This window comes from Copadichromis virginalis, linkage group LG3 (genome assembly GCF_057382275.1).
Source record: "Copadichromis virginalis isolate Kocher_CV1m ecotype Utaka linkage group LG3, C_Virginalis_male_GT1.1, whole genome shotgun sequence".
NCBI classification, from domain to species: Eukaryota; Metazoa; Chordata; class Actinopteri; order Cichliformes; family Cichlidae; genus Copadichromis; species Copadichromis virginalis.
Window position 1 is genome coordinate 19,753,883 of NC_140620.1, and position 144,179 is coordinate 19,898,061.

The 144,179-nt window shown below is 40.5% G+C and overlaps 6 protein-coding genes, 1 long non-coding RNA gene and 1 pseudogene across 10 annotated transcripts in view; 6 read left to right on the top strand and 2 right to left on the bottom strand.

Moving 5' to 3' along the window:
- Window positions 1-7,701: 7,701 nt before the first annotated feature.
- Window positions 7,702-89,703, bottom strand: LOC146713268 (programmed cell death 1 ligand 1-like). Of its 3 annotated transcripts, XM_085446793.1 has the most exons (5): window positions 89,651-89,689; window positions 86,922-87,072; window positions 82,854-83,144; window positions 82,203-82,568; window positions 7,702-9,584 (listed from the first exon to the last, which is right to left on the bottom strand). In XM_085446793.1, exons 3-5 carry the CDS (start codon window positions 82,918-82,920, stop codon window positions 9,406-9,408), a joined length of 612 nt encoding a protein of 203 aa, XP_085302919.1. In that variant the 5' UTR covers window positions 82,921-83,144; window positions 86,922-87,072; window positions 89,651-89,689; the 3' UTR covers window positions 7,702-9,405. The 3 variants fall into 3 exon arrangements, with proteins under 3 accessions (XP_085302919.1, XP_085302929.1, XP_085302911.1); XM_085446803.1 differs by lacking the exon at window positions 86,922-87,072 and having other exon boundaries at window positions 89,651-89,703; XM_085446785.1 differs by lacking the exons at window positions 82,203-82,568; window positions 82,854-83,144; window positions 86,922-87,072; window positions 89,651-89,689 and adding exons at window positions 9,823-10,179; window positions 12,047-12,255.
- Window positions 32,226-42,862, top strand: LOC146713269 (uncharacterized). Its single transcript, XM_085446718.1, has 8 exons — window positions 32,226-32,324; window positions 33,135-33,170; window positions 33,450-33,716; window positions 34,128-34,280; window positions 34,423-34,512; window positions 38,608-38,706; window positions 40,076-40,162; window positions 41,870-42,862. The coding sequence occupies exons 1-8, from the start codon at window positions 32,294-32,296 to the stop codon at window positions 41,911-41,913; spliced, it is 807 nt and encodes a 268-aa protein (XP_085302844.1). The 5' UTR covers window positions 32,226-32,293; the 3' UTR covers window positions 41,914-42,862.
- Window positions 59,370-77,196, top strand: LOC146713270 (low affinity immunoglobulin gamma Fc region receptor III-like). Its single transcript, XM_085446584.1, has 8 exons — window positions 59,370-59,400; window positions 60,433-60,732; window positions 60,812-61,057; window positions 61,144-61,317; window positions 66,052-66,138; window positions 67,017-67,103; window positions 70,383-70,445; window positions 75,818-77,196. Exons 1-8 carry the CDS (start codon window positions 59,370-59,372, stop codon window positions 75,850-75,852), a joined length of 1,023 nt encoding a protein of 340 aa, XP_085302710.1. The 3' UTR covers window positions 75,853-77,196.
- On the bottom strand, window positions 72,211-74,078 carry LOC146713271 (zinc finger BED domain-containing protein 4-like; annotated as a pseudogene).
- A 17,689-nt stretch (window positions 89,704-107,392) lies between the features above and the next one.
- On the top strand, window positions 107,393-114,654 carry LOC146713272 (high affinity immunoglobulin epsilon receptor subunit alpha-like). The gene is made up of 6 exons (XM_085447078.1): window positions 107,393-107,426; window positions 108,174-108,209; window positions 108,383-108,643; window positions 108,723-108,968; window positions 109,055-109,204; window positions 112,333-114,654. The coding sequence occupies exons 1-6, from the start codon at window positions 107,396-107,398 to the stop codon at window positions 112,482-112,484; spliced, it is 876 nt and encodes a 291-aa protein (XP_085303204.1). The 5' UTR covers window positions 107,393-107,395; the 3' UTR covers window positions 112,485-114,654.
- A 5,227-nt stretch (window positions 114,655-119,881) lies between these two features.
- On the top strand, window positions 119,882-126,415 carry LOC146713273 (high affinity immunoglobulin epsilon receptor subunit alpha-like). Its single transcript, XM_085447040.1, has 6 exons — window positions 119,882-119,919; window positions 120,516-120,551; window positions 120,721-120,981; window positions 121,061-121,306; window positions 121,393-121,560; window positions 125,464-126,415. The coding sequence occupies exons 1-6, from the start codon at window positions 119,889-119,891 to the stop codon at window positions 125,616-125,618; spliced, it is 897 nt and encodes a 298-aa protein (XP_085303166.1). The 5' UTR covers window positions 119,882-119,888; the 3' UTR covers window positions 125,619-126,415.
- A 6,816-nt stretch (window positions 126,416-133,231) lies between these two features.
- On the top strand, window positions 133,232-135,965 carry LOC146713274 (Fc receptor-like protein 5). Its single transcript, XM_085437796.1, has 5 exons — window positions 133,232-133,265; window positions 133,407-133,667; window positions 133,747-133,992; window positions 134,873-135,040; window positions 135,514-135,965. The coding sequence occupies exons 1-5, from the start codon at window positions 133,232-133,234 to the stop codon at window positions 135,525-135,527; spliced, it is 723 nt and encodes a 240-aa protein (XP_085293922.1). The 3' UTR covers window positions 135,528-135,965.
- A 4,995-nt stretch (window positions 135,966-140,960) lies between these two features.
- The window catches only part of LOC146713275 (uncharacterized), an 8,620-nt gene continuing 5,401 nt past the window's right edge, over window positions 140,961-144,179 (top strand). The window contains exons 1-2 of one of the 2 annotated variants that reach the window (XR_014917754.1): window positions 140,961-141,373; window positions 141,460-141,641. This is a non-coding gene — a long non-coding RNA (uncharacterized LOC146713275). Of the gene's footprint in view, window positions 141,374-141,459; window positions 141,642-142,346; window positions 142,370-144,179 lie in introns of those variants that run through there. The other variant, XR_014917751.1, reaches the window with a different exon arrangement.

A 144,179-nucleotide genomic window follows, 5' to 3' on the forward strand; every position in this document is an offset into this window, starting at 1 on the left:
TGTTGGAAACTTTCCACGTGACGCAGCTGCTGCATGATGTGGGTGGAGCACAACCCTCGCCCTCTCTCATTTCTTGTAAAACAAAACTTACAGCATTACTTTCGTTTCCTCTGTGAAATCTTTTTTTTTTCACACTTATAGTGAATTATAAATAAATTATAATATCCCCTGAACTCGAAAAGGCCTCAGTAGAATTGGCTTTTTTTATTTGCTCTGAGGTTATCTTGGCACTGAAGTACCAACAACACAAAGAAGAGACTGTAAATATGACATGAGCACAAACTTTGCATTTGATTTGAAATTCAAATCATTCATGTTTTACTAAGATATGTGATGTGATTTGCCTAACTTATCCTGATCTGACTCTCCTCTGCTCTCCATTTTAGTGTCTGACTAGACATAGTCATAATATTTATTTTACTTAAGTTATTTTAACAGCAAAAGCAGAATAAAAACTTGTGTTTTCTATTCAACTTTATTCATATCCAGCACTTTTCTCTTCAGTTCTTGATCACCTTTAATCCTTGCTGTTTAAAAGTTGAGGAAATGATGAGCAAAAGAAACTAACCTGAGGACAGACTGTCACCAAACTACACCCTCCACTTGGGCCATTTTATGTCATTTAGTTCATTGTCCTTGTTAAACCACGTTTAACTGAGTTGCCCTGTGAGTTTAACAACCTGTCAAATGTTAAAACATACCCACTATATATCAAGATCTGCTGTAAGAAACATCATGACTGCAGCATTCATACGCATGATGATGTGTCACTCATCAGTCATGCTGACTGTCTGGTCTGATGGTGAGATGGTTTCTTATTGCTTCTCCTTTCAAAACACTCTGGTGTCACCTCAGCTGATTAAGTTACTTTTTTTCTAGAAACAGTCCTGAGAAGAAAATAATCTCGATTCTGTGTTGAATATTTTCGCCATGTTTTGCAGTTTGTGACTCTGGGCTATGAGAAAACAGCAGATCGACATGTGAGAGCCACTGGGAACACTTCACCTTGAAACAGACTCTAGTGTTTGCACAGTAAACAGAGAATGAATGAACTCAAACAAAAGCAGGCAGGGAACAGATGACATGTATTGTTTGCTAAATGAAACAGAATGACGCGGGGAAAAATTTCCACCCTGAGCTGTAAAAACAATATTTTACCAGCATCTACCTGCTCTGAAGGACAACACATCACCTGTGACTTGTGTTAAATAAATGATGTTTAACAGGTAAATAGTATAGTTCTCTATTCTGCTTATGTACACAAACACGGTTATACAACATCAAGACTTGAGCTGTGGTCAGTGATAGGGGATGATGACAGATAAAACAAGCACGTGCAGGCAGTCATCATGGCTCGGAAATTTCCCAGGGAAATGAGACACTACCCATGAGTCAGAGGACAGACATTAGAGGCATTGTGTGCTGTTCACTCCTGTTTTGGTTTGGTATGAGAGAAACAAAAATACTTCCATTATGGCAGTAAAAGGGAAGTGTTTATGTTTAAAATTAAACATTTTCTCTTGATTTCAACTTCCAAAACTGAGTTCAACTGAGCTCCACAGGGAAGTACTTATACTCCACCCATATACTTCAGTTGTTTGTGCAGGACGGAGGTAGTTTTAGAGGGAAGCTTACAGCAGATGAATCTAATGCACACTTGCAACATGCTGTAGATGTTTCTGTTAGGTGTGACAGTGTGGTGTTAATACCACGTAGATGCATCATAGACAGGCTGAGTCTGCTTGGGTCGCATACTGCATAATACTAAAAGTGTGATACTTTAACCCTGTTTTATGTGTTGAGTTAAAGAAAAACCACTATAAAAATTGTAAAAACTGTAAAAGTTATTTTAGTTTAAAGTGGATTTTATAAAGTTCATCTAACTGTCCTGCACAGTCCTGTTAACCCTCTCAGGCTCAAATTAAGTTTTTGTTGCTAATGCACAACCAAGTCCTGCAGTGGTATTTCTGAGTAAAAAAACTCATACAATATGTATGTGGGGTAATCAGGTTGTTAGTTTTTAACTGTTGCAAATCGGCAACGCCTGACTCGAGAGGGTTAAAGAGGAAGTTTCTGTACTCTGTGTAGAAGGCAGCGCTCTGCTGTTTCTATGGTGTGGGGGAGGTGTTCAAACTACATTGCAAAACAGTTTCAAACAAAGACATGTCATCTGTTTCCTGGCAGAGCCCGGCCCTGAACACAGACTGAAACACAGTTTTAATTCTTAGTCGCACAGTCTCTGTATTAACCACAGAAATTCCACAGCAATGTTTCTGTTTCATCTTTCTGAGTCTCACATTGGGAATATGAGACAGCAGAGGAAGGCTAAAATGAATTGTGTGGGCCAGATGTGACTCAAATGTCACAGAAAAGCTGACCTACATGAGGCAGCCTAGAACTCTCATTGAGTTACTGAGTAAATGAGTCCCACAGATATCACAATGTCAGTTACCTCGAGCTGTAACTCCATGTGATCCAGTTATTACATTCAGCTCTGCTCTTTGGATTTCAAGTCTTTCATCAGCAGCTGTGTTCTGACCACATGATGACTTTAAGAGGAACAGTCTGCTTCTCATAAAACACAGAGAGACAAATTACAGGAAAGAAAAGAACCGGTTCAAACTGGAAACACATGACTGATAAAAGCGACCGATCTCATTTTTGACATTCAGAGTCTCAGGGAGAGATTTGTAAAGATTTGAATGATGAAATGGTTTTAAAGTCTGAAGATATTCTGAAACTAGTTTCTGATTTCTGTTCTCTGTAAAAGACAACAACAAAAAAAAAAACACTTCCCCGTTTCAACAACAGTGAGTGAAGGTGAAGCTGAGCAGCAAACCACAACCTCCATTTTGTTCTCTTCTTACAGTCACAGGCTCGTTAGGAGCTGTGAAGGTTACATTTTAATGCGTTTTATAAAATTATATACTGCAGTAAAAGAAGCTCAAAGTCCAGGTTTATCATCAGCCTTTAGGAAGTAATAATCCTGTGTTTTAAAGGTGGGACTTTGTTCAATAAATAACTTATCTGAATCCTGCTTTATGACTTTTATGTAAGTCAAAAAGAGAAAAAGGTCAGAGTGTAACCTTTACCCAACATGTTTAAAATGACATCTAAAAAATTAGATAAATAAATATGAAACACATATCTATAAGCCTTCAGTGCTGCAGTCTCTGTCAGCGTGTTTTTCACCTCGTGTTGCCTGGAGCTGAACTGAGATGAGAGCTGCACAAACTTGACCACACCCAGCACCACTGAATGTATGAATCCTTTTTAAACAAAGAAGTAGAACGCGACATAACACAAACAGAACAATGCAGCGATTCTTTATAATTCTGTAATGTATTTTTAATGTATTTTTTTGGGTGTGTTTTGTATTTATATAATGTATTTATATATATATATATATATAGATATATATATATATATATATATATATATAGATATAGATATAGATATAGATATATATATTTCCCCCTTAAAACCCAGCGCTGAATCAAGCCGTGGTAGGAACAAACTGCAAAGTACAACTCCTGCAACTTGTAATAAGAGCTTCACTTTGTTGTCTCTAATTACATGAGCAGGCCCAGACTAGCTAGGAGGATTATTATCAGGAGACACGCAAGGATGTTTTCAAAAAATCCTCTAAGGATTAACTTGGTAGATAATGAAGGCAAGGCAAGGCAAGGCAAGGCAAGGCAAGGCAAGGCAAATTTATTTGTATAGCACAATTCAACAACAAGGTGATTCAAAGTGCTTTACAGAGACATTAGAAGCAAAAACAAATAAAAAGCATGATTTAAAATTGATTAAAACAAGCAAATAAACTAACTAACTAATTAACAAACAAACAAACAAACAAACAAACAAACAAACAAACAAAACAGTATATAAAATCAAAACAGATAAAATCAGAACAGTAGATAAAATCAGTAGTTAATGTAAGTTTTGAAGTTTAAGCTAAAAAGTGTGGATTTGGTGCTTTATTCAAATGCAGCTGAGAACAGGTGAGTCTTCAACCTGGATTTAAATAAACTGAGTGTTTCAGCTGATCTGAGGCTTTCTGGGAGTTTGTTCCAGATATAAGGAGCATAAAAGCTGAATGCAGCTTCTCCGTGTCTGGTTCTGACTCTGGGAACTGATAAAAGACCGGATCCAGATGACCTGAGGGATCTGGATGGTTCATACTGGGTCAGGAGGTCATTGATGTATTTTGGTCCTAAACCATTCAGAGCTTTATAGACCAGCATCAGAACTTTAAAGTCTATCCTCTGACGGACAGGCAGCCAGTGTAAAGACCTCAGAGCTGGACTGATGTGGTCCACTTTTTTGGTCTTAGTGAGGACTCGAGCAGCAGAGTTCTGAATGAGCTGTAGTTGTCTGACTGATTTTTTAGGTAGACCTGTAAAGATGCTGTTACAGTAATCAAGCCTACTAAAGATGAATGCATGGACTAGTTTTTCCAGGTCCTGTTGAGACATCAGATCTTTTATCCTTGAAATATTCTTGAGGTGATAGTAAGCTGACTTTGTTATTGTCTTAATGTGTTTTTCTAAGTTTAGGTCTGCATCCATCACTACATCCAAATTTCTCGCCTGGTTTGTGGTTTTTAGATGTATAGATTGAAGTTCTCTGGTGACCTGTAATCGTTTTTCTTTGGCGCCAAAGACTATTACCTCAGTTTTGTTTTTGTTTAGCTGGAGAAAATTGTGGCACAACCAGTCATTTATTTCCTCAATGCATTTACCAAGAGCCTGCACAGGGCCTCGGTCTCCTGGTGACATTGTGATATATATTTGTGTGTCATCTGCATAGCTGTGATAGTTTATTTTGTTGTTGTTTATAATCTGTGCCAGTGGGAGCATGTAAATGTTAAACAGAAGGGGTCCCAAGATGGAACCTTGGGGAACTCCACATGTGATACTTGTCTGCTCAGATGTGAAGTTACCTATTGATACAAAGTATTTCCTGTTTTCTAAGTATGTTTTGAACCAGTTTAGTACAGTTCCTGAAAGACCTGTCCAGTTCTCCAGTCGTTTGAGTAATATGTTGTGGTCAACTGTATCAAATGCTGCACTGAGATCCAGTAAAACTAAGACTGACATTTTTCCACTGTCTGTATTCAGACATATGTCATTAAACACTTTGGTCAGAGCAGTTTCAGTGCTGTGGTTCTGTCTAAAACCTGACTGGAAGGCATCGTAGCAATTATTCTGTTTTAAGAAGTAACTGAGCTGTTGGGAAACTGCTTTTTCAATGATCTTACTTAAAAACGGGAGATTTGAGATCGGCCTGTAGTTGTTTATTTGTGTCTTGTCAAGATTGTCCTTTTTCAGTATAGGTTTGATTACAGCAGTTTTTAGTGATTCTGGAAACACACCTGATAATAAAGAAAAGTTGACGATCTGTAACAGGTCTGACTCTAAAGTCTTTGAGACCTTTTTGAAAAAACTTGTTGGCAGGACATCTAAACAGCAGGAGGAGGAGTTCAGTTTACCTAAGATGTCCTCCAGGTCTTTGCTGTTAATAGGTTTAAACTGTTTCATGGTATTTAAACAGTTTTTCGGTGGACACAGTACATATCCTGGATCTGCTGTTGATGTACCAATTGCTTGTCTAATTTTTTGGATTTTTTCAGTGAAGAATTTGGCAAAGTCATTGCAGGCCATGGTCGAATGAAGTTCAGCTGCCACTGACACAGGAGGGTTTGTTAGCCTGTCTACTGTAGAAAATAAGACCCGAGCATTATGGCTGTTTTTAGTGATGATGTCAGAGAAGTAGGACCTCCTTGCATTCCTCAGTTGTAAATTATAATTGTGAAGTTTCTCTTTATAAATGTCATAATGAACCTGGAGGTTTGTTTTTCTCCATCTGCGCTCAGCTTTCCTACACTCTCTTTTTTTCATTTTTCATTAGTGTGGAGTTTCTCCATGGAGACTTTTTCCTTCCAGAGATAACCTTCACCTTAATGGGAGCAATGGTGTCCATTACATTTAACATGTTAGCATTGAAGCTATTGACGAGCTCATTGACTCACCCTCTGGACAGGTCAGGTGTTAATGGGAAGACCTGGTTAAAGATCTCACTACTGTCTTCAGTTATACACCGTTTTGTGATCACTGTTGTTGATATATTTATGTGGGCTGAGATTTTACTTTCAAAGAAAACACAGTAATGATCAGACAGGCCCACATCAGACACAGTAACCTTTGAAATGCTCAGGCCTTTGGAGATCAGTAGGTCAAGAGTGTGTCCTCTATTATGTGTGGCCTCTGTTACATGCTGAGTCAGCCCAAAGTTGCCCAGAGTGTTGCTCAGATCTTTAGTCCCTTTGTCCTGAGGGTTGTCCACATGGATGTTAAAATCCCCAACAATAATTACACAGTCAAAATCAACACAGATCACAGACAGCAGTTCACTGAGGTCATTAAAAAAGTCTGTGCAGTATTTGGGAGGCCTGTAAACATTAAGAAACACAACTTTGGATGGGGCCTTCAGCTGTAAAGCCACATATTCAAAAGACTGAAAACTTCCAGGAAATAGCTGCTTACATTTAAATGATTCATTAAATAAGACAGCAACCCCCCCTCCTCTCCTGCTCACCCTGGCCTCACTGATAAAACTGTAGTTAGGAGGGGTCGTCTCGATGAGAACAGCTCCACTGTTACTTTGGTCCAACCAAGTTTCAGTTAAAAACATAAAATCAAGGCTGTGCTCAGTGATTAAATCATTAATTAAAAATGTTTTCCCAGCTAGAGATCTAATGTTTAATAAAGCCAACTTAAGTGTTTTAGAGGCATTACTTGTCCCCTCGTGTTTGGGAGCAGTCTGTGGCACACAAGGTATGTTTACTATGTTTAAAGATCTTTTAGAGTGCAGCTCTCTGTGTTTTGACCAGGCCACATGTCTCCTGTCACCTAAAAGTACAGAGATTTTAAAACCTTCTAGTAAACAGGGTCCCAGCTTCTCCTGGGAAAAGTCACCACTGCCATAATCCTCACAGCCCGGACCCTTCACACATCACGCATCAGACTGCGGAGACAGAGCATGAAGGTGGTAAGGAGGAACTAAGGGGGGCGAGGCTGGGCAATGTGACTTCGATTGCTCTGTTGAGGGTGGGGCTCGATGGCGAACCTTTGGCCGCTCTGGTGGGGGGTTTATGGGGGACAAAAAGGGAATTGGGACGGGGGGTAGATCTGAGCCCAGCATTGACCCGCTCCATCATCTCCTCAGTGAATTTCAGGTGTGGGGAGGAGGGAGAAAGGGAGGAGAAAGGGAGGGGGAGGAGGGTGATGGTCTGTCAGGGGTTTTGGGGACTGGGGAAGGTCGTGGTCCCTTGTCCTGGTCGTTGGTGTTGTTGAGAGAGTTGGAGGAAAATAGGGACCCCTCTTCTTGCCTTAGATGTCTCTCCTTTCTGAGGCTCTTCCCAGGTGGGGGCAAATGGAGCTCCTCCTCAAGGTTTCTGCTGGGCTTTGTCTGTTCTTGGAGTACTGTTTGTTCCTCTTTATGAGATAACTCCTCGTTTATCTCAGCCTTGGCACCAAGCACAGATGGATGACGTATGGAATAAAACAAGTTGGAGGTGAACAGTTTCACCCCTGACTTGTTAAAATTAAATCCATTTGCTTTAAACAGATGCCTGCGTTCTGTTAAGGTTCACAATTGAGGAGGGAGAGTACAAACCACCCTTGGTCCAGAAGGTCTTGGTCAAACAATGATTTTAATGACTACACGTGTGGGAAGAACACTCTGTACGCCGACAGCAAGTGATCTCCGACTTAATCAAAGCATAAACAGATATTTTATAGCATCAGGGTTTGATTTACTGACGCCCCTTCATGCGTCACAGATACATTTTATACATAGATCAGATCAACACTACAATGACTTTTAACCTAGAAGATCATCTTCTATTTTCATGGCTGGTACTTTCCGTTCTTGTCTTAAAGTGAATTGTTCCTCTTTCTTGCCGAGACATGACTAATCTCTCCTCTAAATAAATCTAACTCATGTGTGTGTGTGTGTTGACCTCACATGCTCTTTGTGTCACCTCTTCACCTACTAACTGTCTGTGTCTCGTCCTCAAATGCTCTTTCTCAATTCACCTGTTGCACTTCTGACCTTTCACCAGACCAGAGGCTCACTGAGACTATATGTATGTCTTCTACTAAATAAATGTTTTAAACAAGAACCTCTACTTAAAACCTTAATATAAAATGACCTGATATATAAGTGTTTTGTAAGCATGTATTGCAATTCCTTCTATGTTCTAGTTTTCCCTCAGCATGTATCACCTGAACAGTCACGTCAGTGAAGCTTAAGACCTTTAAAGAACCTGAACATCAACTCAAATAAGCACAGATATGCATTGTGTACACAATAGTTATAACTGCATCTGAAATACAAAATTAACATCATCATAAACATCTTAAGGCCATCTTAAAGCTATCTGTTACATTGTTAAAGCCTCGTCTTAGCCTGCTGCTCAAAATAACTTCCTGCTTCTGCAAACTCTCTGCAAGCCTGTTTCCTGTCAGCCTGTGACTTTTAGCCTTTCTGAAAGACACACACTGTTCAACCCCTGAATGCAATATAAACTCCAGATTATATTATTAATGCAATGGTAATAATGATGATTATTTAACAATAGCAGTAAAATAATTTCCCTGCTCCACAGTTCCCAAAAAATATTAAAGTTGTCGATAAAATGCACTGAGTGGTCGGCACATGCTGATATAAGCCATTTATTCAGTGTAAACAACCTGCTGAATCTTTCGTCTCCTCCTCTGACCGAATGAATGGGTATCTGTGTTTTTCCACCTGTGGTTACTTGGAGCAAAGCTCAGAGGGTGTGTCACGCGTACTTTAGTGCTGTTTCCTTTATTTTTTAAAGGATTGTGGATTCCGTTGGTTTTGCCTAAAACACATCTGTACTCTTGCTTTTGATTTCTTTGTGGTAACGACAGTAATTAACTAATTACTAATTACTAATTAACATACAGTTTGTGCTATATTTCATGCCGGCTGCATGTCAGTTGCTTCATCAGGAGTAAGAAATACTAACAGAACAGAATCCATTTCCTCTTCAAACTGCTGCCAGGAGGACAAATTAGTTCATTCTCAAGTGTCAGAGTGACATCAGGGATCCTTGTGGAGTGTCCGTGACAGTTATTTGCTTCCAGGTCATTTCTGTCATTGTATTCAGCAGCAGGAGATTCAGAGTTTAGAAAACTCTCAGACATTTCAGTCTGTGGTTCAGTGTGAGGATGGTGTGAGTCCTGATTACATTGTTTATGTTTTCTATAGATAAAAAAAAAGAACAACAGCAGCAGAAAACACCACAGCAACAACTGAAAGACCAATGACGAGTCCAAAAGATCCAGCTTCCTTCTTTTTTTAGGCTTGCTATTGTTCAGGTGAAGCAAGTGAGGAATTCTTGTTTTTCAATTTTCCAGAGATCGCAAAAGCAGCTATAAGAACACAAATCACCCCAAAAACTGACAGACCAGGATGTCCTCTAGTGATTGCAGCCTCCTTCCCTCCATCCTCCTTCCCTCCATCCTCTGTGTGTCCTCCTGGCTGACCTGCAGGTGAGAAACAGGTGTGAGGTGTCAGCTGTCAGGTAGGTGATGAGTGAAGAACAGAACAGAATCCATTTCCTCTTCAAACTGCTGTCAGACATTATCTACTGCACTCTGATCACATCACTCAGACCAGCTGCTTTCTACAAAGTCTCATCAACAACATCTTTAGAAACAAACATCAACAAGCAGGAAGCAGCTTCACCTCTGATCACACACACACTCAACTCTACTCACTCACCTGGAGGAACATTTAACCTGATGGTGGTGATAGGATCAGTCTTCAGATAAGCTCTCTTCCCTCGGTTTGTTCTTCTCATGAAGACACGACACTCGTATGTTCCAGCATCATCAATCGTCACGTCCTTCAGAATCAAAGACGCGTCTCCATCCTTCATCTGACTGTCCTTCAGATCCACCCGGTTCTTAAAAGATGGATGTTGGTCATCTGGAACAAGATACCCTCCGCGGTACATAAAGACATATTCTTTGCCAAGGTCGGCTCTGCTCCACTCTACAACTATGATGTTGCTGTTGTTTGGAGCTCGACATGTCAGAGTGACGTTCTGTCCAGTCTCAGCTGTGATGTTTTTCTTGTCTGAAAGAGGAAAAAACAGAGAGCAGAGAGGTTAAAGGGGTCAGAGTATAACTGTGCACTTCTACAGCAGCCAATCAGAGGAAAGAAAGAACTGTGATGTGTACTTGTTGAATACTGTTAGATTATAATATTATTTTATGCCATGTTAGACCCTGAATTAAAGATTGTGAATTATTATGTAGTTTTAGTTTGCATTATTCTTCTGAATTAGAAGAAGCTGATAACTATTGCATTAGTTAAACTGATTTGCATTACATTAGACTGCTGATTTATTGTGAATGAATGATGTTGTTTTATGATGCATTATACTGCTGAGTTATAAGAAATACTGTTTGCAGAAAGTCATCGCCTTATTTGTCTGATTAGAAGAGAACAGAACATGCTGGAGTTTTCTGCCCCATCTCAGCAGGAGCAGATAAACAGGGAGCCAAGGTCGTAGCTTAGGCGCTGTGTGAGAGAAAGCATGTGAATGTTTAGGCTTTTATGATAAGGTGGGGGCACCAGAGGCTATAAGAGTTTGATCAATGCTCCACCATTTTGAGATCTGAGGCTGTCTGCATCAGTGTCCATCTCCCACGCGTGTGATCATTAAAATCATCGTTTGACTCAACCGGCCGGACCAGTGTTGTTATTGTGGTTTTTTCTCTTGTCTCCATCCCCAATTTTGAACTCGTAACAATACCTCTACCAGAAGTATTGAAATGATCAGTGTTGTGGTCACTATTCAAAAAAGTAATGTGTTACACATTATTAAGTAATACATGAACTTTATTTAATGATTTGCCAAATAAAGTATTTTTTTTACTACTCATTACATTACTTTTGCATAAAATTATCTGAAATGTATTGTTTCATACTTATGAATATGACTTATACATATGACAATATCAGCCTTAGGCTGCAGTCTCCACACACTAACACAAATATCTCTATCTCGCAGACTCTACCTACTGAGGCGGCTGAGGTCATTTGGAGTACAGGGAGCGCTTTTAAAGACCTTCTATGACTCTGTGGCGGTATCTGTCATTTTTTACAGTGTTGTATGTTGGAGCAGCAGTTTATCGGCAGCTGAGACGAAGAGGTTGGATAAACTCATCAGGAAGGCCAGCTCTGTTCTGGGATGCACCCTGGACCCAGTGCAGGTGGTGGGAGACAGAAGGACTCTGGCCAAAATAACATCTCTGATGGACACAGTCTCCCACCCCATGCATGTAAATGTTGCTGAACTGCAGAGCTCCTTCAGTGACAGACTGCTGCATCCCTGCGTTTCTGCAGGTCCTTCCTCCTGCAGCTGTCTGTACAATCAGAACTGCTCCCAACAAACATAGAAGTTTACATCTGCGCTGTAATTTGCACTATTTTATCAACCAATTCACTCTATAACCTGGGTTTGACTCTTATCTGTTGTTATTTTTATTTAATTTAATAACTGTACAGTACTCTGTTTATAGTAACCATTGTCCTTAATTTAAATATGTAAGAAAAATTGTGTATGTTTCTGTTCTGTGTCCTGTGTACTGTTTGTTTGTATATGTGTCTTTCTGGCAGCTGTTACAAACAAATTTCCCCTTGTGGGACAATTAAAGGATTATTCTATTCTATTCTATTCTATTCTTCTATTAAGTATTAAAGTGCATAAAAAAATGCTTTTCATGTGAAGTTTTATTTCCCAAAGCGAAATCAAGTATGTCAATAAATTATTCTCACAGACAACATCAGTTTGAGGTGCCTCTTGGTGAACATTTAACATCCATCATCATGTAAAACCCAGAAGAGAATAATAATGTTAAAGCATATTTAAAAAAAAAAAAATCAAATTCTTTTTATGTTCATGAAGTATTTTAACAGTTAAGTGAAATATACACACCCAGCTCATCTTGTGAGTCAGCTGAACGTAGAAACGTGACAGCCAGAAAAATCCACCAAAGTGACAAAGATTTTAAAGGAGCCATTTGCGCTCTGAGTTGAGTTTTGCTGATTTCACACGAGGCTGGAATGAAATATCTTTACGCAGACTGCTGCTGAAACAGGTCCAGCAGAATAAACTGGTTTCATGACCTTTTTGTTTCGCCTACACTGTGGGTGTCTCTTCTTTTAGCTCGTTTTAAAAGCTAAGACCACATGGTACAACCGTAGAAGCCGCCCACTGTAGTGATGGGATTTCCGGATCTTTTTAGAGAACCGGCTCTTTCGGCTCGACTCACTAAAAAGAACCGACTCTTCAGGTTGTTTTGTTGCTTTAATTAATTTATTATTAACAATAATATAAAATTATGCACAAAAGGAATTACTAATGTAAAAAAAAAAGTGGTTTTATTTATATATGTTTATATATAAATATATGTGGTGGCCCCTTGAGACAAAACACGTACAAACTCCAAAACACATTTCTAGCGTTAACTGAACTTCCAAAACAGAGCTACCTAGATCACTTAAATTACACAATTGAAAGCATGTGTGTATTGTTTGTTTATTTATATACAAGCACTCATATATATTCAAATATTTTTTTTCAAATGTTCATTTACCTGTTACTACCACACACCAAATCCGGTCATTGGTAATTGCTGGTAACAAAAGCTCAACACTGTGCCTAGCATCCTGGAGCACTTCTGTTGTCTTTTGTACATGTTTTGGAGTTTTCATGTGTTTTGGAGTTTGTATGTGCTTTGTCTCTAGGGGCCACCGTAAATATACTTTTATTTATTCACTCCACATAAAATCTAATAAATAAATCATATAATACAAAAACCAACTATTCACATTTTAACTTTTAACTATTTAAATTTTCAGCTTTGAAACAATACAAAACACTGCAAACCACAACGCAATTAAATATAAATTAAAATATGAAAACAAAAAGAAGATGCACATTTTCTGTCGTATGGGCCCGCATGAATAAACTTTCTGAATCCTTTATCATCCGCAACTGAAAATAGTTGTGGATAAGGAGCCGGCTTGCGTCAGTCACGTCAAAGAGTTGGCTCTAAGAGCCATTTCGTTCGCGACCGACACATCAAACTGCAATCAACTTTGAAGTACTGCCCTCTGGCGATACAAATGTGCAATTACACAAATCAATGACATTAACATGTTCAAGTGAACAAACATGCAGAAAACAAACAAAATAACACACAAAAAATAATTATTCATTTCATTCATTCATAAACACTATTGCTGTAACATAAAGAGAATTAAACATATTTAAGACCTCTTTTCACATCTTACAGGCATATATGTATTAGAAATGTGATATGTGATATTAGAATGTGATATTAGAAGTGTGTGTATTTTAAATATTGAAATATTTTTTAAGAATAGATAAAAATTTATGCTTAAAGCTTAAAGGCTGAACAAAGAAAAATATTTGCATTCATAAAACAGTGGATTAGTAACAAGCATAAGATAGAAAGAGGCGATGTAAAGAAAATCCAAGTAAATTAAATAAAAGTTACATTCGATCACTGGTTCTGATTATATTAGTGATTGTATATCAGTAGTTGTACCACCCCCTGCTCCACCTCTATTCAGTCAGTGTTGGGTTATTTTAAAAAGTATTTTAAAAAGTATTTAGTTATAGTTACTAGTTACTTCTTCAAAAATGTAACTGAGTTAGTAACAATATTATGAAAGTAACTAATTATAGTAAAAATTAACTATTGCGTTACATTAAAAAAATGTTTAACCCGCTGGGGTCCAGGGTATAACTGGCCGTTTTTGACTACTTTGGATTTTACCTCTACATTTCACCTTTAAAAACGGCTTGCTTTGTTTAGTTTCATTCTTTTCATCACCACCTCCCATGCCTGAATTTACAGTTATTTTTTTCATTTTGGCATACTGTATTACCACAAATAATCTAAAATCAGAAAAAAAAATCTGAGTAGAAACTTTTACTGTAACAACCACAAAAATTTTTAACGAATCATTTTCATAATGTCATGGTTCTGAGTCATTTTGACCCAGCATTTTCAGTTTCTTGTATTTTTCTGTGTTATGATTTATGTTCTGTTTCTTTAGTTGTGCTGTTTTGATTATTATCATTCTAGGTTTCAGTTTGATCCTGGTTTGAGTTTAGTTGTTAGGGTGTGTTTTTGTGCCCTTGTATTTAGTGTACCGGTATGTTTAGTTCAGTGTCAAGGCTGTGGCTGTCATGTGCTTCCTGTTTTACTTTGAAGGTCCTTGTCTCATGTTAGTGTTTTCAGTTTTGCTTCCCCTTGACTCGTTACGTCCAATTAGGGGGTGTCCAAATTCATGGGCTGCATCCTCCTGAGGCCGCATTTTTAGACCAATTACGTGACAGCAATGCACCGAAGGCTGTCCAAATTTGCAGACTCCGACAAATGCAGCCGACAAATGCGTCCTCCTTTTCCCCGAATTTGAAGGATGGGTCGAGTGTGTCCTTTGTGGCCCACCATATCCCAGAATTCATAGCGCGGCCCAGCCAAACTCCAGTTTCCGGCAATGGCGGCTGCTACCAAGTTTTAAAATTACTCTTATTAATCTTTCTGGGTCACGAAATAAACTTTTAATATATTTTAAGGCGAGAAAGTAACTGTGTAAACATCAAATATCTGCTCGGTTGATCAAGATATTGCATTTTTGCAAAAGTACTCCAACGTTTACGGAGAAGTCTGTTACCCATCGACTCGATAGCTAGCCGAGCGCTCGAGGGTCACTAGAGCCGCCGAGAACGACACCGCGGACTTTCGCTACTCAGGTTAAACGTGATATATAAGTTACTTAGACAACCTAAAAATGTTATTGTTTGGCTTTTTTCATTGTTTTATTTGTTCGTGAGTAAATCGGTTTGGCTGAGATTAAAGTTATTAGACTAGAGTAGATAAAACAAAACCTTATTAATCCATTGGGTGGGTTCCTCCTTGGTTTTCACACAGCTGAATAAACGTCAAACAGAAAACTGATTAAACAGAAGTGTGAGACGGTCAAGAATTTACGCCAGTGTCCTGTTATATTTTAGATAGCAAGGAGCAGACGGCTGAGTTTATTAAACTCCACCAAGACAGCGTTGATGCAAACCTGAAGGCTAGACCGTCCAATTTCACAGGCGTTTACTTCCTGTCTGTCTGCCCCACAGCACTCACCATGACACATAACTTGAAATGTAAATATAAATTGTAAATTTTAAAAATTTATGCAAAACTTTTGCAAACAACAAAGTTAAATGCAGCGGTTTACCTAAAAATACAGCCATGGTGTTTTTTATAACCATTTTAAACTATTTACAGAACAATCAGGCATTCTATATCAAATGAGATGCAACACAAATTATTTATGCCACTCCAAAAAATTGTTTCTGCCCACTATAAAATAAAGGAGAACATCACAAGCCTGATACAGTGGGGCAAAAAAGTATTTAGTCAGCCACCGATTGTGCAAGTTCCCCCACCTAAAATGATGACAGAGGTCAGTAATTTGCACCAGAGGTACACTTCAACTGTGAGAGACAGAATGTGAAAAAAAAATCCATGAATCCACATGGTAGGATTTGTAAAGAATTTATTCGTAAATCAGGGTGGAAAATAAGTATTTGGTCAATAACAAAAATACAACTCAATACTTTGTAACATAACCTTTGTTGGCAATAACAGAGGTCAAACGTTTACTATAGGTCTTTACCAGGTTTGCACACACAGTAGCTGGTATTTTGGCCCATTCCTCCATGCAGATCTTCTCGAGAGCAGTGATGTTTTGGGGCTGTCGCCGAGCAACACGGACTTTCAACTCCCGCCACAGATTTTCTATGGGGTTGAGGTCTGGAGACTGGCTAGGCCACTCCAGGACTTTCAAATGCTTCTTACGGAGCCACTCCTTTGTTGCCCGGGCGGTGTGTTTTGGATCATTGTCATGTTGGAAGACCCAGCCTCGTTTCATCTTCAAAGTTCTCACTGATGGAAGGAGGTTTTGGTTCAAAATCTCACGATACATGGCCCCATTCATTCTGTCCTTAACACGGATCAGTCGTCCTGTCCCCTTGGCAGAAAAACAGCCCCATAGCATGATGTTTCCACCCCCATGCTTCACAGTAGGTATGGTGTTCTTGGGATGCAACTCAGTATTCTTCTTCCTCCAAACACGACGAGTTGAGTTTATACCAAAAAGTTCTACTTTGGTTTCATCTGACCACATGACATTCTCCCAATCCTCTGCTGTATCATCCATGTGCTCTCTGGCAAACTTCAGACGGGCCTGGACATGCACTGGCTTCAGCAGCAGAACACGTCTGGCACTGCGGGATTTGATTCCCTGCCGTTGTAGTGTGTTACTGATGGTGACCTTTGTTACTTTGGTCCCAGCTCTCTGCAGGTCATTCACCAGGTCCCCCCGTGTGGTTCTGGGATCTTTGCTCACCGTTCTCATGATCATTTTGACCCCACGGGATGAGATCTTGCGTGGAGCCCCAGATCGAGGGAGATTATCAGTGGTCTTGTATGTCTTCCATTTTCTGATGATTGCTCCCACAGTTGATTTTTTCACACCAAGCTGCTTGCCTATTGTAGATTCACTCTTCCCAGTCTGGTGCAGGTCTACAATACTTTTCCTGGTGTCCTTCGAAAGCTCTTTGGTCTTGGCCATGGCGGCGTTTGGAGTCTGACTGTTTGAGGCTGTGGACAGGTGTCTTTTATACAGGTGATGAGTTCAAACAGGTGCCATTCATACAGGTAACGAGTGGGGGACAGAAAAGCTTCTTACAGAAGACGTTACAGGTCTGTGAGAGCCAGAGATTTTCCTTGTTTGAGGTGACCAAATACTTATTTTCCACCCTAATTTACGAATAAATTCTTTACAAATCCTACCATGTGAATTCATGGATTTTTTTTTCACATTCTGTCTCTCACAGTTGAAGTGTACCTCTGGTGCAAATTACTGACCTCTGTCATCATTTTAAGTGGGGGAACTTGCACAATCGGTGGCTGACTAAATACTTTTTTGCCCCACTGTACCTGCAGGCCTGACAGCAGGTGGTGTATCACTCTTGTTTTTTACCTGCAGACAGCGTTCACAGTGCAGTCTGCCTTTGATTGGTTTTTGGCAGCAACTGTGACATTCAGCAGTTGCTTCATTGTTCTGACACACAACACAAAACTATCCACTACACTACACACTATACTATGCACTCAAAACACACTAAACATCACAAATATCTCAAAACTCTCTCTCGCTGCAGTCACTCCTAAAACTTCTCCCCCTTCTTAAACAACCCAATGCCACGTGTTGCCATATCATTTCTAGATTGGTCGACATGTTACGTTTTTCTACCAATTGGAAAGGGGTGCTTTCTTTTTACTTTTTTTGGTCACTTTCCTTAGAAAACGTAGTTTTGACTGTTTCTTCCCACATTAACATAACAATAGTATTCAGAAAAAAAACATTGCGTATATTTTTAACCCTTTAAGACCTACCATAGAACCAAGTCCGCCAGAGCTTATATTATATTTTTACATGCTGTGGAGCCATTTTTGGGAGCATTTCAAGTTGCTATACATCAATACAACCATTATAGCCCAAATTTTAATAATATGTATGCATTAAGTGCATAGTAATTACAATCATTGCAAAAAGTGCAATAAACTACAAAAAAATTGAAAATCGTTTTTGCTTTTTTAATATATATTTCTAGTTAGAGAAATTTAAGAGGCTTATCCCTCAAAACTGTAAATACAAAAAAGTTGCACAAAATAGTTTCCCACCACAGGAAATTTATTTTGAGTGTCTTCATAGTTTTATTTTTGAAATACACCAATTTTTATATACTGCAGGAAAAACGAAAATAAATATCATAATGCAAATTTGCAAAAACACAGCATGTGCATCAAAATAAACTATTTCCAGCAGTGCAATATGAGTCCTAAGCATCCCAGAAACGACACAGAAAGTCATAAAGTCAAACATAACTTTTTAAAAACAAAAACAAATATAGGCTCATAAGGCCCTGATGGTAAAAAAACCTACATTTCCGCAAAATGACGTCACTTCCGGTTTCGGGCAGGTCATGGCAGACATTCCATAGTTCAGGCTGATGGACTAGGAAGTGTTACAAACAGCTGATCGGATCGGCAAAGCGTGTTTCTGGAATATTATGTTTTTTGTTGCTGCAAGTGTCACGGCGAGTGAGAAGAGCTGTGTGAAAAAGGAAAAAGAGGATCCAAGCGCTGTCACGGGTCTGGGTCCGTTGGACCCAGTATGTGGAGTTTCATGTTTTTGTTATTCCATGTTTGAGGTTATTATGTTTTAGTTTGCATCAGGGATTGTTTTCTTGTTCTCTTGTTGTGTTTAGGATCATGATTATGATGTTTATTATTTGAGTTTCATGTTTTAGGATTTGTTCTCGGTTGCATCTCACGTTTAGTTTAGTTCAGGTTCCATATGTCATTCTGTCTGTCTCTCAGTGTCAGGTCTGCGTCTTGGTGTGGTGTTCTCATTTCCCGTTTTATTGTGAAGGTCTGGGTCTCATGTGAGTGTGTTCAGTTTTACCTCTGTCTCGTCTTGTTGATCATTCCCAGCTGTGTCCACCACCTGTGTGTAATTCCCCTGTGTTTCTCTGGGTGTATTTAAGTCATGTCCTCCGTTATTGTAGTGGCTGGTCCGTCTGTGTTTCCACCCTGCTTCATCTGTGTGTTTCCCTGCAGTCGACATCATCTGTTTCCGCCCGCTCTCATTCATGTCCAGGTTCGTGTTCTGTAGTTAGTTTGTTCCCAGTTTAGTTTAGTCATTGCTCCGTTCGCCGTTTGTCCATTTCCTTTTTGTGTTTAATAAACCACCTTCACACCCTCACGACTGCCTGCGTTTGGATCCTCCTTTATTTTCCACACGGCTCATCTCACTCGCCGTGACAGTACGGACCAGCCAGATATGGATCCAGCGGCATTCACCCCACCCACGGAGCTTCGGGACCTCATCACGAACTCCGCTTCACAAATAATCAACCTGTGGCTAGAGCATGAGGGAGAAGCATTCCTCCACGTTCTGGAAGCCAGACTGCAACAGCTGCTCACGGATTATCCCTGGCTATTGGACTCACTACACCCACTCGTGCAAGACTTCATCCTTCACGAACTTCACCTACACCCACCAGCCGCTATCGCTTCCCAACCCAGCCGGACGCCGGAGGTTTTGCCCGGCCCGCCGGAGGTTTTGCCAGGCCCGCCGGAGGTTTTGCCCGGGAGGAAGCGACGATCGCGCCGTCGGCGCGTCGCCCCACAGCTGGAGAATAGGACTTCAGAACCGCCGGCTGTGGTGAGTGGAAAAGACGCTCTGTCTGTTTCACCAGTTCATATGACTGTTTATACCGGGGCTGTGTTCGTTGAGTCAGCTGCTCAGCCGGTAGCTCGGTTAGCTTCCCAGCAGTCGCTAACTCAGTCAGCCACTCACTCATCACCTCCATCACAGTCACAGTCAGACCCAGTAGACACCATGTTACAGTCCATAGCCCAGTCAATAGCTCAGTTGGCAAGAGAGTCATCAGCCTTATCAGTTCAGCCAGCCACTCCACCACCTGTTACTACTTTGCTACCTGTAGCTCAGTTGCCACCAGTTCAGCAGCCTGTCCACTCACTTACCCAGCCTTTATCCTCACAGCCTCATTACAAGCAGGGAACACACTTCACACAGACTTTAACTGGTTCAGTTAAACTGGCCATCTCAGAGACAGTTGCTCCCTCTAGGGCCTCCCCAGAGGCTGGGTGCCAGTCACCAGCCACCTCTGGACCCCTAGAGGTCGAGATGCTAGCACCAGTGGCTTCATTAGAGGACTTTACTGAGCAGTCTCAGCCGTCATCCCCTGCTGAGAGCTCCAGTGAGTCCGCTCCTCTACCCCTGTCCTCCGCTGGAGGACCAGAGGGACCCATTCAGCCGTCAATCTCAGCTGGGGGGCCCGAGGAGCCCGTCCAGCCTCAAGTTTCGTCTGCTGGGGGTTCGGGAGAACCCAGCCAGCCTCATGTTTCGTCTGCTGGGGGTTCTGGAGAACCCAGCCAGCCTCAAGTGTCTTCTGCTGGGGGTTTAGGAGAACCCAGCCAGCCTCAAGTGTCTTCTGCTGGGGGTTTAGGAGAACCCAGCCAGCCTCAAGTGTCTTCTGCTGGGGGTTTAGGAGAACCCAGCCAGCCTCAAGTGTCTTCTGCTGGGGGTTTAGGAGAACCCAGCCAGCCTCAAGTGTCGTCTGCTGGAGGGCCCGAGGAGCCCACCCAGCACCACGCCTCGTTAGCTGAGGGTCCTGGAGGACCCAGCCAGCACATCCTCACACCTGCTGAGGGTCCTGGAGGACCCAGCCAGCACATCCTCACACCTGCTGACGGTCCTGGAGGACCCAGCCAGCACATCTCCACATCACCTCCTGCAGCATCACTGCCGTCAGGTTTCGCAGCCGTCCCTCTGCCGTCAGGTTTCGCAGCCGTCCCGCTGCTGTCATCCACGCCTGGTCCGGCCTCCGTGTCTTCATCCACGCCTGGTCCGGCCTCCGTGTCTTCATCCACGCCTGGTCCGGCCTCCGTGTCTTCATCCACGCCTGGTCCGGCCTCCGCTTCAACCTCAGTCTCGCCTGGTCCGGCCTCCGCTTCAACCTCAGTCTCGCCTGGTCCGGCCTCCGTGTCTTCAGCTTCGTCTGGTCCGGCCTCCGTGTCTTCAGTCTCGTCTGGTCCGGCCTCGGCTCCGCCTTCGTCTGGTCCCGCCTCGTCTGATCCTGCGGTTGCCACACCGCCGCCGTTGCCGTGTGCACGGTCGACCTCCAGAACTGTTTGCCCGTCGCCGCCGTTGCCGTGTGCACGGTCGGCCTCCAGAACTGTTTGCCCGTCGCCGCCGTTGCCGTGTGCACGGTCGGTCCCCTGACTGTGTTATGGACTGGTGAACAGTCGTGTTTTGGTTCTGGACTCTCGTGCTCCTGGTTTTTGTGTTTCGGGCCCTCCTTCCTGGGCCCCCTCCGCCCGCCCTGGCTTGGTGCTTGTGCTTTTTGTTTTGGGGCTGTCAGGAGCCAGCCCTTTGAGGGGGGGTACTGTCACGGGTCTGGGTCCGTTGGACCCAGTATGTGGAGTTTCATGTTTTTGTTATTCCATGTTTGAGGTTATTATGTTTTAGTTTGCATCAGGGATTGTTTTCTTGTTCTCTTGTTGTGTTTAGGATTATGATGTTTATTATTTGAGTTTCATGTTTTAGGATTTGTTCTCGGTTGCATCTCACGTTTAGTTTAGTTCAGGTTCCATATGTCTGTCTCTCAGTGTCAGGTCTGCGTCTTGGTGTGGTGTTCTCATTTCCCGTTTTATTGTGAAGGTCTGGGTCTCATGTGAGTGTGTTCAGTTTTACCTCTGTCTCGTCTTGTTGATCATTCCCAGCTGTGTCCACCACCTGTGTGTAATTCCCCTGTGTTTCTCTGGGTGTATTTAAGTCATGTCCTCCGTTATTGTAGTGGCTGGTCCGTCTGTGTTTCCACCCTGCTTCATCTGTGTGTTTCCCTGCAGTCGACATCATCTGTTTCCGCCCGCTCTCATTCATGTCCAGGTTCGTGTTCTGTAGTTAGTTTGTTCCCAGTTTAGTTTAGTCATTGCTCCGTTTGCCGTTTGTCCATTTCCTTTTTGTGTTTAATAAACCACCTTCACACCCTCACGACTGCCTGCGTTTGGATCCTCCTTTATTTTCCACACGGCTCATCTCACTCGCCGTGACAAGCGCAGGCAGTCGTGAAGGTGTGAAGGTGTTTTATTGAACACAAAAATATAGAGAGGCAAACGGCAAAACGGAGAACTAAACTACAGAGCATGAACAAGAACACGAACCTGAACATAAAGGAAGGAAGACGATAGTACATGATGATGACGACAGGGAGCACACGGATGAAACATGGTGGATACTAGTGATGTGATGTTCTGTATCGAGGCTTCGAAGCTTGTGTCGAGTAATTGAGGGAGTGTTTCCGCGATGCGCGTATCGAGGCTTGCTTCATTTATGGGAGGAGCTGAAACTGATGACGTCCGAAGCCTCGCTGCCCGGCTGTACCACGTGACTGGTTCATGAAGCGGTTCGAACTTTGCCGCGAGATATGACAGCGATATAAACCCCTCAGACTTCATTCAAAATGTGGGTGTTTGATGGAGAGTTGCGGTTAGTGAGAGTTTGGAGACAGTTTGGAGGTTTATGAGAGTGAGGAGAGAAAGTCAGGAGAGAATGGAGGCAGCTAAGAAGAGGAGGATGTCCTCCCCTGTGTGGGAACATTTTGATCTTATTCCTCCCAACAAGGTATGTAAGTTTCTACAGAAGATGTATTTTCATAATACTGATGGTGCAATACAATTTATGTTAAGCTGTCTTGACTTTTCTACAAGGTGAAGTGTTTGCTATGTGCCAGGGAGCTGGGATATAACAACAACACCTCATCCATGCTTAGGCACTACAGAGCTTTGCATGAGAATAAGGGGAACACCGATTGTGGAGCAAGACCAGGTGAGCCATCAAATGCCATGATAATATAGCATGCAGTAATGTTACTAAATGATATAACAATATTATACAATGCAATAAGTGACGTGTGTGATATTTATATTTGTGCTTTGTCTTTATTGTCTTTCCTCAGGAGAACAATCTCAAATAGATGAAGACCTGGTTAGCATGGTGATTGAGGACTCCCAGCCATTTAGCATTGTGGAGGACAAAGGATTCAAAAGATTTGTTAAATCATTAAATCCTAGCTATATTCTCCCCACTAAAGGTCATAAAAGCAGTGAAAATTTAGTTTTTACAGAATAAAATGTGAACAGGCAGGACTGAGGCCTCAGTGTGTAGCTGTCCATACCTCAACGTTACAAAAGCACAACCACTGTCCACACCCCAACCACACCTCACCTCACAGTAAATGATCATTTCCATTTTAAGCATTTCCAAATAATCCTTTTCCATACTACCAGTATAAATATACACATTATGCTGCCATCACTACAATATAGATGTTTTACACACTCCTTTTGTTGTTGACATTTACAGGCTGTGTGCAAAATGCCACACTCTTCAAATTCATGCCAACTAATATTTTTACGTCCAGTAGGTGTCCTACTAGAGCAAATGAAGCTTCAAGAAGCTTTGCGCTGGGGTGAAGCAATTGGATGAAAAGCTTCAGTGCTTCATGAAGCTTCATCTGCCCATCACTAGTGGATACGCAGACGGACCAGCAACTACAATAACGGAGGACATGACTTAAATACACCCAGAGAAACACAGGGGAATTACACACAGGTGGTGGACACAGCTGGGAATAATCAACAAGACGAGACAGAGGTAAAACAAACTCACATGAGACGCAGACCTTCACAATAAAACAGGAACAAGAAACCATCACACTAAGACGCAGACTCGACATAGAGAGACAGACAGAAAATGACACATTGAACTAGGCAAATAATAAGCAGAGACAACCGAAGAACAAATCCTAAACACAAGCAGAAACATGAAACTCTAATAATAAACATCATAATCATCATTAACAGAACAAGAAAACAATCCCTGATGCAAGCTTAAACCAAAACATAATAAACTCAAAATACTGGGTAGAAACTGACCCAGAACTGTGACAGCAAGTGCTTTTTATGCAGTTTTTGCAAAGCTATGTGTGGAAAGAAACTGTGACTTAGGACAAGCTGATGGCATAAGATGCAAGTACAACTCCTCCAGTTTCATATGCAAAAAAGATTATTGCGCTAGCTTACGTGGTTGCAGTGCTACCGGGATTTAAAAATAGTTACGCAAAATGGAGCATGTCCGCTCCGACCGGCTATAAAGGGTTAAACAGAAGTGTGAGACGGTCAAGAATTTACGCCAGTGTCCTGTTATATTTTAGATAGCAAGGAGCAGACGGCCGAGTTTATTAAACTCCACCAAGACAGCGTTGACGCAAACCTGAAGGCTAGACCGTCCAATTTCACAGGCGTTTACTTCCTGTCTGTCTGCCCCACAGCACTCACCAGTTTGCAGTGCTACCGGGATTTAAAAATAGTTACGTAAAACAGAGCGTGCCCGATCCGACAGGTGTTCTGGGAATCCATCCTACCTGGCAAACCATCCTACCTGTTGTTTCTGCGCATGCGCACAACACGAAATTCAGTGGCAAATTGTCCTACTTTTGTTAATCTGAGCTACATTTCAGTGGCGAACCATTCTACCTTTCTGAATATGAGCTAGAAGCATACTTTAACAGCTAAAATTCAGTGGCAAATCATCCTACCTTTGTTAATAACAGCTACACACATGTATACACCCATACTCTGACGGGTAAAATTAAGTGCCAAACCATGCTACCTTTGTGAATGTTACCTACAAGCAATGTTCCCTCTAATCTTTCATGTGTCTGAGCGACCACACAAACTCCCTGAGCACAAACTCCCTGAGCGATCCCTTGGACCACTGTGAGCAACAGCAGACGTGTGCACTGTGGTCACGCCAGCATCGAATCCATCCAAGTTACATGGTTTATTAAAATAATGGTGGTGGTCCGGCTGCCTCGCCTCTGTCAGTGCGCCCCAGGGCAGCTGTGGCTACAATGTAGCTTGCTATCGCCAGTGTGTGAATGTGTGTGTGAATGGGTGAATGACTGAATGTAGTGTAAAGCGCTTTGGGGTCCTATGGACTAGAAAAGCGCTATACAAATGCAGGCTATTTACCATTTACCATAATCAAATTACAGCGTTTACATTTATGTTAGACTACTTTTAATTAACTGCTTTAGCCCACTTACAATGAAAATGTAAAAAAAATCTAGCCATTGACCTGTGTAGTATGTTAACACTATTGGAAGTTAAAATAACTTGAACTCCAATTTTGAAAACACAACTTTCTTTTTTTTTTTAAAAAAAGCTCTGACTTGTATTGTGAGTCTGTGGTCTGGGAGAGAGTCCTGTAACTCTCTGTCTGCAAACTACAGTATATAAAGACCAATGCTGGGCAATTAATTATATAGTTACTTCTTTAAAAAAGTAACTCAGTTTGGCAAACAAGTTTTTTTGCAGCTATTTTTTTTAAATGCAGCCAAGGTGTTTTTTTAAAGAAACATTTCAAACTATTTACAGAACAATCAGCTGTTCTGCATCAAATTTGATGCCACACAAATTATTTGTGCCACTCCAAAAAATAATTTCTGTCCACTATGAGATAAAGGAGAACAACAGCCTGATACCTGCAGGCCTAACAGCAGGAGATGTATCACTCCTGCAACACCTGTAACGTTCAGCAGTCGCCTCACTGTTCTGACTCACACAACAAAACTATTGACTACACTACACACTGACTACACAAGATTTGTGCTAAACGTGGCAAATCTCTCACCTCGCAAAACACCGCCGTCACTCCTAAAACTTCCCCCTGTTTCTTAACAACTAGATGCCACGTTGCCATATCATTTTTTGATTGGTCGACATGGTACTTTTTTGGATGAATAGGAAATGAAGAGGGGGTGGATTCTGTTTTTGCTCACAGGCTTTCGAGCCTTTTTTCTTATAAAACGCCGTTTTTATCGTTTCTTCGGGAAGTAAATATAAACAAAGACAGTATTCAGCAAGGAAACCAAACATTGCATATATTTTTTATCATAACTCTGGTTTTATGTGGCCTATCAACACAATTTAAAAACTGGTATAAAGTCCACACTTTTTCTGTCAATTGTTCTGTCTGTCCTGCTCACATCTCCAATGGTTGTACACCTTGTCATTAATGTGGCTTCACTCCTCATCAGCCGCTTTGCTAGCTAAAACACCGATGTCGGCACATAAGGACGCTGTCATAGCCTGTCAGCGACGTGGATTAGCTGCGTATATACAAATGTGAATCGCATCATTGGCTGGACTATGGGTTAAGGTGGAATCGTTCTAATCCCATAGGGGAGCAGCCAGTCACTTACTGACTAACACTGCAAAAAAGAATTGTTAAAGTATTTTAATTTCAATTCAGGTTAGATTTTTTTTGTGCGTAACAGAGATTTTCTGTGCGCAGAGACCGTGCCAGCAGTGCGCAATTGCGCACGTGCGCAGCTTAGAGGGAACATTGCCTACAAGCATACTTTCACGGGCAAAATGAAGTGGCAAACCATTCTGGCTGTATGCATATGAGCTACAAGCATACTCTGATGGGCAAAGTTAAGTGGCAAACCGTCACACCTACTTAAATTGGTGCTGGAATTACTCTGTGACAGCAGAAATGTGCATAAACTACTTACGGCAGGACGTTTTGCCAAAGTAGGATGGTTTGTCAGAACACCGACTTTAAAAGGTTAATAAAACCTCTGGTTTTATGTGACCTATCAACACAATTTAAAAACGGGTATATACAGGGTGGGCCATTTATATGGATACACCGTAATAACATGGGAATGGTTGGTGATATTAAAGTCCTGTTTGTGGCATATTAGTATATGTGAGGGGGCAAACTCCCCAACATGGGTGGTGACCATTAGGGGTGGGTTTTGATAATCGATTTATGGATTAAAATCGATTCTGGCTTGGATAACGTGAAGTCGATTCATTAAAATCCTTAATCGATTTTTTAATATGAATTTATTTTGCCCGAAATGCCAGAATCTCAGGTGAAAGATTTGACAAACAGCTAAAACAGTAAATGAGAGCTGGTACACTGATTCTGCACAAAGACGTAAACACAAAGCGCGGACCCGCCGACGGATCAGAAGCAGTGAGATGTGGCTTTCTCACCCGACTGCACGGACACGGTCGGGGCTGAAAGCTGACAGCTCACGGATTCTGATGTTTCGGCGGGTCCACGCTTTGTGTTTATGCCCGCTTTGGACTGATTCTAAAGCTGTTAGTTTTATCTCTCTCCAAACAATATTGACTGAACCAGCAGGAAAAGAAGATCCAAACTATGCTTCACATAAACATCGTCATGGCTTCCCTTTTACTTTTGCTGTTTTGCTTCTACCACGATAAAATCACACTTCATGCGCAGCTCTAAAAGTTACGTTGAAACCAAGCACACCATTGTTTTTCTTGTGACATTACCAATAAGTTTGATGTGTCACATGGCCCTCTTCCTATTGAAAAAACAAATTGTATCCAAGATGGCCGACTTCTAAATGGCCACCATGGTCACCACCCATCTTGAGGAGTTTGCCCCCTCACATACACAAACAGGACTTTAATATCACCAACCATTCCCATTTTATTATAAAAAAAATAATGGATTGCATTGCATTTTATATAGCAATCAAAGCGCTGTACAATTCCTCTATTCATTCACTCTCACATTCACACACTGGTGGAGGCAAGCTACAGTTGTAGCCACAGCTGCCCTGGGGCAGACTGACAGAAGCGAGGCTGCCATATCACGCCATCAGCCCCTCTGGCCATCACCAGTAGGTGGTAGGTGAAGTGCTCTTGCCCACATCGACCGAGACTGCCAGGGCTCGAATCGGCAACCTTCTGATTACAAGACGAACTGCCAACTCTTTGAGCCACGATCGCCCATATTATGGTGTATCCATATAAATGGCCCACCCTGTAGTTTGAAGTTCACACTTTTTATACAAAAATGAACACTCAGGGTTGTCTTGGGTTGACATAGCATCTTGTTGCTATGTCATCTTAAGTGGGTCATGTGACTGGTTTACTATGACTACATAATTCTTCCTCAGCCAATCAGCAGCACCCGCCACAACACCGGGTAAACTGAAATTGAAGCTTCAACCATCTTTGTGTAGAAACTAGTAATGCGTCTACGTTGTAACTATAGAAGTAGTAACTAGTTAGATTACAAAGCAAAGTTATTCTCATCACTGTATTCAATCCCGTGTTTTAAGAAAGAAACACACTGATTCATGGGTGATGATAGCTTTTTATGACTGTTACACCACCTGTTTTGCTGACATTTAATTAAAATGTCAGGAAAATTAATAATTAGTAAAACTGACTTAAGCATTTATTCCTAAATTTCTTCCATTCTATTATTTCTTGGCTCTCGGAGGAGGCGGACACATCTTTCGCTCTCTCCCTCCCTTATTTTCCCTGCGTGTTGCTCCTATGTCCTTGTCTGGTCTCATCTTACTCTAACCCTGCGAGAACCTCTTATTCTCGCTCTTGTTCTCTAAAACCTAATGAAGAACTATGGATTTGATCAACTGGTCCCTTAATGCGTTTGACAATCTATTCTCGACAAGAACCCTAGGATCGGGAGAAACTGAGTGCCCTGGAGGGACGTTCCCTGCTGGATGGCAGAAGTAAGGCGTTGTGTGAGCTGGCTTGGCCCTGGCATATCAGAAATTGAAGAAAGCAGTGACTGCTGTTCAAAACCCCACGAGGCATGCCGCTATGGTCGAAAGTGTGGGAAGAGCCGTGAGTGCTCAGACTGTTCTTACTGAACGAAATATGGGAAAAATCTTGGAGGAGCTCATGGCTTTTAAAAGAGAGAGTAGACACCTGGTGACCAGTGATGGTCACTGAAAAATTGATGCATTCTGTCCACCCTAAATGCGGCTATAGCCCCAACCCTGAGGTTGCCAGCTGCTTGAAGGTTGACACTGAGGAGAACAACAACATTCTTCCAAAAGATATGAGAACGAACTGACTCCTCTGAACTGACATTCCTCAAGGCCACCTGTGTACGCTATGGACTGTTGATATTAGGCGAAAGGACATTTTCTCAGGCTGAACTCAGGACACACATCCTGACACGCACGCACACATGCACACTGATACTGATACGCCCTCACCACCACCCTCGCTTCCCCAGATCCAACGCCTCCTCCCATGCTTACCTCCCACCCGATGCAGACAGCGGCTCAGCCAGATGCGCGGTAAGGTCGCAGCATCCATGACACGCTGTGCACATTGGCGTACTCCCACCCTATGTTTCTTGTCTGTGTTTCATGGTGTTATAGTGTGATGATATCTGTGCTTGTTTATGTGCTATGGAGTTTTTTGTTTTCTCCTCATAATGACTCCCTTGTTGGGAGTCATTATAAGCAGAAATCAATTTTTCAATCAATTTCAATCAATCTCCTGTAACATATATGTAACCCTATATGTTACATATTTCATTATCTATTCTTTTTTGCTGCTTAGCCTGACCTGTCTCCCCAATGTAAAGTTTGTATATTGTATGTATGGTCGACTAGGTCTGTCATCTCAGTTGCAGGCAACTGCAACCAACAAATAAAGCTTGTCCTTATCCTCTAAAGTTTTCTTGGATAAGATTTAATAAATGTAAAAATGTAACAAATTCAGCAAAAATGGTCATGTTGCTGTGGCAGGCAGGATGAGGACCCAAATGTAGGTTTCGAAAAAAAAAAAAAAGGTTTAACTGAAGAAGACAGCTTTAATGGCTGTTCAAAACTCAATAGAAGAAAACATAACCAAAAACTAGTAACAAAGAGCTCAGAGAAACACACAGCAATGTGGTACAATGCAACAACAGATGGAGAAAAACACAGGGCTTAAATACACATGGGAAGTAGAAACATATGTGGAAAAATGGGTTAATAAAATATAATATTTCTGACCCCACAACACAATCAAACAGTTTTTAGATGTTTTCCATCATGATCATTTACATCATTTCCTGAGGTTGTATTTGCATAAGAATAATAAGACTGAAATTAAGTGGTTTAAGCACAAGTCACAGCCAATCCTTGTGTTATTAATACAAATGCTATGCAATATCCCGCCTTCACTAGAGGCATGGCTTTTTCCTCTAACGTAACTCGAAATTTAAAAAAAGTAACTCAAAATTTCAAGTTAGCTCTGCCAATCAGTAATCTACACGAATGACGTCATTTTCTTTTTAATCCCGAAGGATATGGCCCAGAGGAATGCGCATAGCTGGACTGGCCATCGGGCATACCGGTGGGTTGATGGTGATTTTTCGCTTTTATGGGCCGACGTAGGTTTTTGCTGTTGTTGTTTTTTCGTAATGGTGTAAACAATGAAAGGTAGTGGATTGGCCAGATGCTGGCAGATGTGTAAAAATAACTCAATTGTTTGGTGGTGGCTATGGTGGAGCTTCCACAGATTCAGTAACATTAGCAAATAGTGGAGGCCAGCAGGTGACTCGTGTCAAGACAGCCTCCAGTTTGTTTTCTGTTCCCCCTGTATTCAAAGTATTACGGGAAGAGATGTGGAAACCTGATTTCAAAATAAAATCCAACTTCGAGTGAATTAACAGATATGTTAAGAACATAATAAAGTATAATTTAGTGTTGTTTATACACTCTAATGTTAGATCCACATGACACAACCTTGTACCCTAGTAGCGCCCTGTCAATATCAAGGCCACTTTATTTGGGATTTCAAAGTAAAAGCCCTGTGAATTTTTGTTTTTGAACTATTCTTTGAATGATTCAGAATGCTCTTAAAAGCAAAACTTATATTTCCAAAGATTAGTTGTGCTTTATATCAACAGTATCCAACCCCACAGTGATACCATGTCAATATCAACTCATTCTAATTTTGCTTTTCATATGAATGGCCAGTTGAAATTGCCCATTTATGACTTACTCTTAACGATTTCAAAATGCTCTAAAAATGAAAATTGCTGTTTGCACTGGACAATTTCACTCTAGATTAACAGTATCCAACCCCATAGTAATACCATGTCACCGTCAAGTCAGTCTGATTTTGCCGTTCAAAATAAAAGCCTTTTCAAATTGTCCCTATATGACTTAACTTTTAGGAAAAATGCTGTTTCCACAGGATAATTTTACTTTAGATCAACAGTATCCAACCTCTCAGTGAGACCATGTCAATTTCAAGTCAGTCTGATTTTGCCTTTCGAAATAAAAGCATTTTGAAATTGCCCATATATGACTTAACTTTCAATGATTTCAGAATACTTTAAATAGGGAAATTCATGTTTCCATGGGATAGTTTCACTCGTCATTCTGATTTTGCCTTTCAAAGTAATGGCCCATGTAAGAGCATTTGTTAAATGAGTAAGCCATATATGGGCAGTTTCAATGGGCCATTACTTTGAAAGACAATATCAGAATGACTTGAAATTGATATGGTATCACCGCGAGATTGCATACTGTTGATCTAGAGTGAAACTATCCTGTGGAAACATGAATTTCCTTATTTAAAGTATTCTGAAATTATAAAAAATTGAGTCATATATGGGCAATTTGAAAATGCTTTCACTTGAAAAAAGTAATCAGATTACAGTAACGCGTTACAAGTAACCCCTAAACTTCCAAGCTGTTACAAGTAACGCGTTACTGCCCATCTCTGGTTACAATACACAACACAACACAAGCACCGCCCACCGTAAAACCCCCATGGTTACAAAAGACAAGGCACTGTGTGTGTGTGTGTGTGTGTGTGTGTGTGTGTGTGTGTGTGTGTGTGTGTGTGTGTGCGCGCGCGCGTGACCTTCTGATCACAACTGTTTTTAACAACATCCTTGGTCAAAAGAGGGTAATCTCCCCCACACCCAATACAGTGGCTTGCAAAAGTATTCGGCCCCTTGAACTTTACCACATTTTGTCACATTACAACCACAAACATGAATCAATTTTATTGGAATTCCACGTGAAAGACCAACACAAAGTGGAGTATACGTGAGAAGTGGAACGGAAATCATACATGATTCAAAATTTTTTTTACAAATAAAATAAAAAATAAATAAATAAATAAAAATTCTTGCCCATTCTTCTTTGCAAAACAGCTCCAGATCAGTCAGATTAAATGGACAGCGTTTGTGAACAGCAGTTTTCACATCTTGCCACGGTCTTATCAAACCAACTGGAGGAGTGATATTAGATTAATATGTTAATGCTTCTATTATGACTGTACTACAAAGTTGTAAAATGGTAAATATATCTACTTAATGATAAAATATTGTTGTTTAAATTTATTTATGTATTTATTGCTAAAAGGTGATATTAAAAACAACTAAAAGTCAGAAGAATTTAAATTTGATATCACCACCTTGGTTTAACTAACGCTAAAACAAGCACCAAAACCAGCTGTCTAAAAAACAAAAAAGAAGGCTAGTCAGTATATTTTACATAACACTTTTACCTTGAAATGATAAAACCACTGAGACACACAGACTCAGAGGAAGAGGGCGGGCTTTACTTGGTGTCAGTGACAGAAATGAAAAAAAGCTGAAATGAGTGAGAAGGACGATGAAGGAAACATCTGTGCTGTGTCTGCTCTGTAAGTAGAATCTCTGTGTTTGTTTGAATTCTTGTACTTTGACTGTCTGCTCTCCTGATAACTGATGATGGAGGAGAAGACATGAAAAACAAATCAGGCTGAATTCAAGTTCAAAACACCACGAGGACCAACTGCAGGTCTACATAGAAACTTTATATAGCTTAACCAGGAAACAAGAAAGAGAGGTTCAATCAGTGTCATATATATATCATATCAACATAACCTCAATGTAGACATGTATTCACTTTTGTGTAATTTAGTGTTTGTTGCATTACATGTACTAAAGCAAGCAAAAGGCTAAAAAAAAATAGAAGACAGAGCAGCTGTCATAGTTAATACACTACAGTGATGAAAATTTATGTCTAACTTTGGATTTATTAAATTATGGAAAACCAATATGGTTTATACCTGATGTTTTGAACTCCAATGATTATTGTTAATCCATAGTTAATCAGAGTTAATCAGCAACAGTGTAGCATGGAGAGTAATTTTTATTTATTATATGTTTTCATTCTCTCATAATACAACATTCACATGTACAGCAAGAGCTACTAGTGCTAATAATCATTTTTACAGTGAAAACAAGGCTCCACTTTTCAATGCAAATCTACATGCTAACAGATGAGAGACATCCTTCCTTTTTATTGGAGTTTAGTTTGTAATTTAGGAGCATCCTTCAGAAACTCAATTTGCGTCCAACATCAAGACAAGTCTTTCTGTATGTACAACTGGGTTTGTAAGTTTTTTGGTGGCAATTTTTTTTAAATCATATAATCACTTTAAACTAACCCAGATCTAATTTATCTTCAGTTTTGTCCTCATTTCTTTGCTGCACAACAAGCCAAGGTCAGTAAACTTAATTTCCATTCTATGCTTCTAAAAATTTCATTCACACAGAAAACTTAATTTTATAAGATGTACTTTTTTTTACCCCAAAGTTAAGAAATACGTGTGTCAAAGCAGCTGAAACAGCAAAGGCAAACTGAATAAATGAAAGCATTTCAAAAGCTTAACAATTTATCAATTTTGAGGTTTTGTGCTGTACACTATTGCAAGAAATATATGAGTTAACTGTTTTTGACAATAGTAAAATAATCATGAGTTTTTCCATTTTAACCCTCACAGCTCGTCTGACTGTGAGTCCCAGCAGCTCTCAGTTCTTTGAAGGAGACTTTGTGTCTCTGAGCTGTGAGGAGGACGACAGCTCTGCTGGATGGACTCTGAGGAGAAACACAAGCAAACAACAGAGGACTCAGTGTGGAAGAGATGGGTGGGGAGAAGGTGCTGGTTCTTCCTGTAACATCAGCTTCATCCTCCCATTGGACAGTGGAGTTTACTGGTGTGAGTCCAGAGAGGGTCCCATCAGTAACATGGTTAACCTGACAGTCGCTGGTAAGCTGAGTGTGTGGAGTTAGTGTTGATGAAGCTGTGTGTAAATGGATGAAATGCTGTAGTTTGTCTCTGTGTTGAGGTGGATCAGTGATCCTGCAGAGTCCTGTCCTCCCTGTGATGGAGGGAGATGACGTCACTCTGCTCTGTAAAACAAACACCACTCCCTCCAACCTCCCAGCTGCTTTCTATAAAGATGGCTCCCTCATCAGGAAGCAGCCTACAGGTCACATGACCATCCAGCATGTTTCCAGGTCTGATGAAGGCCTCTACAAGTGTGACATCAGCGGTCATGGAGAGTCTCCATCCAGCTGGATCACTGTCACAGGTGACACACTCACCTGTCTGTGTTTCTGCAGCTTTCAACATTCACAATGTGACGACAACTTAATGAGTGTGTTTGCTTTATTTTAGACAAACACACCACCACACCTCCACCTACAACCACTCCTGCTGATTTGTCATTACTTCGCCGTGTGTTATTTCCTGTTGGATCAGTCTGTGTTGTGATCCTACTGGTGTTAGTGATTCTATTGGTGAGACAATCTGTTCACAGGAAACCTAAAGGCGAGACTAAGAATTATTTCTTTAAATAGTTATGTAAATTATTTTAAAATGCAATTTACAAACATGTTCAATAGTTTTCTTAAGTGTCCATTAAGACTACTGTAAAATAAATTACATTGATTTTCATTTTGGCTCATTTCAGATGATGTTGGAAAAGTTAGCAAAGATGACATCACTTACAGTGACCTCAAAATATTACATCACCAACAAAAGCCAATCAGATGGAGCAGAGGTAGTGTTTTATGTGGTGTGTCCATATGTGAAGTATATATTTATTGCCGAGTTTTTAAAGTTTTTCATAACATTTAGTATTTCTTAAGAAGGCGTTCTTCAGTTCCACACCAACATTTACAAACCTAATTTCTTAAAGACATTACTCTCTACATTGGTGTCAGTTTAACTCTTAGGTGCAATGACACCTTAGACTGTATATAAAAGATCGGCATACAATCAGATGTTGGTTATTGCCATCTGTTTTTTTTGTAGCCACAATTAGGCATGGTTGAACAAGAAGTTTGGAGTGCAAACTTCTCAGCTTCAATGCTTGGATATTAAGTTGCATCCGTAGTCTATCTGGGATAGTAGCTGTTAGCTCGCCACTCCAGCCAACTGTGCAACCATCCATCTGTCAGTGAACAAAACTTTTATTAAAGAAATGAATATTACCCCCTGTAAATGGCCTGCATTTGTATAGCCCTTTTCTAGTCCCTAAGGACCCCAAAGCGCTTCACACTACATTCACCCATTCACACACACAGGTGATGGCAGCTACATTGTAGCCACAGCCACCCTGGGGCGCACTGACAGAGGCGAGGCTGCCGGACACTGGCACCACCGGGCCCTCTGACCACCACCAGTAGGCAAACATGGGGTTAGTATCTTGCCCAAGGATATTTGGCATGCAGCCAGGAGGCAGCCTGGGATTGAACCACCAACCTTCTGATTAGTGGCTGACCTGCTCTGCCACCTGAGCTACAGCCACCCCAAAGTTGATATGAATGGTGTAATTAGCTATGGAGGCCAAAACTATTATTTTCATCAGGTTACATGTGCCAGGGCTCTGTGTGCGGGCAGGCGGAGATGAGGATCCAAACGCAGGACTCGAACACAGAATAGTAACTCAAAACCTCAGCTTTATTGCTGGAACCAAACAACACACAGGCAGGATCTGAGGGTATGACGCAGCACTGAGAAAGGGCAAACACAGGGCTAATAAACACAGGGACATAATCAAGGAATGGAAAACAGGAGGGAGACACAGCTGGGAGAGATTGGCCCTAACATAATTTAGCCTGCTATTTTAATCTGAAGGCTTTCAGAACAGTTCAACATGAATAAAAATCTTTGTTGATTTGTTTCTTGACTTTAAAACTAACGTGACCCAAAGATCTGATTTGACTATGTAAGTGGGGTCCTGTCAAACCAGGTCTGCTCCTCGAGTGGCCACCCACAGGGGTGCATGCTCTCGTTCTTACTATTTATCCTGTACACAAATATTTGTTAGAGTAATTTTGAAAATAGGAAAAATTGAAAATATGTAGATAATTCTGTTATTGTCTATCTGCTCCAGGAAAATGAACCCATCCATGGCCGAGTTTTTGCTAATTTTGTCCAATAGTGTGATAGGTCCTGCCTACAGCTGATCATACTGAAAGCATATCATTGATTTTACAAAAAGTACTCATACACACAAAGTCACTTTTATCAAATGTCACACTGTGGAATGTTTTCAGTGTTATAAATATCTTGGAACAGTTAATGATTCAAAGCTTAATTTAAAGCAAAGTCAAAGTAAACTTTATTGTCTCTGCTATATCCAGTGCAGCATACAGAGAGCTAATACACAGCTAATAGATAGATATAAAAAGGAGAAAAAGTAAATATACGCTTAAGTCTTAGGGGATCAAGAGAAGTTACACTTCGAATTTACAATTTACAGTTTGGAGTGGTTTGATTATCTGTGGTGACCAGTGTAGCAGCTTGTAAACCTGAAGTAAAAAAAAATCTCCATAGAGTAGCATGTCTTACAGACGCAGGGGTTTGTAAAGTGAAAAAGAATCGGTTAACAGATTGTGTGTGTGTTGGGGGGAGGGGGGGGGGGGGGTTGCTGGCAATGGGTTCAGGAGTCTGATGGCTTGTGGGAAAAAGCTATTGCGCAGTCTGGAGGATCAGGCCCCGATGCTGCGGTAGTGTCTGCTGGATGGATGGAGAGAGAAGAGTCCATGTGAGGGGTGTGACAGGTCAAGCACAATACAGGAGGTCTTACTGATGCAGCGGTTTTGGAAGATGTCCTGTAGCAGAGAGAGAGAGATGTTCCAATGATCTTAACAGCTGCTTTAAAAAAGCTGCTTGTTTAAGTGAAAATACATTGATGTGTTTTTTGCACTGTTACACCCCGGCCTAGGCAACCGGCGTGCAACGCAGGAAAAATAAAAATAAGGCAAAAACACACGAGAAAAAACTAATACGGGCTTCCACAAAAATATTCCCAAAACAAAAGTATCGACAACTATTTTCTTTAAAGCAAAATACGACATTTATTTACATCACAACACAAGGCGCCAAACCATTTACAACGGGGGGGGGGAAGATCGCGACCATGACATACAGAAACACAGGGCTTAAATACATACAAGGAGCAATTAGGGAATGGACCACAGGAGGGATACACAGCTGGGGCAAATTAGACCTGACGAGACAAGGAAACGTAAACTGAACACACTAAGATAACACAGACTTTCAAAGTAAAACAGGAAACACATAACAGTCACGCCAAAACAAAACGCCTAAAACAATACACTGCCAACGCCGAACCGTAACAGCACTAATAAAGTTGAGGAGTTGTAAATTATTTTGTGTAGTGACAATTATATCGTCAGTTATATCGTTATCGCAAATTTTCAAATGCATATTGTGATAAATATTTTTTGGTCATATCGCCCTGCTCTAGTGTGTAGGGTGGTGCAGTCGTGTGTCAGGATAGTGAACAACAGAGGGCTGAGAACACAGCTCTGTGGAGTTCTTGTGCTCAGCCTGATGGTGCTGGAGATGTTGTTGCCAATTCGGAAGGACTGAGGCCTCTCTGACAGGAAATCTAATATCCAGTTGAAGAGAGAGGTGCTCAGTCCCAACTTGCTGAGTTTATCAAACATTTTTAGGGGATAATGGTGTCAGAATGCTGAGCTAAAGTCTATGAGCAGCATTCTGACATAGCTGTCTTTCTTGTCCAGGTGGGAGAGGGAGAGGTGAAGTGCAGTGGAAATAGCATCCTCGGTCAATCTGTTCGGTCGGTATGCAAACTGCAGCAAACTGTGAAGCTGTGTGCAGAAGGGTCACCAGCGACTCATGTCTGAGAAACCTTTCTCATTTCAATGTTGACAAAACCATAAAGAACAGAATCTCACTCAATCAAATTGTTAAGTCATCTAAGAACCACAGCTCAACCTAGCATCCCTGTATACCAGTTAGATCGTCTGGCTGATTCAATTTTCCTTGACAGAAACCCATTGCATAGTGAGTTTTAGTTCCTTTTTTGTGTGTACTATGTGCAATCATTGTCTGTTATGGCTGTATTAAGAGTGTGCATGTGACGATAGATGACTCACAAAAGCAGCACAGATGTAGCTACAGGTACAAATAAAGTAACCTGAACCTTCTTTGTGTAACTTGGAAGTAAGTGAGGTGGTGCCAGAAACCTCAGCTGCATTTCCACCCCCACTGGAGCTAAGATTGCCTCTAGACAATTGTTTCAGTGATTATTTTATTAAAATAGCTTTTTGCACCACAAAATCTCAGACAATGACAATAAAAGAACAACAGAAGCACAGAATGCTGTAGGCCAGTGTATTGTAGCGGGTCAGGGCTGTTCGGGGTTTTGTTTTGACAGTTATGTTTTGTTGTTCTGTTGCCATGGTTACAGGTGATGCTCTCTCTGCGACTGTGTGTTTCCGGGTGGGAGAGCGCCTTTTGTTGTTGTTGTGGTGGTGTGCTGGTCTGCCTGTGTTAATAAACGGCTGTGCTCCCTGGCTAGCTCACGGGAAGCAAGACCAAACGATACCTCCGTCTCCTCCTTGTCTGAGCTCGCCACAGTATGTTATGTTCTAGGTTGCACAACATATTTACATCCTGTGGTTTCAGCAAGTTTTCATGAAAACAGCTGTGGTCAGTTAGCTTAAATACTGTATAGCCTTCAGTATCAGTTATTTTTCACACATTAGTACCAGAAAAAAGAAACATAAAACTTTTTGTGTTATTTTTAATGTAATAGCAAGTACATATATGACTGCACCACTGCAGTAATGTCTGCTATATTTGTTTTACTGTGCAGAGAGTGATCCAGCTGCAGTCTATTCAGCAGTGCGAACAGAGGACGTCAGTTATGGTCAAATTATCATCAGAGAAAAGAGAAAAAAATCAAAGAGAAGAGGTACAACTACTCTACTTTGTTTCCATCATGGTTCAGAACTACAAAAACAGTGCAACAGGTCTTCAGAGCAAATAAGAAAGACCTGATAGAGGTTTGATTGCATTTCACAGGGGCAATATTTGTTGTAAATACTAGGATGCTGTTTGATTATCTGTGGTGGATTCTGTTAGCAGTTTGCTTGCATGTTGTAACATAGTTGGAGTGCCTCAAGTGTGTAACTCCAGTGAGGGTTCAAGGAAGAAATAAATCTTAATACCCAATTTCATTGCGCAAGAAACTAAAACGTTCTAAGTTCTAATGCAGGAGAGAAAATCACAAAGTGCTTAAAGGGAAAACAAATGAGATCCCACCACTATAAATGCAGGCGGTATTTTTTACTGGAATACTAAATGAGCTGGAAGGGTTTTTTTCTACGGTGGTATGAAAAGGTTAGAAACAACTCTCTTGTTACATAGATACCCCATGCAGACTTATGAGATGCATCTTTCAAGCTCCTCAACAGTTTGATTGTGGGAGCCCATAGCAAGGCTAACACAGTGAGACAAGGTCACATTCACACGTACTGCCAAGGTAGGAACTGGAGCTAAGCTAGCGTATGTGTTTAGGTAGTTGAAGGCCAAATACCAAAACTAAGCAACGGATAAGGTTAAGGTAACATTCTACATTCTCTGAGTATTAAACCTGTTTCCACAATGACTAACAGAAACAGGTAACTTAAAGCTGAAATTAAGCTCCAGAAACCTGCAGAGCTGCTCAGCGATGTTTGCAAGGAGTTAGAAGATGTTTATGAAGCAACAGAGACAAAATGAGTTATCTGTAGCTCTCATGTTAAGTCGGATTTTAAATGGACATTAAAACTGTTTAAATGATGGACAAACATCATCATATTTTACATTCTGCTTATTTAGACCAGAACTTAACGTGTTGATAAATGTGTTTTCAGCAACTGTTCTTTACCTAAATTAGTAGGTTTGTGTGTTTTAAACTTGTGTGAAACCACAAAGGGTTATTTCCTTCTTTTGTTTCCATGAAACTGACATGTGAACGCAGAATTCTGATCATAGTGTTGATGATAGTGTGCATATAGTGTGACAAAGTGTGAGTCTGGTTTATATTTTGTGGTAAAATGTGTATTTTATCTTCCTCTGGTGTTAAATACAAATGACCAAAAATAATGTGGCTGTTTGTCTGAAACAGGAAAGATGACCACAGAGCTTCTGAAAGCCGCTGACAGTTTCTGTGAAAGGCTTTAATAGAGCTACCTGGGAAATGATAACTCTTCTTTTAACGCACATCCTGTGCACTAAGAGTACTTTTTATAACCTGCTGTATGTGCAGTGACGTCTTCTGTATGTGTTTTACTCTGCAGAGTGTGATCCAACTGCAGTCTACTCAGAAGTGAGAACTGATGATATCAGTTATGGAGAAATCACCATCAGACCAAACAGACCCAGAGGTAACTGATGCTCTTTGTTCACTGAGAAAGAAAATTAGTTTGTTATCTGATAAGGAACTGCTCCTTTTTTAAAACATGAGCTGCCGACATCAGTTGTTCAGGAGAAGACTTTACTGACTCCAACATGTAACAAGTGCCAGTACAAACAGAGCAAAATGTTTTTGTTTTTACCCCTGAATAGGAACAAGATAAATCATCTTTGGATGAAAACTTCCTTAATAACAAACTAACATCTAACTTGGCAAATATTTGTAAAGTAACTTTTTCATTGATGCTTGGATGTTAAACTTGGATGTGTTAAACACCTGGTAAAACAGCCACAATGGCCATTTTATGAAGCTAAAAAAAAAGACTAGGTTTGAGACTATTTGTATCTCTCGCATGTGCCTCAGTCTTTCTACTTTCTAGGAACTGAAGGAGTCTGGAAAGAGCTGATGGAGATTGTGTATTGTATGGTAAATGGCCTGTATTTATATAGCGCTTTACTAGTCCCTAAGGACCCCAAAGCGCTTTACATATCCAGTCATCCACCCATTCACGCACACATTCACACACTGGTGATGGCAAGCTACATTGTAGCCACAGCCACCCTGGGGCGCACTGACAGAGGCGAGGCTGCCGGACACTGGCGCCACCGGGCCCTCTGACCACCACCAGTAGGCAACGGGTGAAGTGTCTTGCCCAAGGACACAATGACCGAGACTGTCCAAGCCGGGGCTCAAACCGGCAGCCTTCCGATTACAAGGCGAACTCCCAACTCTTTAACCACGATCTTAGCTCTAATTGCCATGATCGCCCGTAATTGTATGACCCCGAGTACAGGAAAGTCTGGAACTGACTCTCTGTTTAAAAAGTCTGAGTCTCTGATCCTACAGTATGAGTATTACCCAGTAGAGTTTGGATGGACCTGGGGAGGAGAGTACCCTAGCTCTAACTGCTTCTCAGTGCTCTGGATGTTGTTCCTTGCTCCCACTGAAGGCATGCTTGCCAAGGTGGCCTTCCGGGCCAATGGCTGGATGGCAGGACTTCTCTTTCAATCCCACTTCTCTCAAGACAAACATAAATCACAATCTGAAAACAAAACCTGCAAAATAAATCTAATGGCTGTAGTACTACATTGGAAAAATGTTAAATATTATATAATGTTCCTTATATTTAACTCATTTTTTAAATTAATTTTTTTTTAATATATTTTAGCTGCAATATTGGGATTATGATAATTGAAGGTGTACTGAGTGCATACCAGTGTTCCCTTTCACATCATTTATTCACTTGGTGTGAGCCAGAACAAATTTTAACTACTCTGACATATATCACTCTCCCTCATGTTGAAGTAAAATGAGTCTACAATGTGCTGAGACTGTCTTCCTTTATATGAACTACATAACACTTCCTGGTGGGCTTCTTTCACATTAAAAGGTTTGACTGAAAGGCCTTTAATATGAAACTAATGAAGAAAGCGCTGAGTTTCATTCACGTAACTTTGATATGATTCAGGTGTTGAGGAGCAGCTGATGCTTTTTTTGTTCAAATAAATTGGTGCTTTCAAAATGTATAAGAACAACAGGAAAACAGGGAAGAATTGTTGAACTGGAGGAAAATTCTATCCCAAAAATGACTTCTGGATTATTTTATTTTTTATTATTATTATTATTTTCCCTTTCACTGGTCTCATACTGTTTAAACTGTGTGTGTTTTTATTTTCAGAGTTTCTACCAGAGCCAAATGTTGTCTACTCCTCACTGAAGTAATCCACCAGACCAAAACACTCAAATCCAGCTGCTGGTCCTCAACGCTGAGGACATTTATTGTAAAACAGATTTGTATACATTCTCATTGTTCTTCTCACTAAATATGCTCTTACAACCTCAGCAGTGACCTGTTTTTTCTGCAGGATGAATAAACTTTGGTCTCACTTCTTCTACTTGTTTGATGGAAAATGTGAATTATTGTGGCTAACCAATACAGACCTCTCTTCAGAGGAGATAACAACAAACAAGCACAAATAAAACCACAACTGCAGAGTCTGAGCAGCATCGGTCCCAAAGTCTTAGACATAGCTTTGTAACCTTTTCCAGACTGATATGTGTCAGTGACTTTATTTCTCAGGTGTTTCTTTAGATCGTGGCAGGATGTGTTGCTTTTTGAGATCCAGTCTACCTCACTTTATCAGACAGGTTCTATTTAAGTGATTTATATAATATAATATAATATAATATAATATAATATAATATAATATAATATAATATAATATAATATAAGTGATTTTTTGATTCAAAAGGTCTGCCAGTAATCAGGCCTGAGTGTGTTTAGTGAAACTGAACTCAGTTATCCAAAAAATGTGAATAATGACAATTATTTCACAATTTCACAAAGGGACAATTACTTTTTCAAACAGGACCAGGTAGTTTGGACAGTTTTTTCTTTTAATAAATTAAATCATCAATTAAAGAGTGCATTATGTGTTTTCTCGATTTGTCTTTGTCTAATGTTAACATATGTTTGATGATCTTAAACAAGCAGACAAATTTGCAGAACATCATGATATCAGAAAAGTAAGACTGTAATTCAGTGTATTTACTTGAACGTATTTACTTTCTTTGCAAGCTCCTTTGATTTACTTGAATGCTTATTTGTATTTTATTTCTAAGTGTGCTTCTGTTTCCTGCACAGATCTGGTTTCTCTGCACGATCAATAAACTTTGGTCTGACTTGTTGTTCGTCTCGTGTGGTTCTGTGGGTTTCATGAAAATCTCTGATGGAAAGCACAAGTTGTTGTGGCAAACCCATGCATGTTTCTCTTCAGAGCAGATAACAAAGAAAAAAATAAATACGACCACAGCCGCAGACTAAAAGCAACATGAACACTATTCAGTGGCTGGAAACTTCACACCAAAGCTTCAAATAAAGGTTGTGCATGTGTCAGTGGTTAAAGTTTTGATTCAAGGAAATGAAATCTGTGAGACTTTATTTTAGATGCTCTTTAAAAGAAATATGTCTCTGGAGATTTTTCAGCTTAAGACGCTGCACACATTCATCTTAGTTACTGTTTTATTGATATGTGTGGTCCAGCTGTTTTCAAAGGAAGTAGTTTGTGCTCATGAATGTGATATTTATCTGTGATCAAGTTTATACAATCTGCACTCATTCTGTTTCTGTGTGAACAGATACATATTATCATCACTTAGTACAGTGTTTTACACATGGAGCAGGAGCAGAGTCTCTAAGTTATTATAAAAGATGCAAACTTTTAAAAATAACCAATAAGAGTGCATTTATGTATCATGTGATCTCATACACAAACTGGAAACACAACGGTGTCGTAATCTTTCAACAAATGTCTCAGAGCAGCGTCTGTTTATAATAAAGTGCCCTCTAGTGGGCACAATGGTTAAAAACAAAGCAGGAAGCAAACACTTGGCTTTAAAAATATGGACATTTCCTTTGACTCACCTACAGATTTGAAACTTTAAAGAATTTCATTTCTAAGATCTGGTGAAATATTAAAGAAAAACCTCTGTGTGCATTTGATGTTCTGTAAACCAGCACGATCCCCAACCCCCACTGATCAGAGTCGTTTGGTACCTGGCCGCGAGAGTTGAGGCTCGAGTGTGAAATTTTTCAAAATGGTTTTCAGGGTTTTTATCATTATTTTTTAAAATCGTTTTTTATCATTAACTTGGTTTCTCTGGGTCTTTTCCCGTGTGTTATGAATAAATCTTTTTTTTGTTACCGGCACTGGTATTAATTTTGTTGTATTTATCTGCGACACCTTAAAGGCCGCAAATATTGTGGGACATAAACCAGTCTGTGGTGCAAAAAAGGTTGGAGACCACTGTTGTTAACAGTCAGTGCTGGAGGATAGTTACATTTTTCATTGCAGTACCAAAAATGACCGCTAGTATTGCTCAAATGGCATGGGCTATATTGTGAAAAAGTGGGACGTCGCTGTATTTTGGAACAAATTTTGTGTGTTTGATGTGTCTTTCAGGGTCTGACTTTCAGGCATTTTTCTCCTGAGATGTTTCCTGAAAATCATCTCAGCAATCCTGAAAAGAACAGACACATGACTTCCCCAAACATAAGACCAAAGCATCCCGATGTTAAAGTAATTCTGTATCCTTGTGCTTATGACTGAGATCCTCTCTGCATTAAATTCCATTATAGTTCCATATTTGGTTTTCCTTTAAATATTAAAAGACATTTCCATTATTTATTAGTGTTTTAAAGATTCACCAGAATTCCAGAGAACTCCAGGGATAAATACATTTAACACAGACCAGTTCAGTTGAATTAGTTGAATTACAGCAGATCTAGGTTTGAAATTTGGTGAGATTTCTGTTAGAAAACAAAAGAACGTATCCAATAATCAGCTGGCACTGTGAGCTCTAGTTCAGCTTCCAGTTTCCTCTTAATGTGTGTCACATTTTTGCCCTTAGACATATGTAACACCAAGAGAATTAAGGACTCTTTATGGATGCTGACTGTAACTTGTGTCACTATCACGTCAATATGAACCAGATCCTGAGTAATGTTTCGAGCACCTCTTTGAGTCTGTGCCACGAAGATTTAGGGCAGTCCTGAAGAAAAACAAGAGTCAAACAAAGTACTTACGTTTACCTAATATAGTGGCCAATGAGTTTAAGTTCTGTGTATAACAGACAGTAGGTGGCAGAAGAGAAGCTTCAGTTTGCCCAACACATAATGGTTTCATCTGACCTTTGACATTTAATGTCACAGGAGAAAAAATGTAAATATGCGGTTAGAAGTGGAAATAAAAATTTGGGTATTAAAAAAATAACAGGACGGAACAGTCGACTGACATAAAGTATTATGCGCGTTGTGCAAGACAGAATTTTCTTTTCACCGAAGCACTTCCATCTTAAAATATCCCATAGGCTGTGTCCTAATTCAGGGTCTGCACGCTTGAAGTACGCATTTTAAGTGCGGTTACATCACCGCCACGCGACGACGGCTGTCCCAATTCAAAGTATACTCCAAATGCGCCGTCGATTTCCCCAAATATCAAGCGTGGTCTGGTGCACGCTTCGCGGTCCCATATATCCCACAATTCATAGCGCGGCGGTGGGTGTGGAGAATTCTGCCGCAAAATACGGCAGAAGAAGAGTGAACTGTCAAAAGTAAGTACTGAATATACTCAGGGCCTTCAAGTTACACACTATGAAGGGCAGCAACAAGTTTAATGTTCAGAAACCTAAAGTATGTATCTGCAGCAGAACGGAGCTAAAAATAAATGTTTGTTTCAGTTCTATGAAGCTTTGAGTATTTTGGATCAGTAGCACTGCTGTGTTTGTTGCTGTAATTGTTTATATGCTTTATATATTCTGAGGTAAGTTGATCTATATCTATCTCTGTTACATCATATTCTATAAGGATGTTATGTGTTTGTGTACTTTCTGCCCAGTTTGACCCATTTAGCAGAAGTCAGCCTGTTTAAGGCTCTGATACTGTATAAATATGAAGTTAGAACTCAAATTTCACTGACATCTCATTCTGACTCCTCTCTCCTCATGTGTCTTTCTCGCCTCTTATGCATTCATCTCTGGTGGAAGCAGGAGGCCATGCTGATAAATGTTTTTCCTGTTCATAGGTATAGCATTGCTATTATATTTGTTTCATGTTAGAAAGTACTATCATCCTCAGATCACCACAGTCCAGCTATTTTGTGTTATTGTAGGGCCTTTACCTTACAAAATAAAGTGCCTGGAGGCAGCTGTTGTTGTGATTTGACACTATATTAATACAGTGGAACTGAATTGAATTGAGGTGGCTGTAGCTCAGGTGGTAGATCAGGTCATCTACTGATCGGATGGTTTGATCCTTGGCTCTCCAGTCTGCATACCAAGTATCCTTGAGCAAGATACTAACCTCAAGTTGGTCTAAGGTGCATCCATCTGAGTGTGAATGTTGTTAGTTAGTGAGCATTTAACCCTTTAAGACCTACCATAGAACCAAGTCTGCCAGAGCTTATATTATATTTTTACCTGCTCTGGAGCCATTTTTGGGAGCATTTCAAGTTGCTATACATCAATACAACCATTATAGCCCAAATTTTAATAATATGTCTGCATTAAGTGCATAGTAATTACATAAATTGCAACAAAGTGCAATAAACTACAAAAAAATTTAAAATCGTTTTTGCTTTTTTAACATATATTTCTAGTTAGAGAAATTTAAGAGGCTTATCCCTCAAAACTGTAAATACAAAAAAGTTGCACAAACTAGTTTCCCACCACAGGAAATTTATTTTGAGTGTTTTCATAGTTTTATTTTTGAGATACACGATGCAGTTTTTGCAAAGCTATATGTGGAAGGAAACTGTGACCGAGGACAAGCTGATGGCATAAGATGTAAGTACAATTCCTCCGGTTTCATATGCAAAAAAAATTATTGCGCTAGCTCACGTGGTTGCAGTGCTACCGGGATTTAAAAATAGTTACGCAAGGGTTTTAAACGGCATAGAAGAAAGTGAATGTGCATGTTCGGGAGAGTAGAAAAGCACTACATAAGATTCAGTCCATTTACCAACTGAATTGGTTGCACATTACCAATCCAGCCCTATTGTGCAGCAGGCACAACAGGTGGGTTTAAGTCTTGTGTTTAGTGTTTGCAGTGTTTAAGTGAGGTCAGACAGGAGTCTCCATGGACTGTAATATTTGCAGATGGCACTATCATCACCTCTTTCTCGAGGAAGAATAACCTGGACCAGAAGCTGCAGCTTGCCTTTAACTGCTCCTCATTGGAGAGCATGCTGTCCTACTGCCTGGGGTTTTGGAACACAGGGCGACTACCGGTATGAGCCTAGGTCTAAATAATCCTTATCACTAGGACACTAGGACAGCTGGGTGTCCTGGTGTGATATATTTTATCAATATAAGCCTATAAATAAAAGAATACTATAGTTGTTCTGTGTTTGAAGATGACCGTTAACTGTGAGAGCCGTTCATTGCTCAACATCCTCAAGCATGTTTTTCACTCTGTGGTTAACAGAAACTAACAGCTCTGTGGTCGTCCGAGTTCCTGTTTCAGATAAAAAACACTTCAGCTTCTCACGTTTTACTGCAGGGCTGTTAATGCACATAAAGAAAAACTAAATTTTGTACAACTATAATAAAAATTTAAAATATATAAAGAAAGAAACAAAAAAGACAAACAAGAAATCTAACAGTACATTTTTTGTTCTTTTTGCAGTGACATCCTGACATGTTGACCAGCTGGTACGTTCAACCTGTGGTTTCAGCACAGCTCTGTGCTCAGTCTGTTTAAATATAGCCTTTACAGGGAGTGCAGAATTATTAGGCAAATGAGTATTTTGTCCACATCATCCTCTTCATGCATGTTGTCTTACTCCAAGCTGTATAGGCTCCAAAGCCTACTACCAATTAAGCATATTAGGTGATGTGCATCTCTGTAATGAGAAGGGGTGTGGTCTAATGACATCAACACCCTATATCAGGTGTGCATAATTATTAGGCAACGTCCGTTCCTTTGGCAAAATGGGTCAAAAGAAGGACTTGGCAGGCTCAGAAAAGTCAAAAATAGTGAGATATCTTGCAGAGGGATGCAGCAGTCTCAAAATTGCAAAGCTTCTGAAGCGTGATCATCGAACAATCAAGCGTTTCATTCAAAATAGTCAACAGGGTCGCAAGAAGCGTGTGGAAAAACCAAGGCACAAAATAACTGCCCATGAACTGAGAAAAGTCTGACTGTACCACCTGCACTGATGTCCTGTGTGTGTGTTTATCGTGCAGAGACTGATTCAGCTGCAGATGCTCTGTGTTATGATTCATGTCCTTTTGCTCACATGTTCTAACACAGCTGCAGCTGTTCATGAATGTCCCAGTAAAAAAAAAAAAAGCAATCAGGGTTTTTACAGATATATGATATGGGAGATTCCTCCAACATAAACACATTATATCATAGACATTCAGAAGAGAAAGATTTTGGTGTGAAAACCTACATTTGAGATTATTACCCTGTATCATTAAAACACTTCTAGCATTTGTAAGTCTGAAAATCACTTTAAATGTATTGAATTGTCATCAGTTTTTCATTAAACCCCAAGAATTAATCACTGGATGGTCAATGTTTCCATAAAAGGTGTAAATAGAACAGCTTCAACTTGTTTCAAATGGACTGTGTGATGCTACAGAGAGATTTGACACTACGGTTCTAATCATGTGTTGTGGTTTTTGTTTTTTCTTCTTCTGGCGTTAATGACGAATGAGATAAAAAAACACAGTGACAATAGTTTCTATGGAACCTTTTTATAATGTCACATGAAACTAGTCATTTCCATGTCATCATCACGCACTAACACTACATTTATAAGTTGTGGTATCTTTGCTATTATTATGCAGAGGGTGAAACAGCTGCAGTTTTCTCACGACAGAGCAGACTGTAGCTGATAGAAAAGCTACTTTTCAAATAAAGATGCGATAAACGAATCAAATTTATGAAGAAGGTAATATTCATTGGAATATTTAAAGCTGCAGAGTCACAACCCTACTGAGGCTCTTCAGACATAAATTGCCAAACGCTTCCTGGTGGGTTTCTTTCACATTAAAAGCTCATTAATGAAAGAATGTTCCAAGAGTTTTAATGTGGAAATTCTGGAGGAAATGCTGAGGTTCACTGATGACAGTTTGATATTGTTTAGAGTTCATTAGTATTCCAGAAAACAGGAAAACATGAAATGCAGAGTTTGTGTTGTGGGAATATATTATTGTGACTTTAGAGATTTAGCTGCAGAACTGTTAGCAAGCATCATACTTGTTAGTCATTTAAATAGATTATAGGTCAGTAGGTCTAACACGCGCAGACACACACATAGAGAGAGAGAGAGAGAGACCCTTTACTAAGGTAAAGAGTCAGGTGACAGGAGGTGAGGGTGCAAAGTGTAACTGCTGAGTCAGGGGGGTTCAGATCAACTGGTGTTATGTAAGGGCATACCAGAGTTTGTGTGCAACTGATTGATCTCCAAATGCACATTTGTTTAATTTGTCTGCAATAAAAGTTGAACCTAGTCAATTGTCTCGTCGCACTTCTTCTGCCAGTATCAAAGGATCGGGGAGAGACGGTGAGGGCTGTAGTCTCTACAGTGTGTGTGTGTGTGTTCAGACTTTAAACCAGACCCAGACGTCATCCACTCCTTACAGAAGTAGTCCATTAGTCCAACCACTGGAATCCAGCCTTCATCTGTAATATTCATTTGTTTGTGTGCTCTTCTGATTAAATTTATGTAGCCTGGCTAAATTAACCAGCCCAGAACACAGATTATCTTTGGGGTTCTTTTAATCTGAATGATAAAGTAAGCGCTCAGAAGAAAATAAAAAAGCTTGTAAAAATAAAGAAATAAAATTGTTACAGACAGTTCTCATCCAGTAACAGCTTTGTGCAGTGGTAACCCACTGCTACTGCAGGTTATTTCCCCAACTTTATCAGCATCTGGAACTCAAGGACGTCTAGCGTCATTTTGTGTCTGATATAAACCCATACATAAATAAAACAAACTTAGCAGTGCAAAAATAACTGTAGTGGCTTCTCCTGCTAAGATACAGAGCCAAGATTAAACAGTTAACAAGGTACATTTCCCTCTTACCCACAGAGATAGTATAATACAAGTGTGAACTCAAATACATACAGTGCATTAATTCCGCAGAAAACGGAATATAGATCCCTCTGAGATGAACGGGGAAGTTGGTTGCAGCCACTCCTGGTGCCTTAACTGTTGCACACTTTGCATTTAAAACATATCAGGCAGCGAAAAAAGGCATTGCACACCCACATAACACCAATGCAAGCTAGCACTCCCGTGAATGTCTCTGTAGATCCCCATGATCCCTTGCGCTCTCAGGGATACCCCAAAAGAAACAGCGCCATCCAGTGGCATGTCCCATAATATCGAACTTCCACCTGGCTACATTTAGATTTAGTCACTTACAGTTATTTATTCACATTTCAGTCACTTTAATTTTTAAAACTGTGTTATTTTAAAACTGTATATACTGTATATTCTGTGTATTTATTATTTCACTCCTATTGCCTGTTCTTATTGTCCTTATCTTCAACGTTATGCTGCTCGGTTGTTTGTTAATTGCCCCTTGGGGATAAATAAAGTTTTCTGATTCTGATTTTAATTAAAACCAGGGTGATCGTGGCTCAAAGAGTTGGCAGTTCGTCTTGTAACCGGAAGGTTTCCGGTTCGAGCCGCGGCTCAGACAGTCTCGTCGTTGTGTCCTTGGGCAAGACACTTCACCTACCACCTACTGGTGATGGCCAGAGGGGCCGATGGTGTGATATGGCAGCCTCGCTTCTGTCAGTCTGCCCCAGGGCAGCTGTGGCTACAACTGTAGCTGCCTCCACCAGTGTGTGAATGAATAGTGGAATTGTGCAGCACTTTGAGGGCCCCGAAAAGCGCTATATAAATGCAATCCATCATTATTATTAAAACCACAGAGAGAGTGGTTATTAGAATTCATATAATAAAAACGTTATGTATTATCACAAAAAGTAACTTACATATATGCAATGTATGATGTGCATTTAATTTCAGAGCGAAGTTCAACACAGCCTTAGTGTTCGCTGGCTTGACTAAACATAACTTCAGTAGAAGATACCGGGTATCAGGATCGTGGTTATGAACTTTCTCTATTAAGCTGGATTCCCTGCTTCAGGCTCTGTGCACGCTGAGCAAAAAAAAAAAAAAGTTAACATGACTCTTTTTCTTTGCACAATTATTCCTGTGAGTGCCACTACTGTAGTACTCTACTCTACTAGAGACAAGGTCAGATGATGAGGATGAGACTAAAATGAAAAATTACTGCAAGTAAGATGAAATTTAAATGCTGCAGGAAATCACTAATCTTGTGATGATAAAATAAATCAAGTGCACTCTCAGTGCTGCACTTTATTTCTAACATGCACGTCAGGGTCTGAGACTTTAAACCGGACATTAAACATTACTGTCTCACAGCCAAATAAAGGAGACATAGAAATCACTTTCATTTGTGAAATTACTTTTATCAGGTATTATTGATGTGCTTTCTGTGTTCTAGTGTAAAATAGATTTAGCAGCAGGTTAAAATTAGATTAAAAATACAACAATGTATGTATGTCATCAAATAAATATATGTACTTTCCTTTGACATGTAGTTTCAGTAAGGTATGAATTATATAAACTGTATTTCCCCTGTCAGAGAATGTGTATTTCACCTGCAATGTGCTGTAAAGTATCTGTGAAATTGTTGCCCTTTTAGGGGATTTTATATCAAAACTTAGAACATAACCTGCTCCTGGTTAATGAGCTCAGTGTAAGTTAACAAGTTATTTAGGAGGAACAAAAGAGAGCCACTTTAGTGACTACAGAAACACAGTTACATTATAAATGTCTTCTCTTTTAACCCAAATAATTATCTATCTGTAAATGTAAATGTCTTTGAGCTTTGTGCCTTTTGTAATTTCCTGCTTTAATTTTCATTTCCAACAAATGAAAATCCAACAGAGCACCTTTGGACGTGATGTGACGGGAGATTTAAATCACGTGTACTGACATATCTGCTCTGTCCAATCATGTCAATATCAACCAACATCTTAGAGAAATTTTTCCAGCACTGTGTTAAATTTATACCATGAAGAATTAAGGCAGTGCTGTAAGCTAAAGGGTATACCTAATAAAGTGGCCAGCAAGTGTTTGCACTGTGGATGAAAGATCAGTCATAAAATGATAAGAGCTAGTAGGTAGCAGCAGAGGAGCTTCAGGAGGTGATGATTTCCATCTGACCTTTAATGTCACAGGATAAAAAACAAACAGTAAATATCCTCTGGAGACATGGGGTCCGTTCTTCGTACCTCGCTAAGTAAGTTAGCTGGATTTGATTGTTGACGATTTCGCGTGATCTTGGATCGTTCGGTTCCCCGAAGCTCATCCGGGACTTGCTGTCATAGCAACAGAGCCGTAAGCGTAAACCTGCTCGGGAGCAGGTTTACTTTATGTAAACAGGACTAGATCGCGGCCACGCAGGTATGTCCGCTTCATTTATACGAAAGCAACAGTGATATTTTTCCACTGTTTCACCATAAATAAATAACATCAATGTAACTAAAGATAATGCAGCACTTGATCCTTTTATTGATGTCACACAGATACATACAGGTCATTCCCTAAAAAAGGGAAATGTACTATTAACATTCTATTACATGTATGTGATTATTACGGATGTAATTCAGATTTCAGAGTAGCAATTGCAAATTACTTCGTGTAATCAAGATGAGAGACCACGGCTATAAAAGCGAAGGTGGATTTGGGAAGTCTGTCGCAGTCATATCCTGTCCGTTTACGCGAGCAACCCATTGCGGAAGGTGCAAGATTGATAAGGAGAGTCCTCAGAATTCAGTGTATATTGCGGGATAGACAGGATCCTTTAGCTCAGCGCGACAGTGTGCTCATAGAGAGATATCGATATTCCCGTGAGGGTATTATTTACTTAACCAACTTGTTGACGAGGGGGTGCAGGACCACCACCTGTCTTTTTTTGCTCTGCCCTTTTCTTGGTTGCTGTTATGAACAAACAAACAGATTATTTCAGGGTCTCTTTCCAAGAGAGAAAAAGCAATATAAGTGATAAATATTACCATTCTGTAGAATATTCTTATATTTCACTTTTACTTGTTCCCATGTTCTAGTGGGTCCGGTTGTGGCTCTAATGTGAAAGAGGATATAATATAACAATATAATATAATGTAATATAATATTGGATAATATAGTGTAATATAATAAATCTACCCTACCGCCTACTGGTGTTGGCCAGAGGGGCCGATGGCGCGATATGGCAGCCTGGCTTCTGTCAGTCTGTCCCAGGGCAGCTGTGGCTACAACCGTAGCTGCCTCCACCAGTGTGTGAATGTGAGAGTGACTGAATAGTGGCATTGTAAAGCGCTTTGGGTGCCTTGAAAAGCGCTATATAAATCCACTCCATTATTATTGTTATTATTAAATTACTTACGAGTTTGATTTGTCAGCAACTTTCTGCCAGCCCTCTCTCCTTGCTTTTGCAGCCTTTGCAGTGTTCCCTTGCGTTTTAATTAAACTCTGAAACTCCTGAAATCCCTCACTCAAGAGTTCTTGCTCTGCTGCCGGAAAATACCGAGCACGCTCCTTCGACATTTTCGCCGACCAATCAGAGGGTTGCCGATCAATGTTTCTACTATCGATGCGTAGCCCCTTTTAAGCCAGCCAGTGATCTCACATTACTTCATCCAGCTGTACTAATCGTCAACAGCAGGTGTGTTCGGAGAACCGGATTAGCGAGCTCACGGTTAGCGCGATGGTTTGGTCTTGGATGTGTCATTTGATCTTGGATGTAGTAAGCGACGTACGAAGAACGGGCCCCTGAATGTTTGTTTGGGATGCATTTTTAATTTCTACCTGCTATTTTGGAGCTTGGAAGTATAAAAACTAATCATCAAAGCTTTTGACTTGACTGTACGATGCTATCATGTCACTAAAAAACCTCTTAGGAATGTTTCCAGCACGTTTTTCAGTTTGCCCAACACAAGCTGTCTGACCTTTGACCTTTAATGTGAAAGGATGAAAAACTGTAAATATGAGCTTAGAAGTGAAAACAAGATCCATCGCCTCTGCTGTCAATGAACTTGTCCACATAAAAAAAAGAACACTGTTACGCCTAAGATCATACAATCCAGTTTTAGTTGAGATCTAAAAAAAACACCTGCTTCCTCCTCTCCTTCCTCATTCTCTGGTAGGAGGGACTAAGACACGGGGAGAAGGATCAAGGATGTCCAAAGTGTGATATAAGATATTTAGACAGGTTGAGGTGGCGGTAGGCTGAGCAGAGTTTTCAGACAACTTTCTTCCCAGGCACACTTCCCATTTCCTTCTGGGGAAACCTGAGGCATTCCCCAGAAGGAAATGGGTCTTCATTGGGGTCTCTTCCCAGTTAGGAGTGCCTGAAACAAGAGAGGTGCATGGAAGGGATCTCTACTGGCTCCTTTTCATACACAGGGGAAAGCAGCCGCTGTACTCTGAGATCCCTCTGGATGTTTGAGCTCCTTACCCTATCTCTATATAATGCTGAGCCTGTGAAGGAAAATAAATATGGATGCTTGTATTCTGTCATTACCCAGATTTCATGACCACAAGGTGAGATGTAAATGGACTGGTAGAGCTTTGCCTTTGACTCAGGTCTCTCTTTACCATGACAGTTCAAAGTCAAAGTCAACTTTATTGCCACCTCTGCTATATCCAGTGCAGCATATAGACGAGATGACGAGGCTCCGGTTACATCATAACCAGATATGAGAAGAGTAAGAAAATAAATATAGGAGGTTTATATGGAGCTCTCCTCTCTTCAGGAACTCACTCTGCAGGAGGGGGAGATATAGGAGAGGTGGAGGAAGATCTCAGCTTGGGTGTCTATTGTCTTGCGTAGTCTGGAAGATGAGTGGATGATAGGGTGGGTGCAGTTTTCTCTGTGGTGGGGTCAGGTGGGCCAGGCGGCGCTGCTGAACTGGGCCCCGGTCCAGATGGGCCTGGGCCCCCTTTCCCTGGCGGGTCGCGGAGTATGGGGGTGCCTACTGGGGTCAGGGGGGGAGCTGGCCCCAGGGAGGGGTCACTTGCCCCTCCCTTCCTTCCCTCCCCATCTCCAGCTGCCTCCCTCTGCATTTTCTGGCTTTTGACTCTAACTGAGACTGTTATTTTATCATCATGTATTTATTGTGTTTTTGATCATTCTGCTGTGAAGCACTTTGGTCAGCCATGTGTTGTTTTTAAATTGCTATTTACATAAACTATTGTATGGTATGGTAACATTTACTGACAAGAAACTGTGGCACCATCCTGGAGCATCGGGCTCTTGAAAGGGCAGCGACAGGTTTTCATGTTTGTTCTTTAACCTACTTTTAACACCACACAATGGTTTCTAGTGTTTCTAACAACAAGCCATTGATGTACTACAGAATGACATGTTTGTTAATACGGATACACATGTTAATGTGATCTCTGGTCGCCCACTCAGAGACACAGCAGTCAGACAGCTACGGAAGGTGCTGAGGACACTCTTCATGTGAGAGAAAATCTGCTCTCACAGATACGTATTTTGATGTCCTCTGTGTCCAGCCAATTAAAGAGATTCTTGGTTGGTTTCAAAGTTTGACTTTAGTTCAGATTACACGTTTGCTCAGTGTGTTTGTTCACTGTGGACTGATTCCAGATCAGATTATTCAGGAAAGATTATTCAGAAAGAGCAGAGTGGAGGAGAAATGCTCAGAAAACAACATCAGACTACAGCTCACAAAGTTTTTGATCAAAGAAAATTCATCTGTACAGAAAAACTCACTCATTTCATCATTAATAATAACATAAAAGAATAAAATCTGTAATATAAATAAAGAGTTTCACAGTACATGCAGTGTTCAGACTCACATGAATAAAAGCTGCATATAATAAACACACACTGATGTATGAATGATGTGTCGTCTATCTAAACTACAGAAACAGTCTGAGGCTTTAGCTCAGCAGGAGGTCACGAGCTAACAGCTACACTCACAGTAGAAACAGGACACGTCTGTAATTTACATGTTTTATATGTTTTATAAAAGAAAAAGAGTCCAAACTTCCCATGGACAAACTGACTTCCAGCTGGTGTTCATGCAGCTCATCAGGACAGTGAGGAGCCAAAAACATCAGAATCTCATAATGAGCTTATTTTCTAAATATCCCAGAGAAGCTGAGTTTACTCTGATTCAGTTGGCATCCAATTATCCCTCAAACAATCAGGCTGGGTCTTGGGTTTCTTGTGATTTAGTCAACGACATCATATTTCACACTGAAGCCGGCACATCTTTGATAAAGCTCCACAGGATGACATGAAATATGTGGGTTCTGCAAAACAATAGAAAATACAGGAGTTCGATTTTCAGTTAGAGCTGAGAATCTCTCCTCATTTTATTTTTCTCCTTTAACGCATCATTGAATTTAATGTCTAATATATTTGCTTATAATAGTAAATGTGTTTAAATATTTTGTAGTCAACAGGATTTATGGATGGGTTATGTGTAAAGTAAATACATTTGCTTTTTTAAAAGTAAACTTATGACATATGCATTTTTGTTCCCACTGCATCTTCAGCCATCTGCCACTAGATGACGCTGTAGCCCCTCATTATTAGCTCTGTTCAATTGGCTGTGAATACATTTAGCTGTGGTCACTTATAGAGATGTTTGTCATGAACTGTAGACATGCTGCAGTCCCATGTTTCTTTTTTAGATGTTAAAACGGCTAACTTAATATTAGATCAAATCTGATATTTTAACATTAGATGAACATCTTTTGTAAGAAGATTAGTTATTTAAAAGGCTTTTTCCCCTTCACTTCAAACTATAACCTAATGTGTTCATAATGTACATGTCTGCACAGTGAAGTGACATTTGAGGATTTATGGTAGAAAAATGTAATCGGTGATTTCACTTCACACAGTCTGACATTGAACATTAAATTTAAAGTGATACCTGAATGACTACTCCATAGTTTAGACTAGCTGAGTAGTGGTGTATTCTTAGTGATTTACTAAGAATGTAATCAGCAGGAACATCCCCACAGATACACAAAAAAGACCTTTGTTACAAAGGTTCACCACATCATTCACACACCGCCGTGTTTCATTTGGCACAGTTTAAAAGCTTTACTGCCACAAGAGCATTTATGTTTCCCGTTGGAATCAAACCAGCAACCTTCTGCTTGGCAAGTCAAAGTGTTCATCACTATGAGAAACACCAACAATGATCCTCATGAGTGCCTTGAGGCGACTGTTATTGTGATTTGGAGCTATGTAAATAAAATGTAATTGGCAATAGCAGGAAGGATTATCCTGTGTGTTTTAAAGATTATAATCTTTAATCGGTCCCCTCCAACTACCGACCAATAACCTGCCTCAGCACTACAGGGAAGCTCCTGTCAGGAATCATATCGGCTAAGATGAACAGGCACATGGGTCAATACATGAGCGGGACACAGAAAGGAATTGGCAAAAATACCAGAGGCGCAAAACACCAGCTACTGGTAGACAGAACAATCAGCCGAGACTGCAAGACCAGACTGACCAACCTGTGCACTGCCTGGATTGATTACAAGAAGGCCTATGACTCAATGCCCCACAGCTGGATACTGGAATGCCTAGAATTGTACAAGATCAATGGGACCCTAAGAGCCTTCATCAGGAACTCAATGGGGATGTGGCGTACAACACTAGAGGCCAACTCCAAGCCCATAGCACAAGTCACCATCAAGTGCGGGATCTACCAAGGAGATGCTCTGTCCCCACTGCTGTTCTGCATAGGCCTGAACCCCCTCAGTGAGATCATTAACAAGACTGGCTACGGATACCGACTACGGAACGGAGCAGTTGTCAGCCACCTCCTGTACATGGATGACATCAAGCTGTATGCCAAGAGTGAACGAGACATCGATTCACTGATCCACACTACCAGACTATACAGCAATGACATTGGAATGTCGTTCGGACTGGAGAAGTGTAGTCGGATGGTAACAAAGAGAGGGAAGGTAGTCAGAACTGAGGGGATTGAACTACCAGAAGGCAACATTGCAGACATAGAGGACAGTTACAAGTACCTGGGGATCCCGCAGGCAAATGGGAACCATGAAGAGGCCGCTAGAAAGGCTGCAACCACCAAGTACCTGCAGAGGGTCAGGCAAGTCCTGAGGAGTCAGCTGAATGGTAAGAACAAGATCCGGGCCATCAACACATACGCCCTGCCCGTGATCAGGTACTCTGCTGGGGTAATAGGCTGGCCAAAGGAGGAGATAGAAGCCACTGACATAAAGACAAGAAAGCTCCTTACCATGCATGGAGGGTTTCACCCCAAGTCCAGCACCCTGAGGCTGTACGCTAAGCGGAAGGAAGGGGGCCGGGGACTGCTGAGTGTCAGCACCACAGTCCAGGATGAGACAACGAACATCCAAGAATACATTGGGAAGATGGCCCCAACTGACCGAGTGCTCAGTGAATACCTCAGGCAGCAGAAACCCAAGAAAGAGGAGGGAGACGAGGAACCATCATGGAAGGACAGGCCCCTGCACGGTATGTACCACCGGCAGATAGAGGAGGTGGCTGATATCCAGAAATCCTACCAGTGGCTGGACAAAGCTGGACTGAAAGACAGCACAGAGGCACTAATCATGGCAGCACAAGAACAAGCTCTGAGTACAAGATCCATAGAGGCTGGGGTCTATCACACCAGGCAAGACCCCAGGTGCAGGCTGTGTAAAGATGCCCCAGAGACAATCCAGCACATAACAGCAGGGTGCAAGATGCTAGCAGGCAAGGCATACATGGAACGCCATAACCAAGTGGCCGGCATAGTGTACAGGAACATCTGTGCCGAGTATAACCTGGAAGTCCCGAGGTCAAAATGGGAGATGCCCCCAAGGGTGGTGGAGAATGACCGAGCTAAGATCCTGTGGGACTTCCAGATACAGACGGACAAAATGGTGGTGGCTAACCAACCGGACATAGTGGTGGTAGACAAACAGAAGAAGACGGCCGTAGTGATCGATGTAGCGGTTCCGAATGACAGCAATATCAGGAAGAAGGAACACGAGAAGCTGGAGAAATACCAAGGGCTCAGAGAAGAGCTCGAGAGGGAGGTCTGGGCCTCTTTGCTTAGGCTGCTGCCCCCGCGACCCGGCCTCGGATAAAGCGGATGAAGAATGAAGATGGATGGATGTGTGTGTGTGTGTGTGTGTATATATATATATATATGTATATATGTGTGTGTGTGTGTGTGTGTGTGTGTGTGTGTGTGTGTGTAACAAATACTGTAACCCAATGCATTCAATCATGGTTGCACCAAATTTGGATTAAGACTGATGACAATTTGATGTAAGCTGTGTTTCTGTGGGACTTTATCAAAAACAGTTAACCCAACTCCTTGTCTGCTGCAGCCTATCTGACAAAAGACAGGCCAGAATTATATACATATGCATTCCAACATATCCTCTGCATACCATAGGCTAAAACCACCTTCCTACGACAAGTAGACAGAAGAAAAATGAAAAAGAAACAAACTGACATACAGGAAGTGGGTGGGCTTTCTTTCAGGTCTCTATAGGAAATGATGGCAAAGTCACATCAATGAATGAATGAGCACAATGAAGGAATCATCTCTGCTGCTTCTGTTTTGTAAGTAAAAAACTTCTTTTTAAATACTATACTTTCACTGTGTGTTGTCTTAATGACTGATGATCAAGGTGAAGACAAAAAATAAATCAGGAAAATCCAAGTTAGAAACAACTTGAGGACAAACTGCAGATCTGAAAACTGAACATCTTTTTTTTACATGCAAATTTTCAAATTCATTTATTATTATCAAAATAGAAATGTCAAAGTTTATCTTGTTTACGTTACCAAACCTGCAGCCTCTGATCCAGCATCCACACTGCTCTGCCTTCTGCAGCCCTTCACCGCTTCAGTACTTCGGCTCAGGCCTGAACCCTATTCCATTTAGCTGCTCTGCTCTGGCTTGTCTGTTTATTCGGTCTGATTAAATCCCCACTCTTTGGACTCTGTGTTCAGTTCAGCTATGGTTCCCCTACTGCAAACCAGCACTGACTTACCAACTACAAAGGCCAAAGCACCCCAAAACTCAACAGCAGTTTCATACTTGCAGAAAAGCTCAACACCTTCTTGCTCAGTTTGAGACCACCCCTCCTCCACTCTCCCGTCCCCAGCACGTCATGAAGTGTTTTGAGCGGATTCTTTCTCAGGACATCAGAGACTGTCTATCCCTATCCCTTGACCCCCACCAGTTTTCCTACAGAGCAAATCGGTCCATAGAGGATGCCATCACCCTTCACAGACCACTAAGCTATCTCGAGAACAGGAAAATCTTTGTGAGGATGCTCTTTGTGAACTGCAGCTCAGTTTTCAACATCATAATCCCAGATATCCACCAAGCTGAACCACTTTGACCTGCTCCTGGATTAAATATTTCCTCAGCAACACACACACACAAACACTTTCAATTTCTCCTGCTTTTGATTCTTTTTCCTGCTGTTTTACTATTTATATTTTATTCTGGCACAGTTAGTGTGGAACATACATAATGTTGTTGTACATGTGAAATGAAAATAAATGGCTATTCTATTCTATTCTTGGATATGTATTTTTTGTTCTCATTATAAAATAACTGACTGTAAGTGCAATTTCTTTTAGTTGTGATCTCTCTTCTGTCCTGCAAAGAAAACCAAGCTCGTCTGACTGTGAGTCCCAGCAGCTCTCAGTTCTTTCAATATGACGTTGTGTCTCTGAGCTGTGAGGAGGACGACAGCTCTGCTGGATGGACTCTGAGGAGAAACACAAGCAAACAACAGAGGACTCAGTGTGGAAGAGATGGGTGGGGAGAAGGAGCTGGTTCCTCATGCACTATCACCCTTTTCCCATTGGACAGTGGAGTTTACTGGTGTGAGTCCAGAGAGGGTCCCATCAGTAACATGGTTAACCTGACAGTCACTGGTAAGCTGAGTGTGTGGAGTTAGTGTTGATGAAGCTGTGTGTAAATGGATGAAATGCTGTAGTTTGTCTCTGTGTTGAGGTGGATCAGTGATCCTGCAGAGTCCTGTCCTCCCTGTGATGGAGGGAGATGACGTCACTCTGCTCTGTAAAACAAAGACCACTCCCTCCAACCTCCCAGCTGCTTTCTATAAAGATGGCTCCCTCATTAGGGAGGAGCCTACAGGTCACATGACCATCCAGCATGTTTCCAGGTCCGATGAAGGCCTCTACAAGTGTGACATCAGCGGTCATGGAGAGTCTAATTCCAGCTGGATCACTGTCACAGGTGACACACTCAGCTGTCTGTGTTTCTGCAGCTTTCAACATTCACAATGTGACGACAACTTAATGAAAGTGTTTGCTTTGTTTTAGAGAAACACACCACCACACCTCCACCTACATCCACACCTCCACCTACATCTGCACCTTCATCACACTCTACCACTATTCTCTCTGTGTTGTCATCTGTTGGATCAGTCTGTATTGTGATTCTACTGGTGTTACTGGTTCTGTTGGTGAGACAACATGTTGGGAGGAAACCTGAAGGTGAGACTCAGACTTCTGGATTTCTGCCTTTTGAAAATTTTGTAAATTTTTTTATTGTTATAATTTCAAAACATGCTGAACTGTTTTTTTTTGTTTTTTTTTTTTTTCGGCACATTTGAGTGAAAAAGTGGAGATGACAATCACATACAGTCATCTTAAAATATCACAACAACAGCCAGTCAAATAGAGCAAGGGTAGTGTTTTATGTTTGTGTCTAGACATAGACAGTATAATTATATGTAAGTTTAAAACTTTTATTAAAAGGACTGTTTTAAGGCTAGGTCTTCTTATAGTATCTAAAGTGTTTCACACAAACAACATTTTTTACTAACATTCAGTGGTTTTTTTTAAGTCAGCACATGTTCTTCAGTTTCACAATTAACATTTAAAAAGCGAATCCCTTAAATATATATGCACTATGTACACTTGTATTTCACAGACACAGACAGCTGACAATTTGTGCACACAAACTCACAGATAAAATCCTAGAATTTCACTCACCAAAACTGAACCCAACTTCATACATGTTATGTTTGTACTCGTAATTTCACAGCAGTCATAATATTTGTCAGATAATTCTGTTAAAAATGCCCCCAAAAGGCAGCAAAAATGGTCCAAGGGTCAATTTCAGGGACTCCAGATGAAGCCTAGAAGACAGCCCCCTGTTTTAATATAATTCAAACAGGAGAGCTATATAAATAAATAAATAATTATTATTCCCTGTGAAGTTATCAATTTGGGTTTAACTCACAACTGTATAGGTGTTGTCTGAATAGCAGTGGTGTTCACCTTGGGGTGTCGGTCAGAAAACACAGGACGCACAAATAAGGTTATTCCATCTTTACTGTGATTCTTTAGCACAGCACAGTACAGCAGCACAGTAATGCAACATATAAGCCTGTATCTGTAAGCCTGTGGTTGCACAAAAGTTGTTATGAAGAGTGTAATTAGCTATACACACCGACACTGTTTTTTGCAACAGGCTATATGAGTCTTTGGGAACTATCTTGCTTTTGCATCTATGGCCATACAAGTCATTTTTGACACTATAATGTTTTGTTTTGTTGTTTTTTTTTCTGGGTGCTGTGTTAGGAGTACTTCCTTCCTAACTGGCTGGTTAACAGCCTTTTCTATTAACCCTTTCACTTCTTTGGAGGACCCTGTAGTGACAAAAACTGCCTTTAAAAGCTCTTTAAGGCTAGCTGGGATGTAACAAGTATAGTGGCTAAACTATCTTACTACACCTTGAACTTGTGCTTACAAACTAACTTGTAAAAGGAGTGCAGCCTTGTTTTAGACCAGTTGCTGCTTGTACTAAGAGATTTCATTGGGCAATATAATGTCAGTAATGAAAATTAATCAATGGGCTGCTTTTAGTCCTTGTATGGCCAGTGCACAGTAGCCCTTCAATTGATCCATCGGCCCAAAGTGCATCACCATACCAGACATTTGCCAAATTTACCAATTCAACACTGAGCTCCACATGTTGGCTAATCTTAAACTCTTATACTTTGCACCTACATTAACATACAGCATAAATAAATTACTATATTTATATAGTATATTAGATTCAATTTGTTTCAATGACAACTTTTTGAAAACCTTTAAAGTTAAAAAAATCCATGAATCTTCAGACTTTAGTTGTTGTGTGTTTGTAGTTGATAGTTGACCCTGAAGGTTGCTCTTTGGATGCTTGTTTTTCAGCCTGTGGTTAATTAACAGAAGTTAACAGCTCTGTGGTTGTCCAGTTTGCTGTTTGTCATAAAAACACTTCAGCTGCACATGCTTACCTCAGGGCTGTTAAGAAAACGAAAAAAAGGAAAAAAATGGAAATGTAAACAAATATGTATGTGAGAGCAAACAGCAAAAGCATGGAGGACTGTCTTCAAAATGGATTTTCTTTTAGCCCTCAAAAAAAGTTTACAAAGACAGGATTCAAAAACACAATTAGCAGGCCCATAAAATAGATCAGCTAAATATAACTCTAACCCCAAAAAAAACCTTCCAAAAACTTAACCAAAAAAATAATAGTGGTGGGCGGATCGATCCAAATATCGATTGTATCGGTATCGGATCAATACTAGCCTTCTGAGATCGATTCTTTACTTTAACTTCTGCTCTTGTTTGCAATGCTGTGCTCTCAGCAAAGAGGTAACAGCCAGGTCGCTGGACTTGCCGCTCCTGTGTTAGCGCAGAGCAGGCACACTCTCCCTCACCCCCTCTTGTGTTTAGATGTTGCCCTGTCACTCGACATGACTTAGACACTTTGGGGGTTGTTATGTTGTTTATCATTTATATTTTCACCAGTTTTTGTTGTTGAGAATTTTAATTGTAATTTTTAGAGTTTCTCAATAGTAGGCCTACTTCTTTTAATTTGTTTGCAGGTTTGCGTCCACTTTTTATTCACGATTTTTATTAAAAAAATAGAACTAAGCCACCACAGCAGACCCAATGGCATTTTCGTGCTTCGCAGCATCATTTATTCTTACAATAACCACATAATTTCTGTAATAGTACATTCAGAGGCTACTCTGTTGGCTGTACACATAACCACCAACAACACAGAGCAGAGCACAGGTTTTAAGCCGACGAGGCGTGATTGTAGATGTCGTGCAGGTGAGTCCATCTCACCTGCACGACATCACAGAACACGTCTAACCCGCCACATATACCCCCTTCCCCCTACTGAGGCCAGAGAGCCTTTAATAGTGAAATTAGCCTTTATGATTCACATTCTCAGTTATCCTCTTCTTCTTTGGAAAGAACAGAGGTTACTACTTCTCTTATTTCCATCTTACCCTATCCCTAGCATCCTACCCTGACACACCAAACTTCTGAATATTTTCCTTCACTACATCCATGAATCTTATGTGTTTATCCTCTTTTTCTCCTGCTTGACTCCATCTTCAACATCTTTTGTCAGAATCAGAATCAGAATCAGAATCAGAATGGGGTTTATTGCCAAATGTTGAGCAGGTTTACAACATTAGGAAATTGCTGCGGTGCTTCAGTGCAAACATAGTGTCATAAATAGCACTTAAATAGACATGAAAAAAAAATAAAAATAAAAGTAAGAATAAGAATTAAAAGTGCTATGTAGAAAGAAAGATATGTGCATGAGATATACATGAGATATATACATGAGAGTAAGAATTAAGAGTGCTACGTAGAAAGATATATACATGAGTGCAGGTGGTGATCAGTGCCAAACATGGAATGATGCAGTGACACAGCGTAGGGTCATGTGTTAGTGGCGGGGACAGTCATATGGTTATTGTTCATGTGTCCAACAGCAGAGGGGAAGAAACTGTTCTTATGGCGAGAGGTTCTGGTGCGAATGGACCGGAGCCTCCTGCCTGAGGGGAGCAGGTCAAACAGACTGTGTCCAGGGTGAGAAGGGTCAGCTGAGATCCGAGCTGCACGCCCCAGTGTCCTGGAGGTGTACAGGTCCTGCAGAGATGGGAGTCTGCAGCCAATCACGTTCTCAGCAGAGCGCACAACACGCTGCAGTCTCTGTTTGTCCCTGATAGTGGCTCCAGCGTACCACACGGTGATGGAGGAGGTGAGGATGGACTCAATGATTGCAGTGTAGAACTGCATCATCGTCCGTGTTGGCAGGTTGAATTTCTTCAGCTGCCTCAGGAAGTACATCCTCTGCTGGGCTTTCTTAATGACGGAGGTGATGGTGGGCTCCCACTTCAGGTCCTGGGTGATGGTGGTACCCAGGAAGCGGAATGAGTCCACAGAGGTGATGGGGGTGTCAGTCAGGATGATGGGGGGGAGTGGGGCTGTGTGCTTCCTGAAGTCCACAATAATCTCCACTGTCTTCTGGGCATTCAGCACCAGGTTGTTGTGGCTGCACCAGGACACCAGACGTTCAACCTCCCTCCTGTAGGCAGACTCATCCCCGTCCGAGATGAGCCCAAACATATCCACCATTCCTCCTCTACACATGTTCAAACAATCTCAGACCTCTCTCATTTATTTTTGGCTGCAAACCACCCAATATCAGAAAACAGCCCTGATGGAATTTTTTTTTTTTTTGTAGTTCATAGAGTTATTGTTTTAAAAATAACATAATATTAACCTTTGGTTCTAGATTCTAGTTGCAGTTTTGTGCGTATGTTGCTGCATAGTGGGAAGTCTTCATGAGCCAGTTGCAAAAAGGAGCTGCACAATTCTAGCATTCATTCTAAACATATCAAATTCCACTTACTGTCAATATTATGTGAATATAAGACTGGTGAGTGTTCAAACCAGAAATCAGTCTTTAACTTTAACACACTAAGATTACCTCACATTAACACCTACAGCTCAATAAGAATTGTCATTTAACTAGACATACAAATCTTAGAACATTAATAGTTTTGCATATTTTAAACTTTGCATGCAAAACCACAGCAGCTACTTCTCCCTGTTGTTTCTTCCGAACTCATGTGTGTAGATAAAGAATAGCTTGTTACCACAGTGGTGATGATAGTATCAATATAGTCTGACAAAGTCTGTGTTTTTATTCTGCTGTTAATCATGGAAAACCCCAAAAGGACAAATTTTTAGTGTTTCTCTCTAACAAATAAGATTACCACAGAGTGTCTGAAACCTGCTGAGTCTTCTCATAGTGATACATGGGGAATAATAAGTCCTTTTTTTAAAACACAAAGCATGTATACTTTCTGTACTTTTATAAGCATCACTAACTTCTGTCATGTTTTCTGTATGTGTTTTATTGTGCAGAGTGTGCTCCAGCTACAATCTACACATTGGTGGAAAGAGACAGCATGAGTTATGGACAAACAGACATCAGACCAAACAGGCGCAGAGGTACATCTGCACTTTATTCAAAGGAAATCAAGTCTACTTGTTTGGATGTGTAGCTTAGCTTACATAAGAAATGAGGCAGCTCCATGAGGGATGGTAAAAAAAAAATTATACAAAACAAGAGACTCATTGAATGCTCTTTATTAGTTGCGTAGATGACATTAGGCCTTTCCATTAAATCCTCTTTAAAGTAAATGAACCTCATGTGTTGTCTGACGGTCAAATTGTCCTTCAACAACAGAAATAGTTTTGCAGTTTAAGACCTGTGAAACCACAGCAGCTTGTTGTTTCCACTGAACTGATGTGTGATGTGAAAAGACATGTTACACCACAGTACTGATAGGGACCAAACAGTCTACTCAAAAGTAGGATGAGACATTATTAGTTATTACCAAACAGGCAAGACAATTTTTCTAACGTATGTTAGATAATTATGTAATGGACTCATGGTCACAGTTTTTGTATAAAACATGAGAATAGAACTTTTAAATGACTCTTTCTCCATTAAATAGACACAGTGTCGATAAAGTTCATGGAAACCTGCATGAAAATCATTCAGTAAAATTTAGATTTATAATGCATATTTTCTGTATGACTGAGTGCTGATGATAGTGTGCATATAGCGTGACAAAGTGTGGGTCTACGTGGTACTTTGCAGTAAAATGTGTTTTCTTCTGGTGTCAATCACCAGAAACAACAGGTGGGTGTTTGTCTGAAACAGATAAAGCAACCACAGGGCTTCTAGGCAGTTTCTAAGAAATCTTTTCATGATGCTACCTGGGAAATAATAACTCTTTTTTTTGACACACATCCTGAATACTGACTGTTTTTTATAAGCTTCACTATCAGCACTGATGACCTTTGTGTGGTTTATTGTGCAGATTGTGATCCAGCTACAGTCTACTCATCAGTGAGAGCAGACAATATCAGTTGTGGACAAACAGACATCAGACCAAACAGGCCCAGAGGTACAGCTGCTCTTTAATCAGTGAAAAGGAATCAAGTGTACTTCCCAAAGGTTTGAACTGTTCTCCTAAAGATTAATGTGAGCTAGAAAGCATCAGTAGTCATAAAGTTACTCGTGTTATTTAATCGTGAAGATCTTTACACACAGGACAAGTACAATTTGTGCAAAGAAAATGCTACAAGTCTTTAAGTGAGCTCCATGCTTTAATCAGTAATCACTGGATGGTAAATATTTGTATAGAACAAGAAAATAATTTAATATGGCGCCCCACAAGACACACAGACTCAAAAAAAATGTTAAGATCCTGCAAAGGTTTTTAAGTCCATGAACATCCAGGTCAGTACTGAGACCTTGGAATCGCCAACCTTCCTTTCATATCAAAAATCCTTGAAAGAGTAGTTGTCAAACAGCTAACAGATCATCTGCAGAGGAATGGTTTATTTGAAGAGTTTCAGTCAGGTTTCAGAGCTCATCACAGCACAGAAACAGCTTTAGTGAAGGTTACAAATGATCTTCTTATGGCCTCTGACAGTGGACTCATCTCTGTGCTTGTCCTGCTAGACCTTAGTGCAGCGTTCGATACTGTCGACCATAATATCCTATTAGAGCGATTAGAAGATGCTGTAGGTATTACAGGTACTGCGCTGCAGTGGTTTGTATCATATCTATCTAATAGACTCCAATTTGTTCATGTAAATGGAGAGTCCTCTTCACACACTGAGGTTCACTATGGAGTTCCACAGGGTTCAGTGCTAGGACCAATTCTGTTTACATTATACATGCTTCCCTTAGGCCAGGGATTGGCAACCTGCGGCTCTTTAGTCCTTGTACTGCGGCTCCGGGTGGTTTGGGAAAATAAATTAGAAGTATTTAGCTGAAGTGTATTTTATTTGTGTTTAGTTTTTTTTTTTTTAACTTGTCGTTCTAAATTGGAAGATTATTGTGATATTGAAATATAAAATAAAATAATTTTATTATTTTTTCATCGCTCAAAATAAGCGTTACACTCGTGGAAGCCGGTATACCCGCCGAAACGCCGTGCATTTATCGAGACTTTCAACCCCAGGTAGGTTAATTATGGACCTTCGGATCCACATTATGTCAGCAGCTGTTCTCCACCGTGAACTATGTTAAAAACAAACACCGCTCACGCCTCCCAGATGACAGCTTACAGTCCTGCGTAAAGATAAAAGTGACTTCGTACAGCCCCGATCTGCAGACGCTGCGCGCAGAGGTTCGGGACCATAAGTCTTATTGTAAACATGTCACGACAGACCCGACGATGTTTCCATGAACACGCTTTTCAGCATCTCTTTATTGACCACTTTTCACACACGGTTGCTGTATGCATACAATGGGCTGTAGCTTTTCAGCTCACAGCCCGACAACACAAGAGCATAGAGAGCACAGACTTTAAGGCGGCGACAAGTGATTGCGGGTGCCGCTCAGGTGCGTCCGCCTCCCCTGCAGCGGCGCTGCAAACCACGCCTGGCCACACACATTAACCAGGTAAAATACATATTTAGGCAGAATTTTGCAAATATCTTTTTTTTTTTTTTAGCAGCATAGAGCTTTTTTTTCTAATTATTTTTTAAAAGTCAGGTCAGGACTCCAAAAGCCCAAAGGCGATAAAAGGGTGGCAAGGTTGAAACTGACTGGAACAACAAAATTCTCCATGATAACAGGATTGTTGTCAGAACTCTTTGTACCTCCTTCTGTGTTGATCGAAGATTGTTGACTTTTGCTTAACCGGGTGAAGGGACACGTTCTCACGGTTGAACACGGAACACACACGCACACATACACACACATACGCATGTACACTGACACAGACCTACAATCACCCCCCACCAAACGCCTTCGAAGCTTATGTCTTCTATGTTGTGAGGTGTGATGATTCATGTGCTGAGGCGTTTTTTTCTGTTCTCAAACTGATCTCCCTTGTGTCCTTTATTTAACTGAAAATGGTTTAACACACAGGACATGTACAATTTTGTGCAAATGTTGAACAACCTATTCTTAATGTGGTTCACTCACCGCATAATTACACAGCATGAACTTGTAGTATTTAATTTTTCAGATCAGGTTGACTGTACTTGTAGCTTAGAACTTTCACCGGTTGTGAATATGCATACGTACGTATACGTAAAAAGTAAAATAACAGTGTTTTGCCTCAGACACACAACTAGTATCTAAAGTCCTTTAAAGTCAACATCAGGTGAACAGTTTAGTTTGAAACCATTGAAATGGTCTCTGACAATTTTTAAATATGCATTCAGATCTCTGCCTCCATAGAAATACATGCATTACGAGGCCTGGCTCCCCCTGAGCACTATGGCAGCTGCCTCAAGGCTTTGTTATAGAAACAAGAAGTCTGTACATGTGTTTATCTACATCCTCTTTCATTTAGGGGGCTTTTGTTGTTGTTGTTGTTTTTCAACTCTGAGCTCAATTCTATTCAAAGCAAAAAATAAGGAACTGCCAGGTAATATTCAGAGTATGTTTTTTGAAAGAAGTTATATTTTAAGGAGTTTTTGTAACTTCAAAACAGGGAAGGTACGTACTACAAGAAAAAGCTTTTGTGTTTCTGTTCATGGAGTGAAACTATGGAACAGTCTGAATATGGAATTGAAGCAATGTCCAAACATAAAAGTTATAAAAATATGATCTTCTCAATCTATAAAGAAAGGGAAAATATTGAAATGAAGTGAATGTCTCTATTTAAAATTTTTCATGATGTGATATTATATATTATATCAGAAATCTTCTCACTATTGTTATTACAGATTATATCACTAATGAAGCTGACTAAATATTAACTGATAACTTATAGCAAAGGGGTGGGATTAAATAAGTGTGTACTTCTTCCCACTCCCGTTCAACATGTAACTGACTCAGACCAGAAGCAATGTTGAAATGTATTGACTTTTGCATCTTATTTTTTTTCTCTCTTATTTTCTTTACTAAATGTGCCTGTATATTGTTTACATGTTTGAAATAAATTAACTAACTAACTAATTAACTAACTAACCAGAGAGGCACTATTTCCTCCCAGCAAAGTCTAGTTTAGTTTACCAAAGAAAATGCTTATAAGGTCTTTCAGTGAGCTGTAATCACTGGATGTTGAATATTTGTAAAGAACAAGAAAACAGAACTATTTAAGGCTCTTAAATAGACAGCAAGAGAGAAGTCTTTTAACACACATCCTGTATACTGACAGTATATTATAAGTATATTATAAGATTCACTATCTGACCTCCGTATGTGTTTTATTGTGCAGAGTGTGATCCAGCTACAGTCTACTCATCAGTGAGAAGAGACAGCAGACCAAACAGGCGCAGAGGTACAGCTGCTCTTTATCCAAAGAAACGTCTACTTCTTTAGCTTACATAAGAAAATGAGCAAGCTCCATAAGGCATGATAAAAAAATTATACAAAAAGAGAACACATGACGTTTCAAAGGCTCTTCATAAGTTTCACAGATGACATCAGGCCTTTAAGACATGTAAAACCATAGCAGCTATTTTCTTTACTTGTTTCCACTGCAATAATGTGTGATGCTAAAAAGACATTTTAAGACAACAGTGCTGATAGGGACCAAAAAAGCCCAGAGGTACAGTTGCTGTTAGGATGCCTGGGTCGTTGACCCAGGGTTTTTGAGTTTATTATATTATTTATCATTTCTAGTCTTTGGTTTCTTTGAGTTCTGTCTTATGGTTTATGTCTCTGTCTTCTCTAGTTGCTCTGTCTCCCCTGTCAGCTGTATCCCCTTGTCTAGTTCGCGTCTCTGTGTATCCTTAGTTCCTATATCCCCGTGTCCAGTCAGTGTCTGTGTCTGCCCTGGTCCCACGTCTCTGTTCCCTCTGTTGCAGTGCATGCGTGTGAGTCTGTGTCTTTAGTTCAGTCTGTGTCATGTTTCCTGTTTTATTTTGAAGGTCCATGTCTGATGTTAATGTATCTGGTTTCGCTTCCCCTTGTCTCGTTAGCCCTGATTTGCCCCCAGCTGTGTTTCCCTCCTGTTACCCATTCCCTGATTGCTCCCTCTGTGTATTTAAGCCCTGTGTTTCTCTGTGTCTGTGTCGTGATCTACCCTTATCTAGCTGTGTGTTTTGTCTGCCTGTGTAAGTTATTTGGATTCATACTTTTGTTCTGTTTGAGTTCAGCATTAAAGCTGTTTCAGTTTACGTTTGTCTCTGGAGTCTGCACCTTGGGTCCTTTTCCTGCCTGCACACAGCCGTCACATAACAGTTGCTTATATAGCAAACAGTAGTGATGGGCAGATGAAGCTTCATGAAGCACTGAAGCTTTTCATCCAATTGGTTCACCCCAACGCAAAGCTTCTTGAAGCTTCATTTGCTCTAGCAGGACACCTACTGGACGTAAAAATATTAGTTGGCATGAATTTGAAGAGTGTGGCATTTTGCACACAGCCTGTAAATGTCAACAACAAAAGGAGTGTGTAAAACATCTATATTGTAGTGATGGCAGTATACTGTGTATATTTATGCTGGCAGTATGGAAAATGATTATTTGGAAATGATCATATACTGTGAGGTGAGGTGTGGACAGTGGTTGTGCTTTTGTAACATTGAGGCAAGGACGGTGATTAGTGTTTAGGAGACACATCATTGGTTTTTATTTAAAAACAACAGTTTCTCCACTGTGGCAGGTCGTAGGCGATTTCTTTTTTTGGACAATATTTCCCCTGCCTTTGAAAACACTCGCTCACAGGGCACAGATGAGGCAGGGGTACACAGGTTTGTCAGTGCTAACTTATATAAGTGAGGGTAGACATATTTCTGTCTCTCCCAGTATTTAAGGGGGTCCTCCAGCCTTCCAATATTTGGCTCCATCATGTACCGTTGGACCTCAATATTTGCGTCTGCTGTCACATTTTGTGTCTGTGTCTGCCTGACACTTTCATCCAGGCGACGCCACAGGTTGTTACCTAAACAAAAAGGAGAGTCTTATGAGATACTACCAATTCAATGTTATGTCTATAGTGCCAAATAACAACAACAGTCGCCTCAAGGCGCTTTATATTGTACAGTAGATCGTACAATAATAGATACAGTGGAAAACCCAACATTCAGTTTATATAAATGCAACTAAAATGCAATAACAATGGTACCGTGGGAAACAGCCTCAACAGATTGTGACGTTGATGGCTGTGGTGGTGGTGCGGAGGAAGAGGTGGTGGAGGCCCTCATTACAGAAGCACATTCTGCTTTCAGTCTTTTTTCTGCTTCGCTAGCTCTTGCAGGGCTGAGAAACCCGAGTTTCCTGAACCTTGGGTCCAGCAGTGTCACAAGGAACATAATGCTCATGGTTTGTATTTTATCCAGCTTCTCTCTCTCAATAGCATCCTCAGCTTATGAGCCAGAGAAAACCCAATGGATGGTGATTTTTCCATTTGTTCATTGAGGCAATGATCCAGCATAGTGAGCAAAGGTATGACCTTTGACCCAGACACCCTTTTTTCCTGAGAGAGCTCAGTTGTTATCGTTAAATGGTGCTAGGACAACCAGACACTCTGAAATTATACCAAATTCCTCAGATGAAACAGGTGGGATGTCTGTTGTGAGACTTGCCAAAGCAGCACCCACTGGCTCCCTTTGCTCGAACAGTCTTTGCAGCATATTATAAGTGCTGTTCCAGCGGGTTTCCACCTCCTGTAGTAGTTTGTGTTGAGGCTGCCTTAGTTGTTCCTGCACCACTGAAAGCCTCTCCTTACAAAATACAATTTAAAAAAGCATACATTAGATTGTCAAGGGAGCAGAACTATACACATAAGTAGCATTAAAGAAACTGTAATTAAGCCACTTAAGAACTTACCTTTGCAGAGGTACTGCTCCTGAAATATCCCACGATCTTCCTGGACTTGGCTCGGATGTCAGAGAGCTCAGGGGTCTGGTCAAGGGCCTTCTTCACCACTAAGTTCAGGGTGTGAGCTATGGCATGTTTGAGTTGTAGCTCCCTTGCACAAGCCCCCATATTGGCAGCCCCATCTGTTACTAGGCATGTGACTTTGTCAGTAATTGCCCATTCTGCCATGAGTGAGCCTTTCACTTGTGCAATGTTTTCTGCAGTGTGTGCATTAGGAAAATATTGCACTCCTAAAACAACAGTGTTTAATGTGCTGGACTCATCAACAAAATGGCAGGTGACTGCAAGATAGGCCTCTGTGTTGATGGAGGTCCACATATCTGATGTCAGACTCACAGCTGCTGCCTTCTCAACGCTGGCCTTAGCTTTCTCCTTCATCTCCTGGTACCTGGCCTCCACCATGACTTTCAGGGCCTAAAGGAAAGTAAAAACATTTTGTTCTAACGTACGACGTGGCTGTGAAGCAGTGTAGCTACACACTGAGGCTTTGAGCCTCAGTCCTGCCGGTTCACATTTAACTCTGTAAAAACTAAATTTTCACTGCTTTTATGACCTTTAGTGGGGAGAACATAGCTAGGATTTAATGATTTAACAAATCTTTTGAATCCTTTGTCCTCCACAATGCTAAATGGCTGGGAGTCCTCAATCACCATGCTAACCAGGTCTTCAGCTATTTGAGATTGCTCTGCTGAGGAAAGACAATAAAAACAAAGCACAAATATAAATATCACACACGTCACTTATTGCATTGTATCATATTGTTATATCATTTAGTAACATTACTGCATGCTATATTATCATGGCATTTGATGGCTCAGCTGGTCTTGCTCCACAATCGGTGTTCCCCTTATTCTCATGCAAAGCTCTGTAGTGCCTAAGCATGGATGAGGTGTTGTTGTTGTATCCCAGCTCCCACATAGCAAACACTTCACCTTGTACAAAAGTACAGACAGCTTAACATAAATTGTATTGCACCATCAGTATTATGAAAATACATCTTCTGTAGAAATTTACATACCTTGTTGAGAGATATAAGCTCAAAATGTTCCCACACAGGGGAGGACATCCTCCTCTTCTTAGCTGCCTCCATTCTCTCCTGACTTTCTCTCCTCACTCTCATAAACCTCCAAACTCTCACTAACCGCAACTCTCCATCAAACACCCACATTTTGAATGAAGTCTGAGGGGTTTATATCTGTCATAGCTCGCGGCAAAGTTTGAACCGCTTCCTGAACCAGTCACGTGGTACAGCCGGGCAGCGAGGCTTCGGACGTCATCATTTTCAGCTCCTCCCATAAATGAAGCAAGCCTCGATACGCGCTTCGCGGAAACGCCCCCTCCATCCACACACGCTTCGAAGCCTCGGTACAGAACGTCACATCACTAGCAAACAGCATAAATAAATAAGATGTAAGCACCAGTATAAATGAGGACAGGGCTATGGTACTATCACAGTTAACATGCATGGTGATGATGAACTAGGATTAATTGATTTTTAATTCTAATACATGATGGAATTTGTCTCTCATTTAATTCTCATTTTCCATCTTCACTGTGTTAACATGTTTATATTAGCCTCAACATAGCGCTGTGGCTAGCTACCAGACTGCATTATAGGTACAGTAGCTAGACTGACTTCACTAAACCTCGGAATTAAGTAAATTTTGTAATTTATTAGTTCTTGTTTTAGGTGTTTTTTCTTTTTTTTTCTTTTTTTTTTGTTGTTGTGTTGTTGTTTTTTTTCGTTTTGTTTTTTTTTGTTAAATACTTCAGACAGGGCATTGCATATAAGCCAAACCTCACAAATCATCATTGTCTGGATGTTAAACTTTATCGTAACACGTGGGTGAACAACCACGCTGATCGCTTTACTGATGCTGAAAGAATTCGGATTAATGGGAAACTCTAAAGCAGCGGTGGGGGAACTCCAGGCCTCGAGGGCCGGTGTCCTGTAGGTTTTACATCTCACCCTCGGTCAGCACACCTGAATCAAACGATTAGTTCATTACCAGCTTCTGGAGAACTACAAGACATGTTGAGGAGGTAATTTAGTCATTTAAATCAGCTGTGTTGGATCAAGGACACATCTAAAACCTGCAGGGACACCCTTGAGGCCTGGCGTTCCCTCACCCCTGCTATAAAGTGTTTGTTTTTTGTTTTTTTTGTTTTGGGAACTGAAGGAAAATCTGTACTTTATGGTCACCAAAAAGGTGACTAAATCTCTTGCTGTGGGTAAGTTAATTTTCTGAATGATTAAGTTGAAGATAAATTGTCAATGGTCTCATTGTTATTAACAGCACATAACAATATAAGAAATGAAGCTGAGGCCAGGCTCTCAGGGTTTATGCTCATATTTAATGGGTTGTTAGACCAATGTTAGCATTCAGTGTGAGCACAGGAAGTGGTGTGAACTTTGTGAAACGGTTTGAAGTGAAGGCATGTGAAAGTATAAAACCACAGGCTGCCAAAAAGGAAGCGAGAGTTCACTGTCTACTCATTCTTCACTCTTTGGTCAGTTGCAGCTTTTTTGCTACTTCATTTAAAGATTTGTATTCAAGCTGGTCAGAATAAACCATTTTCAGATTTTTGCTTTCATTTCTGTAAGTTTGAACTGAACGCAAACACTGAACACTGTCCTGTTCTGTACATTAGCAGCAGCATCTACTGCAACACAAACCAAACTCTCTTTCACACTAAAGCCTTATTTGTGACAGTTTGGCTGTAAGACTTCTTTGTTATTTGTTTCCTCGCTAAAGATCTGCCCCTGAATAACCTTTACATTATTTGAACTGTGACTGGTCTCTTATTGTTTGAACTTTGTGTTTTCAGAGTTTCCATCTGACCAAAATGGCATCTACTCATGAAGTAATCCACCAGTCCAACCACTGGAATCCTGTTGCTGGTTCTACACAAGCGCTCAGACTAGTAGACCTTCATTATAAAACAGATTTGCATATATTATGTTTGATCTTTTCATTAAACATACTCATATAACACATATTATAACTAAGATGTCAATGTAATGTAATGCAGTGTATGGAGGACACTCAGTAACTCACAGGACGGTGCTGTCCTCCCCACAGCAGTGATCTCTGCAGGAAACTTTGGTCTCACTTGTTCTTCTTGTGCGGCTCTGTGGGTTTCACAAATATCACTGAAGGAAAATGTGAGTTGTTGTGGCTGATTAAGATCTAAATAAAACCATAACTGCAGATTAAAAGCAGCATGAGCATCATTGGAAACTTTTAAAACTTACAGAGTTTTAAAAGAGAAGGAGACAAATCTCAGTTCATATGGTCCAGCCGAGCTTCAACTGAATGAGTGTTTATCAATGTGGTATTTGCCTGTGAACACATTTATACCATCTGCAATGTTTATGTGTTTATGTACAGGGGAGCAGGAGCAGTGTCACTAAGTTATTGTAACGGTATCTATAAATCAATAAAAAGATAACTTTTTATTAACTGATGGATACAAAACGGTGTGAAATTGTTAAATAACCAATAAGAGTGTCTTTATGTATCATGTGATCTCATATGCAAACTGGCAAGGTGCCAGTGTCTCAGAGCAGCATGTTTTTATATTAAAGTGCCCTCTAGTGGCCACAGTGACACTCATTAGTTTCCCTTCAGTAAACTTCAGAGAACTACATTTCCAGGGTTTGAGGACAGTTTACAGATGTAAACTTCATAATATAAAATGTAACATCTGACAGCTGACGTTCTGTAAACAGCTAGTAATGCAGGGCTTTTTTTTTTTTCATTGCAATACCTAAGTAACCACTGGCACATCTTAATGTGACTATATAGCATGTGCTTTTATGATGAAATGAGTGAATTCCAGGGGTGGACTGGTATTCTGGCATACCAGGCATTTTCTGAGTGGGCCGGTGCACTTTAGGGCTGCTGCTAGCACCAGCTGTAAGTTTGACCTTTAGTGGATTTTTAAAGCATAGTTTTAACTCTGCTTGCACAATGATAGGAGCTGTTCAGGTTTGTTGATTGAACATCTTGTTTCTTGTAACGTAGCTGCATTCTGTTTGTTATTGTAGGCATGGCAGTGAATATCCTTGCTCCTTGTCGCATTCTCCCTCATGGCGGTGTCACTTGTCACTCCTTGTTCTGTGGTGTTTTGGGGGGGAAAGAATTAGATTTTTGGAGTATTTTCTCCTGACCTGTATTGTTGTGTATTTAGTAAGATCTCTTTAATAAATCGGGTTTTGAGCTTGTACGTCTTCTGAGTCCTGCATCTTGGATCACCCTCCTGCGTTCCACAAAGAATGACCTTGACAAAATGCCGTGCTATGACAAAATCAGTTTTACAATTCCAAAATGTCTAATTCCAATTCTAAGATACAGTTTGGTATGGAAACAGTATTTTAACTTTGTGTATCCTACATCATTAATGCAGTTCTCTCAGCTCTCCCTGAACAATATGATGACAAATTCAACGCGCTGTCCCAAGGAGCAGCAGCAATGTGCAGAATGGATGTAATTACTTAAACCTGGAACAATTTATACAGTAGAGTGCTGGACACTGATGATGAGCACATCACTCACCTGCTGCAGTTATTAAACCTGATTATTTGCAAAATGTTTCTCCAGCTATTTTTGTTGCATCTGTCCCAACTCTTTTGAGATATGTTGCTGTCATCAAATTCATAATGAGCTCATGTTTCTTTTCTTAAAATTAGGGATGCACTGATACTGATACTGTATCAGGGGCAAATCCCGTAAAATGCGATACCATGAACCAACTTATTTCATGAATCAGAGGGTAGCCTGTACTTTCTTTTGGAATTTTGACATGTCGCTAGGGGGTTAGGCGAGGGAGACTGGTAGCTGTAGCTATGCTAAACAAAATGTCAGCAGTGTGGACTTACTTCATAATTTGTAAAGGTGACAGAAGCAAGGCCGAGTGCAAACTGTGTACTGGTAAGGTGTCCAGGGGAGGGAAGGACAGTACATTGTTCAATACAAGCAATTTAATAAAACACCTGAGGACACATCATGCCCTGGAGTACACCGAGTTTGCTAAGGCTAACGCAAGACCAGAACGGCCGACTTTAAGTCAGGTTTTGGAAAAGCGATGAAAAATGTCAAGAGAAAATCCACGAGTAGTTAAAATAACAGAGGCTCTGACTCATTTTATCGCTCTGGATGACCAGCCACTGTTGGATGTGGAAAACGTAGGATTTCGCCGTCTTTTCAGCATAGTCGAGCCGCGATATGAAATTCCCAGCCGCCCATACATCTCGGATGTAATGGTGCCAAACCTTTTTGAAAAGGTAAAAAAAACACGTGCATAACCTCATGCAGGAGATTTCAGCCTTAAGTTGCGCTACAGACATTTGGACAAGCAGTGTGTCCCCGATGTCACTCCTCAGTTTAACGGTGCAGTGGATTGATGAGGAGTTTGTTCGTCATCAAGTGACACTACATGCAAAGTCGTTCAGGGGCTCGTACACCAGCCAAACCGATGCAGCTGCTTTCGATAGCTTACTGAAGACGTCCGTCCACGTAGTGCTCCGGGACAACGCATGAAATATGATAAAGGCCATGAGTGATGCTGAGCTGCCCAGCCTACCTTGTACTGCTCACACTCTCCAGTTGGTTTTTTCATGAGAGCTGTCAGAATGAATAATTTAAGATGGTCATTTATGCTTAGAAATATATTATCATTTGTATGCTGATAAAATATCTTATGCTTATCAGGTCCCATAAGGATTCTGTGCACGCTCTGTGCACCATGAGATGAGAGGAAGCAGCCTCGATGTTATAATTTCCATTATAGCTTTAAAGCTATAAAGTGCAAGACTTCACACCTTTAAATGTTACCTATTGCAAGTAAGTTTTTATAGTTTAGCAAGACGCTTACTTCTGCTTTTCTGCATACCTCATACACACACGTTAGGTTCATTGAAAGGTCGTATGTCTATGTATGGAATGGCTGAAAATACACACGCAGAATTCAGACGCTGATGTTGTTCAGATATGCCTGCTGAAGACTGTCACGTGTATTTGTAATTGCATATTCATGAATAATTGCTAGCTGACAATAAAAAGGGCTGTAGCGAAGGAATCAGTCAAAGTTGGCTAAGGACGGGTGAAGGGATCTTTTCCTCGACCTTGGCTGGCTTCCCTTGTGAGCCACAAAACACAGAGAACGCACTGCTGAGAGGAAATGCCCACACTTCTTAAGCTGGAGGCGCGCTTTACAGCATGTGTCTACTGGGAGCATCAAGAAGGAGGTGGAGCTTATAGACTGCAACTCAAAAGGATTATAAATTGAATGACCTAAACTTAAAGTCTAAAAGTAATAAAACCATCATGTGACAGCATTTGAAGACCAGCATGTTTCCTCATACACTGTGGGTCCAGTCAGACAAAGTCAGAAAAACAACAATCCAGTGGCCCAGATGGGACAAAATATTTGCTTTGCATGCATCAAAAATGAATCACAAATGTTTGTATTTAATAACCATAATTAAAAAGCCATCATTCTATGGAAGGCTTCAAATGAAGTATTTGCCTTATTTATCTCACATTAAAGTGCAACATGAAAAGAGCGTCCAGCCACCAAACATGGTTGAAACGATGACGTCATCTCAATGGTTGAAGCTGGTTGCAGCACGACAGTAAGTTAACATGTTGACGGTTCTTCCACACACAACAGAGGTCAGGTCTGACCCTCTCTTACAAAGTGAGAAATGAAGATCAGATCATTCATTTGCCTTTATTATTATTATTTAAACAATAACAATGAATATGGTTGTGAACAGACGTCTACATGGTGTCTTTTCCACATTCGGTGATTAGTGGAAACACTCACCCATGAGAACTTGCACTCAGAAAAATGCTTTAGAGATAAAGATATCAGCAATAATAGTGTATGAATGCATAATCACTGAGTGTGTGCAGGTCTGCTCACAGTCACACTGCACTATAAGAGCAAACACCTCCCTCTGCTGATCAGCTGTGTCGATTGCACTAAAGTCGACTCAGAGCCTTACCTGAAGAGCTTGATTGCTAATCTTGGGGTAAAGATTGACTCTGCACTTAGTTTTGATGGCAACATAAATTCTATCATCTCAGACTCTGTCGAAGGTTAAGCCTTTTCTTTCCAGGCGTTATTTGGAAACTCTCATCCATGCTTTTATAACCTCTCACTTGGATTACTGCAACTCCCTTATAATAGAGGTTGGCCAAAGCACACCTGCAACTGGTGCAAAATGCTGCGCCACAGTTTTTAACTGGTAAAATAAAATTTTAGCATATCACTCCGGTTCTGGCCTGCTTACACTGGCTTCCAATTAAAATGTGAATCTATTTTAAAACCTTTTTACTGATTTTTAAATCCTGAAATGGTCTGGTGCCTGTATATTTGTCTGATCTGCTGAAGCCCTATGCCCCCCCTCATTCACTCCGGTCAGCTGAGCGTTCTCTGTTGTGGGCCTGAAGCTTTGGAATGATCTTCCTCTCCACATTAGGCACTTTAGTGGTGGTTTTTAAATCCAGGTTAAAAATTCATTTTTATTTGCTGGCTTTTGACTCAGTGGGTATCTGAGACTGTTATTTTATCATCATGTATTTATTGTGTTTTTGATCATTCTGCTGTGAAGCACTTTGGTCAGCCATGTGTTGTTTTTAAATTGCTATTTACATAAACTATTGTATGGTATGGTAACATTTACTGACAAGAAACTGTGCCACCATCCTGGAGCATCGGGCTCTTGAAAGTGCAGCGACAGGTTTTCATGTTTGTTCTTTAACCTACTTTTACCACCACACAATGGTTTCAAGTGTTTCTAACATTGATGTACTACAGAATGACATGTTTGTTAATACGGGGATTCACATGTTAATGTGATCTCTGGTCGCCCACTCAGAGACACAGCAGTCAGACAGCTACGGAAGGTACTGAGGACACTCTTCATGTGAGAGAAAATCTGCTCTCACAGATACGTATTTTGATGTCCTCTGTGTCCAGCCAATTAAAGAGATTCTTGGTTGGTTTCAAAGTTTGACTTTAGTTCAGATTACACGTTTGCTCAGTGTGTTTGTTCACTGTGGACTGATTCCAGATCAGATTATTCAGGAAAGATTATTCAGAAAGAGCAGAGTGGAGGAGAAATGCTCAGAAAACAACATCAGACTACAGCTCACAAAGTTTTTGATCAAAGAAAATTCATCTGTACAGAAAAACTCACTCATTTCATCATTAATAATAACATAAAAGAACAAAATCTGTAATATAAATAAAGAGTTTCACAGTACATGCAGTGTTCAAACTGACATAAATAAAAGCTGCATACAATGAACACACACAGGTGTATGAATGATGTGTCGTCTATTTAAACTACAGAAACAGTCTGAGGCTTTAGCTCAGCAGGAGGTCACGAGCTAACAGCTACACTCACAGCAGAAACAGGACACGTCTGTAATTTACATGTTTTATATGTTTTATAAAAGAAAAAGAGTCCAAACTTCCCATGGACAAACTGACTTCCAGCTGGTGTTCATGCAGCTCATCAGGACAGTGAGGAGCTAAAGACAAACTTTCACCTGAAACCAGGATTAAAGATGAAAATGTTTTCTGAGATGATCATCGATGCTTTGCACCAAACAACAGTGAGAAAAAGACTTTTGGACTGAAAACATCTTTAGTTAAAGTTCAACATATCCAAAGGAAAATGTTCACATCTTTCACAAAGATGCTGAACAACAAATTCAGGATGTCCTCGTGTGTCTCTCCACTGGATGATCTGTGTCACCTCTGAGAAGCTGAAACAGCAGCAGTAGACTCACGAATCAGCTGGAAAACCTCTCTGAGACATTTCAATCTCACACTGTTCAGCAGAAGAAGGCTGGGATGAATCCTGACTCTGTTGTTTATGTTTTTTGTAGATCAGAAAACCAACAGCAGCAGCAACAATTGACAAACTGAGCATCAGTCCAACAGGTCTTCTTGTCTGACCTGCAGGTGAGAAACAGGTGTGAGGTGTCAGCTGTCAGGTAGGTGATGAGTGAAGAACAGAACAGAATCCATTTCCTCTTCAAACTGCTGTCAGACATTATCTACTGCACTCTGATCACATCACTCAGACCAGCTGCTTTCTACAAAGTCTCATCAACAACATCTTTAGAAACAAACATCAACAACCAGGAAGCAGCTTCACCTCTGATCACACACACACTCAACTCTACTCACTCACCTGGAGGATCAACAACACTCAGGTAGATGCTGCTGATGGGGTCAGTCTTCAGATGAGCTCTTTTCCTGCGTTCTTTCCCTCCCATGAAGACTCGACACTCATATGTTCCACTATCAGCAGTCGTCACATCCTTCAGAATCAGAGACACGTCTCCATCCTTCATCTGTCTGTCCTGCAGATCCACCCGGTTCTTAAAAGATGGATGCTGCTCTTCTGGTTCAAACTGCTCATCTCGGTACAAAAGCACATGTTCTGACTCCAGATCAGTTCTGCTCCACTCTACTACTGTGATGGTTTTGTTCTCATTTGGAGCTCGAGACGGCAATGTGACGTTCTGTCCAGACTTGGCTGCGATGATTTTCTGATCTGAAAGCGGTAACAACACAAAACAGAGAGGTTAGAAGTCAAAGTTTGAACTGTTCGCCGCTACAGCAGCCAATCAGAGAGAGGATAAGAGGTCACCGTCCTCTGATTGGTTAACCTGAAACCAGATTAATAAATAAATGTCACACATTAAATCAAAGTTTCACTTTTTCCCCTTAAACTCCTTTTCTGACATCAGACTATATCTAGCTTGTGATTGGCCAACATTCCTTCTATCACACAGGTGATGCAGGTTCTCCTGACTTTACAAAGACACTTAAATCTCACCTGCAGTTACAGGCAGCAGGAGGCAGACACACCCCAGAGTCCAGCAGAATATCTTCACAGCATCCATCTTCTGTTTTCTGTGGGTTTCAACATCAGAGTCTCATAATGAGCTTATTTTCTAAATATCCCAGAGAAGCTGAGTTTACTCTGATTCAGTTGGCATCCAATTATCCCTCAAACAATCAGGCTGGGTCTTGGGTTTCTTGTGATTTAGTCAACGACATCATATTTCACACTGAAGCCGGCACATCTTTGATAAAGCTCCACAGGATGACATGAAATATGTGGGTTCTGCAAAACAATAGAAAATACAGGAGTTTGATTTTCAGTTAGAGCTGAGAATCTCTCCTCATTTTATTTTTCTCCTTTAACACATCATTGAATTTAATGTCTAATATATTTGCTTATAATAGTAAATGTGTTTAAATATTTTGTAGTCAACAGGATTTATGGATGGATTATGTGTAAAGTAAATACATTTGCTTTTTTAAAAGTAAACTTATGACATATGTGTTTTTGTTCCCACTGCATCTTCAGCCATCGGCCACTAGATGACGCTGTAGCCCCTCATTATTAGCTCTGTTCAATTGGCTGTGAATACATTTAGCTGTGGTCACTTATAGAGATGTTTGTCATGAACTGTAGACATGCTGCAGTCCCATGTTTCTTTTTAGATGTTAAAACAGCTAACTTAATATTAGATCAAATGAGATGTTTTAACATTACATCTTTTGTAAGAAGATTAGTTATTTAAAAGGCTTTTTCCCCTTCACTTCAAACTATAACCTAATGTGTTCATAATGTACATGTCTGCACAGTGAAGTGACATTTGAGGATTTATGGTAGAAAAATGTAATCGGTGATTTCACTTCACACAGTCTGACATTGAACATTAAATTTAAAGTGATATCTGAATGACTACTCCATAGTTTAGACTAGCTGAGTAGTGGTGTATTCTTAGTGATTTACTAAGAATGTAATCAGCAGGAACATCCCCACAGATACACAAAAAAGACCTTTGTCACAAAGGTTCACCACATCATTCACACACCGCCGTGTTTCATTTGGCACAGTTTAAAAGCTTTACTGCCACAAGAGCATTTATGTTTCCCGTTGGAATCAAACCAGCAACCTTCTGCTTGGCAAGTCAAACCTGTGTGACAAACCTGGTTCTCGTAGTTAATCACTATGAGAAACACCAACAATGATCCTCATGAGTGCCTTGAGGCGACTGTTATTGTGATTTGGAGCTATGTAAATAAAATGTAATTGGCAATAGCAGGAAGGATTATCCTGTGTGTTTTAAAGATTATAATCTTACCAGGTGTTTAACTCAAGGAGAAGTTATAATCCTACTAAAGTATCTTAGCAGTGATTACATTGTGTATTAAAATCTATTTAAAGTACCTCAAGTTGTACTACTGGCTCAACATACCCAGAATAGCTGATGTCTGGGTTCACGTCACTAAGTTAACTCCGGGTTTTCCAGTTTAAGTATGGATGCGTTTCCATTGGCAACAACCATTCACAAACATGGATAAGTATACTGACACCTGCCTGGAGGAAGCTTATGCTATATATTATAGTATTTTATTTTATAAGATTATAAAAACAGGAATAGGTTAAACACATAATACAGATGTGGTGGGCCGTGCAGGGAAGGCAGACACCCCTGCACGGCATTCGCAATCATATCCCGCTAACTTAATATGGCACTGGGTCCTTCATTGTGATTGTTGTTGGTTATGTTTAGCCGGCAGCGGGAGAGCTGCAGCTCTGTGTGTGTATGCACAGCAACCCAGAGTGTTAATAAAGAATGCTGCAAAGCATAAATGTGTCACCGGGTCTGTCATGGCCATTCACAACAGAATTAACCTCCTAAGACCCGAACTCTTCCACGGCATGCATTTTTATTTCTCTTTGATATTTGGGCATATTGGGGCCCGATGAATGTAAAAACAAAGGATTACCAGATTTTTTTTACCTTCTTTTTGTTTTTATGAAAAATAAGAGCCACATATGAGGATATTAGTTTAAAATTTCAATAGAACAGTAGCAGTATAATGTCCTCGTAAGTGGATATCAGGCCCTTGTAGAGCAGAATTGAGTATTTTGGTCTAAATAACCCAAAATGTGATGTCCACATATGTGGACGCAGGGTCCTAGAAGGTTAAAGTAAATCAGCAGGAAAAGCTACACTGCAGTATTTTAGTGCTAAAAGTGCTGCATGAACGTATGTAGACTTGCCTCTAAATGCACACAGACATTATTCACTAATGAAATATTTAAGGCAGGGTTGGGCAACTCCAGGCCTCGAGGGCCGGTGTCCCTGCAGGTTTTAGTGTGTCCTTGAACCAACACAGCTGATTTAAATGGCTAAATTAGCTCCTCAAAATGTCCTGAAGTTCTCCAGAGGCCTGGTAACAAACTAATCATGTGATTCAGGTGTGTTGACCCAAGGTGAGATCTAAAACCTGAAGGACACCGGCCCTCGGGGCCTGGAATTGCCCACCCCTGATTTAAGGCAATGCTACTATCCACACACAACTGAGGGATCTTCCAGGAATGGATACGTTATTTTCCATAAAATTGATCGGTTAGTTAGTTTGTACCTGTTGATCTCTCATCTGGATAAGTAACCATGGGATATTTACCCCGATAGTACAAAAATCCCAGAGTTAACCACGAAGTTAGCCGGATAAGTTGAAATGCTACTTCGTAATACAAAGGCCTCTGTGGACAAGATCAAATCCTGCTTTGTTGTACTACGAAGCAGGATTTAATTTAATCTTCATCTTCTCCACAGAGGTGACGTCACGCTTAACCCGGGTTTTCTGTACTATGAAGGCGGCGTGGACGATGGCTTCTTAGTGGAATTTACGCACAAAGAGTTTAATTGGACGAGTGGTGGTGAATACCTGCACGTGTGAGATGAAACTATTTGCTCAGATTATGTTTGTTTTCCTCACAGACGACTTAAACATTTTATATGTGCATCTTATTGAGCCGTCGTTACTGAAACCTCTGACTGTGCGTTGAACTGTAACTTTTTTCTTGCTTTATATCTATTTCATGTATATTTCTTGTTTCTGCACAAACAAACCAGCACTCAGTGATGAAATCATTACTGGAATTCCATGGATTGTTTTCTTTTGTGTGCTAAATCAGCAGAGCAGTAGTTTCCTGCAGCAAACATCTCTGGAGTGGCTGTTACTAATGGCAAAGGATGTTTGTTGAAGAGTCATTAGATCCGTGAAACGCCCCTTTCAGATTAGTTATTTGCTACTTACAATTAGACTCTACTAGACAATACTTGAAATGTGCACTTCCTTTGTATTCTTATTCCTATTTATTCCATTTATCCCTTTTGTATACTCTGTATTTATATATGTGTATATGTGGTATATTTCTGCTCACATTCTGTAACTGCTATTGGAAACCGAATTTCCCGGAGGAACCCACCCGAGGGATTAATAAAGTTTCATCTAATCTAATCTACACCGCTCATTTTAAGTGAGCAGACAGAAGAAACGAGGATTAGCTTGAGTTCATGGCCGTGGGAAGTAAAGAGGAGCTGCAGCATGAAAGCAGCCATCACAGCATCGCTACCAAATGCAAAAACAGATTTTTTGGCTTTTAAAATGTTATCCATGTTTGGATCTGTTCCGGTTAACTGTGCGCTAACAGGCCACATCATCACTGCTGTGTATTAAGAGCCTGGCAAACTTTTAATGGATTCGTACTGAGTTTGCTCACCTGAGCTTGTGGCTGACGTGTGCGCCCTGTGAGCTTTACTTCTTATATTAATTACATAAAATTACACAGGCATGTAAAAAGTAAAATTACACATGTACTTTACATTCAGAATGAGTGTGTGCACTCATGTAATGAGAGCAGAAGAATTACAGTCACTCATGCTATCTCCAGTCTCGATTGATGACAGTTGGTCGTTGTTCGAACGCTGTATAAACAGATCAGGGCTCCGTGCTGCTGCTAACAGCCTGAGCTGCTTCTTTCACATTAGCTCTAAAGTGCAGTGATGATAGCATTAGTAGTGTTAGTGGTTACCTTCAGCAGATTATCCACAGCTGCACGTAAGGATGAGGGAAGATCCAATGCAGTGTCGCTTCATTCTCATTCAAGTGTGAATAGCAGTCTCACAAAACCAGTCACAGAGCTCCTTATCGGAGCAGCAGAGACACAGTTTCTCTTTTTATAGCTGGAAAAAGGACACTCCCTGTTAAATGACTCAGCAGGGAAGTAAACAAGGAAGCATAAACATTAAGTAGTTTACTTATTTCTCCTTTAAATGACTTTAAGGAGATTTTGAAAACTCTGTTGTTGTTTTTTTTATTCTGAATTCATGTGTGGACTTGGCAGGAAAGTAACTTCTGAGGTTTGTGAAAACTAGTGGACTTTTTATGAGACTACAGTTGGAGAAGAGGGTGGTGATGAGACTGATGAGGTCAGCATCAGTCATTACTGCTGATGAGGTGGAAGGAAATCCAGGAGGAGGATGACTGAACAAAGGAAAGTAGGAGAGGTGAGAGTCGGGGGTCCAGTCGTCATCAGGAGACTGAGAATAGGACACGCTCTCCGACCAGGAGCCTGTTTGTTTAAATAAAGTGACGTTCTGACCTGTTGGTGCATCTGTCCTTTGCTTTTCTGTGCTCAGACAGTTTAACAAGGCAGATAAATCAGCTCTGCCAAGATTTTAGCATGTGTGCTTCACGTTACTGTAACTCATCAGACATTTTAGACCAGTGAGAAAATTCAAATGGCTCCTGAAAGCTGAGAATTTTGTGATTTAATTCCAAAACTTAATAAAATAAGTTCAGACGGCCTGTTTGAATCTTGTCTCTTGAATCTTGGGTGATAAAAGGTTAGATTCTCTCTTTGTGTTTCACAGCAGTAGAGAGAAGATTAACTGCTAACATGTGATCAATATTTATGAAACTATGAGTTTAAGAACTTTTAATGTAAAGAGATATCGTTCTGTTAAACTGGAGACGTTTGCAGAGAAACTGCTGCATGAGAGGAACCAGCCCGGCCTTACTGCACACCTTCATGTCAGAAACAAACTGACAGCTTGTTGACAGACAGTACTCAGGGATATAAATGTCAATACCGTCACCATGGAAACTGCACAGAAACACATTTTCAAACATGACGTCTTTGGATTCAGCCGAGGCTTCCTCCTTTCACCCCTCCAGGCAAGACAGACAACGCCCACACAGCCTGTTCGTATTGTGTCCAAGTCCACCTTAAAAAACTCCCACACTCTGCCTGCTTGTGTCTGTTCTGGTTTCTCTGCTGTGCTTTATTTCATGAGCTACACCTGGCTGTGGTGAGCTTGGTTATCAAAGCTCCCTCCTTTCTTTCTAGCAGTGTGTGACAATGCAGAACTGGATTATCTTCCAGTACTGAGTAAATACTGGTACCACGATATCAAGTTTTAAAGGTGGAGAGCAGTGTGCCAGGATTCATGAGATCAAACATCAGTTTGTGAACACATTTGAATGATCATTAAATCACTGTGAGATTTGTTTTTTATTAGAAATAATGGAAAAATCACACCTTTGAGCTTTTCATGCATTTTGAAACTGTTTGTTTTTAGACACCTGGAGTGTAAATGTGCCCGTCTCTAAAGCACTTTGGGTGAGACTAGCCCTCCATGGCATTAATGTTAGTGTTATATTACCCTACGTTCTGAGAGTTTGGGGTTCCTGGTTTATATTTGAACGAAGGACCAGAGTTTGGAACCACTGCTACCATTATTGTAAGAAAAGTGGCCTAACTGCACAATGTTGCTCTGAGGCAACAAACCAAAACCTGCTGTCTAAACAACTAAACCAGAATCTGTCTGTAAACAACATGTGGATGCACATATTAAGAAAACTGATTATTTTAATGTAAACATTTATAAAAATGATATCAGCCTTAGCTTAGCTGTAGCTAACACGGCCGCATGCAGATCTGGCACCTGGAAGGAGTGCTCCATCCTCGGGTCAAAGGTCAAACTCTCTGCTACGCATCATTTTACTCAACACTGAGGTGTTGGTGTCACAACATAAAGAAAAAAAACTTTAAAGCACAGCATAATCACCAAACTTTTGTTGTTTGAGTACAACAGCGTGCTAAAGAGGGCTAGCTTGTTTTTAAACAGGCTTTTCAAATCAAAGTGGAGCTTTGCTTTCAGGCTTCATGTCTGAGGTCGGTGGTTTTGCCACAGCAGAGAATTTGAAGCAAACACATCGCTGTTTGCTCTGTTTTCCACTCAGCTCCATGGTGTGGAGGTACCTCAATGCACCTCCTCGTGTTCCTCTTTCTCACTCGCTGCAGCTTAAATGTATTTGCTCAGGCCTTTTGTCACATGATCACAGGGAACATGTGCAGACATGTTTCCTTTAGAAGCAAACTAAAGCATCAATCCCATCATGCTGATATGAATCACATACCAACACCAGTATCACTCATGTTGTTTACGACGTGTTTGTGCCAGAAATCTGAGATGAGTGAAGAAAAGGAAAAACCTAGAGAGTGAAGGTTACAGCAGGAGCTCTGCGTTTGAATGTGTAATTCAGTTCTTATTATCATCATATTTATTATAAAGCACCAGTTTCGGGCCCTGCTTGACCCCAGATTTAAATCATGAAAGCAGTGCTCCACATTTCCCATCATCACGTTGTATTCGCTGTGTTTTAAACTGTAGACTCAGATCTGTCTGTTTAAAGGCTGAATAAGAGAACTGTGTGACAAACCTGGTTAAAGAAAGAAGTAAATGAATTTTCACTCACTCAAACAATCATGGTGGAGTCCACAGGTGAGCTGCAGTCCTCCTTTTGACAAAGTGAAACTACTGCTATTTCCTGCTCCTCCCTCCTCCTTCCTGCTCCTCCTGAGCTCCTCTTCCAGACTCTTCTCACTGAATCAAACTAAGAAACTCAACAAGGACAGACTGCACTTTTTTCTTGTGTTTGCTCACAAATCCAGGAAACACAGCAGACAGAGAAAGTCAGAAATAATATATCCATAATAATCATTGTATGGAAACATCTGTTTGGTCAAGTTGGAAACTCTCAGAGTGTGTTTATTTTATGCCAGCAGGACATCAGGCAACGTCCAAAAATGCAACGAGACAACATGCCTGAAGTTCATGAACAGGAAGCTGAGCTTCCAGTTCAGCAGCTTTTTTATCATATTAAAATTTTTACATGTAGTTTTCATTGAAAGTCGTCCTTCCTGTCGGCTGTGCTGGTGTGTGTTTATTTTCTAACTTTAAGGAGGTTTGCAGAATCCAGACTGTCCTTTAAACTCTGACAACTTTGACAAATGATCACAAGTCGCTTTGCTGTTATTATGTTTTGTTGGGTGACCTTTACAGTAAATGCTGTGTTTAGTGTTTGTCCACCTGCACTTATCAGAAATGACTCTGTGATCATCCAGCTTCTGGTTTCTGATTAACTCGTGTCACTGCCAGGTTCTACCGCAGAGATAAAGAGACAATAAAAAACACTCTGAGTGGTTTATAATTTCTATACAAACAGTAAATATCAACCTGATCTATTCAGCTGTGTTGGTCTTTTGGATTTGACTTTCTTTATGTGGCTCATTTTGTAGTTTTGCAGATGTAGCCTCCTGACAGGATCGGTCAGATGGTTTTACAAGTTTTTGATGATTGACGGCTTTGATGAGAAACACGTTCCTGATCTGTAATCGTGTTTCTATGAGTCAGACCTGCCACGAGTCACGAGTCATCTCACAGTTTTTGCACTGTAGAGAAAAAATGTTCAACAAACCTTTTTGTGTTATAGATACTACTGAGGTTATTTCAGAGACTGTGCTGCCTGCACTGACGTCCTCCATGTGTGTTTCAGACAGTAATGGAGCTGGAGTCTGCTCAGCAGGGAGAAGTGAACACATCAGTTATGGACGTTCATCATCAGAGAGACGAGAGCTCAGAGGCAAGGCAAGGCAAGGCAAGTTTATTTGTATAGCACAATTCAACAACAAGGTGATTCAAAGTGCTTTACAGAGACATTAGAAACAAGAACAAATAAAAAGCATGATTTAAAATTGAATAAAACAAGCAAATAAACTAACTAACTAATTAACAAACAAACAAACAAACAACAGTATATAAAATCAAAACAGATAAAATCAGAACAGTAGATAAAATCAGTAGTTAATGTAAGTTTTGAAATTTAAGCTTAAAAGTGTGGATTTGGTGCTTTATTCAAATGCAGCTGAGAATAGGTGAGTCTTCAACCTGGATTTAAATAAACTGAGTGTTTCAGCTGATCTGAGGCTTTCTGGGAGTTTGTTCCAGATATAAGGAGCATAAAAGCTGAATGCAGCTTCTCCGTGTCTGGTTCTGACTCTGGGAACTGATAAAAGACCGGATCCAGATGACCTGAGGGATCTGGATGGTTCATACTGGGTCAGGAGGTCACTGATGTATTTTGGTCCTAAACCATTCAGAGCTTTATAGACCAGCATCAGAACTTTAAAGTCTATCCTCTGACGGACAGGCAGCCAGTGTAAAGACCTCAGAGCTGGACTGATGTGGTCCACTTTTTTTGGTCTTAGTGAGGACTCGAGCAGCAGAGTTCTGAATGAGCTGTAGTTGTCTGACTGATTTTTTAGGTAGACCTGTAAAGATGCTGTTACAGTAATCAAGCCTACTAAAGATGAATGCATGGACTAGTTTTTCCAGGTCCTGTTGAGACATCAGATCTTTTATCCTTGATATATTCTTGAGGTGATAGTAAGCTGACTTTGTTATTGTCTTAATGTGTTTTTCTAAGTTTAGGTCTGCATCCATCACTACACCCAAATTTCTCGCCTGGTTTGTGGTTTTTAGATGTATAGATTGAAGTTCTCTGGTGACCTGTAATCGTTTTTCTTTGGCGCCAAAGACTATTACCTCAGTTTTGTTTTTGTACAGCTGCTACTCTTTCTCCATCAGGGCTCAGAGTGATAGCAGCAGTATTAAGGTTCTGAGCGAAGTTGCAGATGCTGTGTGATCTGATACTGTTCATATACTCGTCATATATCAGCAGAAAATGTGTCCAAAGTTCAATATGTTATGTGATCCAAGTTATATTATTGTAACTGTGATGCGTTCACTGACGTGTCCTGATGCTTTGCTGTATATAAAGAGAACAGAGAGGCTCTGCTTTGTGCTTATATTCTCCTCCTGTGTGTTTGTGTGTGCAGAGTTTCTACCAGAGCCAAATGTCATCTACTCCTCACTGAAGTCGTCCACCAGTCCAACCACTGGGATCCAGCTGCTGCTCTCTAACTGGTCCCCACAGCAGTTCAGACCTGACACATTCACTGTAAACACACTGGTTTATATTCTGTTTGTTCTCCTCATGAAGGAAACCTCACACAACCTCTGAGGGCAGAAAGTTAAATGGAGAGTTATTATTATTCTTTCTTTTATAAAGAAGCTGGAAAAATTTTTACTTTCTTAAACTAGTTTTTAGATTTTTTATATTAAAAAAGAATATTTTCTTCACCAGGTCTTTCAGAATAAAAGCATGACCAAGACATCATTTATACATAAACAATAATAAATGTTATGTAACTAAAATGTAGGTGTAATCCAAGTTTCATGTCTTCAGTAACTTTCCTGTTATTTATATGTTATTTCTAAGTGTGCTGTCGTCTCCACAGTGATCTGGTTTCTCTGCAGGTTCAATAAACTTTGGTCTCACTTGATCTTCTCGTGTGCTTCTGTGGGTTTCACAAAGATGTCTGATGGAAAACGTGAGTTGTTGTGTTGAACCCAAACACACTTCAGTCACCTTCAGAGCAGATAACAAAGACAACACACAGGTTAACTTCAGCCACAAACTAAAAGCAGGAGGAACAATTTCACTTTCCCAACTTTCACAACTGTCTTTAAGTAAAATGTGTTGAGTTCTTCTGAGCATGCTGGTGATATTGTCTTTAATAAAAACTGACATGTGTGTTTATGTTAAAGCGCCCCCCGGTGGAAGGTTGTGGTCATATGAATGAACTCTGGTTTTTAATGATAAGTTGATTTAACAGACCTGGTGCAGTTTGTAGGGAAAGTCAGCAACTCTCGCACAGCTGCCCAAGAATAAACCATGGTGCGGTGCTGCCCTCTACTGGCACTAAAGTGTAACAGTAATCAGTAATGATCTTTACAGTAATGAAAATTAATCTGTAAATCGTGTCTCTCGTTACAGTTTCAAAGTCAAAGCGAGAGAAAGTCAGCGAGCAGGTTCATCTGCTCAACGCTGCCTCCAGCTGCTGTTCAGCTGTTCAGCTGGTAGGAACCCCGAGTCTGTTGTTGTTTTATATAGATTAAAAAAAAAAAAAAACAACATAAACTGACACAAACTGACACAACAAATCCATCCTCTGTGAGTCCTCCTAAATAGGTGTGCCACTTTATTCGGCACACCTATTAAACTGCTGGTTAAACCACTGAGTAGGTGCAGAGATATCTAAACAGCCAATCACACGGCAGAACTCAACCCTTTGGCATATAGACATGATGAAGTGGATCCAGTGAAGTTCAAATTGAGAACCTTTTTATATTCCTGCCATTCTGCTCTGAAAAGGAAGAAGATGACTCACATAAACCAGAATCTGCTGAAAAATTAACTTTTTAGAGATTTAAACTGAGGGTAACTGCGGCGTTACAGCACAGGTCTGATGAGTTTTGCAGAAGCATGATCCTGTTGCTTCTGCAGAAGGGAGAAGTAACAGTTCGTTGGTGGTGTATTGGTCAGGGGATATTTTAATGGCACATTTTGGACCCCATACTGAGGACTGTTCAAAGCCCACAGCCTGCTGAAGTATTCTAACTGATTGCGTGCATCATTTTATAACCACAGTGTCGTCTGGTGGCTGCTCCCAGCTGGATAAAGCACCATGTCAAAAAATCAAATCATCTCAAACTAATTTCTTGAACATAACAATGAGTTCACAGAAATACTCCAATGGCCTCCACAGTCACCAGATCTCAGTCCAACAGATCATCTTAGGAGGTGGTTTTAACAGGAGATCCACATCATGGACAAATCTGCAGCAGCTGTGTGATGCAGTCATTTTAATATGGACCAGAATCTGTGAGGAATGTTTCCAGTAGCTTGTTGAATCAGTGCCATGAAGAATTTAAATATCTCAGAAGAAAAAAGGAATCTCAACATGGGACTAGCCAGGTATACCTAATAAAGTGGCCGCCGAATGTATGCACTGTGTGTAAATAGATAGCGGCATCAGTCACTGCATGATAACAGCCAGCAGGTGGCAGCAGTAGAAGATCATTAGTTTTCCCAACGCCTGACAGTTTTATGTGACCTTTGACCTTGAATGTTACAGGAGAACAAACAAACTATGTTTCCTCCTGAGACCTGAGCTTTTGTTTGGGATGTATTTTTACACATCTGGAAGCTGGAAACATGTCCCAGGTCCTAAAAGGCGTCTGGAGGACAGCAGATGGAGGATGCAGAGGTTAAACAGCTGTGGTCACACCTGGAATATAGAAACCACAGAACGAGGACTCCTTTAACAGCTCGTCCTCTTTATTCGGATTATTTCAGTTCTTTAAGAGGATCAAACCTTCTGCCCTTCACTGTTTCTGTGTGTGATTTCTTAAAAAGATGTGATGTCTGTCACATGATCTAAATTATGAATTTAACCAAAAGCGTCTCTAAATAAAACATGTCATGAACACCTGAGATGATAAAACCCAGCTGCAGTCAGTCTCAAAACTGTACATGATGCAGTTGAGTCAAACATCATTTCACTGACTTCACTTTTAAAGGAAGATTTGAAAGACGTCTCATTTTCCTCCCTCCTCTGCTCACATCTCTGCTGGCGTAGAAGCACTGAGGAAAGACAAATTACAAAATGAGCAGCGGTTACAACAACACAATAAATACCAAAGGAAATACGACTTAATGGGAGGGTGAAATACACAAGTGTCCTCCCCCTCTTCTCTTTTTTTGTGTTCATAGGAGCAGTCTGTTTAAGTCTGACCTTTGACCTTCAAAGGTTACATTTTGTCAGATGAGGTTTAAAATGAGTGAAATTACTGAAAAATGTCGGAGCTCAGCCGTCCTCCCTCTGAATGTGAAACGAAATAACTTTTTCTTTCTCATTATAAATGTTCCTGTAAACATAACAAACAATTTTGGTATGAAAATAAATACAGTAAAAATGTGTTCTGAAGGAAAAACATGGCCCAGTATTAGCAATGTGTACCTAATAAAGTGGCCAGGGAGTACATGCACTGTGTAAAGGCATCAGTAACAGAATAAAACAGCCAGTAGGTGGCAGCAGAGGAGCTTCAGTTGCCTAACTGTGATGCCTTTCATCTGACCTTTGACCTTTGACGTCACAGGAAAAAAAATGTAGATACAAGGTTTGGAAAACGAGCTCCATCATCATGGCTGAGACCAGACAGAGAGTTACAGCAGCTCAGTAAATATCTTAAATAAATAATAAGAGTAAATATCTTCCCCCTGAACTCCTGCTGACTGTGTCCTACACACACACACACACGCTGCCACCATCTTTGATTTAACTAAACCGGGTCTGCAAAGCTCTGCGTACCATGAAAAGATCTTTAGACGACTCCACACAAGTGCATCTCTGTAGCCTCTGAACTGTGTTAATAAATAAATAAATTAAAATCCACCAACATGGGTCCATAAAACCAACATTACTGTGGCAGCTGTTTTTGGATTTCATGGTTCATAATTAGAGCGTTGAAGGTTTGATTTCTTTAGGTTGTTTGTTTTGAGGAGGTTTTATCAAAGTAAGCCAAATTTATTAATGTTGCACTTTTCAAGACAAGAAACCAGTCACAGAGTGCTTTAGGGAGGCAGCAATAAGGAAAAAGCTTGTGCACAGTCGCGATCAACACACAAGGACCAAGTAAAGCAACTAAAAGTAGGTTAAGATGTTTAATGTGTAAATTCTGGAGAAAGTGCTGCAGTTCATCAATGGCTCAAAGCTCAAATAATTTAGAAATAAAAACCTTTCTGTAACCTTTGTGTTATTTTAACTGTGACTGGTCTGATATGTTCTGCTGCTGGTGCACGTAGGCCCTCAGACCTCAGGAGCTTTATCTGTAACAATAACGTCTCTGTATTTTCTTCTCATTTCTCGTGTCTAAGTGTTTTAACTTAATATGTTTTATATTAGATAGGCTGTACAAACTCCCCATTAACTTCAGGGTCTGCTTTAACATTCTGATTTGGACATTTAAAGGTCTGCACGGACAAACAAACGCACGGACATGATCACCTGCTGCCAACACCGTCACTCACAAAGAAAATTAAATAATTTTACATTAAGCTTTTATTTATTCACTTTAATCCTTTTTTATTTGGATTCTACATAAAAGCATATACAGTATGTTAGAACATTTAAACACGCTAAGCCAGTTATAGTTTCAAGACTCCCGTCTACAGCAGTATTTCAAGAGTATAACTACTTTGATTTATTTCAGTTTGAAAGCCTGACGTGTGAGGAGTACATGCATTTTTTGGTCTATGATCATTAATTAATCAGTATGTTTTTTAAGCTATGCTAACACCTCAGCTATACCAAAACCAGCACTGGAGGGTTTAAAGTCATCTACATTTTTTATAATAAATATTTTCAAACACTGGATTGTCACATGATATCACTAACAGATACTTTAATTCTCTAATAATGCCTTATCATTTTAAAAGCTCCATTTCTATCACGAAATGATCTGAGCACAAATAATCAACATAGTAAGCTTTGAGCATCTGCCCCGGTTTAATATTATGCAAGTATTCTGCACTCTGTGTTTGGATATTCTATCGTGCTCTTCTACTCTACTAGAGCACTCAAAGGGCTTCATACAGCGTCTCACTCACTTATATGTATGGAAGGAAGTTTTTCTAGCCTTCAAACACATTCACACTCCGACATCAGAGAACAACTTGGGGTTCAGCAGCAAGGGCTTAACCACCAACCTGTGTAAAGTCTTAAAGGTTTTTCCCCAACGCGTATGAATTTTGAAGTCCATCTTATTTTACACAGAACACGTTTATTCATTTAGCATGGCTATGATTACATTTTGTTGTTCAAACAAAATTTCCACAGTTTAAATAAATAAATGAATAACAGTGACCTTCACAAAGAAAATTGTATGGCATAATGCAGGGGTGTCCAACTCCACTCTTCGAGAGCTACTGTCCTGCAGCTTTTAGATGCATCCCTACTCCAACACAGCTGAATTAAAGTGTCAGCTAGAAGCTTGGGTTAGTACAAAAGAAATTCATCTGTTAATGATGTCAGTTTTGTGACCATATATATTTCTTCTTACCACATTTCTTTGGTACTGGACCTGAGACTTCTTCTCTCCTTCCCTGCTTCAGAAATGCAAAACTCTTACTATTTATGCTGCTTTTTTAAGAAAAAAAAATCAAAATCGAAAGTCCAATCATCTTCCCAATCTTCGGATTTTAATCTTCCTCAATCTTTCACTTGTAGAGTTCAAGTTTTATTATGGAAAAGCTTTTTTTCCATCTAGCAAGCATGATCCACGATCTTAGAGAAGTTGTGTAAGAGAAGTATGAAATGCAATATTGGAGAAATGTGATCTGTAATTTCTAGATGAATGAAAACTACATAAAAGTTAGCAGAATTAGCCTCAATATAAAGGACACATTGCAAAGAAATGATTCACCTACTAAATATTCTTCGGTGCTGGTGACATATTGCAAACACAGCAATACAGTAGTGAGAGATTGAGGTTGAATTTGCAGAACTTTCTAGATGAATACCTGAATTTCGAGATAAATACTGGGGTCAGAGAGAAAGCTCAGCTAATTGTGCTCCCACATATTTATTTTGACAGAAGCATATCACCAAGAGTGAACAGTGGACTGGACTGAACTGGAGATGTGGAACATATTGTGAACTGTCACATTTCTGGGGAGCTTAAGGTGGACAGTGATGGGTTGATGAGTGACTTGATCCCAAATGGACTAATGTAATTGTGAGACGTTTTGGGGGATTTGGTCCTCAATGGGATAGTTTTGGAAGTAACTTTCTGACCTGGAGTGTAGATGAGGGCCGAGATCCAATGACCGTAAGCTTGTTCTGCTCCATAGTTTTATGCAGGTCCACCTTGGTGGCAATGTCAAAGGTGATGCTGGACAGAAAGAACAGAGAACTCACTTTGTTGGCCTGGAAAAAATGATACTCCAGTAAAGCCTCAAACAGGAATAATCCAGTCGCAGAGAAGGTCATCAAATGTTGGAGGTATTTGGCACAGGCCAGGTGCAAGCTCTAAGTTGATGGGTTTGATTAGAACACACAGTGAGGGTGGCCTCCAATTCCTGGTTGGTCCTCTTTGTTTGACCATTAGTCAAACTGGGGTTGAACTGGGGTCCTCAGTTCAAGGCAATGTCACCAGAGATTCTGTGTAACATGAAGATGTGATCTGTGAAAAGCTGAGAGGTCTCTAAGGCTGAAGGAAGCTTTGGTAGAGAAACAAAATACACAGCCTTGGAAAAACAGTTTGCAATAGTTAGTATGGTGACTTTACCTGGAGGTTAGTGAGGAAATCTACCATGATGTAGGATCACAGCTGTGGGGAACAGTAAACCAGCAGGTGGTGAGCTCAATGACTTGGTCTGGGTGCAGACTGAACAGGCAGAAACATACTGATGGACTTCACAAATGAGGGATCGCCATCAAAACATCCTCTGGAGGAAGGGGCTGCTCTGATTGTAAAAATGGTAAATGGCCTTGTATAGCGCTTTTACTCAGTCCCTAAGGACCCCAAAGTGCTTTACACTACATTCAGTCATTCACACACTCACACACTGGCAATGGCAAGCTACATTGTAGCCACAGCTGCCCTGGGACACACCGACCTGGGTGGCAGTTTGGTGTGTAAATGGTAAATGGACCAGTTCTTATTCTAATCTGAGTACTCAAATTTGCCTCTTTCACCCAAGAACATTTTTTCAATGCTCTTTCTATGTATGTGTTGTCTATCAAACATTCAGCATACATAGTCTTTGAACCACCAACCTTCCAATTAATAGGCGACCTGCTCTACCAACATCTACATCCACTATATCCACTCTGAGGGTATATAGTATAATATTTAGTTGATAATCCTGAAATCAAATGGCTACAAGAACATTTGCTAAACAGTTTATTAACTTAAATACAAAACAGACATTAGCACTGTCACCTAAAGTGTTATTTCACAGGAGATCACAGGAGTGTGAGACTGCTGGAAAGCTGTCAGATGTGTGAGTGCTGAATCCAGAAACAATCAAATCTGCCACACGGAACAGTGTGTCGGGTCCTGGTCCTTTTCACAGTCATATTTAACAAAGAAACAACAGAAAAAGAAATGTTTAAAGACAAAATAGGAAAATATTCATTTATTTCCTGGTTTATTCAGGTTCCAGGATTTTAATCCGCCTGCTGTTTGGAGCCCTTCTATGTGGAGTCTGCATGTTCTTTCCATGTTTGTAGGTGTGTTCACTGGGTAGTTTTGCAGGGTTTCCTCAAACAGTCCAAAGACATGCATGGCGTTGGATTAACTGTGATCCTAAACTGGCCCTGGAGGGTGAAGATTGTTTTTTTTTTAAATAAAAAAAAAATACATAAACTAAAAAGCTCATATAGGGCTTTCTATGGTGGCCCCAAGAGGTCAAAAGCAATGCAAATTAAGACATAACATATCAATAACATAAAGGAACAGAAACCAAACCATGCACAGGATTTTACAAAGACATGCTTAAAAGGAGCTTCGTGTGAGGGAGAAAAAGATCCAGGTCTTTATTTAGAAGTTTGCTATTTAATTGTTTTTACTTTGAAATCCAAAATGAGACTTCCAGGATAGCAACATGGCAATGATTACTGCAGCTGTTGAGCCACTCCATTTAAAAAAAGAAAAGATTATTTTCTGACTTTACTTTTCGAACTGTCTAAAAATGACGTCTGTGACAGTCACACATCTACAGCATGTATGACTATATAGTACAAGCAGGACGGAACAGTCGATGACTAAGGCTACGTTCACACTGCAGATCTTAATGCTCAATTCCGATTTTTTGATCAAATCCGATTTTTTTTTTTGTCTGCTTGTTCACACTACAAATAAAATGTGACAGCAAACGCGCTCCTGTGTGAACCCTCAAAGCGGCCGCATGCGCAAAAGCAGACTTCACACAAAACGCGCTGTTTAGACCCAGAGCAAACAGTATTGTTTGACTGATGGCCCTTAATATAAAGACTTGTTTCAGACTTTATGTTTCCCAATTTTGCTTTAAGTTATTTTGTTATTTAAATATGGCCTAATAATGATAATAATGCAGGTGTTTCAAAATAATGTATCCAGTCAGTGGTGCAGTCCGAATGTAACAGACAAACAAAGACTTTGAATTTGCTTTCCGGCCTTTCGTGAAACTGTCTGGTGTGGTGCACGGTACGGTTGCTGTAAACGCGACTTCAAAAGTAGTGATGACACATGTTCTGGGAATCCATCCTACCTGAAAAAACATCCTACCCTGCGCAGACGCGGCGCATGCGCACAACACCAACACCGAACACCGGCTTGAAGCTGACACTCCGGTGCGTGTGTCAAAAAAAACAAACCACCAACATGCTTCAGAAGCGCTGTGTCGAGGCTTGCTTCGTTTGGCCAGAGTCACGTGATCAGTGACGTCCGAAGCTTCATTTAGAACGTAACTGATTCAGTGCTTTATCAGGAAGTGATTTCGACGGATTTGTGGAGTGTTTTGATGGCGAGAGAGCAAACCACTGATCATTCTACTGAGAGATAAGGAGCCAGCGAGGAAGAGGAGGTTCTGTAGTGTGGAGGTATTTTGAGTTGATTGTGGTCAGTTTTGGTTGGGTTTGCCAGCTTTGTGTTCCTGTTGTTTGCTTCTGTTTTGTGCGTGTTTATTTATCTGAAAAGGTGAAAAACTTAGAATGTCAAAAATCTGCTTTTTATAATATAAATATTATTAAATAACTTTAGAAGTTATTCTACAAAATGTGCTGCAATTTAATTTGTTTATTCACCTGGTTCTCTACCAGTTTCCGTGCACCTCAGCCTCTTCTGTACCATGTGAGAGGATTTTTTTTTAAAGCAGGAGAAAATATGTCCACGAAAAGAAACAGCCTCGGCCATCGCACAGTGGGACAAATTCTCTTTTTAAATAAAAATGAAAAAGGGTTACCTATCGTGATTTTACTTTGCAAGTTCATAAGCATTTTCCCTTTCAGTTCACAATCAATTCTACCCCCAGGTCAAAAAATATGCATAAGGAAAAATATAATATAATATTATTTATGAACATACCTGTCCACCGGTCCAGTGATTAAATAAATGCATAAGTACATGAAGGCAGGACCTCACAGCAGAAGCATACTCCATAATGTGTTGTATCAAGAAGTCACAAGTAAAGAAAGACCACACCATGTCGCTCGTTTAAACAAGGAACATTTATTGATCAAAATTATTTATTAAATAAATAAACAACAATTTTTTCAGACTAAAAATTACATGTTTAAAGCAACACAACGGTGGCCCAATATCAGACAGAATTCCACTCTCAATCATTATGAAGCAGTTGGTTTTATTTTGTAGATTCAAGCTGCTCTTCATATTTGTGGCCACCAGATGTCACCAGAGAGACTGTGCTGAAAAGCATCGAGTAATGAACCGTTTTTCAATACAAGCGTCAGTGCTTCAGAAAGCTTCATTTGCCCATCACTACTCATTAGTTACAGTTTTTTCTGATTGCTTAAGCCCTTTTTTTGCAACTATTGGCTAATTTTGCAAAACTCTTCACACAAATAAGAAAACCTGTCACCCAATTATCAAAACATTGTAGTTCTCTTGCAAAAGCGAACACAGCTAGATTAACCCCTCACACCTTTGTAAAAATGGTGTTTTCGTATCAAACAGTACACACAAGCCATCATCTACTAAGCACACAATGCGCCAACTGCACACTGATGGTATGAATACAAAACACATCTGGCTTTTGCTTTCTCTGTGTACAGATGTCAATTTGAGGTTACACCTTTGTCATAGTGTCATGTAAACATACAAGGATCCAAACGTCAAGTATTGGTGTTCATTCACACTCATCAAAACCAAGACAAAGTCAGAACACAAAATAGGAATTCCACAAATAAAAGAAAAAAAAAAGACAATCAGCCTACATCATGTCGTCTTTCTGGGTCCGGCCACAAAATTTCGTCCACGTTGCATGCGACATCCTCCAGTCCAAGGCACCGGGGAAAATATCTCCTTGCATGCCGTATCCAGGCCTGACATGATGCCTGGTCAATATCTCCACATGCCTCCTCCATTGCCTGTAAAAGGGCTACCTGTTGATGAGGATGACGGTCATACACTTTCCAGCGCCAGGCAGAGAAGAACTCCTCGATGGGATTCAAGAATGGAGAGTATGGAGGGAGGTTGAGTGCCATGAAGGATGGATGGTCTGTAAACCAGTTGCGGACCAAAGCAGCCCTATGGAAACTAACATTGTGCCATATGATGACATATCGGGTCTGCTCTGGTCTCTGAACAGTGAGCATGTCATGCAAGGTGTCCAGGAATGCAATAATGTGTGCAGTGTTGTATGGGCCTATGGTTGCATGATGGTGAACAACACCATTTTGGCTTATAGCTGCACACATGGTTATGTTACCACCACGTTGTCCTGGGACATTGATGATGGCACGGTGTCCAATGATGTTCCTGCCACGTCTCCTGGTTTTACTGAGGTTAAAACCGGCCTCATCTACAAAAAGTAGCTCATGTCCCATTGCATATGCTTCTAGTTCCATCACTCTCTGGACAAGACAAAACAAATGCAACACATCAGGCCCATGCACAGCACTACAGTATGCACTTCCAAATCCAGAACCAATGACACTAGCTTACCTGCACATAGTCATATCGCAGTTGCTTTACACGTTCTGTGTTCCTCTCGAAGGAACTCTGTAAATTTGCTTCATTCTTATTCTGTGGCGCGCAAGTACACGACTTAGTGTAGAAATGCTTGCACTGTGTATATTTTGAAAGATGGTGTCATCATCCATTATGCGCTGCTGTATTTCACGCAGTCTTATTGTATTATTGGCAATCACCATGTTCACTATATGGGTCTCTTGCTCTGGAGTGAACATTCTGCCTCTGCCCCCAACATCTGGACGTCTAGCAATTCTGTAAAGTAACAATTTCAGTATTTTTGCATGTATGGTACTGTTGTGTTTCTCATTAGAGTATGGCAGTGCTACAAAGTACTTACCGATTCTCATTTCGAAATGTCCTAATGATGCTTGCCACAGTGTAGCGGCTCAGTTTAGGCTGAACACGTTGGCCAGCTTCCCTCAGGGTCATCCCATGGTTGATGACATGGTCCACTATTGTAGCTCTGGTGTCATCAGTTATTCTGTTTCGTACTCTTCTTACCCTTCCTCTTTCCCCTCCTCGTCCTCTTCCTCCAACCTCTTCACCTCCACGTCCTCTTCCTCCAACTTCTTCACCTCCACGTCCCCTTCCTCCAACCTCTTCACCTCCACGTCCTCTCCCTCGGCCTCCTCTGATTCTCACTCTTCTCGCTCTTACTGCTCCTTCCATTGTACTCCACATGGACAGCTTACCTGTGGCCTGTTTATAGTGCTTAGGCTGACTGCAAAGTGGACTACTTATCTAAAACAGTTTTCACATGTGGAAGTGTGCCAGACAGTTGGCAAATTAGTGTTACAGTTTTTTCTGATTGCTTAAGCCCTTTTTTTGCAACTATTGGCTAATTTTGCAAAACTCTTCACACAAATAAGAAAACCTGTCACCCAATCATCAAAACATTGTAGTTCTCTTGCAAAAGCAAACACAGCTAGATTAACTCTTCACACCTTCGTAAAAATGGTGTTTCCGTATCAAACAGTACACACAAGCCATCATCTACTAAGCACACAATGCGCCAACTGCACACTGATGGTATGAATACAAAACACATCTGGCGTTTGCTTTCCCTGTGCACAAGGTAGGCTATGTCAGTTTGAGCTCATACTTCTGTCATAGATCCATAAGCATGGAGGGATCCAAACTTCAAGTGAGTGTTGTGCAGTGAATTGTGCCTACAGTTTTGCAAAGTGTGTGTTACAAAATTGCAAACTGAGTGCAAAGCAGTTTTTGTGCTTTTAGTTTTGCAAACTCAGTGAGTGGTTTTGCTATAAGTCTGAATAGTTTTAGAAATTGTGCTACAGGAATCACAGTTTGGGTTTAGGCATTCGGAAAAAACTGTAAACCATGGATTTCCCTGGTTCCTGTAGACCACAGTGTATTATCACCATCTACTCCTCTGGAGTGGTGGTGCACGATACTATGAGGCGTTGAGTGCACAAAGTTTAACTTGTCGTGCTTTTATCTGATGAATCAAATCTTATTTATCAAGTTTACATTTTTCATTAACTGAATTTTAACACTAAAAATATTTGCTCAGCTATTTTACACATCACTGATTAAAATAGATGCAATTTTCTGAAACGCTTTAACGGTGGACAAGAAAACAAACTGTTTTAAAATAGGAAGGAAGGCAGAGAGCAGGGTGCATATACTACTATGACTTTGTATCAGAGCAGTGCTGTCAATGACTTGGTTGAATGGATGATCCAGAAATGAAGATCTGATGGGTGATTAAAGGATTCAAATATTGTTACACTTATATGTTAAAAACATGCACTCATGCTGTAACATGTGTCTGTGTGATATATGTAGAAGCTGGTCCAACTGGAAACAGTTATTGAGAAATGATATAAATGAGTGTGTGTGCTTGTCCAGCCAGTGAGGACCTGTGGTTCTGTTTTGCCCCATGCTCGCAGACATTACAGTTGTCTTTATGTTATTGTTGCAAGGCTGTATTTTGCTGAATGTCCGTCCTCAATATCTGCAGAGATGAGTAGGAGGTATAAACACGGTTGGTGATCTCATCGTTCCACTCAAAACAACTCCTCCTTGCCCTTTCTCTCTCCCAGTTAAGATGCTTTTCGTCTGGATGGAAATCTCTGTAACCTGTAAGTGAAGCCCAGTAAATTTTAGCTGCTGTTGCCTCCCATGTCCACATCAACAGCAGCCAAAGATCTCATTATCCCCACAGCAGAGACGCAGTGCCTTGGCCTGCATCCTATCCACTTTATCCACATCTAATCTTACTAATGCTATATATACATTTTTAAAGCTGCCCTCTATCTAATTATATTTAAAATCTCATTTACATTTTTCTCAACTTTATTAATGTGCTCTAACCTTTGAATCAAACTATATTCCCAAGAATATATATCTACCCTTTTCCAGCTTTTCTCCAGTGGAAAGTAGTGTAACCCTGGTTTCTAGTTGTGGTAGCGTTCTCTGGTCTATTAAGTGAGGCAAGTGATAATGAATCAACTCCAATTTGTCAAATCATAAGATATTATTACAAAATCAAGTATGCGACAAGAATTCATATTAAAAATTTACATCATAATTTATCGACTGACTGAAGAAGTCACTTGGATCAGTGACGAAATGTCCACTGAAAACGCTACATCCAGATGAACAGAACAGAGCATGTTGCTGTTTCTCTTCACTGACCCACAGTCTTTAAATCATGATGTCATTCACATAAAAATAAACGATTTCAGTTTTTGGGCTCTAATGAGGTTTTATAAATGTGAAAATATGTGCTCATTAATCTCAGGGAAGGATTGTGTCTCTGAAGTATTTATATGTATTTTGTCAACTTACATACTAGTTGTATTGTAATCAAATTTGATGAGCCATGTTCTGATACTTTATGTGTTGTGTTTCTGATCTCATGCACTTTATTAAATGAAGTTGTAACAGTAACAGAGTTGTATTATCATCAGTAATGGGTGTTACAGTTATGGACATCATTTGGTGGCAAAAAACACGTTTGTTCATAGTTTGCCTCTGTGCACCACCACAAAATATTTGACACTATAATCAAGATGTGACTGATGTGCAAACTTCCAGCTGTAATTTAAGTGTGTTGCATTCAATGAATTAAGACATATTTTTTATAAACAGTTCTCCATTTTCAGAGGCTCAAAGACAATTAGACAAATTAACATTGTTTTAAATATAAGCACAGGTTTTACTCGGTCTAAAGTCCTTTGCCTACAATGAGCACCTGAAGTCTACCACCCATGCACATCACCAGATGCTGTTTCCATCCTTGTCCTGTTGGGGGAGTGCTGTTGGGTTTGAAATGGCATTTAGCTGATGGCACATTTCAGAGTAACATCCACATTTCACAAACATCAGTTATTTTTCCTTATAATGTTCTATATTACCTCACACTAAATGATATACATCTTTAACCTTTTAGTGTTAATGCAGGCCTGCGAACTGAACCTTTTGAATATACTGGTACTTTTTGTGCCCCAGTTTCACACAGATGAGCCACTCTGTGGTATCTGTTACTCTCACATTTGTACTCATATCAGTCTGAAACCACAGCCCATTGCTAATATAGCAGTGCTTTACTAGTAAAGCTTCACTGCTTTACTTGGAACTCACAACAGCTCATTTCTGTCCCCACATAAGGCTGAGAAACACACAACATGTATAAAGAAACAAACACTGAAATCAACATGCTATTAAAGAGGAACTGTTCAGATCACAGTACAAACTTACTGACCATTTTATTAGGTACAAATGTCACTGTTTTTTATGCAAATATGTAATGAGCCAATCACATGGCAACAGCATTAGAGTTACAGATATTCTCATTTGATTTAGGTGATTTAAGTAAAGGGGAATGTGGCATTGTTGTTGATGCCAGATGGAAACTTCTGATTTTCTAGGATTTCCCAAAAAAACATCTGTTGATGACAGAGGTCAGAGTCCAGTCTGCTTTAAGCTGATAGTAAGGCAACACAAATAGCCACTGATTACAACCAAGGTATGCAGAAGAGCACGGTATGCACAGCACATAGGACGTAACAACAGCAAGAGCGTAGAGCTAATAACAGGAAACTGAGGCCACAGTTCACACAGGCTCACCAACATCAGAGAACAGAAGATTGTAAAAACATAGTCTGGTCTAATGCTTCAGCATTTCGATCAGAACTGGTGTAAAACAACATGAAAGCAGCCTGCACAAGCGATTTATGAGCCATTTGTTGGCAGAGAAAGTTTCCAGAGTGGAGGCTCAATGAGCTGCTAAAATCGTATGTCTGGGAAAAACTGTACTTTCAAAACTGCATCAGTTGGTCCTCCCCAGATCTCAGTTCATGCGGTGCTTCAAATTCAAAAAGAGTGGATGTTTTTCAAAAAGCAACATTAGAGAGCCTGCTCTTTTACTATCTTCTGTTAAACAATATTTTTGATTTTCTGTCCTGATTTTTTTAATCTACTTTTTACAAACATCTTACATATACGCAAGAAAAGTATGTGGGGAAGGGGGCGGAGTTTACTGTGTCTCTATGACAAAAAGAGAAAATGAGTCTCATGAGTCAAGAGGACAATGGATGACGCGTCTCTACTATTTCTGCTCTGTAAGTGAAGAATGTCTTCCTTTTAAATGTTGAACTTTTTCTGTCTGCTCTGTTAATGTGAACTTGACAGAGGTTAGTTAGTTATTATATCAGCTTAACTTTAAAGTGGACATGCGACTTCATGCTTACTGTTACCGGTCATGTTTCCAAATGTTTCTTATGCATTGGGTACAGTGAGTTCGAAAACATCCAATAATCACTAAAGGAACAGCGTTACAGATTTGGTGTTAGAGATGTGGGAGCAGAAATGTGCACAGTGCTAATAAACTGATGGATTTCTGATTTCCAATATTTAATTTTATTGAGTTCTTGTGAACTTAGCAATAACTAACACAAAGGCACAGAGACACAGTCTTAACACTGGAACCAGAGAAGAACAGACAGGAGGACACAGCGGACTAGGGAGACAGAGAGAGAACCCAGTCTAGACACAGGAGACGCACAAACATAAAGAAAAAGGAGACTTGAGATGAAATGAGGAACGTAACAGTAACAAACCTTAAGACTAGAACTATAAATATAAACATAGCAACAAGCTAAAAATAATGAATATGAATAGATCTTTTTCTTAAAGAGTTCAAAAACACAGTCTGTTATTCTTTTACATTGATGTATGCCTCCCACAAGGATTACTTACTCACATAATTATAAGTGGACAAGAGATCAGAGATAGACGAGATGGGACGAGCCAAATTAATTACAGTCTTTATTATTTTACATGCTAACCTAAGTTTTACTTATCTTTAGTTTTGACTTCAATGCCTTGCAGGATAACAAACCAAGGTCAGTGATTTTCTTTTAAATATGTCAAATATGTGTTAAATTCTTCTTCTTTAATGTTTAGGGTTGGCAGCCCGAACCACATAAGAAGTATTTTAATTCTAATTTAAAGAATGTTGTATCATCATTGCTTTGCACAACCATGACATTTTTATTTTTATTTTTAACCCTCACAGCTCGTCTGACTGTGAGTCCCAGCAGCTCTCAGTTCTTTGAAGGAGACTTTGTGTCTCTGAGCTGTGAGGAGGACGACAGCTCTGCTGGATGGACTCTGAGGAGAAACACAAGCAAACAGAGGACTCAGTGTGGAGATGGGTGGGGAAAACCAGCTGGTTCTTCCTGTAATATAAGTATGATGGTGCCTCATGACAGTGGAATATATTGGTGTGAGTTCAATCAGAGTACCATCAGTAACATGGTTAACCTGACAGTCACTGGTAAGCTGAGTGTGTGGAGTTAGTGTTGATGAAGCTGTGTGTAAATGGATGAAATGCTGTAGTTTGTCTCTGTGTTGAGGTGGATCAGTGATCCTGCAGAGTCCTCTCCTCCCTGTGATGGAGGGAGATGACGTCACTCTGCTCTGTAAAACAAAGACCACTCCCTCCAACCTCCCAGCTGCTTTCTATAAAGATGGCTCCCTCATCAGGAAGCAGCCTACAGGTCACATGACCATCCAGCATGTTTCCAGGTCTGATGAAGGCCTCTACAAGTGTGACATCAGCGGTCATGGAGAGTCTCCATCCAGCTGGATCACTGTCACAGGTGACACACTCACCTGTCTGTGTTTCTGCAGGTTTCAACATTCACTATGTGACGACAACTTAATGACTGTGTTTGCTTTATTTTAGACAAACACACCACCACACCTCCACCTGCCTCTTCTGCTGGTTCCTCTCCACTTCTCCCCGTGTTGCTGACAGCTGGAACAGTCTGTGTTGTGTTAGTAGTGATGTTACTGGTTGTTTTGGTGGAACGACATGTTGACAGGAAACTAAAAGGTGAGACTTCCACTCTTTTTGTTGCATGAACGTCTCACGTTAGTATGTTTTTCAATTTTAAACAATATTCAAAGGAAAGATGAAGCTTGGATAAAACCAGCTCTTTGGAGTTTCTCACAAACAAACCAAAGTTTCCACTTGCATCAAGTATTTCTCAAGCAAGAGAAATTTGTCCTTTATTAATAATGTTGAACATCCTGAATGTAGTCTGTCCATCCATTCTCTTCTGCGTGTCCAATTTAAGGAAGCAGGGTGTCTGCAGGTTATCCCAGGTAGGTGGGGTACACCATGGACAGACAACCAGTCACACCTATGTGGCAAGTTAGAATAATCAGTTAACCTTATCTTATTAACTGCATGTTTTTGGAGGAGTACTCGGAGTGAATCCACACAAAAACAGAGAGACCATTCAAAAGGATTGAACTCAGGACCTTCTTGCTGTAAGACAACAGTGCTAACCACCATGGCAAGTGCTGCCCACAAAGTACTCTTTAGATTACAAAATTTCAGGTATTAAATAAATAATTAGAACAACGTTCATGGGTTTTAATGTGCTGATATCAAATGTTCTGATTGTTTTCTGGATCAAGAGGAGGCCCAAAACAGCAATGAGACAAAATAAAGGTCTGTATGAGGAAGTAACAGACTGCAAAGCATTCTGGTTGTTCCTCTAAGTGGCAATAACCATCACAGACCTGCTTTCATGGTTAAAGACCACAAGGTTTAAAACTTTCCACTGCAAAGAAGACTATCTCTTCACCTCACACTAACGTGCAGTTTAAACAGTTCACTGTGCTGAGTGAGTTCTTCCTCCCACAGTCTAAAGACATGATAGGTGTTAACTAGTGATTTCAAATTGGATAGATTGTTAAGTTGTGTTTCCTAGTCCTGTGACAGACTGGAAACCTGTCTGGTGTGCAAACTGCCTTTCACGCTATCCCAGAGAGGATAAGCTCCAGCCCTCCTGCTTTTTTAAACCATTTTTAAAAGCTTAGTCAAAGACCTACAGTATATATAGATCACTAAGTAGTTGTTCTGTGTTTGCAGTATCTGTTAGCAGTGAGTGCTGTTCTTTGTGCTCCAAACATGTATTTCACCCTGTGTATAACAAAGACTAACAGCTCTGTGGTCGTCCACTTTCCTTTTATTGATGAAAACTCGTCAGCTCCTCAGGGATGTTAATACACACACACACACACACACACACACACACACAGTATTAAGACTGTATTAAATTATTTAAAAGTTCTGGACAAAAACTGCATCTGCTCACTTCTTTTTATTACTCAAAAATACTTCATTACGAGTTCACTTGAGGAGATGTAATGATTTCTTGAGTTTCTGACATCCTGTTGCATTTTTCTGTGGTTACGGGGGGTTTCATGAAAGCAGGTCTGTAGTCATCAGTTCAAATACAGCCTTGTGATTCAGCTCCATCTTCATGTTTCGTAGCAGTAATCTTGTGAAAGTATATGCTCAGTATACAATCAGTCCTAAAAACTCCCTGAAAAGCCTTCAGTTAATCCAAAATGCTGCAGCATGAGTCCTGACAGGGACTAGAAAGAGAGCATATTTCTCCATCTTTCAGGCCCCTCTTTTGTGGAACCAGCTTCCAGTTTGGATTCGGGAGACAGACACTATCTCTACTTTTAATATCAGGCTTAAAACTTTCCGTTTTGCTAAAGCATATAGTTAGGGCTGGACCAGGTGACCCTAAATCCTGCCTTAGTTTTGCTGCAATAGGTGTATGCTGCTGGGGGATTACCATGACGCAATCAGTATTACTTCTTCAGTCACCTTTCTCACTCACTATGTGTTCATACACCTCTCTGGATTTAATTATTATTAACCTCTGGCTCTCTTCCATGTGTCTTTTGTCCTGTCTTCATCCACACATCCCTAACCAGTCACAGCAGATGGTTGCTCCCACCTGAGCCTGGTTCTAGCTGATTTCTTCCTGTTAAAAAGGGAGTTTTTCATTCCCACTGTTGCCTAGTGTTTGCTTGTACAGGGGTCATTTTATAGGGTTTTACAATAGAAAGAACCTTTAGGCAACAGCTGTTATGATTGATATGAAAATAAAACTAAATTATAATGACAAAAATAACCCTTCACACTCCGTGCTTGAATCTAGGAAACAATGGTTTAAAAGAACCCCACATGCCAGGTTTAGCTGTTTCTCTCCCTCCTATTTTTCCATGCCACTGGCTTTTTACTGCTTTTTCATTTTTCTGTCTTCTGATGTGTGGCTGTGTTTACTGTTCAAAGCCTGACCTTGTCATGGTGTGCTGTGTGGCAGGCAAATGCAGGACTCACTGAACACAGAGGGATGAACTGAAAGCGACAGCTTTATTGCATCATCAGAAATAACTTCACAAACAAACCAAAACCTTAAAAATGGCAAATAGAAAGTAAACTTTATAATGAAAACAAGAAACTGGGTGACATGAATGAGAGAAACTAACCAGACTTAGAGCAAAACTAACCTTCAGCAATTCAGAGGGAAAACCACTCAGCGTAATGCAGGTACGACACAACAGTGACAGAGAGAAACACAGGCCTTAAATACACTGAGGGATAATGAGGGAATGAGACAGGAGGAGAGCACAGATTTTGCCACATCCATGTTTTTTCACTTCCTGTTTCCTGTGTAAGCTCGTCTAATGTGTCGTTAGCCACATTATTTTCAGCTGTGTGCTCACCGGTCTCTCATTATCATCCTCATCAGTCTTCTGTTTCCACTCCTTCACCGTCGTGTCATTGATGTTGTCACTGTTGTCGTTTCCGCCTGTGTTCAGTTGTTCAGCTGTTCAGCCAGCCATTCAGTCTTCCAGTCAGTTAGTCAGTCCTGTCGTTCCTGCTCTGTTCTTTCACTCGCTCCAATAAATCCTCATCATTCTGCACCATGAGTCCTGCGTTTGGGTCATCTCTTCCTCGCCCGCACACAACAACCTGACAGCTGGACCTGATCAGTTTTCTATCATGTCCCATTTGAGTCCTGCACAAAAAGGTGGAGCATAATTAATCTGAATGATTTTTATGTCATCGTTAATGTAACAGCAGCAGTATCTATAGGATACTGCCTGCACTGATGCACTGATGCTCGCTTTATGTGTTTTCTTGTGCAGAGAGTGATGCAGCTGCAGTCGACTCAGCAGTGAGAACAGAAGATGTCACTCATGGACAAATCGACATCAAAGAGAAGCAAGAAGAGGCAAAAATGTACAGCTGCTGTCCTTTGTCTCCATCATGGTTCAAGATGAATTTTAAAAAAAAATAAGGGTGTGTGAGCAGACTTCTATATTTTACTGAGATTTTTTATGTATACTGTCAGTGATTCCTGAGATTAGGGACAAAACAGGTTTTCATTTTCTAAAATATATTTTTTGATTTTTCAAAAACATATTTACATATAATTGTTACACAAAGTCTCACCATGTCTTGGTACAATCTCCCAGGTGTAACATTTTTTAATAATTTATGTTTTTGCTGGAGAAGTGCAAGGTTTTTGTCAACACCGTCAGACACAAAGAAATGCAAAAATATATATTTTAAATTAAGTTGTTTCAGCTCTTTTGACTATTAGCAGCTTCTCTATTCTATTGTTTATGCACATATGTTTTCAAAGTAATTATACCACATTTAAAAGTAAGATTGTTTTGGCTTTTTATTATTAGAGTTACAGTCATACATATTTTCAGAAGCTTGTATTTAATCTGTATAAGAAACAGTCATATTAAGCAGCATGCAAATTACACATTTATTGAGAAAATTACGTATTTTTATTGGAAGATCATGAGGGAGGAAACTATATGGTTCTCCAAAAGAGAAAAATAAACAAAAACTCCATATTATGGAGTTGACAAGGTGCTGACGGTGGTGACACTCTAGTAGAAAACAAGATATTATTTCTTTCAAAATGAAAATTAAACCTTAGCAACCTTTGTAATATCACAAGACACATCATAACAATTCTGTTTTTGCACATGTCAAGTTCTACATCTTAATAGTTCACCAGCCTACTACTCCTTGATTCCTAAAGTTCTCTGTGGTTGTGTGTTTAGACCCTGCTGTACTTTCTCTCCTTTTGACTCTCTGTGCTTGTTTCCAAAACCTTCTCTTCTGACTTTTTTCTCTTTCTTTCAGATCACTGGTGTTCTTTATTTTTCCCTCTTTCACTCTATTTCTCCATCTTTCCTTTATGAGAAACTCTTTCTTCAACTCAGGCTGGCTGTTAATTTTTTCTCTCCTTTTTTGATCATCCCTGTTCCCTCTCTTTCGTTCCTCTACTGACAGGTTTCCCTTTGCTATTCTAGCCTGAAATGTACCATTTTTTAAATTACTATATTTTTTCTGAACCTTATGCTTTTTCACAGATTAAGGATGAATATTCACAACACAATTATGCATTCAGCAATAGAAATGCTATCTGGTCTTTAAGTCTGATGTCATTAGCCGTTTCCAGGTCCAACCTGGGCTGCAGATCCCAAAGTCAAAGGAACTCTGCGGCATCACTGAGAGTTACAACCTGTCTAAATTCAGATGTAATAGAACAAGATAAAAAGCATTAAAACATTTTAACAGCACAACAGGCTTAATCCAAATCCAACGAACAGAGGCTAACCTGGGTTGGTAGCTGCCCACTGCATCACTGAGTGAATGGGTTAAATGCAGAGGACTAAGCATTTTTCTACAGGATTAATAATGTATACATAAACAATGAGATTCAAGATAAGGCAAATTTGATAATATTTGACACATCTGTGAAGCAGAAATATCAGTAAAATACACAGGAAGTAATATGTCTGAAATATTAATAAAAAATGACTTAACATAAATGGTGAATAGCACACTTTTGTGAGATTTGTCAACACCATTAGAAAAAGGGTCAACACCCTCAGACAAAAATCCTGATGGTGTTGACAAAATACCCGACTTTCTCTCATAACGCATGTTTTTCTGACAAAAGCCATCTTGTTTTTCATCATTTGCTTATGGCCTCTACAATCTACCTAAATTAAGCTCTTATTACAAAAAAAATAATTAAATCTTGGTTTACATCGACTTTGGTGTTGATGCACTATGGTTGTGACACAGAGTTTTATCAGAAAGGTGTGCAATAAATGAAATAAAAACAAAAAAATTATCACAGCAGTGACCTCATGGCATGTGTATCAAACAGGAAGTGGTAAAGGGGTCCTCAGAGTGTTAGCTGCCCACAATAATTCCTGATTTTTTTGTACTTTTGAAAAAATCTGACGGTGTTGACAAAAACTCTGGACACGATTTTAATCACTTAAAAAATATTTAAAAATAAATTTTCAATTGCATATTTTGATATTATATAAGGTATTGACTTAAATACTTAGTGACGAGAGCCATGATGTTTAATTTTACATTACTTTTAATTTTTTTTCTGTATTTTAATATTATCACACCTGCTTCTGGACAATGGATTTTTAAGGTACTGGTAATGTATTGTACCATTTAAAATAAATATATATTTATAAAAAATGCAAAATCATAGTTTTGTTGTATAAACATTGCCTTGGTTTGTCTTTTAGGCAGTTGGGTTAACACTTGTATGCATATTTTTAACCACAAAATTGGGTTTTATCTGCCGGACATGTTTTGTCCCTTATATCAAGAATCACTGCTGTGGCTAAACTGTGTTAAAAAAGAGAAAAAATAAAAACACCTGCAGATGTTATGTGATCTTAAACTTTTTATATATTATCCATCTTACCATCCGTTTTTATTCCAGTTGTGCAATTCAGGGTTGGGGAATAAAAATGCAATAATGTGAGTTTGCTTGCTAGAGCGTGTCAGGAGCATTTTGGATCGCTTGGAGGTGAAAGAGATGATTTATTTAAGCTGGTAAACAGGAGAGTAATTTGTGCATGATGACTAATATTCATGCACAATCTTCTCTAGTTTGGATGAGGGGACTACACACACACAGATCAGCTATGTCCCTCTGATGATCAAGATTAAACTGCAGCCTGGTGCTGCCATCTACTGACACTTAATGGCAACAACAAGCCCTCCAACACTGAAAGATCATCTGAAAGCATCCGGTACTTTCAGATCACATAGTACAAACTAACTTTATATATTTATTTTTAGAAATGAAATACTTATATCTCCACTTTTAAAGTGTAGTTTACACAATTATTATCATTAACTTCAAATTTCATTTTCTGCATACTTTTAATTGTGATGCTTTCATTAACAATGTAATGATGTTATGACCTCATCGGTGCCCTCCACAGAAAGCGGAGACAGTGAGATTTAAATAAATGCACATTTATGAAGAATCAACATGCAACATGTGATAAAAGAGTAACTGTTCTAATCACAGTACAAACCTACTGGCCATTTTATTATGTACACATGTCCCACTGTTTGTTAATGCAAATATGTGAGGAGCCAATCACATCACAGCAGCTCAGTGCATTTAAACATGTAACAGTGTAACAATGTCTCAATCTATATTCCACACACACACACACACACACATGGAAGAAAAACAGGGAAGAGGGTGGAGTTTACTTTGTGTGTCAGACTCTAACAGAATGAATATTTTATTTAATATTTCACTGCTAATTACTGCCCAATCACATTAGTTGGTCATATATAAGTAGTAGGTGCTGTCTGAGCATGTTGCAGCCTCCAGTCACCTGACTTCCCTTGCTGTCACATAAGCCTCCCCTCCGTGCATTAGGTTATAGCTGGAGAATCTCCTGATGCTGCTTGTCTGAGCTACTTTACAGAAGTGCTGCTGCTTTCTTTACTTCTTGTGAGTTCGCGGGAAGCGAAGGAAAGTTTTTGCGGAGATTCTGTCATGTGTAACATGAAGACGTGATCTGTCAAAAGCTGAGAGGTCTCTAAGGCTGAAGGAAGCTTAGGGAGAGAAACAAAATACACAGCCTTGGAAAAACAGTTTGCAATAGTTAGTATGGTGGCTTTACCTGGAGGCTAGTAAGGAAATCTACCATGATGTAGGACCGCAGCTGTCTGGACGAGTAAACCAGCAGGTGGTGAGGTCAGTGACTTGGTCTGGGCACAGACTGAACAGGCAGAAACATACTGATGGACTTCACAAATGAGGGTTGGCCATCAAAACATCCTCTGGAGGAAGGGGCTGCTCTGAATGTAACCTGGGATACAGTTTGGTGTGTAAATGGTAAATGGACCAGTTCTTATTGTACTCTGAGTACTCGAATTTGCCTCTTTCAACCAAGCATATTTTCTCTAGATTCTTTCTCCATGTAAGAGATTCCTATCTAACATTCGTACTCTGATGGAGCGGACGGGGATCAAACCACCAACCTTCAGGTTAGTAGGTGACGGGCTCTACCACCTACCACCATCGTACAGGTTCAAAATCAGGAAATCAAAAACAATTCACCTCTGAAAGACGAAGAACACACATTCATTTATTTCCTGGTTTATTCTGGTTCCAGGATTTGAATCCACCTGCTGTTTGGACCCTTTCTGTGAGGAGTCTGCATGTTCTCTCCGTGTCTGTGGGGGTTCTCACTGGGTAGTTTCTCAGGGTTTCTTCAAACAGACCAAAGACCTGCATGGAGTTTGATTAATTGGTGATACTAAACTGGCCCTGGAGGGTGAAGATTGTTGGGTTTCTTTTTTAAATAAAAAAATAAATACTGCTGTCACGTGGCCAAACAATCACTACCAATAAGTGACAACAGAGCAACTTTGAATTGACTTTATTCTATTGTCAGTATTATTACACAGGTTCATTGTTTTTTAATCTTTTATTCAGTATTAGGACCTTAATTTCAGTCAATAATGATTCAGATGAAAAGTCAATCTATTACCTCAGCTCAGCTATTTTACACTTCACACACTAAATTGGCAAAATTTTCTGAAACACTTTAACTGTGGACAAGAAAACAAACTGTTTAAAAAAAAGGAAGAGTGGCAGAGAGCAGGGTGCATATACTACTATGACTTTGTATCAGAGCAGTGCTGTCAATGACTTGGCTGAATGGGTGATCCAGAAATTACACTTATATGTTAAAAACATGCACTCATGCTGTAACATGTGTCTGTGTGATATATGTAGAAGCTGGTCCAACTGGAAACAGTTATTGAGAAATGATATAAATGACTGTGTGTGCTTGTCCAGCCAGTGAGGACCTGTGGTTCTGTTTTGCCCCATGCTCGCAGACATTACAGTTGTCTTTATGTTATTGTTGCAAGGCTGTATTTTGCTGAATGTCCATCCTATGGCCCATCATCATCATCATCCCCTAGAAGTGTCATATCAGTATCTGCAGAGATGAGTAGGAGGTATAAAAGCTGTTGGTAATCTCACTATCCCACCCAAAACAACTCCTCCTTGCCCTTTCTCTCTCCCAGCTATAAGTTAAGATGCTTTTTGTCTGGATGGAAGTCTCTGTAACCTGTAAATGAATGACCACAAGGGCGTCGTCTGGGTATCTGTGCCATCCTGGACTCCACTCACCTGCTGCACATCTCTGCTGATTTCAGGCTGGATCGTTGTACTTACTTCAAAAAGTGCAGCCCAGGCTCTTTCTGATGTATCTTTCCTGTGTTGCCTGGTTCACTTCCTAATCGTTGTTCTCCATCTACTTTGTATAGACCTTCCTGGACCTCCGCCTGTCTGCCCTGGACATTTTCTCCAAATCCCTGGAACCTACTCGCCACATTCACTGTATGAACTTATCTCACCCGGTGCTGTAAATAAACCCTTTTCTCCTTGCACAGCTCCGCGTCCTGCATTTGAGTCCTGCCCAGCAATCCTGTGTTTGCAATCAGATCACATAGTGAAAAAAACAGCTTTTCATATTTAAATTTAAATTACTAAATTACTCATATCAAACAATAAAATGTCCATCCATCCATTTTCTTCCACTTTATCCAGGGCCGGGTCGCGAGGGCAGCAGCCCAAGCAGAGAAGCCCAGGCGTCCCTCTCCCCAGCCACCTCCTCCAGCTTATCTGGGGGAACACCAAGGCGTTCCCAGGCCAACCGAGAGATATAATCTCTCCAGTGTCCTGGGTCTGCCCTGGGGCCTCCTCCCGGTGGGACATGCCCGGAGAACCTTACCCAGGAAGCACCTCAACTCAACTGGCTTCTTTCGATGTGGAAGAGTGGCGACTCTACTCTGAGTCCCCCCGAGCCACTCCTGGCTGCTGCCCGGCTCACATTGCACCCGACCCCTGCGGTGCCTCCTGCGGGTGGTGGGCCTTCAGGAAGATGGGCCCATGTCCCTTTTTCCGGCTGTGCCTGGCCAGGCCCCATGGACTAAGACCCGGCCACCAGACACCTGCCCTCGGGCACCCTCCCCGGGCCTGGCTCCAGGGCGGGTAACCCTATCCTGGGCAGGGTGAACTGTTCCCTCGATGGTCTTTTCATAAGGGTCTTCTGAATCGCTCTTTGTCTGGTCCCTCACCCAGGACCAATTTGCCATGGGAGACCCTACCAGGGAGCAAAGCCCCCAGAAAACATAGCCCCTGGGATCCCTGGGACACACAAACCCCTCCACCACGTTAAGGTAGTGATTCGTGGAGGGGACAATAAAATGTGTTTTTCAATATAATTATCGCTAATCATTGGGGTTTTTTAATGTAGTATTAGAGTATTGCAGTAATGAGGCCCCATGCATATTGGAGCCTGTGTCACGATGAGTGATGTTTTCTGGTGTAATGTGGTAAACTGTCCTGCTGGGGGAGTGCTGCTATCCAGGATGAGTATGTTGGGTCTGAAACAACATTCAGCCAGTGTTACATCTCAGAGTGACATCCACATCAATCCAAAGGAATGCTGTAATGTAACAATGTACAGTTTATTTTTTATTATCATTGTTGTATACAGTTGTTACATCTATAACAATTCATGTAATGTTGCATGTATCCACTTGTTTATTGAACAAAAATGATATTTGGTCAGATATTGTTGTTGATGCCAAACGGGCTGGTCTGAGTATTTCAAAAACTTCTGATTTACTGGGATTTTCCCACAAAACCATCTGTACGGTTTACAGAGAATGGTCTGAAAAGGAGAGAAAGAGCTCTCTGCCATGTTGATGTCAGAGGTCAGAGGTCAGACTGCTTTAAGTTGATAAGTTGATAGCAACACAAATAGCTACTCATTACAACTAAGGTATGCAGAAGAGCACGGTATGCACACTACACAGGACGTAACAACGGCTAAGAACAGGAAACTGAGGTCACAATTCACACAGACTCACCAACATCAGAGAGCAAAAGATTGTAACAACATAGTCTGGTCTAATGTTCCATCATTTAGATGGTGGGGTCAAAACTGGTGTATAACAACATGAAAGCAGCCTGCACACATGGTTTATGGGCACAGACCAGTTTCTAAAAAGGAGGCTCGTATATTTTGAGCATCTAAAGATATATATGTGGGAAAAACTGTCACTTGGTCTCCACAGTTCTCAGTTTGTGCAGTGCTTCAAATTCAAAACGAGTCGATGTTTTTCAAAGAGCAAAAACATTCTAAACATTGTTACTATTTTCTGTTAAACAACATTTTTGAATTTCTTTTTTAATCTACTTGTTACACACATCATTCATATAGGCAAAAAAAAAACATGTGGGGGAAGGGGGCGGAGTTTACTGTGTCTCTATGACAAGAAGAGAAAACAGGTCACATCAGTCAAGAGGACAATGGATGAAGCATCTCTACTATGTCTGCTCTGTAAGTGGATAAATTCTCTCTTTTGAATGTTGAACTTTTACTCTCTGTTCTGTAGATAAACAATGATGGAGGAGAAGATAAAAACCTGCTGTTAAAAGCAACATGTTAAAGGGGACATTTTACCGTTTTAACCAGTGAACTTGACAGAGTTTAGTTAGTTATTATATGAACTTACCTTTAAAGAGGACACATGACTTCATGCTCAGAGTTACAATGTTTCTGATTTCTAATTATAATCAGACTAACTATTGATAAAAAATGTTTTGACTTTGGAGTATTCAGAGAGGACGTGTAAACTATGAAGACGTCTTTTTTTCTACAGCAGTTCAAACACACATTCTTTAATCCTTTTACATTTACGTGACTGCACAATAATGTGAGTGGACCTATCTATATAGATCTATAAATAAAGCTGAGATAAACTTTTCCTTTCACTTTCAAAACAGAGTTATTATTATCTCTGGCTTTTTTCTAAACTTGCTGCATCCAGTTCCACCTTTTAATGATTGTTATACTTTTCGGGGGCTGAAAATGAGCTAAATAAACCACAGCCCTTTATTATTTTCCAGACCAACCTAAGTGTCATTTATCTTTAGTTCTGACTTCAATGCTTTGCTGGACAACAAACCAAGGTCAGTGATTTTCTTTTAAATATGTCAAATATTTGTTTGTTGGCTTCTTATTCTGGCATGTTTAGAGTGGCAGCCCTAACCACAGAAAAAATAGTTTAATTCTCATTTTAAAAAATTTGTCGAAGTTCTACTTTGCAAAACAATGAAATGTTTAATTGTAACATCACAGCTCGTCTGACTGTGAGTCCCAGCAGCTCTCAGTTCTTTAAAGGAGACTTTGTGTCTCTGAGCTGTGAGGAGGACGACAGCTCTGCTGGATGGACTCTGAGGAGAAACACAAGCATAGACACCAGAGCTGAGTGTGAAGAGTGGGGAGTAGCAGATGGTTCTTCCTGTAACATCAGTCACATCTACTCATTGGAAACTGGAGTTTACTGGTGTGAGTCCAATCAGAGTACCATCAGTAACATGGTTAACCTGACAGTCACTGGTAAGCTGAGTGTGTGGAGTTAGTGTTGATGAAGCTGTGTGTAAATGGATGAAATGCTGTAGTTTGTCTCTGTGTTGAGGTGGATCAGTGATCCTGCAGAGTCCTCTCCTCCCTGTGATGGAGGGAGATGACGTCACTCTGCTCTGTAAAACAAAGACCACTCCCTCCAACCTCCCAGCTGCTTTCTATAAAGATGGCTCCCTCATCAGGAAGCAGCCTACAGGTCACATGACCATCCAGCATGTTTCCAGGTCTGATGAAGGCCTCTACAAGTGTGACATCAGCGGTCATGGAGAGTCTCCATCCAGCTGGATCACTGTCACAGGTGACACACTCACCTGTCTGTGTTTCTGCAGCTTTCAACATTCACAATGTGACGACAACTTAATGACTGTGTTTGCTTTGTTTTAGACAAACACACCACCACACCTCCACCTACATCCACACCTCCGCCTGCCTCTTCTGCTGGTTCCTCTCCACTTGTCCCCGTGTTGCTGACAGCTGGAACAGTCTGTGTTGTGTTAGTAGTGATGTTACTGGTTGTTTTGGTGGAACGACATGTTGACAGGAAACTAAAAGGTGAGACTTCCACTCTTTTTGTTGCATGAACGTCTCACATTAGTATGTTTTTCAATTTTAACAATATTCAAAGAAAAGATGAAGCTTGTATAAAAGCAGCTTTGTGGAGTTTTTCTTATTACTTAATATCCATCCATTCGCTTGTCCAGTTAGAGTAGCAGGGGGTCTGGAGAGTATCCCAGGTAGGTGGGCTACACCCTGGACATCATCAGTTAACCTAACTCTATTAAGTGCATGTTTTTGGAGGAGCACTCACACAAAAACAGAGGGAACATGTAAACTCCAGACAGATAGTAGATTCAAATACTGGGTCTTCTTGCTCCAAGACAACAGTGCTAACCACCATGTCAAATGCTGCCCAAAAGGTACTTTTTATATTTAAACTAATAATAATAATAAAGTAATCTTAGCTATCAAACATATATTTTATGTCTTCTATCATATTCAATATAGGCATTCAGAAGAAATTAGAACAAAGGTCACGGGCTTGAATGTGCCAATATCAAATGTTCTGATTGTTTTCTGGCTCAAGAGGAGGCCCAAAACAGCAATGAGACAAAATAAAGGTCTGTATGAGGAAGTAACAGACTGCAAAGCATTCTGGTTGTTCCTCTAAGTGGCAATAACCATCACAGACCTGCTTTCATGGTTAAAGACCACAAGGTTTAAAACTTTCCACTGCAAAGAAGACTATCTCTTCACCTCACACTAACGTGCAGTTTAAACAGTTCACTGTGCTGAGTGAGTTCTTCCTCCCACAGTCTAAAGACATGATAGGTGTTAACTAATGATTTCAAATTGGATAGATTGTTAAGTTGTGTTTCCTAGTCCTGTGACAGACTGGAAACCTGTGTGGTGTGCAGCCCACCTTTCACACTATCCCAGTGGAGATAAGCTCCAGTTCTCCCGCTACAGTTGTTAAGAAAATGTATGGATAATTTTAGTGATACATATTTTTAAAAGCTTATTTAAAGCCTACAATCATGCCATAGATCACAGTAGCTGTTCTGTGTTTGTAGAAGTCTGTAGCGGTGAGTCCTGTTCCTTGTGTGCAAACAGTATTTTCAGAACTAATAGCTCTGTGATCATCCAGTTTCCTGTTTCAGATGAAAACTCAGAAGCTGCTCAAATTTTACTGCAGGCCACACATACACACGCAAACATTAAATTATTAATCAGTTCTGCACAATTTTATTAGTCACAAATCCTTCAACTGTGGACTTCACTTGAGGAAATGTAATGATTTTTTGAGTTTCTCTGACAACCTTTCTATGGTTACGGGGGTTTCATGAAAGCAGGTCTGTGGTCAGTCAGTTCAAATACAGCCTTGGTTCTGGTATCTCTAAAATTATATCCTGTCTCAGAGTGACGCTGAAAAACTCGTTCATGCATTTATTACTTCCAGGCTGGACGACTGTAATTCATTATTATCAGGATGTCCTAAAAACTCCCTGAAAAGCCTTCAGTTAATCTAAAATGCTGCAGCAAGAGTCCTGACAGGGACTAGAAAGAGAGAGCAGATTTCTCCTGTTTTGGCTTTCTGTTAAATCCAGAATTGAATTCAAAATCCTGCTCCTCACATACAAGGTCTTAAATAATCAGGCCCCATCTTATCTTAATGACCTTGTAGTACCATATCACCCTGTTAGAGCACTTCAGTCTCACACTGCAGTGTGCAGTAAATACTAAGTATTTACTGTTATTTAAGTCCATCCATCCATTCGCTTCCGCTTATCCTTTTCAGGATCGCGGGGGGCGCTGGAGCCTATCCCAGCTGTCATAGGGCGAAAGGCGGGGTACACCCTGGACAGGTCGCCAGTCTGTCGCAGGGCCAACACACAGGGACAGACAACCATTCACACTCACATTCACTCCTAGTGGCAATTTGGATTAATCAATCAACCTATCCCCACAAGCTGCATGTCTTTGGACGGTGGGAGGAAGCCGGAGTATCCGGAGAGAACCCACACTATCACAGGGAGAACATGCAAACTGGTGGAATTGAACTCAGGACCTTCTTGCTGTGCGGCAACAGTGCTAACCACCGTGCCACCGTACTGTGTTATTTAAGTATTTATTTAAAACACGAAAGAACGTGAGACTAACCTTGAATATTAACAAAAGGTGAGCTGTTTAATATGGCTGATTAAAAGGTACAAAAACAAAAAGGCACATGCACACTGGGGAGAAACTACATAGAAATAAACTGGCAAAATTGAATGCTGAACACAAAAATCAAAGAACGAAACCTTGAATGTGGAAAATCCTGACAACAGGAAAACATGAAAAGGAACAACAGACGACCTGACAAAAACTGAATGAGAAAACACAAACTAAATGCACACAGGAGGATAATGAGGGGATGGGGAACAGGTGGGAACAGAGCTGGGACAAATCAGACCTAACGAAACAGGGCGAAGCAAAACTAGACACACTGCACATAGGATAAGGACTTTCACAATAAAAGAGGAATCAGAATGGAAAGCAGACATGACAACAGGAACTGGATAACATAAGACACGCAGCCTGAAACACATAAAGGGTGAGGGAACCCTAAATACAGGGGTAGAAAACAAAAGGGGAATCTAATGAACAAATTAACTTAGCTAGCCTTAAGAACTTAAAAATAAACATCAACATCCAAATAAACTAAAACTTAAAACGCTGGGTCAACAGACCCAGTAAGTGACAATGAGAGCTCATCGTTACAGGGGGCTGTGGTGACAAGGCTAGGATCTGCCAGCAGCGGCTACGCCTGCTGTGCCAGAGCAAACCGAGCCCAGATGCCCAGGGTCTGAGGGCCCCCCACCCCCCGGAAAGGGCCCGACTGAGCCACAGGCACCAGGCCCCACCAAGCAGCCACCAGAAGTGAGGCGGTACATACCTGAACGCCAAGCCCCAGACACCGAGAACTACCAATGCACTGATGGCTGAGGGGCATCAGCCACCGGCAGGGAGTGTGGTGGGGGGGAAATAACCTCCCAAACCTGTGGAGGTATTCCCAGAGAGATGGAGTCTAAGACCCATTCGGATCGGGGCAAACAGTAGCAGCACCACCAAGCCCCACAGAGCCCGAGGCGGCCCCCCCAACCCCACCACAGAGGAAACTGCACCCACCCCGTTATCCAATCATCTCCCAGACTACATGAGACAACAGACACCCAGGTTGAGTTCATTCTCCACCTCTACTATAGCTTTCCCCCACCAGCTGGAGCTCCTGCAAGGATGTGGCAACTTCCCCGCCAGTTAAAGAGGACCCCATTTCTGGCGTACAGGACACCAGAGGTCCTGTACGCTGGCCCCGCGTGCACACACCCACAACCCCGACAACACACCAACCAGTAACCAAGCCCCCACAGACCCAAGCCAGAGCCCCAGCGCGGAGGCAGAGTACCCCCAGAACCACATAAGGTGTCATTAACATTTGGGCCATATATATCAACAATACATAGCTTTTTGTTAAGTATAGATAATTTAATGATTAGGAATCTACCCTCTGGATCTATACCAGGTATAGATGTTTCTCTCCTTTCTATTCTTTCATGCCACTGATTTTTTACTTCGTTTTCTCTATCCTGATGTTTGGCTGTGTTTACTATTCATAGTCTGACCTTTTAAGAAAATACTTAATAAATAATAACCATAATAACAAGATTTTATGATTTAAATAGCACATGAATTTAAGAAACATAAACAAGACATTTATTAGTTGTAATGATTTTTACCTGCAGCAGTTTGACATCAGTTTTGCATCTATTGCCATTTGAGTCCTGCACAAAAAGGTGGAGCATGATTAATCTGAATGATTTTTATGTCATCGTTAATGTAACAGCAGCAGTATCTGTAGGACTGTACTGCCTGCACTGATGCACTGATGCTCGCTTTATGTGTTTTCTTGTGCAGAGAGTGATGCAGCTGCAGTCGACTCAGCAGTGAGAACAAAAGATGTCACTCATGGAGAAATCAACATCAAAGAGAAGCAAGAAGAGGCAAAAATGTACAGCTGCTCTTCTTTGTCTCCATCATGGTTCAAGATGACTTTTAATAGGGGTGTGTGAGCAGTCTTCTATATTTTATTGAGATTGTACGGTGGCCCTGAGAGGCCAAACGGACCATAAGATTGTGATTTTTTTTATATCTTGTGGTTAAACTGTGTTAAAAAAGAAAAAAGAAAAACAACTGTATCTGCAGATGTTATGTGATCTGAAACGTTTCATATATTATCCATCTTACCATCCATTTTTATTCCATTTGTGCAATTCAGGGTCATTTGGGTGGCCCGAGGCCTAAAACAGAGAGACAGAAAACCATTCGCACTCGCATTTACACCCTCCTTTTACAATCATCATTTAACCCACTAACTGTATGTCTTTGGATTGGGGGAGGAAGCCAGACTACCTGAAGGGAACTCAAAAATATGGCAGTGGGCTCTGGCTATACACAATACACAAAACCCCACCTCACCAAATAACAGTTAAATGTTTATAGGCACTTATATTTCACAGCAGTTTCTCTAACTTTTTAAGGAGCCAGCTAAAAGGAGCTGGAGTGGGCCTTCCCCTTATCCTAGTCTTTAGTCTTGCAATAAATGCAATAATGTGAGCTCACTTGCTGGAACGTGTTAGGAGTCTGTCTGCAGCATTTTGGGTTGCTTGGAGGTGTGAAAGCCAGTAAACAGGTCAGTAATCTTTGAACGATGACACAAGTTTCTCTAGTTTGGATGAGGAGACTACAGTTCTCGGTTAAGAAATATTCCTTAAATGAAGAAAACTGTTTAATCGGTTTATGCTATCATACACAGGAGTCATGTACATGCACAACTGTTCTTCTGTTTCACTGTGAAATAAAATGATTATCATGATCAAATGAAACTGTTCTTTCTACACACTTAAAGGTTTTTCTTTGTTTATCACACACGGGACACATGCTTGGCCCACCTTTATGTACAATATGATGGATTTACTTGTATTGGTAAAAGTGTTTCCAAGAAAACTGATGACAGATTCCTCAGAACCACATCTGTGTATGCTAAAGTAATGGATGGTAGCTGGTATGGCTTTAACTATAAGCACATGTGTGAGGCCTGGGCAGTGGACTCAGAGATGAAACTTGGTTTTGTTGCTTTTGATTTTTTTTCTGTACCCATTACTCTTTCTCTTCCATGGATTTTTCTTGTAACAAATGTAGCAACACCAAAAATGACCACGGGTATGCCATGTGGACACATTAAGGTGTTTGTGGGTGGGAGTTTACTTGTGTGTGTGTGTGTGTGTGTGTGTGTGTGTGTGTGTACACACACACACACACACACACACACACACACACACACACACACAAACATCAGCAATGTCCCTCTGATGATCAAGAGGGACTGTAGAAGCCATTCTTGGGTTAATACCTTATGTGGTCGCTAGAGGTCACCTTTTTCTGTTTTGTTCACCTGACGCCGCACATAATCGGCGTCAGGTGTGTCATTAATTGTAAGAAGGCAAACAGTTTGTGACCGTTGCGCTGTTATGTTAAGATGATATGGGAATAAAGACCAAAAGGGACAAGATAAGTACTGCTGGAGTTATTGGACTTTTTACCTAATTCATCCATACCAGTGACATCGCGTCACCCCCGTTAACGACCACCTCAGTGGCTTCAAGCATAGGCTTAGCCTCTACAGGGACATTGCTGCCATCTACTGACACTAAATTGCACCAACAAGCTCTCCAACACCGAAAGATAATCTGAAAGCATCTGGTACTTTCAGACCACATACTTTTTATACTTATTTTTATAAATAAATTATTTATAAAAATAAATAAAATACTTATATCTCCACTGTTAAAACACAAGTATTATCCAATCCAATGAAGTGCATTACAGTAATCCAGCCGAGTGCTAACAAAGGCGGGGATAACTGTCTCAAAGTGCTGCCGTGAAAGAATTGGCTTTATTTTAGCCAGCTGCCTGAGCTGAAAGAAGCTTGAGTTTACCACTATCTTAATCTGACTGTGAAGACACTGATCACAGTCCATTTGACGCCCAGGTTTGTGACAGTTGGTTTATTATACTGGGCCAAGGAATCTAAATACACATTGGGGGTTTTTTGTCGCTGAATTTTAAAAAGTTAAAAGACATCCAAACCTTAATGTCATCAAGACACTGAAGTAAAGGCTGTGTGTTTTTTCTTTAGAGGGACATAAATCTGACAATCACCAGCACAGAAGTGAAATGCAATGCAGTGTTTTCTCAGTATAGAACCAAGAGGGAGCAGATACAAAGAAAAGAGAAGGGGGGCCGAGAACTGAGCCCTGTGGGGCACCACACAAGAGACGAGCGGAGGACGACACATGGTCACAGAGACTAACACAAAAAGTTTGCCTGGCAAAGTAGGACCTGAACCACTGCGGTGGTAGAAAAGTCAGTGTAAGCATCAACTACATTACCCAGCAGCCTCTGTGAGATTCATGGGACCCCTGAGATAGCCTGACTTGTTCCTGGGCTGATGAGAGAGGAGAAGAGAGCTGCTGGGAAGAAAAACGAATAGCCCATCCCGTGGTTGTTGTGAATGGTGTGTGAGTTAGCAGTCCATGTTTAAGATGCTCTACTCTATTACTTGTGCGCATTGGTTTTATCTACCTTTGGCATATGTGCTAGTTAATGATAGCTATGGTGGCTCAGTTATTTGATAGTTTCTGGCCTTGTTCCAGCTTTATTTGTTCCCTTTACCAATTCACATAACTTTGTGTGCTGTAATATTATTGTATTACGTAGTGGTTAACTAGAGGGCTGACTGCTAACTGCCTCAATCTTGTGGCTCAATTTAGGTAGTGCTTTAATAAATGTATACACTGTCAAACTGATGCTCAACCATAGCATAGTTGTTGTAGAGAAATTCATGGCTAGCTTTCTTACCCTTTAATCTGTATTCATGTTCCAATGCTTTTCCTGTTCTTGATCGCAGAAACCACCCCGCATCACCCCTCTACATCCTCCTACACTATGCCATATCTCCTTGTACCACCAATCTGAATGCAAATAAATTCCACCTGTTACAATCTACTCCCTGGATGTCAGCTTCTCCTTCTGACCGAGGATAACTATTACAGCACAACCCAGCATTAAACTGATCTGCGCCCTTCTATACGCCAGTGCTGTGCCCCTAATGCCCACCCATTGCTCAAAACAAGTGAGTGAAATGGCATGATGCACTGTATCAAACACATCTGTCAAATCTAAAGACACAAGAACAACACAGTCCTCAGAGTCAGTATGTAATTAAAAACCTTTAAAAGGGCTGATTCAGTGCTATGAAATTGTTTAAACGGACTGGAACCTCTAAAACATTTAAGTTTTTCCAGGAATGTCATTAATTGGCTGTGAACCATCTTTTCAAGAAATTTGGAAAGAAAAGGTAGTTTGGAGATAGGCCTGCAATTTGCAAGAATTGTAGGATCAAGAGCAGGTTTTTTAACCATGGGTTTGATTACAGCATGTTTAAAATCTGTAGGAACTACACCTGACGTGAAACTGTGTTTTACCAGCTCACGAACTGTCATGGTCCTGGGTGTTTTCCAGTGTTTTATGTTTAAGTTCTATGTCCTGATCATTGGTTATTCATGGGTTTCATGGGACAGACCGGCGACCTGTCCAGTGTGTACCCTGTCTCTCGCCCTATGACAGCTAGGATAGGCTCCAGCACCCCCCGCGACCTTGAAAATGATAAGCAGAAGTGAATGGATGGATGGATGAAGGCAACAGGCAGAGTGTTACAAGCATAGCCCTAAAGAATGTAACCTCATGGGCAGTGTAGTCCGTGCTGACATACCCGTTATGTGTCTGTGAGTGCGAGGAGGGAGAAAAAGGAGAGCCAAAAAGTACAAGTTGTCACCGAGCAAAAACCGGAGCATGTAAATATAATAATAACCACTGCAGCCAAAGAGAGTGCCTGACGAGCCCAGTTGTAAGTAAGCTATTAAGACTCGACTGTACGCTGTGTTCGTGTTTTCCTCCGAAACAATAAGTCCCGTTGGAGCAGCCTTTCAACGCCTCTCTCTGTCTCTCGCTAGAAAAGTTGACCCACACAACAAAGTAAAGCTAGTTTTTGGCTACGAGCCCGACGTATTAGCCAGAGGTCCCTTTACTACGGTTCAGAGCCGCGGACCTGTTTTATATACGCGCCAAATAGTTTTCTATACAAGATCACTGCAACAAGTGCAGCTTTACCTAATGTCCACCCTACTGTTACTCATTTTATATTAAGATTTAAACATCTAGTTGGTGTTGGTATCATGAGTAGCCTTCAGTAAAAGTAATAAATCACACAGCAATAGTACATTCATGTAGTTGTAAAAAGCTTGATAATATATTAAGTAATCCAAAGTATTCAGAATACGTTACAAAATACATTTTGGGGCATGTAATCTGTAATCTGTAGTGGAATACATTTTAAAAGTAACCTTCCCAACACTGACTCTCCTTCAATAAAAGCTCACTCACATGTCAGCCTGTGCCTGCACTTTGGGTCTTTATCTCACCTCCACACAGCCTTCGACAAACATTGTGCTGTAAAAACTTTTGTTTCTTCATTATCAGTTATCAGTTCATTGTTGTCTTGTAAGGTCTGTGACTGTAGTGTAGACATTGTCTTCATTAATCTGAGGAAAGGGTGTCTCTGAATTATCTGAATGTATTTTGTCAACTTGTAACTAGTTTTTATTGTAAAGAAATGTCATGAACTATGTTCTGATACTTTATGTGTTGTGTTTCTTATTTAATGCACTTTATTAAATAAAGTTGTCACAGTAACAGAGTTGTGTGTTATCAGCAGCAGTGGGTGTTATAGTTATGGACATAATTTAGAGGAGAGTTCAGTTTTGCCTCTGTACACCACCACAACATATTTGACAATACAATCAAAATGTGACTGACGTGCAAACTTCCAGCTTTAATTTAATGGTTTAACAGCCGCATGGCATTCATTGGTTATGAATTGGAGCGATTTTTATGAGCAATCCCCCATTTTAAGAGGCTCAAAGGTAATTAGACAAAGTTACATTGTTTTAAATAGAAGCACAGGTTTTACTTGGCCTGAAGTCCTAAAGTCCTGAATAATGAGTACCTGAAGTCTATCACCCATGCACATCACCAGATGCTGTTTTCATCCTTGACAAACTTTGTCAGGCATTTACTGTGTTGATTTGCTCTTTGTGACTTTCTCTGTCTTCAGTTTTGTATCTACTAACTGAAAAGTGCTGCTCATTCCTGTGCAATATCCCATCTGCCCTCCCGTCATATTTCTTTTCAAGATTTTCTCATTTAATCACTGGTGTACATATATTTATATTTGTAGATACATATATATTTAGTCATCTTTTCTTTTTTACCATGTCTCTCTAATATTTTGCTCCTTACTATTTTTCTATTTTTTTATTATTTTATTTTATTTTATTATATTTTATTATATTTTCTCCTACTGTACTATGCTGCTGAGTGACTGCTGCTCGTCAAACACATTTCATTGCAATGTTGACCCTGTGCTAACTTGCATATGACAAATAAAACTGAAAACTGAAAAAAACTGAAACTGAAAAGTGGCTCTTTTGGGCTGAGATCAACTGACTGACTTGGTCATTGAAGAATATCCCATTTCTTTGCCTTGGGAAAGGCTTGGTTTACTTTTGCAGGATGCTTTTCTTTTTTTCCAGAGTATATTCCTGTACACTTCAGTCCTCCTATGTATGTGCTGTGCTGCCAGCATTCAGTTCACAGCATACAGCACTTTCAGATCACACAGTGCAAAACAGGTTTTTATATTTAAAAAATATATATATTTGAAATTATAATTATCTCAAACAATAAGATGTGTTTTAATGCAATTATTGTTAATCTTTTTTTATGTAGTGTTAGAGCATTGCAGTAATGAGGCCATAGAAGATTGGAGCCTGTGTCCTGAGTGTTTTCTGGTGTAATGGGGTAAACTCTCCTGCTGGGGGAGTGCTCTTAATGTCATTAACTGTACTTGTCGGTTGTTCTAATGTTGTGGCATGTATCCACCTGTTTAGTGAACAAAAATGATATTAGGCCAAATATTTTCTTTTACACAAACATTAGTTATTTTTCCCTATAATGTCACATTAAATGATATACATCTTTAACTTTTAATGTTAACCCTTTAAATATACTGGTACTTTTTGTGCCCCCGGTTCACACTGATGAGCCACCGTGTGGTATCTGTTACTCTCACATTTATATTCATATCAGTCTCAAACCACAGCCATGGCTAATATAGCTTCACCTGCAACTCACAACAGCTCATTTCTGTCCCCACAAAAGGCTGAGACACTCAGAGGTAGGCACGCAAACATATATAAAGAAATGAACACTCAAATGAACATGCTATTAAAGCGCACACCAGCATTAGAAGTACAGATATTTCCATGCTTGGTCCCAAGTGAACATCAGAATGACCGGCTGGTCTGAGTAGTTCAGAAACTTACTGGAATTTTCCCACAAAACCATCTATACGGTTTACAGAGAATTGTCTGAAAAGTGATGATGAGAGAGGTCAGACTGCTTCAAGCTAATAGTAAGGGAACATAAATAGCCACTCATTACAGCCAAGGTATGCAGAAGAGCACAGTATGCACAGCACAAAGGACGTAATAACGGCTAAGAACAGGAAACTGAGGTCACAATTCACACAGGCTCACCAACATCAGAGAAGATTGTAAAAACATAGTCTGGTCTAATGCTTCAGCATTTAGATGGTCAAAACTGGTGTAAAACAACATGAATGCAGACTGCAAACATGATTATGGGCACAGACCAGTTTCTAAAAAGGAGGCTCGTATGTTTTGAGCAACTAAAGATATATATGTGGGAAAAACTGTCACTTGGTCTCCACAGTTCTCAGTTTGTGCAGTGCTTCAAATTCAAAACGAGTCGATGTTTTTCAAAGAGCAAAAACATTCTAAACATTGGAGATTCTGCTGTTTTACTATTTTCTGTTCAACAACATTTTTGATTTTCTAGTTTAATATACTTGTTACACACATCTTACATATAGACAAAAAAAAAGCATATGGGGAGGAGGGCAGGGTTTGCTCTGTGACAAAAAGAGAAAACAGGCCACATCAGTCAAGAGGACAATGGATGACGCGTCTCTACTATTTCTGCTCTGTAAGTGAAGAATATCTTTCTTTTAAATGTTGAATTTTTACTGTCTGTTCTGTTAATAAACAATAATGGAGGAGAAGAAAAAAGGCTGAATGGACTGAACAGCAGGTTAAAGGGGAAATTTTACCCTGTGAACCAGTGAACTTGACAGAGTTTAGTTAGTTATTATATCAGCTTAACTTTAAAGTGGACACATGACTTCATGCTCAGAGTTACAATGTTTCCCATTTCTAATTATAATCAGACTAACTATTAATAAAAAAGCATTTTTTGACTGTGGAGTATTCAGAGAGGACGTGTAACACATGTAGCACATTTCCGTGACTGCACAATAATGTGAGTGGACCAGAGATCTATGAATAAAGCTAAAATCTCCTTTCAAAAAAGAGTTATTATCATCTCTGCCTTGTTTTTTTCCAGTTCTAGCTTTTGAAAATGAGCTAAATAAACCTCAGTTCTCTATTATTTTAAATACTAACCTAAGTGTCATTTATCTTTAGTTATGGCTTCAATGCTTTACTGGACAACAAACCAAGGTCAGTGATTTCTTTTAAATATTTCAAATATTTGTTTCTTGGCTTAATCTAACATCTTTAAGGTGGAAGCCCTAACCACAGAAAAAATAGTTTAATTATTACTTTGCTAAACAATTAAATATTTAATTTTAACCCTCACAGCTCGTCTGACTGTGAGTCCCAGCAGGTCTCAGGCCTTTGAAGGAGACTTTGTGTCTCTGAGCTGTGAGGAGGACGACAGCTCTGCTGGATGGACTCTGAGGAGAAACACAAGCACAGACACCAGAGCTGAGTGTGAGGAGTGGGGAGTAGCAGATGGTTCTTCCTGTAACATCAGCTACATCGACCCATTGGACAGTGGAGTTTACTGGTGTGAGTCCAGAGAGGGTCCCATCAGTAACATGGTTAACCTGACAGTCACTGGTAAGCTGAGTGTGTGGAGTTAGTGTTGATGAAGCTGTGTGTAAATGGATGAAATGCTGTAGTTTGTCTCTGTGTTGAGGTGGATCAGTGATCCTGCAGAGTCCTGTCCTCCCTGTGATGGAGGGAGATGACGTCACTCTGCTCTGTAAAACAAAGACCACTCCCTCCAACCTCCCAGCTATTTTCTTCAAAGATGGCGTCTTCACTGGGAAAGACTCTACAGGTCACATGACCATCCAGCATGTTTCCAGGTCTGATGAAGGCCTCTACAAGTGTGACATCAGCGGTCATGGAGAGTCTGCATCCAGCTGGATCACTGTCACAGGTGACACACTCAGCTGTCTGTGTTTCTGCAGGTTTCAACATTCACAATGTGACTGTTACGGCCGAGAGGGCCCGGCTGTGGGTGTGGACTCAAATGCAGACACAGAGGGAGGCAAACGGGCGTGAACACAGTGCTTTATTTACAAGTGTCTAGTGAAATTACACAACAGGAGACTATGAATGCTATGAATTATGAAATGCTATGAACTGTGAACTGTGAGGCCAAACTGTGAACATGAAACTGAGTGCTATGGCTAGGTGCTGGATTTCACGGATGGAAAAAGGGGCAGCGGCTTGGATGGAGGTACGCAGTCACTATAATGAGAAGAGACAAGTAGTCAGTGGCAGTCCAGTGAATCACAGCTGCAGGATTAGGCTATGGAGGTTAGGGCTTACGCGTTGCAGGTTTAAAGTGTCATGCGAGGAAGGGGTGTCCAGGGGGTTCCGGGTGAGGAGTGTCCAGAGAGGATCCAGAATATGCGTGGAGTGAGGGACTTGGCAGGGAGGCAGGCAGGTGTAGTCCGATGGTGGAGAGGAAGAAACCAGATGACAGAACCAGCGTCCAGGCGGAGATGAGAGTAGTTCGGGAAACGTGACTGCCAGGTGGGTCCTATGACAAAGAAAAACACGGTGAGGGAAAAGCAGTAGTTGAGGGTTCTCACAAGGGGTTCGCAGCCTAGCACTGACATGGGTTAGCAGAAGATCTGGCAGAGGTCTGTTGTGAATGCTGGTCTTATATGCAGGTGACTTGATTGGAACCAGGTGTGGAAGCTGATTGGAGTCTCTGCCTGAAGGTAGAACCCAGCGGAGTGGAAAAACCCCGTGCTCACCCGGACCATGACAGTGACGACAACTTAATGACTGTGTTTGCTTTATTTTAGACAAACACACCACCACACCTCCACCTACATCCACACCTCCACCTGCCTCTTCTGCTGGTTCCTCTCCACTTGTCTCCGTGTTGCTGACAGCTGGAACAGTCTGTGTTGTGTTACTAGTGATGTTACTGGTTGTTTTGGTGGAACGACATGTTGAAAGCAAACTTAAAGGTGAGACTTTCACTCTTTATGTGTTCCATGAATGTTTTACGTTAGTATGTTTTTCAATTTTAAACAATATCCAAAGGAAAGCTGAAGCTTGGTTAAAAGCAGCTCTGTGGAGTTTTCTTTATTATAAATATCCTGGAGGCTGTCCCAGATAGGTGAGGTACATTCTGGACAGGCCACAGAGACAGATAACCATTCACAGTTAATCATCAGTTAGCCTAACTCTATTAATGCTTGTTTTTGAAGAGGGACCTGGAGAGTATAAAAGAAAGAGAACATGCTAATTCCACACAAAAGGTGGATTTGAATCTAGGGCCTTCTTACTATAAGGCAACAGTGCTAACCACCATGTCATATACTGCCCATAAGGTGCTCTTTAAATCAAATCGTAATTTAAGGTATCAAACATATTGTTACGTGTATGTGTTGTTGGTTTGTTTGTTTCTTAATGTGTGTATGCAAATTCACCTGTGCAGGGGCTCGGCTGTGATTGGTGGACCTAAGGAACGGCCTGATGTAACTGGTTCCTGCTGTGGACGTGAACTATAAACGGACGACTGAAGCGCTGCGGTGTGGGGTTTGGCAGACTTCCCATGCACTTGCCTCAGGTCCAGACGGAGCAGCCGCAGCCGCATCCGCAGCCGCAGCCATAGCTACTTAGTTAAAGTCAGACATGTGTGTGAAGTGCGGAGCAAGTAGGGGTGAGCTGCCGATTATTTTGGGAAGCCTTTTCTCCTGTGTTCTTAGACCAGGGAGGTCAGACTGTGTTATTTGTGTCATTTCTTTGTTTTCTTTTCCCTGAACAGGTCAGAGGGGAACCGAAGCCTAGGTTGAGTTTTGTTTGTTGTGTTGGCCTTAGCTCACCCTGAAATCATACACTTCCACTACTGTGAGTGTCATTGTTGTGAATAAATTGTTGTTAAAAGTCCGATGCTGTGGCTGTGTCTGTTTGGGCGTGGGAAGTCACGGGACACTCCGCTCTTGTTACGGTCATTTCGAGTCGGGTCGTAACACATATAATTTGTGTCTTTTGTACTATTAAATATAGACATTCAGACAAAATGAGAACAAAGGTCATGGGCTTTAATGTGCAGATATCAAATGTTCTGATAGTTATTTTTCTTTTGGCTCAGGAGGAGATGAAGGCCTGCATTAGGAAGTAACAAACTGCAAAGCATTCTGGTTGTTCTTCTGAGTGGCAGTAACCATCACAGACCTGTTTTCATGGTTACAAACTAAAACGTGGTGCGGCTTAAAACAGTTCACAGTGTTGAGTTCTTCCTCCCACAGTCTAGACATGATAGGTGTTAACTAGTGATTTCAAATTAGATGTAGGCGTGTAAGATTGCTAAGTTGTCTTTCTTAGCCCTGTGATGTACTGGAAACCTGTCTGATGTGCAGCCCGCCTTTCATACTATCCCAGCAGGGAGAAGCTCCAGCCCTCCTGCTTCCTGATCAGTGGTTAAGAGAATGTATAGATCATTTTAGTGATACATATTTTAAAAGCTTAGTCAAAGCCTACAATCATGCTGTAGATCACATGCTGGTTGCTCTGTGTTTGTAGAAGTCTGTTAATGGTGAGTTGTTGTTCCTTGTGTGCTAAACATTTAATTTCAAACAGGGCACAGTAATGAATTAGACTAACTATTCACTTTAGTTAAAGTTGTTCAGTTACCCAAAGAGTTGGGATGATGTGTAAGACATGAATAAATCTAAAATGCAATGGTCTGGACACTCAAACACACGGTGCTCTGAGAGGGTAAAAGATGACAAGATGATGGAACTCTACTGGAAACAGTCGATCATATTTTTTAAAGCTGAATCCAGGGCAAGCTAAGCTAAAAACGCTAATTTAGCTTATTTAGCGCCAGCTAACAGAAAGAACCTCAAGGCAACAGCTGTTATAATTTGGCGCTGTGAAAATAAAACTGAGAGTGGGGGGGGAAAAATGACATGTTGTGCTTAAATCTAGGATATGGTGGTTTAAAAGAAACCCACAGGACAGGTTTAGTTGTTTCTCTCCTTTCTATTCTTTGGTGCCACTGACTTTTACTACTTTTTACATTTTTCTGTTTTCTGATGTTTGGCTGTGTTTACTGTTCATAGCATGACTTTTTAAGAAAATACTAAATAAATAATAACGACAATAACACGTTTTTATCATTTAAAAAGCGCATAAATTTAAGAAACATAAACAAGACATTTATTAGTTGTAATGATTTTTACCTGCAGTAGTGTGCTGATGTTTGCTGCTGGATCTGATCAGTTTTCCATCATGTCGCATTTGAATCCTGCACAAAATATTGGCGCATAATTAATCTGAATGATTTTTATGTCATCATTAATGTAACAGCAGCAGTATCTATAGGACTGTACTGCCTGCACTGATGCTCACTTTATGTGTTTTCTTATGCAGAGAGTGATGCAGCTGCAGTCGACTCGGCAGTGAGAACAGAAGATGTCACTCATGGAGAAATCAACATCAAAGAGAAACAAGAAGAAGCAACTATAAAATGTACAGCTGCTCTTCTTTGTCTCCATCATGGTTCAGGATGACCTTTTTTTTTCCAAATAGGGGTGTGTGAGCAGACGTCTCTGTGCTCTACAGCTAATTGATATTCTTTTAATATCTTGTTGATAAACTGTCTTAAAAACAAACAAAAAACAGACTGTATCTGCAGGTTTTATGTTATGTTATAACACTTTTCATAAATTTTCCATCTATTTAGCTATTTTTTTCTGCATTAGCAGGTGTGAAAGAGATTATTTATTGAAGCCTATAAAACAGGACAGTAATCTTTGAACACAAATGCACGCACAAGTTTCTCTAGTTTAGAGGAGGAGGCCACAAATCTCAGTTTTGAAATATTCCTTCAGTAAAGAAAACTGTTTAATCGGTTTATGCTACCATAACAAATGCTCACTTACAGGAGTCATGTACATGCACAGCTGTCCTTCTATTTCATTGTGAAATAAAATGATTATCATGATGAAATGAAACTCTTCTTTCTACACACTTAAAGGTTTTTCTTTGATTATCACACATTGGACACATGCTTGGCCCACCTTTATGTACAATATAATGGATTTACTTATACTGGTAAAAGTGTTTCCAAGAAAACCAATGACAGATCAGAGCCACATCTGTGTATGTTAAAGTGCTCACTATTGCTTTAAACTAATGCGCATGTGTGAGGCCTGAGCAGTGGACTAGGAGATGAAACCTTTTTGGCTTTGAGGAGGTTTTACAAAAGAGAAATAGAAAGAAACCCTCCATGGATTTAAAATTCAGTTAGATGTCAGCCCTTGTAGCACATGTAGCAAGACTAAAAGTGACCGCTGGTATGGTGTGTGGAAACATAAAGGTGTTTGTCGGTGGGAGTTTACTTGTATTGTGTTTAAACACACACACAGATCAGCTATGTCCCTCTGATGATCTGATGATCAAGATTAAACCGCAGCCTGGTGCTGCCATCTACTGACACTCAATGGCAACAACAAGCCCTCCAACACTGAAAGATCATGAAAGCATCTGGTACTTTTAGATCACATAGTTAGTACAAACTAACTTTTAATAAAATACTTATATCCCTATTGTTAAAATGTGGTTTACATAAATATTATCACTGACCATAAATGTCATTTTCTGCATACTTTTTAATTGTGATGCTTTACGTAACGATATAACGATGTTACGACCTCATCTGTGTCCCCCACACAAGGTGGAGACACCGAGGGTTAGATAAATGTACATACATTTCTGACTCTAAGAGAATGAATAATTTATTTAATATTTCACTGCTAATTACTGGCCAATCACATTAGGTGGTCATGTATAAGTAGCAGCTGCTGTCTGAGCATGTTGCGGTCATCGGTGACCTGACTTCTCTAGCTGTAACATAAGCCTCCCCTCCGTCCATAAGGTTGTAGCTGCAGAAGCCTCCTATTGCTGCTTGTCTGAGCTACAAAAAGTGTTGCTGCTTTTTCTTTATTCTTCGATGGAGGAAGCATCTCTACTACGTCTAATCTGTAAGCAGTAAATTTCTTTGTTTTAAATGTTGAATGTTTACAGTTTGCTAATAAGTGATGCAGGCACGTGCAGAGGGGGGGGGGGGCTAGAGGGGCTTGAGCACCCGCCCCTTTCCTGATGGGTGCCCAAAGTGCCCTTTTGTTGAGGCAACTTTTTAAAAAAAAAAATTATTATTATTATTATTTTAATGTGTGTGTGCGTGCGGAGTCCTGTCTGTGCCCCTCAACAATAATATTTAACTATTAATCACAGTTTTGCTAAATAAAAGGATCTGGCTTGCATCAGTCACATGATCACATTTAACCAATGATCGCCCTTGACGGCAGAACGCGCTGGTTACGAGCCGGGAACGAGCTCACAAAGAGCACGCGCATTTGTTGCGGTCCGGAGCTGTAGGAGAAACACAAGTTAACTCAGAGACACAGACTGATGCGACAAAACCAGTAAGTAGTGTGTAGCACACAGGAGTATCAGCTTATTACGTACACGTTGGTAAGCTGTCTTGTTGCAACTGACGAACTGAAACAAACGAGCGTGCTGTGTGTGCAACAGCGCGACAAACATTATCTGTCCTTTTATTAACTGCACAAGTAGTGCTGGTCATAGCTGCTGGCTACCTGGCTGTCATGGGTCTGTAGCTCTGTCACCGTTTTAGGGAACATATTTAGTTTTAAAGTATTTAGAACATATTTAGTTTTAAAGTAAGTTACAGAGCTTTTCCTGCCTTTCTGGAGGGATTATATTTCACTAAAAAACGATCTAATATGCATGTCCACATAATTATGCATTATAATAATATTTTAAAAAACACACGCTGTATTTTAAAGAACATACATTAAGAAGCAGATTATATTAGATTTATATTTTAAATAAGACAAAATTTGGATTTTACAGCAGTAAAATGATTGTATCTCTACAGTTTAAACATGTAATAAGCTTTGCCCTGCACAGAGTGGATAGTGAAACAAATGGAATCATCATAAATACATTATTTCATATTTATTACTTCCCCCTCCTCTTTGCTTTATTATTGTAGCTCTAGTAATAAATAATAATGTAAGGATTCTGGATCAGCACCATGATGCTCATAGTATATACAGTATTCTGAAGAAGGTCTAAAATGTCTCTGTGTGTGCGTGCATGTGTGTGTTTTATTTAGATGGATTTTTAAAAAAAATATTACTCATGATATAACATTGTCCAGACATGCCTGGTAAGGACATGAGGAGGAAACAGCAGGAGCTGTGTAAGGCTACTAAAGGCAGTGCTATAACATTTTTCTGTCATCATTTAGATTAAGTGCTGGAGTTGTTAGGTGTGGATAATTAAATTATAGTTTATTGCAATAGCAAGTTGTGCCTTGTTCTCAGATCGACAGCAAGTGGAGAGTGATATATGAAATGATGGGATGGAAGGAAGAAGAGAAGCAAAGAGTGATTCACAGGCAGAGCCTAAATTATTTCTCACAGTTTTTTATTGCCTTATGGTTCCAAGCGCTGTCACCAATCTTTGCATTTTGCATTTTGTTATCTCATGACACTTGTTTAATCAGCTACCATCTCTCCTAATGTCTACAGTCTCAGATCAACACAGCCCTGCCCTCCAGCACTATCAGCAGCAGGAGCAGCAGAAACCCCTCAACAGCAACATTGTACTGTGGCTGTAGCTCAGGTGGCAGAGCAGGTCAGCCACTAATCAGAAGGTCGGTGGTTCGATCCCAGGCTGCCTCCTGGCTGCATGCCAAATATCCTTGGGCAAGATACTAACCCCATGTTTGCCTACTGGTGGTGGTCAGAGGGCCCGGTGGCGCCAGTGTCCGGCAGCCTCGCCTCTGTCAGTGCGCCCCAGGGTGGCTGTGGCTACAATGTAGCTTGCTATTGCCTGTGGGTGAATGACTGAATGTAGTGTAAAGCGCTTTGGGGTCCTTAAGGACTAGAAAAGCGCTATACAAATGCAGGCCATTTACCATGTACCCATCAGGTAAAACATCGGCGATGTTTGCTTTGCCTTGTTGCTCATATTAGATTCTTGATGAATGTGTGTTGTTGTTATTCAGCCTGGTTCAATGTGCCCCTTTTTAACTTTGAGCACCCGCCCCTTTAAACCTCTCTGCACGGCCCTGAAGTGATGTAGACACGAACAAGATGTCAGGCTCCCGGCTGCTTTCTATAAAGATGGCTCCCTCATCAGGAAGCAGCCTACAGGTCACATGACCATCCAGCATGTTTCCAGGTCTGATGAAGGCCTCTACAAGTGTGACATCAGCGGTCATGGAGAGTCTCCATCCAGCTGGATCACTGTCACAGGTGACACACTCACCTGTCTGTGTTTCTGCAGCTTTCAACATTCACAATGTGACGACAACTTAATGACTGTGTTTGCTTTATTTTAGGGGAAGACACCACCACACCTCCACCTACATCCACACCTCCACCTACATCCACACCTCCACCTACATCTTCTGCTGTTCATCTCGTCTCCCTGTGTTGCTGACAGCTCAATCAGCCTGTGTTGTAGTTGTACTGGAGTTACTGGTTGTTTTGCTGGAATGAAACATTCAAAGGAAACTCAAAGGTGAGACTCACACTCCTAGGTTTTTCTTTCAGGCTTCTTTCAATGAGCAGAGTTTCTATTCAATATGTTTGTGGTGGATCATAAATTTGATTAGTTTTTGAGTTGCACATCTCTGTTCCTTATATTTCATGTCATGCTTTTATTATTGTTTTATTTGTTGTTTTGACTGTTGTGCTCTATAGATTATGCAGTGGGAAGGTAGAGGGAGATAAGTAGTGAAAGTTTTGCCTGGGTTGATTGTGCGTCAATCCATTGGTAATGCCTCGGGGCTCCAGTAGGTGGATTCGCGCGTCTTCTCCTTCACTCAATACAGACGAGTGAGAGCTGCGTGTTCGTGCCATTCTTTCACTTCTCCTCACTATTTCCCCTGTTTAAGGGCACAGCATGTTTGAGTGTTTATGTTAGTACCTTTATCAGTTTTAAGGAATATTCAAAGCAAAGATAAATGCACATTTATGAAGAGTAACTATTCTGTCCTGATTGACCACTTTATTACACATTTTGCATTGGTTGTTAATGCAAGTATTTAATGAGCCAATCACATCGCAGCAGCTCAGTGCTGTGAGACATGTAGCAGTTTCACAATGTTTGAATCTATATTTCACACACATGTGGAGAAAAAACAAACATTTGGGGTCAGAGGGCGGGGCCTACTTTGTGTATCTAACAAAAAAGAAAGAAAAAGGTCACATCAGTCAAGGCGACAATGAAGGAAACAGCTCTGCTCTGTAAGTGGACAATTTCTTTGTTTTTATAGTTCGGAACTTTTACTGTCTACTAATAGCTGATGATGGAGGAGAAGACATAAAGAAGAAGTCAGGCTGGATCCAGGCAGCGGGTTAAAAGGAGTTTTTGCATCTTTCCAGTTGACTTCACTGAATTAGTTATTATGTCAGCTTACGTTAAAAGTGGACACACGAGTTAAAAGTTGTGGTTCTGTTACTTATGCATCCACTACAGAAAACATGAAGTAATCACTAAAAGAACAGCTTTACAGACTTGGTGTTAGAGGTGTGGGAGCAGAAATGCACAGTGTAAACAGACTGATAGGCTGATCTGGTTCACATTTAAAAAGGCAAATATTTCAAAGACAGATTTATATCTGTATGTTTAATTTTACTTAGTAAAATGATGCAAATTAATGGCAGACTTTGTAAGTCGGTCCTCGGTCAATATCGCTTCATGCCGTGATGTGAAAACCTAACAGACTGTGGGTTTACCCTGATCACTCTGATGCCATAAATTGATTTACAGTATTTGTATCTGAGTTTACCTCAAACAACTTTGCTTATCTTGATAAATAGGCTGCAGTCAACATGATTTACCAAGGGATTACATCTAAAATAAAGAAATTACCTATTTTGGAGGTATATTAACTTAACAGGCAGGTCTTTGCACTGTGGAGTACTCAGAGACACACAGCTTTTTTTTTTTTTTTTTTTTTTTTACAAAACTGCTACATTATTTTAGACATGGCAGCTACAAATTAGTCTTTCATTTTTCATATAAAGGAGTGACTAAAGTGGACATGAACTCTTCTCAGTTACATTTGAACTTCCTTTTCTTGGTGGGAGGTACTCTAGTCTAAACTAATACAGGTGTCATTTCTCTTTAGCTCTGACTTCAGTGCTTTTCTGCAAAACAAACCAAGGTAACCAAATGAACCTTTTTTAAAACATTTCTAACAAATCTATGCTTCGAATCTTCTTTGTTCTTGGATGGTTAGGATGGCAGCTCTGACTACATTGAATTTATTTTTAATTTATTTCCCATTTTAGGTTGATTTATATGAGTATAATACACTCAACAAAAATATAAACGCAACACCTTTGTTACTGCTCCCATTCCCCATGGGATGGACGTAGAGACCTAAAATTCATTCCAGATACACAATATAACCATCCCTCCCAAACAGTGGTCACAAATCAGTCCAAATGTGTGGTAGTGGGCACATCTGCCATATTGAGATAATCCATCCCACCTCACAGGTGTGCCACATCAGGATGCTGATCTGACATCATGAGTAGTGCACAGGTGTACCTCAGACTGCCCACAACAAAAGGCCACCCTGGAATGTGCAGTTTTGTCTCACAGCAAAATGCCACAGATGCCACAAGCAATGAGGGAGCGTGCAACTGGCATGCTGACAGCAGGAATGTCAACCAGATCTGTCGCCCGTGCATTGAATGTTCATTTCTCAACCATAAGCCGTCTCCACAGGCGTTTCAGAGAATATGGCAGCACATCCAACCAGCCTCACAACTGCAGACCTCGTGTAACCACACCAGCCCAGGACCTCCACATCCAGCAGGTTCACCTCCAAGATCGTCTGAGACCAGCCACCCAGACAGCTGCTGGAACAATTGGTTTGCACAACCAAACAATTTCTGCAAAAACTGTCAGAAACCGTCTCAGGGACGCTCAACTGCATGCCCGTCGTCCTCATCGGGGTCTTGACCTGACTCCAGCTCGTCGCCGTAACAGACTTGTGTGGGCAAATGCTCACATTCGATGGCGTCTGGCACGTTGGAGAGGTGT

Bases quoted from the DNA above. Each gene is read 5' to 3' on its own strand.
- LOC146713269 (XM_085446718.1), top strand. From the start codon at position 32,294: ATGAAGGAAACATCTGTGCTGTGTCTGCTCT. The intron at 34,513-38,607 runs GTAGTGTTTTAT...TTTACTGTGCAG, and splicing joins GCCAATCAGATGGAGCAGAG to AGAGTGATCCAGCTGCAGTC. The intron at 38,707-40,075 runs GTACAACTACTC...TTTACTCTGCAG, and splicing joins AAAAAAATCAAAGAGAAGAG to AGTGTGATCCAACTGCAGTC.
- LOC146713273 (XM_085447040.1), top strand. From the start codon at position 119,889: ATGGATGAAGCATCTCTACTATGTCTGCTCT. The intron at 120,552-120,720 runs GTCAGTGATTTT...GTAACATCACAG, and splicing joins TTGCTGGACAACAAACCAAG to CTCGTCTGACTGTGAGTCCC. The intron at 121,561-125,463 runs GTGAGACTTCCA...TTTCTTGTGCAG, and splicing joins TGTTGACAGGAAACTAAAAG to AGAGTGATGCAGCTGCAGTC.
- LOC146713268 (XM_085446785.1), bottom strand. From the start codon at position 12,131: ATGGCTCCTTTAAAATCTTTGTCACTTTGGTGGATTTTTCTGGCTGTC. The intron at 10,180-12,046 runs GTGTGTATATTT...TTCCTCTTTCAG, and splicing joins TGACTCACAAGATGAGCTGG to ACAAGAAAAACATCACAGCT. The intron at 9,585-9,822 runs GTGAGTGAGTAG...TCTCACCTGCAG, and splicing joins CAGGTTAAATGTTCCTCCAG to GTCAGCCAGGAGGACACACA.
- LOC146713274 (XM_085437796.1), top strand. From the start codon at position 133,232: ATGGCTTCAATGCTTTACTGGACAACAAACCAAG. The intron at 133,266-133,406 runs GTCAGTGATTTC...TAACCCTCACAG, and splicing joins TTACTGGACAACAAACCAAG to CTCGTCTGACTGTGAGTCCC. The intron at 133,668-133,746 runs GTAAGCTGAGTG...CTCTGTGTTGAG, and splicing joins GGTTAACCTGACAGTCACTG to GTGGATCAGTGATCCTGCAG.
- LOC146713270 (XM_085446584.1), top strand. From the start codon at position 59,370: ATGAAGGAATCATCTCTGCTGCTTCTGTTTT. The intron at 60,733-60,811 runs GTAAGCTGAGTG...CTCTGTGTTGAG, and splicing joins GGTTAACCTGACAGTCACTG to GTGGATCAGTGATCCTGCAG. The intron at 67,104-70,382 runs GTACAGCTGCTC...TTTATTGTGCAG, and splicing joins CAGACCAAACAGGCCCAGAG to AGTGTGATCCAGCTACAGTC.
- LOC146713272 (XM_085447078.1), top strand. From the start codon at position 107,396: ATGGATGACGCGTCTCTACTATTTCTGCTCT. The intron at 108,969-109,054 runs GTGACACACTCA...GCTTTATTTTAG, and splicing joins CAGCTGGATCACTGTCACAG to ACAAACACACCACCACACCT. The intron at 109,205-112,332 runs GTGAGACTTCCA...TTTCTTGTGCAG, and splicing joins TGTTGACAGGAAACTAAAAG to AGAGTGATGCAGCTGCAGTC.